We start from the raw sequence: 126,764 nt of genomic DNA, 5'->3' as shown, positions 1-126,764 counted from the left end.
TGTGTTGGCGAGGCTTGAAGCCTTGGAGTCAAATCAGAGAAGGAATGTGGATTTGGGAGATGCGAGTGATGAAGAGGAAGAAGAAGAGTTCCAGGAAGCAAATAGATCCTGAAGAGCAGAGGACAATTAGATTGTTGAAGGCAGTGAAAGGTGATCAATATAAGGTAAGAGTTTATCTACCTATGTATGGTGGGAACCTGAATGAGGAAGAACTATTGGATTGGATTGCAACCATGGATACTTACTTTGAAAGTGAAGATGTACCCGATGATCAGAAGGTCAAGGTGGCAAAGACCAAATTGAAAGGACTTGCACTTCTATGGTGGGACTATGAGCAAGAAGAGAGGAGAAATAAACGCAAAGCCAAGATAATATCTTGGGACAAGATGATTGCAAAACTTGAAGGTAATTTTCTTCCTACAGACTATGAAGTTCAATTGTTTAAGAGATTGCAAAGTTTAAAGCAAAGGGACTTAGATGTGAAGACATATACTGATGAGTTTTATAAGTTGAGCATAAGGGTAGGTAGATATGAAGATAAAGTTGAGAAAGTCGATAGATATCTAGGTGGCCTGAGATTTAATATACAAGATGAATTGGTTGTTGCTAACCCAAGAACTGTGGAAGAATGTTTTCAATTAGCTATCAGGGTGGAGGATAAGATAAAGAGAAAGCAAGATAAGTCTACTAAAGGAAGGGGCAGCAATACAAGAGGAAGATGATTCTTTTCTACAAGCAAGCAGTCTTATGAGGACCGAGAAGAAGAAAGAAAGGGTAAGGAACCAAGTGCTGATGCAAGAGGTGGCTTTAGGGGATCAAGAGGAAGATTTGGAGGAGGAAGAAACTCAAATGTCTTTACAGGAAGATGCTGTGATTGCTAGGAGGTTGGGCACCCAACATTTAAGTGTCCTAGAAGGAAAGGATCCACATAAAGTGGTCGTGAAAGAAGGAATGAAGAGAGAGTCCATTATGTGCAAGAAGAGGAGCGTGAGAGTGTCAACTCTCCAATTAGATATGTTGATCCTAAAACAAAGGAATCATTGATGGTGAGAGAAACTTTGTTGAAGACACCTAAGGAAAAAGACATTAATCAAAGAAGGAGTTTATTCATAACTATGTGCAAGCGTAGAGGTAAAGTATGTAAGATTGTCATTGATTTAGGTTCACAAGATAATATAGTATCTAGGGAGATGGTAGATAAGTTGGACCTAGATAGAATACCACATGAAGCACCTTATCAAGTCTCTTGGCTAAATGATAGTCAGTCATTGTTGGTAAATGAACAAGCTTATGTATAGTTTCAGATTGGCGAGTACACGGATAAGGTTTTATGTGATGTCTTACCTATGGATTGTTGTCATTTGTTATCGGGGAGACCCTAACAATTTGATAGGCAATTGATGTATGGTGGTAGAGAGAATAAATACCTAATCAAGAAGGATGGAAAAGCATTTAGAATAACTTCTTTGCAGGAAGATAAGAAGGTGAAAGGTAAAACCAAGATGGCGATGTTTGGCAAGAAGGAACCTATAAGGTGTGATGGAGTTGAAGCCATTTCAAGGCTTGGAAACACTGAGACAACCAAGTTGTTTTGTGGAGTGTTGGTTGGGAATGTCATGTGACCATTTGTGGAGGACAAAATCAGTCAAGAAACAAAGATTCCAGGGATAGAAGGTTTGGTTCAGAGGGAAAGGACTGAGAATGCAATGGAAAGAGTGCAAATGCAAGCACCATATGACATCTCTCGGTGTGAACCAACAGTGGCACTGATTTGTAACCCTTTTATATCCGATATGAGTTTGTATCCTACTATGTATTCTTTTGTTGTAGGCGTCCATGTAGTTCAACCGCAACATGGTGTTGGATGGTACTCATGGGACATTAGTTTCCCCTTGGAGGGTGTATGGTGTAGGAGCACCTAATTGGTCATATGCCTCTATGAAGCCAATCTGATATTTTAGTCTAATTTCATGTTGAATGTGTATAAACAAGGGCCTATGGACCATTTCATGTTATTTGTAATCATTTCCTTTTAGTTGTGGGGTTTTTTGACTCCATTCTGGCTTTACAGTCCTACTAGGTCCTGATTGGGTCAACCTTGGTCAAACCATTTCAAGGGGAGGCACAAATGGTTGTAGTTGATTTTTCTGGGTCTATTTAAGTCCATTTTGACATGGATTGGTGGTTAGAAACATATTTTGAGTCATTTGGGTATATTGAGCAAAAGTTGTCAAAGTTGCTAATGCAACTTTTACACTTTTTAGGGTTAATCATGTTTCCAATGGTCATGTAGTTTGAAATTTGGTTTGAGTAGTTGTAACCATTGAGTAAATGTATAAAATTACCTTGTAAAGATTGAATTATGGTTAGAGAGTTGGTATGTATGTTTTGAGAAAGAAAATCAATAAAATTCTGAAGTTTTCTCTTCAAATTCCTACAACACTGCTAAAACACGCATAATTTTTTTGTACGGATATATAAGAATGTGAGGTTGAAATTTTTGGAAAGACCTGTGTATTACCTTTCATTCAAGATATATTTTGTGAGATTTGGTTTTGATTTGTGCATTTGGTGAGTGTTTTTCTAAAAACTGCCCTGTAACCCTAGTTTTAAGGGCTTAGACTGAGAAACATGAATAACTTGCCATTCCACTAAGAAGAAAGGCCCAAATATTGTGGAATGGTAGATATAGGGGTTATACAAGTGGTTTTCTTTCAGTTTTTGCAGGGGTCAACATTTGAAGCATGTTTGGTGCAATGATTGCCTAACATCACCATGTGTTAGGTTGAAGTGAGGGTTTGAGTGGGTTTGTGTTAAATATGAATGATTGGGTGCCCAAAACATATTGAAATGGTGTTTTGGGGATGTGTGACACCTTTCCATGTCATTTTTTTAGTTGTGGAGTGTAAAATAAGGTACTTTCTTTTCTAAAATAGGGTTAATTGGGGCTTTAGAGCAGCGACAAAAGTCAAATTTTTATGCATAATCTCGAAAACACCCTAGGCTCATGGTTGTTTTTGTGCACCCTACAAAGGCAGCAGGAACGATAGTAATTTCATTCTCAATTGGAAACCTATAAATTTGTGCAAGTACATATATGAGTTGCACGTGCCTATGTACACATGTGGCAATATCTCCTTGTCTGTTGAACTCCCGTTTCACCGCACATGTATTCATATAAATGTGGATATATGTTGATCCATGTAGGAGCATTTTAGTAAAGGAGATGTGAGAAAGCCTTTGTGTTCAATCGATTGAACACACATGGCATCTTCCACAGGTATGGGTTCATGTATAGATGAAGCTATACATATGGTAGATTTACCATAGACACGATAAACAGAAGGAAGTTGATCATGATGTTTTCCTATGTACAACAACAAGGGGCTATATATGTATGTATTTATGTATACATCTGCATACATATATACACATGCATATATATATATACACTTGTATATATATATATGTATATATATATATATATATATATATACACATGTATATATATATATATATATACACATGTATATATATATATACACTTGTATATATTAGACGATTATATATATATATATATATACATGTACAAATACATATATTCTCGGTATAGGTGATCGCAGTGTTTGCTAACGTATCAATTCCCCACATTTTCTTCATACCTACATAAAAGAATGAATATCACTTTGTGCATATGAGACTTTTGTGCATGCAAAAGACTGTAAAGAATTTGATAGAATAACATACATACAAGTATGTATTAGATTATACACATGTACACTTTTTTCCCAGACGACGACAATGTTTTTTTATCACAAAAAACAATAAAAAACAATATTCAAACTTACAGAATCATGCGTAGAAGCCTCATCCAGGGTCTTTTGAAAACTTGAGCTGCTCGACATGGAAATAACTTTTCTGCAAAGCACATCAATTGACTCCTGTATGAGAATTGCAAGGATGCAACCTCTATTTGCATTTTTTTTGCACAGTAACAAACATCATTGTGCTTTTTTTCATTGTTTGAAAAGCAAAAGAATCAACAATAAGGCATGCAACAAAGGCTATACCAATGGACCATCTGACAAGCACAAAAGTTTTGTATCAAATCATAAAGAATTTGCAAAGCAGTACATGCAACCAGAGAAAATAGCGGTCTCCAGATTAACATGGTCCTATCCTCACCAAACATTAACAAATATTCACATTAGATTTCAACAACTAAATTGCATTTGAGTACATAACAATCAATGAATTTGTCCTTTACAAAATCGAGTTTGCGAACAAAAGGAATACGCATATACAAAAGAGATACACAAACAAATATATACATACATGCAGATTCCTACTCATATATAAACATTCATAGAAGGTGTATGAATTGTAATAGTATAATTTGCAATGTTTTCTTTTAGCTGCATGTGCCACATACATTCTGGAAAGGAATATATATATATATATATATATAGAGAGAGAGAGAGAGAGAGAGAGAGAGAGAGAGAGAGAGAGAGAGAGAGAGAGAGAGATGTGTACATATAATCTATGTATATGCACACACACACACACACGTGTGTGTGTGTGTGTGTGACATATACATATACACACATGTACACGTGTACATATGTATATTTATATGTACATATAAATATACATATGTACATGTATACATATACATATACATATACATAGACACACGCACGTGCATGTACACACACACACACATGAACATATGTATATAGTTACACATGTGTATATATATGACAAGACATCTTCCACCATGTTGTCTACTGAATAGGCGATGACAAGACAACTACAACCACTCCGTTTTCTATTTTTTTCGAGAGGTCCCAGTTCCACCTATACAGGAAAGTAGACAAAGAATGTTATATTCAAATAAAATGCAGGGTGACAAGAACCCTTTTCATGGATAAGCACAAAATCAAAATACCCATAGTGAAAAAAGCAATGAAACTCTAGAAAGCTAATTATAGATATATAAATCCCAATTTCACCTATATAGGAGGCAAGGCAAAGAATACCACATTCAAATACAATGCAAGGTGGGAAGAACCCTAAATGAATGAACAAAAAGACGTAAATATATAAATAGATACAGATAGTCCTATATATATATATATATATAGACACACACACACACACATGTACATATACATATACATATATACATGTATTATATATGTATATGTATTTATATGTATATAAATACACACACACACACAGACACACACACACACACACACACACACACACACACATATATATATATGTATATATACATGTATATATATATATATAGATGTATATACATGTATACATGTATATATATATAATGTATATACATCTATATATATACATGTATATATATGTATACATGTATGTATATATATATATATGTATATATACATATATGTATGTATATGTATATATACATATATGTATGTATATGTATATATACATCTATATATATGTATGTATATGTATATATATATGTATATATACATATACATACATATATATATATATATGTATATATACATACATATATATATATGTATATATACATATACATACATATATATATATGTATATATACATATACATACATATATATATATATATATATATATATATATATATATATATATATATATATATATATATATATATATATATATATATATATATGTATACATATACATACATATATATATATATAACCTGAAATACACTTCCATTAATTGTGAGAGCAATGTAGAGTTATTGTAACATATAACACAAAGAACCCAAAATGCACGTTCATATTAACGATCAAAACGTAGAACCAACAACAAATGCAATCAGTGGAACCCCAAAATGCCCTTTTATTAACCGCGAGTGCAATCAAGAAAATAAATAACCATAACTATACATCTTGAAACCTTAATTTAAGCAACAAAAAAAACCGACTGAAAGCAAAAATGATGAGAGCCTAAAAAACGAAAAGAACCTGAAACAAACTTCCATTAACCACGACAACAATGCAAAATTATTGAAATATATAACATAGAGAACCTGAAATGCACATTCATAAAACGACCAAAACGTAGAGCCCGCAAAAAATGCAAATAGTGGAACGTTGAAACCCTAAAAACATAGAAAACCAAAAATGTCTTTTCATTAACTAAAAACATAGAGAACCTTCCTTTCATTAAATGTGAGTGCAATTAGGAAAATAAATAACCATAGCTATATATCTCGAAACCCTAAATTAAGCAACATAAATGACCCGTAATAGATGCATATAACAGAAGTCTAAAACCCTAAAAACGTTGTGAAGCTGAAAAAAACTTTCATTAACACCAAGAGCATTTTGAACAAATGCATCTAACTCAATCAAAGGTATACAACGTAGGTCAAATAACCCCCAACAAACACTACATTTTCAACTAACTACAAGAGATAGACATGACAAATAAGGGCTAAAACACAAAGCAAAAAATGTAGATAATAGAAACCCAAAATGTCAAATTGAAAAGGTACTTGAATTCAAAAGCTGGAAACAATTTCCTCCCTTTTGCACAAACGGGCGCTTCAACCAAACACAACCTAGAACCACCGTTTCAGCGAAACCCACAAAAAGCCTCAAAGAAGCTCAGACACGATGAAAACAAGAATAGTATCCAAACAATAAAAACCCAAAATTAATTGTGAATTGCGAGTGCAAACACAACAAAGATAAAAATGCAGAGAATGGAAGCCCAAAATAAATGATGATATGGCGTTCGCAATGATAGAACTGACGGGCACACTGCCCAAGTACACAAAACATGTCTGAGGACAATCAAGTATTTAGCTGCATTTAATGCAAGCTCTTCACGTGACCATCGAAGGCATCAATACAGGACATGGTAGGTGCTATATGACCTCACTGCCACGTTCCTCTTGAAAAAAATAGAAGATGACGTGGTTGTACCTGTCTTGTCACAATGTATGCAGTAGATGATGTGGTAGAATATGTATTGTCATCGCCCAAAAAAAAGGGCTTGTTACAAAAAGAGATACTGGGAAACACACCTTTCCGAAAAGCTAATGCTTTAATGAGCAAAAGCGCATAGAGAGCCTATTGACTAATTATATTTTTCATTTTGATCTTTTAAAACTTTACCTTCCCTAAACTTTTTAAAGGGTGATTTCATTCTTCTTGAAGAAAATTAGTGCACTATATCTCTTTATAACCTAATAAACATTTATTCATTTTAATTATTTTTTTCTTTCGAACATATGCCAATATAATAATATATTTTGAAATATATTCGTGCAGACTTAGAATTCGTACACTACCTTTAATGAAAGGTTGATAGGTGTGACTGAGAATTTTAGCCAAACGCAAAAATAGTTGCACTTGGCTACGGAAGGTTCATCCTCACCCCTTCTTAGCTGCTCGCTTTACCTCTACTACTTGACATTTCCACACAAGTTTTCTTCTCTAAACATCTCTCGGTAGGGTTTGAAATAGTTAGCAGTTTTTGTTTTTTTCTTGATTATTTTTTTCTTTCGAACATATGCCAATATAATAATATATTCTGAAATATATTCGTGCAGACTTAGAATTCGTACACTACCTTTAATGAAAGGTTGACAGGTGTGACTGAGAATTTTAGCCAAACGCAAAAATAGTTGCGCTTGGCTACGGAAGGTTCATCCTCACCCCTTCTTAGCTGCTCGCTTTACCTCTTCTACTTGACATTTCCACACAAGGTTTCTTCTCTAAACATCTCTCGGTAGGTTTTGAAATAGTTAGCAGTTTTTGTTTTTTTCTTTCGGGACATGATCAATCACTTTACTCTGGAAATTATCGTACTATTTTTATGTTTTTTTGCACTAATTATGGGGCAATGCTAAATAAATCGTGATTTGCCTTTAATACAGGTGCGTTGTTATCTGAATTGTTTAGTTTTGTGTTTTTCTGAAGTGTTTGTTTTTAAAATTTTAATTTAGAGCTTTTTATTCTTGCCAGCAAAGAATTTTAAGAATTATTTTAAAATAAACAAATTACAGTCTAATTGCTGCCATACTTATTTGAATGTTACTGTGAATTTCAAGCATTATGCTGGCTTCCCTTCAGATCGGTGGTCGTGCTTGCTTTTGGGATCATTTGATAGCTGTATTGTTTGTCTATGTGAATTGCCTTTTGCATGTATCTTTTTAGCCTTGTTGAAGTATTTGATTTGGACTGAAACAAAGAAATTAATAAACAGGAATTAAATGCGCACTTCCTGATCTTTCCAGTTTATTGCTCTCAGTGAAAAACTCTTGTTGGATCATGGCTGAATCACTTTTACGTTTGTCTAATCACATCAAAACATCCCTGCGACTATAAAGAGTAGGCTACTACCGGGGCAACCACACATGACCAATTGCCTTGCCATATTTGGTGAATTATGGAATTTAAATGTTAACTGAGGTGTCAGGACTACCTTTTATCTTAGGAAGGTTGTTCGGTGGGTCTTTCTTAGGCTGGGGTTTTATGGAGGGGGCTTCCTAAAAAATAGAGCTGGAGTTGCTGAGAAATTTTAGTCTGGGGTCCCATGGAGGGGGACTTCCTTAAAAATAGAGCTAGGGCAGCTGAGAATTTTTAGGAAAAATTTAAACATGGCGGTCTCATGAGTTTTGTTATGCAACCAACTTAAAAATTTGAACTACTAAATTTAAGGAAGTTTGAGCACAAAAAAAAGGTAAAATTAATTAAATAAATGTAATTTTCCCTCTTCATTTGATTTTGGTGGGAAATGGAATGTGCAGATTATTGACAAGTGGCAAACAGAGTTCCTAAGCTGGTGGCGCAATTTCTAGCTCCACCCTTTTTTTGCCTGCATCCTAAAAAGTAGGGGCTTCCTTTTTTGGGGGAAAGATTCCAATTAATCCCATAGAGGAAATTTTTTTTGCTCATGGGACCATTTCCTCCTTAAAAATAGAGCCCAAGCCCCTCCCATAGGAATATTTTGAAGCTGCTGCTCTCATGAATTTTGTATTGATGTTCAGTTTAAAAATTTAAGCTCCTAAATTTAAGGAAGCTGGTGGTCTCATGAATACATATATTTGTTTTCTATTCGCTCTGCAGTGATAAAAACAAATTAAAAAACTTATTATCCCTCCAAACTTGTTTTTAAACAGCAATATAAATTTAGATGTGTGACAACTGACAGTTATCATTCCTGAGCTGGTGGGGCAATTTCTAGCCGCTCACCAATTTCATGTGCTTAAATATGCAGTCCTAAAAGGTAGGGGCTACTATTTTTTAAGAAAAGATTCTAAATAATCTCATAGCATAATTTTTTTTGCTTTATGAGACCTCTGCTCCATGAAAATAGAAGCTTAAGCCCCCTCATGAGACTGCACCCTTAACCTGTCATCGTCTGGAGGACATTATTAGCCTCTGTATTAGTTCTTTTGTGGCGAACGCGAAGGTTTCTGGTCCCTTGTCTACTTTGGACTCATGCAGAGTAGAACCTTATTCACCTTCTGTCTCTATTGGCAGTTCTCTCTTAACACGAGACTTTGAATTCACAGGATTGTTTTGTACTATAATAACTTGTATATATTGACTTGTTTGGCCATTATTTTGATGATTTTTTGCTTCCTTAACATTCGTATAAAAATCACTGCAGATTTTAGCTGTTTGGAATCATTTTAGCACTCTTGAATTGGAATTGTGAGTTGTTGTTTTGCATTTTGGAATCATTTTCGCACTCTTGATTGAAAGCGCGGGTCATATTTTTTCCCTTTTAAATCTCCTTGACTTAATCTTGGGTCGTATTTTTTCACCTTTGAATCTCCTTGACTTTGGTTATTCATGAAACCCTTGCACGTGCACACATCTATATATGGTTTTATTCATAATCTTCTTTTCAGGTTACTACAGCCCTCTGGCTCTTTCAGTAAACTGTTGGAGGGATTCTCCCTTTCTGATATTTGGTACAATTTTTTTTTATGACCACACGAAGCCAATGTATCTATGCATATGAACCATCTGCATTTGAAGACAACATTTTTATGGTTTAACATCCATTGACAACAATGTTTAGAAAACACAGAGCAGTCTCTTTTTTCTTGGACACATGTTATTGCATAGATCACAGAGGTCTTATTCTTCATCTTCTTCAAGGTGGAAATGGATTTCCCATTGGAATTAATAAATTATCAGTAATAGTAACCTTCAGAACCTTTTCTACCAAGAAATGTAAAGGGAGGTCTGGACGCATAGAAGCAATAGTCTGCAAAAAAATTACGATTATACCCAATCAATCCTGAATCTTGGAGCCAGCCGATTTATTCCCCGAAAAAATTGTTGACCAATCGTTGACCCAATTTTCAATGGTTTTTTGCATTTAAATCACGTTTAAATCATGTTAAAAACCCCAATATACTCTATTTTATTTACTCTCTATATCTCTATGCTATAGAAATACTCTTAAGTTTTTTAAAAAAGTAGTTTGTGTCTATTTTTCTACAATTTTTTATGATTTTTTAAAATCCAAATTTTTACCCCTTTTTTTCAAAAAATATTTTATTTTTGGTTTGCCAATTTTTTCTCCAAACGATTTTTATTACTATGATATAAAGCATTGCAATTGTGGAATATGATTTGATAAGCTTTCTAAAATATTGAATTAACCCTACAAAACTTCTTGCCTCAATCACAATGAAATTCTTGGATCACTTCAAAATGGCTTCTAATTTTACTATTTGTCTGTTAACTTTTGATCTCAGTTACTTCATAGACTAGCTAATATTTGATCTCAGACTTAGACAACTATTTGGTGACTGCCCTCTTAAAAAGTTAACTGAATATTTGCCTACGTAATCAGCAATATGAATATAAACAACAAAAAATTATTTTCTACAATTCATGGGTTAAACTCTATTTTATTTTCTCTTTATATCTCTATGTTGTGGAAATGCCTTTAAGTTTTTTTCAAAAATTAGTTTTTGTCTCTTTTTTTACAATTTTTTTATGTTTTTTTTAAATCCGATTTTTTCCCAATTTTTTACCCTTTTTTCCCGATTTTTTCAAAAAATTTTATACTTTTGGTTTGCTGATTTTTCCCCAAATGATTTTTGCTGCTATGGCCGGCCCGCTGCTGGCCCGGTGTGGCCCCCAACTCTGGAGATCCTATAATTGGAAGAGAACAAAAGCATATGATGTTATATAGAGGAACCATGGTTGCAGGATATTTCTGAAAAACCAATGGCCATGAAAGCAGCTTTTATCTTTAGGCTTGACAAACAATGATGTCTTCTGATTATTTGGACCTTTTTTGAAACTTCTGCTTTAAAAGAATTAAATGATTAGGATAAAACTCTTTCACCATCATATTGAAGCTTGACTGTGAAGACCTTCTAGTGCTTGCTTGAGTTCAATCAGAAGAGAAATGGGTTGACGGAGCCTGATTTGCTTTCTTCATGCAAGCTTCTTGTGTGTATTATTTGTCATTCGTTTTTGTGTTTCTACAATAATATTAGAGCGACCGTTTCTAGAATGGTACTAGAGCTCAGAATCTGTTTCTAAGTTGGTATTAGAGCTTAGACTTTGTTTCTGACTCGACTTTTCAATTGAAGTCTGGAACACAAATGCCATTGATGTTCTCTTTGAGTTTTCATCCTTCTGTCGTTATCCTTCATGGTACTGTCTCTCTCCTTTTGTTTCTTTTTTTTTTTTTTTATCTTTTCTGTTTCTCTGGTGTTTCAGCATGTTATCAAAATGAATCGATATAGGTGGTTCATTAGCTAATCGTCTTGGACTACGTTTCTGGCATGGGTATGGGCTCAGGTTCGGGATTCAGTTATGCTGGTACAACAATTTTATTCCCGGGTATGGGTACAGCAGTACACACACATACTTATATACAAAATTTAAAATATGTAATTTGATACTTGATACTAAATATAAGTTAAATAATAGAATTGAAAATACATTTAATAATTTATTAATCATTGATATATTTATACGTCAAATCATAATTCATGAATCACATGCAATTTTGTAAATATCATACATGTGTACAAGCCTCGTTGTCATCTATACTAACTCTGACAAGCTCTAAAACAGATGCATCCAAGTTGGCACACTCAAGGGCCATATCCCAATTCTTCATTGCCCCTTCCTTGTAGTCAACTTCCTGATGCGATAGGAGTGAGTTGGAATGGACATAAACCAAATCTTGTACATTTTTTGCAACCAACTGGTTGCCCTTAACTGAGTTAACAAAAGAGTGTATTTTGATTCCACTCTTCAGAAGAACTTGCAATCTGTTAAAATTGGAGAGAAAGTAAATGCAACTTAAAGATGAAAAAGAATGGTAATAAATAAGAATGTTAAAATTAAAAATTAGAAATGCTTACCTGCGATACCGTTTTGATTGCAAGAGGTTGGAGAAACATATATCTTTGTCCATGAAGATACAACCATGCATGAGAATCCATCTTGTACTTGTCTTGAAGAGCACAAACACTATGATCTCATCTCTTGATGCACCTACCAAATTCAGTCCTAAGTCTAACCTTATCAACCACTTTTGGATTTGAGAATATTCATCAGAAAGTTTCGTTGTACCTATCAACAACTTCATTGTCTATATATTGTACCATTTTCCTAGGCAAATGAAGTATTTCCATGCTGTAATATTTGGGAGATAATGCATATGCAAGGAGATACAAGGGCATGGTCATCTTGTTCTAGTAGTTAAGAATGATTTTTTTCACCCTCAGGGAAAAGGTTTTTTCACAATCATCCTCGTTTTCTACTAGTATGGCCTTTATTATTTCTATCATGGAGTCCATGCCATTATATATTTCTTCCTAACATGGTCAATCTGTATTAGTGAACTTGATCATACTCATGGTGTGCTCAGTGAAACTCAAGACATAGTCCACATGAGCCCACCATTCATCATCTAGGATCAATGATTTGACCTTTTGGGCCCTTTATGAATTTTATTGCCTCCACATACTCCATTGATTGCCAATGATCATGTTGCTCAATGCCTTTGCACTTATACAAGTCATCTCAAAATGATTGTGTGATGTGAAACGAGTCTCAACAACCTAATGCGGTGTAAAAATTAAATTAATAAGTTAATAATAAATTAAAATTTAAATAATTAAACATCAAATTACATTTTAAATAAATATTTAACTGTCATAAATTTACCTTCAATAATTCCAAATTTACCATGTTACATGATGATTTGTCACGAATAATTGAATCTCCTCACCCTTTGTGTATATGTTTTTTGTCCACTCTATCTAAATGCCAATCTTTTTCATCACCAAGTTGAGGAGGTGGATGGTACATGGTGTCTAAAAAATGTGCTTGTACCTTTCCTCAACCAAAGCCCCTGCTATCTTGTAATTTTTTGCATTATTTGTTATAACTTGGACAATATTTTTAGTACCCACAATCTTAATGGAGTCAATGAGGATTTTGGAAATGAAGTTTGCATCCTTCACCTACCCCTCACAATCAATTGCCTCAAGAAACATTGCTCTTTTAGGGAACACTGCAATGACATATATTGAAGGTCGGTTTTTATAGTCTTTCCATCCGTTAGAAATTATGGACACACCTGTTAAACCCATGAATCTTTGATTGCTTTTAGTGACGTCTCTATATTTTTTTCTTTTGCCAATAAGGTGGTGTGCACCTTCTCATTCCTAGGATTTGTGTGACTAGATGTAATAACCACCCTCAATTTTTTTTATTTTTTTGACAATATAAAGTTCAAACATAAACATATCAATAATGACACAATGCTGTCATAAGTGCTGATACAAAATAACATGCAGATACAAGGGAACAAATCCTTGATGGTGACTGCATCGAGGCACTGAAAATCCACGCAGATGCGGATCTGGTTGGCATCCTCCTTCAGTGAGATCACAATCGGCGAGACCCATTCACTTGTCTCCACCTGAAATATGATGCCGGCCTCAAGCATCCGTTCAATCTCTTCGTTCACCTTGGCCACATAGTTCTTATTCATTCGGTACGGCCTCTTCCGTACCGGCTGTGCTCCCGGGACCAATGGTATTCGATGGACGCACAATTCTGGCGGGACCCCTTTCAGATCCTTGTAGGACCAAGTGAACACGTCCTTGTATTTCATGAAGATTTTGAATGTTGCGGCCTTTAGCATCGGGCTCCAATCGTGTCGTACCTAGATACTTCGAGGGGTGGCAGTGTCTCATAAGTTTGTCTCCTTCACGGTCGGGTCTTCATACTTCATTGGTCTGCCCTTTGAAAATTCGTATGCTGGAACATTATTTACTTTGGCATCTCCCTCCTTATACTCCCTGCATTCTGTCGAGAACCCATCTTTCTTGCCTGGCTCTTCTTCAATTTGCAGCATGTGACAAGCAGGGTGAAATACTTCATAATCTTCCATTTGCCAGTGGAAGAGTCCATTCAATGAGAAGATGTCATCTTTCGAGCAGCCATCGAGTTCAAGCACTCCTTCATTGTTTGGTTCCATCTCGTCTTTGCCTTCATAGGAATCCCACTCCCATCTGTTTGAGTCCTTCGAATCAGAGTCGGATGATGCAAGCTCCTCGCCGACAACTTGGGTCCTCAGGTCAATGATGTACTTCCGCCCCCCTTTCTCCATGGAAAGGTTGTTCTTCTTCCAGTTGTGGTTCACTTTTGCTGTAACCAACCACCCTCTCCCTAAGATGGCGTCATAGCCCTTCTTAAGTGGGATTACCACAAAATCCAGTAGGAAGGGTTGTGTGCCAATGGTCACGGGTTGGGCCATCAAGGTGCCGAGTGGCTTGATGCCATGTTGGTCTGCTCCCACCAAATTGAATGTGGGTGGCCATAGTGTTGGCTTTTCGAGCTTCTTCCACGTATCCTCTGACAACACATTCACCCCAGAACCTCCGTCCACGATGGTGTCCTTGAGGATAGCCCCGAGGATTCCCATTTCCACTACTGCAGGATGTCGATCACTATTTAAGGCCAACAACATTGGATCAGCCGAGGGGCTGACCGAAACTTTCGCCTGGGTCACACCCAAAGGTGTGTGTGTCGTGCTTTGTACGAAATTGAAAATGGCGGTCCTCAACTGTGGCGTTGTGTCTAGAAGGTCCTTCACCCTTATCGACACCTCCATTTGCAAGACTTGCCCAATTATGTTCTTTTCGGCTTCAGTACAAGATGTACTCACCACCTTTGCATTTTTCCGTCGTTCTGCCGTCATCTCCCGCTCAATGTTGGCCTTTGCCTCCCGTAATCTCTCCTTCTTCGTACAGGGGGTCGGGATAAGTGGCCTTTTTGGTCTGAGCACAGGTGATTGCCAGTACTTCTTTATCACCAGTCTTCTCAATATTGAGAAGATTAACCCCTGGCTTGGGGCAATTTGTCTCATCGTGGTCTCCAGGACCACACCATCTGCACAAGTTCTGCAGTGTCTCCTCTTTCTGGCAATCCTGCGCAAAGTGTCCCCACTGGTTGCAGGCTCGACACTGAATCATCGGCCGTCCTTTGGCATCATACTGCATTCGACTCCGGTTATTGCTATTATTATTGTTGCCTCTTCCTCCCCTTTGATTACCTCTGTAACCGCTAGATGATGTCGTGGTGTTGGCTTGAGGCTGCGATGTGCCTATTGTTGCGGAGGGTGACGACTGCTCTTGGGTGAAGAGGACCTTATTTCCTTGTGTCTTCGTTTTGTAGGGACATTCTTTGGTGGAGTGTCCCAACACTTGGCAAATGTCGCAGAAGGCCTTTTTAGGACAGGGGCCTTTTGTGTGACCTTCCTCCTTACATTCCGCGCACCACACTTCCTCATTTTTGCTAGTGCTTCCCTTCATGCTTTTGAATTCCTTCATCATGCGATGCATATCCTTCTGAAGGGCTTGCACCTTTTTACTTGACCCCTCGTCGTTGCTACTTCCGTCATCGGAGTCCTCCTCTCCAGAGGATCTGTCTTTTTTCTTCTTGGATGTCTTCCCTTCACTTTCCAGGTCCATTGCCCGGTTATAGGCATCTTCGTAGGATGTGGGGGGTACAATTTTCATTTTCCTTCTGAGTGACGACTTTAAACCCTCCACAAACCACCTTTTCTTCAATCCATCGTCGGGTTGGTTGTCCATTTTTCCTAGCAATTTCTTCAGGCGTCCACTATATGCTCGGATGGTCTCACTTTTCCCTTTCTTGGTACTCAGGATTTCTGCCATGATTTCATTATTGTCTCTGAGAAGTCGAAACTTTGTTTTGAAGGCCTTGTGTAATTCATCCCAAGTTGTCAGCTTGGTTTTATCAGCATCTGAGTACCAATCGATGGCTACTCCTTGTAGGGTGGCGGGGAATTGCACCACCCATTCCGCCTTGTCGGCCACACCATTGGCCAACTAGATTGTTTCACATGTACGACAATGCCGTACCGGGTCTTCTTTCCCATCTCCATTGAACTTGGGCAATTTTTGCCGATTCGCCATCACGTTCCTTGGCGGCGGCCCAGTCTGCCTTTCGGAACTTGAACTTGACCCTCCAAGAACTCCTCCTCTAGACACTGGTACTCCCGAAGATACTCTGCCGAGATTTGGTCCGTTGGGTCCCACCAAGTTGCTCTGACTACCAGGGTGTGATGAGTCTGCATCGAACAAATTGCTTCTACTACCGTGACCTTGTGTCCTCCTGACACCTTTGGTCGCACCGGTATCCTTTGCCTCTCTGTTCTCGGTCTCTGTCTCCTCCTCCCCCTGGTCTTGGCACCTCTGTATGGCGTGTACGGCTCTACCATATTCCCGTCACCAATCTCTTCCAATGTCAGGGAAAGGTCCCCCAACCGCTTCCTGGTGGTTTCTATTAGTACGAAAACTTGGCCCTCAGCACCCGAACCATCATTGTCAGTTGTGCTTTCTTTCACAAGTTTCTTCAGTCGTCGCCGACGTTCTGCGTGTTGTTCTAACCTCAGTGTCCTTGCTGTTGCCTCGTGCGCGTCTTCTTCCTCCCTTAGCACACGGGTTCTATCCTTATTTAGCGTCACGGGCATCAATTCCTTCTTTCCGTGTGGTTGAAGGTTCGTCGACGGCTTTCGTCACGTTCCTCCTTTCGTCAACTCCTTTCTTCAAATTGCTGCAAAATTTGTTGTCGACGGGTCTCGCAATAGGTTTCTTCCCGGCGAGTTTGGAGAGCGAGGAAAGGCTGTGCCAACAAGCTAGGCAAGTTGTTCATCAACCGATTTACGACTGGACTTACGCCAAGGGCACTCCACACTGCGCTCTCAGGGACGTCCTCGATCGTGGCCTCCCTTCGTACGTAAGTTTTGATGGATGCTTGGAGAATGTAGGTGAAATCCCTTGTTAGTGCTCCCTCCCCTTCGAACAACTTTGTCGGCTCTTCCTCGGGATTTTTGCTGGTCCCCTCGCTCACTGGTTGCCCCATTCCCGTCGTGCCATGTAGTACGTTCCCGTCATTCCTATGTTGGTCGACTTGGAATGAATGGGGAAATGAAATGCTAATGGCAAATTAATATGAAATGAAATTGCATGTGGTTTGGGCGCCATTTTGGAATGAACTTGAATTTGAATTTTGGGCTCCCAAAAAAGTTATAAATAAGAGTGATGGGCTCTTGTTTTGGCATCCATGAATATTTGCAACGAAGTGTTGCCGAAATTTCGATTGATGGCTTCGGGGAATGCATACCTCCTAGCTGGTTCTTGGCTTCTTGCTTGAAAGATAGCAACTAGTTGAGATTGAGGGCTGTTCTTTACACTGAAGAACAGGTGGAATTCATTGTAGTAAGGTCATTTGATGTTTTCTTGGTGTGTTTGTGAGTTTTCAGGTTGCCGATTGGTTGTAGAGCTGAAGTGGTTTTTTCATCATAAGTCTTAGGAGGAATTTTGTGTGCTTCTGGGTATTTTCTCTATCTTTTCCTATGGACTAGGCGATGCATTTTGCAAGTTTGTAGAGATTAATTTGGAGTCTTGAACTTTATATTGTATATCGTCCCCCTTGGTTGGCTGTACCATGTGGCTGAGTGCTTCGGGAAGCGTGCATCAATCATTTGGGTCAGCTTGCAATAGTTTATTGTTATAGGCTTGGACGCCTACCTCCTAGGAGTCATTTGCATTTAGTTTCATGTCATTCTGTCAAGTTTTGATGAAGTTATGAGTGATTTAGTGTGAATTTTGGTTGCTGGTCTGTGTTATTCATCTTGCTGGAAAAGTATATCAGACAGATTTTTGGAGTGTGAGGTTGTTTTTGGGGAAGTTGGTTTCTTGTAATTGACATTATTTGTAGCTTGGACAGCGATATCTTATGGTTTGAAAATCTATGATTTGAATTGTAAAGCTGATTAGTAGTACTAACAGCTATCTTACTTCTGAATTGTATCACATCACCCACTGAATAAGTGGAAGAGGCTGGCTTTGCCACCTATCTCATTTCATTATACTTCTGTCCTCCCGCTGAATAAGCGGTTGAGTAGATTATTATTATCATTTTCAGTCCTCACACTGAATAAGTGGTTGAGTGATCATTGTTTTCTTAAGTCTCTCTTGATCGTAATTGGCTGGTTACACCACTAAATGGTTGTTAACATTTCTATTACTCGCAGGACAAGCGGAAGGGGCCGGCTTGCCGCCCAACATTGTAATTTCTAGTGGATTATTGAAGCTAACGATCCCCTTATCACCATATGCTGTCACCTTCCCACATTGGGCTCCTGGGGATCAGAAAGTGGAAGGGTTACCTTTCAGCAGTGTTGTGATTATCTTTTCTAACCCTAATAAGTGCTTTGTGATGTTTGTAACTGGAAATAATAAAAAAAAAGGGGGATATTTCAATCTCACCAAGTTGAAAGGAGGACCATTGGTGTAAATGCAGTGCGCAATGTGTTCGTTTGCAATGTCCATCTCATTTTGAAATACGTTCTGCAATGGGCCTCTTTTGCAAGAAGAAATGAAGGAACTTTTTCTTCGATAGATAGTGTTTCCAAGAAGGGATGTGGGGCAATCACTATTGAAGGAGATGTTGTAGGTGTCTTCCTTGATCCTTATTGTCTAAAGGGTCAGATCTCAATTTTTCTCTTTCATTCACAAAATCAACTTCTTGTTGTCTAATATATGCCATAATTTGTTCTTTTGGCAACCCCTTCTTTTATGGCTCTTGATAAACTCTAATTCCTTGGTTGGGCATAGATCAAAGATGAGATTTCACTCAACTATATGAGCTTTAGTTCTTGACCTCACAATGATTACAACACCAAACACAAGCACCACCTTTTGCAAGTCGTTTAATCACCAAACAGGGGTGAAAATTCCACAATTTCACAACTTGTCTGTTGGAAATCTGAGTTTGTATGGTTGTCATTGATGTCAAACTTGGTTGTTCGGATGTAGTCTTGTCGGATATGATCCTGTATTGTTGCAGGTTTCTTTGTCTTATGTTTGGTGTTGCAGTTGAACTTGATGTTTTGGTGTTGGTTATGGCAATTTCAATATGCTAGAAAGAGTTTTTAATGTATGCATGAAAAAATATATTATGCCTCATCGATAGAATGATTTGCATTCCTTTGGGTGGTAAAGATTATGTTGCATTGACTGGTTTTCTGGTTCATGGATTGCAGTTTTTAGTTGTTACTATTCTTTGACAATAAGGGAGTTTGTCAGATTGGTCCATAAAGTCTTTTGTGGCCTCCAGATATGTTGAATATTTTGTTGCGGTTTAGTGGACATGATTATGTTGTTCGTATAGTATTTTCAATGTGTTTCTTTGGTGGTGTTTCTGTTCCACAAGTGAGTTATGCTAACTCGTGTTTGGTATATTCAGTTGTGTTGTGGTTCAGTGTGTTCGGTTGGATTGTCTTGTTTGGATCATGCTTTTTGGTCCGGATATTCATTGAAGGATGAGTTAGAATGTTTTTATGGGTCTCACCATGGTGTGTGGAGATTCACGTAGAATAATTTGCGTTGGAAGATGTCTTTTGGCCGACTGATTGACAAACTTTATTGCCTATCTACGCGTTACGTTTGGTGGCAACTTTGGAATATGTGTTAGTGTGTGTGGAATAGTTGGATTCGTCTCAGAAGGATGTGTTGTGATGTATTTGGGTCCCCTCTTTCTCCTGGAGTGGACCACCTTGAGTAGATTTGGTCTGGGTGGCTTATTTTGTGCAATAATGTTTATTCCGGATGTGGCTGACTCGCAATTAGGTTTTTGATGATCTTATATTTAAGGATGCAAATTTATGAGTTGAGTGTGTGATAGAGTATGATATATGTGGGATAGAGTGTGGATTGATGAGAAGCAAATTGAATGATGTGCAAGCAGATTTGAGACTGCAAATGTGCGAAAGTCAGTTTGTGAAGAGCTTTAATGGTGATATTTTCTATGAGACAGTGTGTTGAGACAGTGGTGATTTTCAAATATGTTTTCCATGATGTTGGTCACTTGATACAGATGATCAAGGACAATTCCATGATTAGGAGATCCGTCCAATATCAATTTTGCTATTTCCCTTGTTGCTGATTGACAGTGAGTCCTTCGGCAACACCTTGTATCTTGCCTTGAAGTAGTGTGCCTCAGTTGAGCAAGTCCATGTATCTTACGCTAAGGTAGTGTGCCTTAGTCTTGCAAGTCCATCAAGTGCATGTGGCTCCTTGGTAGTAAGCCTAAAACATTGTAATCATTTTATTCATATTGTGAGTTTGATTCTCACTATGGTTTTTCCTTGTTTGGCTTTTACATGTAAATTTGGTGTTCATGTGTTGATGCTTGATGTGTTTTTCAGTATTGTTGTAGAATGGTTTAATGCTATTTATAATTAATTTGTTTTGAAGATCTGGACTGATTCAGCCCCCCTCCCCCTCTCTCAGTCCTGCTGTGGGTTCAACATTGTCCAATTCAGCTTGGATCTTTCCCAAATTTGAGATATGAGGACCCATTTGGCTTCTTAACAAGATGAAACAATCACTTGGCCATGAACAATAATGATCAATCCTCTTTTTGGTAAACTTTTTGGGAGCATGATAGAATTACGAATAAGTGCTTGGGCTGAAAAAGAGGGAAAGAGAGCGAAAGGGCAAGTGGGCCTTAGGCCAAAGCATTCTACCATCGACCATTGCATTACACTCAAACATTTGATTGAGAAGGTTTGGACCAAGCTTGTAAAACTCTATGAGTTTGGGAAAAACTTGCAAGTAATCGCGTGCCCTAGCCAGGCACGAGTCACTCGTGTGTATACTCGACTACGGGTTTATCAAAAAATCGCGGCGAGTTAACCATCGAAAATTGCCAAAATGCAACCAATAAACTGGCGGTAAAAAATCAAAACTGAGTTTAGGTTTTACATTAAAAAAATTTAATGCGTGGTATTTTATTTCTCTGCACACCGCGACAGGAGCCAAAAAAAACTGATGCGACTAGGGCGACGCGACTGAGATTAGGGAATCGCACGCAAAAAATGGCTCATCTAGGGCACAAATCGCAGGCTTGCAGGCAAAATCTAGGCATTTTGGAGCATGATTGCAAGTTTTTACAAAACATTTCCCGATTCAAACAAGCATTTCATTTTTTTTCAATACGATTCTGTTTTTTTAAAATATGATTCTCTCATTTTTGAATTTTTATCTTCTAAGTTCTAAGATCAAGGATATTATTGATAGTTTTTTTTAAAGTTTATTATCTTAAGTTTTTTTAAGTTTATTACCACTGTTATTTAAAAATAACAGTGATAAATTGTTAATAATTTATTAACAATTTATCATGGTAATAAACTTATTATCACTGTTATTTTTAAATAACAATGATAATAAGTTTATTATCACTGTTGAATAACAATGCCTATTATTTTTAAATAACAGTATAAACTTATTATCATTGTTAAATAACAGTGAGATAAACTTAATAGTTAATTGATAGGATTTATAGGAATGTAATAACTGAATAACAGTGTTATTGTTCTCTAAATGTCGTCTCTCTCTTTTGCTAGGTTCTTTTCCAATTTTCTTTGAAAGAAAATGGCTTCTAGTCCTACAGTTAAAGGTGGTGGCAAAAAGAGAGACCCTTGTTGGAAACATGGGACACTAGGTCCAAAACGAGATGTCCTTGGTAACCATTGCACTAAGAATATAAAATGTGGCATTAATAGATTCAAATATCAACTTGCACAGATTGAATGCTGAGATACTAGGAGATTGTGAAATGCCCTGAAGAGGCTATGAGGGATGCAATAGCAACGCTTGAAGCATATGATCAAAGGAAGGCAACAAAAAAGAGAACAACAGAGGCAATGGCAGCCCCAAGGGCAGATTTGAGTTCTATGGGGTCACATACAGATGTGGGGGCATCTAGTTCTTCCCTTGGGCCACGGATACGAGGAATGGGAAGTGTGGGCAGCCATATGGAAAACTACTTTGTTCCACGTAACACTCCTGGTGCACAACTTGGATTGCTAGGCACTGCATGGAATAAAGAGGCTCACCAACAAGCAAAGGTGGCGTGTGCTAGATTTTGGATCTACAATGATATTTCGTTCAATGTTGTTTCTACTCCATCTTGGGACCAATTGGTCACCGCATTGACTGTGGCAGGTAAGGGGTTCAAGTCCCCAAGTCGTTATGAGATGAGTGGCTGTTATTGCAGGATGAGGTCCAAAACACTCATGCATTAGTGGAAGAGCAAAGGAGTATTTAGGAAAAGAATGGCTGCACCATTCTTTCTGATGGGTGGACAGATGATAGGAATAGGACACTCGTCAACTTTCTAGTTGCTGCAGGGGGACAATTAGTATTTTTAAAATCAATTGATGCCTCCAATGAAGTGAAGAATGCAGAGACCTTGTGCAACATGTTGGATGAGGTGGTGATGGACGTGGGAGTGCAAAATGTCATCCAGGTTGTGACTAATAATGCAGCTACATATGTGGCAGCCGACAAACCTCTAATGGCTAGACATCCGACATTATTTTGGAGCCCTTGTGCTGCCCATTGTCTTGACTTGCTCCTTGAGGACATAGGGAAACTAAGCTGGGTAAAGAAAGTGGTTGAAGATGGAAGGAATATCACCGAATACATCTACAATCACACATGGGTCCTGAATCTTATGAGAGAGAACACTGATGGTAAGGATCTTGTGCTATCGGGGATCACACGCTTTGCTACCAATTTCCTCACCTTGCAGAGCATACTTGCTACATTGCCCAACCTGAAGCGGAGGTTCGCAAGTGAAAGATGGTTGGGGAGTCCTTATGCTACAAAGCCTAAAGCAGAGAAGGTTGTGGTTGCCATTTGTTATTCTAATTTTGCCAAGATGGTGGAGGAGATCATCAATGTAAGTTTTGAAACTTTAATTGATGATTTATCATTTAATTTTCTAATATTACAATCTGTTGATTTTGTTAAATTTTTTATATCCAAGTGTCAAAACCGTTGGCGAGGGTGCTACGAATGGTGGATGGGGATCATAACTCCATGGGGTATCTATATGAGGCCATGGATAAGGCCAAAGAGGTGATTCAACACTTGTATGGGTCAAACAAGACCAAGTATGAACCCATATGGCGCATAATTGATCGGAGGTGGAACCATCAACTCCACCAACATATTCATGCTACTGCCTATTTCTTGAATCCCAAGGTTTTTTCACTCCCCGAGTTTCACAATAGATGCAGAGGTTAAAATTGGCCTTGACACATGCATTCAGAGATTAGTTGACGATGAGAACCTTCGAGACCTGATACTTGATGAGTTGCAGAGATATAAGAAGGCCACAGGGCCATTCTTTTCTTCACCTGATTGCAAACGTAGGAGAGACACCTTACAAACAGGTAAAAAAAACATATGTTTAATTTTATTTTACCATTTATTTCTCTCTTTAAGATTATTAAAATCTTTACAAGTTATAAATGACATTTTTTATCCTTGCATATTTGTGGTGGGAAGATTATGGTGCCACAACGCCTAATCTTCAAAAGCTTGCCATCCGCATATTATCGCAGCCTTGTAGTGCCTCTGGTTGTGAGTGCAACTGGAGTTTTTTTGAGGCCATCCACACAAAAAAGCGCAATAGGTTGACTCAACGACGCTTGAATGATCTTGTCTATGTGCGGTACAACCTTCGATTGCATGAGAAGAAGGTGCAAGGGCAAGATTCACATGAAGCACTTGACTTGGATGACATTGATCCATATGTAGCAGAATGGGTTGCTGCTCTTGATGATGTTGATAATGATTTTGATCCATTCCTTACTGATGAGCAGCTAAGTGAGTTGGAGAGGGCAGGAGAGGAATGGGATGCGGAAGTGGCAGCACATGAGGAGGAGGAGCACGTGGTTGATCATGCAACAGAGGCACCTACTGAGGATGTTGCCACTACTTTAGCACCACCCCCCCAGTGGCAATAATCTGTTTTGAGCTTTAGTTGTAGGTGCAATTTATGATTTCTCATTTTCATTGATACCAAAACTTGAACTTGATATGTAATCAAAATTTTAGAGGTTGTTGTTTTGTGGTCTATGACTCTATGTCACTATGATACATTGATATTTATTGAACTCTTATTCATATGTTGTAGTTGTTTTTTGGTTTATGCTATGTATTTAACTCAAACTTTGATTTATATATCATGTAAATCAATATATGTTATACAAATTTGGTGTAAATGTGATTTTTTGAATAATATTTAAAAAAAAAGTATTTTCAAATGTTCGATAAAGTTGCCGAGTTTTTCCCTGAGTTTTGGCGAGTCTCGAGTTTTTTAAAAAAATTGGGCTTGCCGAGTCATTGTCGAGTTTGAGTTTTTCAACTATGGTTTGGACAATCATGGAGGGGAGGTCTTTTGCTATTTCGTTGATTTCAAGAAAGCTTTTTGACACGGTACCTAGAAGCAAATTGTGGTTTTGAATGGAAGAATTGGAAATTCCAGAACATTGTAGGGCTACTGCTCAGATTGTATGACCAAGTCTGAGCCAAAATCCGAACGAAACAAGGATTATTAGAATGCTTTGGAAGTGACATTGGGGTCAAGTAGGGCTGCCCATTGTCTTGTACTTTATTTAGGATATACATTGACAAATTAGAGGAATGGATAGACAAGTTTGGTGGTGGAGGAGTTCACTTGACTAGTTATGTAATAAAGTTACTTTTATATGCTGATGATCTTATTTTAATGGCAAAAACAACCCAAGATTTGAAGGAACACTTGAAGGCTCTTGAACTTTTTTGCCATGAGGTGGGGATGCAAATGGATACTAGCAAAAATAAGGTAATGATCTTTACCTTGAATTGAAAGAAGGTTCATAGAGAATTTTCTTTTGAAGGCAACCCCTTACAAATGGTCAATGAATATAAATACCTTGGCCTTTGTAATGTCCCCACTTTCCTAGACGATCACTCAGATGGTGAGATTTGCCTATTATCCATCTCCATAGGCAAATCCAGTGGATAGGAGATGTTATTCATAGGAGATGTTATTCTTGGCATTGGAGGGCTTTATACGCTAGAGATTGTTAGCTAGTGGACTTGATTTATGAGCAAATAATGTAATTTTATGGCTAAGTCATTTTTTGCTAAAAATAGAAAATCTCTTTTGCTAAAAATAGCAAAATATCATTAAAGTGACTATTTATGGCAAGTTATGAAAATCACAAAGTAACTATATAATTTTAAGTTTTAAAGTTAAAGGAAGATAATAAGTTTAATTGTAAAGTAACTTTATAATTTTAAATTATAAAGTTAAATAAAGTTACTTTATTACCTCAAATTGGATGCCACCTAGGGATGGGCGCCACAATTGGACTTGAAAGCCAAATTAAAATTGGCTAAGTAGAGCGTTGGAATCCAAAGTAAGAAAGGGGTTTTATAAAAGAGAATTCATTCTCTTATTTGCTCATTATGTATGTGAATTTTTAGAATTCTTTCTTACAACAGCTTTGCTAGGTATTTTCCAGCGGACGAAAACCCATAGAGAATCGTGAATTGGACAAAAACCCAGTTCACCATTGAGGGAAATCTACACAGACTTCCCATTTGTGCATCATTGGAGGAATTTTCAGGCAGATTTTACAGGTTTCTTATAGCAATAAAGCATCAAGGGTTTGGTGCTTTCAGATCAGTCAAATTCAATAAAAATAAATGCTTCCTGGAGGTCAATTGGACATTGTTTGATGAAAATTTCTGTAAGGGACTCATTGGAAATTGTTTGCAGCAGATACTGGTTGATTGGTGAGCAGATTTGGAGGGTTAGGAGCCTCTTTTACCAGCCGTACATTTCCTTGGTCGGTTGTACCACTTCTAGGCCAGTCGTACCATCTCTTGCAGGCCGTACCATCCAGAATTGGCATTTGGATTTGTGCAGATTTCTTGATCAGTATTTATCAGCAGCAAATTCGGATTTCATTCAAACAACAAGAGTATTTTACTGATCAGTTTGCTTTGAAACTTTGAAGATTTCCAGTTTCATTCAATAATTTTGCCTGTAGGCCAAGCATGGGGTCTAGTACTTCTATTATTTCTTCCAATATTTGTTTTTGGTAATTATAGTTGATGCAAATAAAGTTAGTTGGAGCCACTTTTGCCAGTTGGATGCTCGTATATTGTGAACCCCATTGAATTCATCAATAGAAATCCTTCTTTGGTTGAGAATTGGACTCCGGGTATGCAAATCTTTGTTCTTGGTGATTCAATTTCTATAATTCTGAATAATTACATTTTGCTGTTCTTAAAAATCAGAACTCAGAAATTTATATCAGTCAATTATATTTTTACCAATTAGGTTCAAAAGCATTGTTTCATTGGCATATACTTAATGTTAAAACCTTGTTCAAACATTGGCATCAAAACTCAAACACAAAAACTCTTAAAACTATCCTAAAACCTCCAATCAGCAAACGTCAGAATCATAAAAGGTTAGTTCAAATTTGGCTGGGGACATTCAGCCTTGACTTCCACAATAAACTCGGCTGGGAAACATGTAGTGATAAATCAAAAAAGGATTCAAGGGGGATGGAAAACTCTATATTCATTACAAAATATATGTAGAAGAGCTGAATTATGGGACTGGAAAACTAAGAAAATTCTTTATGGGTTTCTTGTGGTTCTAGTGGTACTTTATGGATGTGAGGTATGGGGTAGCAACACTTAAACAAGTAAATAGGTATGGGGTAGCAATACTTCAACAAGTAAATATAGACAGATAGGGAGATTACAAAAACATTTAATCACAAATAGCCTCAAGATTAAATCATCTATTCCATACGAGATTGCCCTAGCTTAGGCGGGGGCTTCTCCTATTGAGGTGTCAGCTATGTTTCAGTTGCTAAGTTATCTAAGAAGATTTGAAAACATGGAGATACATCGTTGGCCAAAAATTGCAACGAAAGAGAAACTAGATAGAAGGAAGAGCACATGGATGAAGCAAAACATTAAATGGATGAAGAAGTGGGATATTACCGTAAGAGATTGCCCAAATAACAATAGATAAATATAAAGTATGTACAAGAAAAAATCAAAGAAAGCATGTGGATAGGACAACTTGGGAGAAAAAAGGAATACTATATCAAACATTTCAATCCCACACATGACCATATGCAAAAGAACTACATAGGTATGGAAATAAAATGAAAGCAAAAATATTAATTGCTTAGATAAGAACTAGCTCACATAAACTTAGATGTGATATCGGAAGATGGATGATACCTAAAAATGAGTGGGCAGATAGAAGATGTAGATATTGCACTCAAGGAGTGGTGGAGATGTTGATTGTAACTTGTGGATTTCAATTGCCTTAAGGCAATATTGGAATCCGCTAAGGGCTGGGCCCTTCTCTCCCTTCTCACACGCCACACTAAAGGGAAACATGTTCCCTCTAATAGGGCCGACCCTATAACTAAAAGACACATGCCACTCAAAAGGGAAACGTGTTCCCTCTAATAGGGCCGACCCTATAAAGTAATAAAACAAATAAAAGGGATCAACACCAAGCCGACCTCAAATAGGTTCTCTTGCCTCATATAAATAAACAAATACTTGACTTCATTAACAAAATGATATTACATGTGATAATCATTCTGCAAGTGCGAAAATCAGAAAGAAAGAATTCTAAATGCGAAGTGAAGGAAGTGTGCATTGAGGCGATTGTTAATACAAGGGTGAACTTCAATAGAAGATGCGAATTGCAAGACATATGTGAAGCCAAAGACAATTTCTAGATCTGCTCATCTGAAGGTCATCTTGCTGTTATATGCAAAACAAATTCAAGAGGTGTATTGCTGTGTGAAAGGCTTAGACATTGGTGTGCCACATCAAAGCTACCAGCTAAGTAATGTACTGTTACAATTGGATATAATTCATAGTCAGATCTAAAGATCTGTTGGTTGGGTTTTTCCTCCTAGGAGGTTTTCCCAGGGTATTTGTGTGTTGTGTTCATTTTGTTCAATTTATGTTTATGTCTAAGTCTGAAAGTAATTAAACCAAAAAACAAATATATTGATTTAGTAATTAACTTCAGTTTTCTGAAAATTCAACAGGAGACACAATGGCATTACATCATGGAATGTGCAGCTTACAAGGATATTCGGATCAACTATATTGAGACGCTAAATGTAAACACCTTGAGTAATCGCTTTGAAGAAGAAAGGATAACAAGAGTTGCAGATTTCCTAATCAAGATACACAATAGAAGATCCAAGATGCAGAAGGAAAAGGGAGTTTAATAGGCATAATGTTTTGGACTCGACATGCTTTGCTTTGTAGGCTACCCGTGGGTCCCATAGGCTGTTTGGCCTCATGGACGTTATTAAAAACATTCATTCATTTAACTATCCACAATTATTCAGAAATTGCATCATCCATTCCTCCAAGAAAAACAAAGAAGGAAAATGAAACAAACAAAGCAAAGGCAAATTCTTTTTGGGTGATATAGGATTGCTAGTGGACCTAGATGCTCCTGCATCAATCACAAACCCATGGAATATCTTTAAAATTATTGGCATTCTTTTTGGGTGATATAGGATTGCTATTGGACCTAGATGCTCCTGCATCAATCACAAACCCATGGAATATCTTTAAAATTATTGGCTAACCAATTCTACAAGTTAGTTCTTTCTTTGTAGTTGTTAGAGGCGTAAATTTAACAAATACCAATGACTTTCTTAGCTACATTGATCTCAACCCACAACACCCTATTACGAGGAGATGTGTCATGACTTTCTTAGATATTGGGACCTAATAGGGGGTTCAAAAGAATGGAGTGCTTCCTGTCCTTTCCTTTAACATGCTTCGAAGGAAAAACAATTGCATTGGACTAGATAACCTTTCAGGCACCTTCTAAACATCCAACAAATTAATTTCTTGCAAGAGAACATAGTCCAGATTTTCCATGGATTTACATAGGAATTTAACCCAATATTTTATACTAGGAGCCTCAAGGCGTCTAATGTTCCACCTTAATATTTTCATCAAAGTAAGATTAATGGAAAGACAAAGAAACTTATTGGTTGGGGAGGGGATTATTTTCCCCCAACTTTTTTTTCAAACTAAGTGGGGCGAGCATTGCTCTTCAATGCACCAATAGAAGAACCATACTTAACTTCATCAATTAATATAGCACCTCTACTCTTCCCATTTAACACAACATAATGAGCAAATTTTTTCTGCCTTAAGAAGAATTCTTATTACCTTTGGATATAGGATGCACATTTCTCTGTCCAAACCCTTTCTTACTGGTCTGAGAGGGAGATGTAACTTTCACAAAAAATTACAAGAGGGTTAGGAGCCTCCTGACATTCCAAAACCCTTTTATTATAGTCATTCAGCTCAATAGCCTGAGAGGGAAGGTTTAAATCAAAAGGAAATTTATCAGAACTAGTTTACTTGAAAACAATGGCTTGAATAACAATGTAATCCTTTTGACTTTCTTCAACAATCCGAGGCTCTAACTTCAGCTTCTTTACAGCTTTTTTGTTCACAATCAAAATCCATATTTCCACTTACAATCTGAATAAAATTGCTGTTTGAAATAGATTTACCATTATAGTTCTTACTTAACAAAGGGTAATCTATTCTCAAATGCTTGTCCGTTTTGCAGAAAAAACTAGCATCCAAATTTCAACCCACCCAGGCCAATAACTTTATAAGTTTGTATAAACCTATGGAAAAGAATTTAAATGAAGTCAGAAGACAAATATTATGCTTGAAGGAAATCAATACTTTTGCAGTGTACTCGTGTCTTCCATTTTTATTACTTCACCAAGGGATTTTAAGAAATGTGAAAACAAAAAGTACACACCATGTGGCACATTGCAGATTTTGACCCATATTGGAGAAGATTTTAGATCACATCCTCAGGGTTTGTAATAGGGTCTCAGGCAAAGGCCCTAAGTAAGGATTTCAACCACATTCCAAAAACGTTTTGATAAATTTTTTTTCTTCATATTGTTATTCTTCAACTTTCAAGCAAACAAAAAAAAAGTTTGTCTGATCATATGGAAAAACATACAATTTCACTTTTTTACTCCAATTCTTGCAGGAAGAGCCTTCGGCATGAGACAAACAAAGAAAATACCTCGCACATTTTAATCAATTTTCCTCTTTCTCCAAAACCCCATGCATGTCTAGATTGGGTAGTAGGGTTAAACTGAATAATAACTTAGCTTACAAGCCTTTTGCTTGCATCTTTGTGCTTTACCCTTGATCTTCTTGGACATAGAACACAACACTATGTCCAACTAGCGTCTGCTCACCACAAACTATAGCCTCCTTTAATGATTGACTATTAAACCCACCACTTTCTTTCTTTTCTTCAATACTGATCTCCATCAATAACCTATTTGCATATTGATGCAGCCAGCCTAGAAGAAAAACCCTTGCAGTCCCTTCACATGCCAGGGTATAAAGATGTACCTACCTAGCACAAAAATATAGACCAAACAAAGGATGCCATCAATATAAATAAAATCATAAAACAAAAGAAATAATCAAACGAATCCCTAATGGACCCAAACAACTAATCACACATAACCCACAAAACCACAACACAAAGGACCACCAAGAGGACAAGAACACAAAGAGAGAAAAGGAAGAAAGAGAGCTAAAAGTGGGAGAACAATGGAGGATGACTTTTTGTATTCCATGCTAGAGCTCTCCACACCAGCTCCCCTTTTCCTCCAATACAAAGAATATATTGTAAAGTGCAATATTTTTACTCTTTTTCACTGCCATTGAAGAATTTTCTAGGGAAATAAGTTGTCGATATGGGTGTTCATATGGTTTGTGCAAGGCATTGTGGCAGCTACAATTCATATTTTTTTTAACCTCAACATTTATTTGGGCATATGCTCCTTACTTTTTTGTATTAATGACATAAGTAGCTGGGATGACTGGAATTAGTGTGCGTGTGTTGAAATTTCTGTTAAATTTCATGAACATGCAATTTGGATTGTTGTTTTGTGTATTTACTACTTTTGTAAACATCTCGGTATGAACCAAAGCTACAATGATATGCTCAAGCTGCAGTCTTATAGTAGTTACGTTGTGCCAATTGCTGAAGAAAGGTTCTTCATGTTGTTTTTTAGTTGTAGGATCAGAGACAATGGGGCAAGCATTTTGCTGCATAAAAGTATCCCAGTCAAAAGTTGCTATAAAAGAGAAATTTGGGCGCTTTGATGATGTCCTTAGTCCAGGTTGTCATTTTGTGCCTTGTTGCTTTGGTAGCCAAGTTGCTGGTGTTCTTTCTTTGCGAGTGCAGAAACTGGATGTGCGTTGTGAAACAAAGACTAAGGTATAGATTTTAATCTTATGCAAGAATTTATTTTCCCAGGGATATGTTGATCAGAAGTTTTGAATGTATTGTCAACTGAGAACAAATTCCATTACATTTATTAAAAATTAAAATGCCAGCTGTTAATTCAGTACTAGGTAAACAATAAATCTCCCATGGAGCATAAAATTAGGCTAGTTCTGAAAATGAGAATTATAAGCATAATCTGAGATGTAATCCAGTATTTTTGTCTATAAGTATCAGTGGTTCTTTCTTCTTGTAGCAATAAACCTCCTTTATCAAATTTTGTACTTTTGCAGGATAATGTATTTGTAACAATTATTGCATCTGTTCAGTACCGGGTCCTTGAAAAGAATGCAAGTGATGCATTTTACAAGCTTAACAAACCAAAGGAACAAATTCAAGCCTATGTGTTTGATGGTAAAAATTTCAAACATGCCTCTGTGTACTTTCTGCCACATGTACATAACATTCACTTTGTTCTTAGTGATAGAAACCAATGCTTTTACTGTTTTGATAAGAATGAAATTCAGTTAGGGTCAGAGCAACAAGACTACTAGAATAAAATTGCTGAACCCAATGATGAAATTTACATGTTACGATGTCCAAGTTCATACTGTTAATTCCTAAGGAAACCGAATAACCATAAATCCAAAGAATCATTGTTTGATCAAGTCCTCATTACAATCAGAGAGTTAGAAGGCATGGATATTTTGGAATTACTGTTTATGAGTGTTGGATGTTGAAACTATATGGGGTATGTGTCATTGAATTCCCATGCAGAGATAATTGTCCATATATTGTAACTATCTTGTTTTTTTAACTTTTTTGTATTCTCTGCACGTGCATGACTTTTTCCCATATAGTCATATGATGCACAGTAGAAGAATTTACATCCTGGAAAGTATTGAGAAATATTGTGCAACTACGTGTTGCAGTGAAATTAGATTGTTGGCATGTTCTGGGTTCTCGAGTTTTCTAAACTGTAAATGAATGTTCACTCTCATTGGATCGTAGATATTAAATGTTCCATGAAATAAAAATTTTGGTCAGAAATAAAACAAAAACGACTAGTTTGATATTCCTTGGTATATCTGGTGGAATTTGAAGCAGTTTGTAAAACAATATAGCAGATAATATTCTCTGGCATTCTTGCACTGGTTGAAGCTGATATTGTTGAAACTAAGGTGCTTGTGCCATGATTTCTTTTTGTTCATAAACTTGTTTTGTGCAAACTTAAACATCTAATTAACTTTCTTAGTTATACTTATGACTGGGCGTATGCAAGGGATTCTGGACTGGCACCAACTTTGAGATGTGTGTGTGTGGTTAGATACTTTTTGGAATAGATGATTATGCAGTAGAAATTATGTTGTATTATATTGTTATCCTATGCGATGACCCCAAACTGAACCTCATCAAATATTGTTAATATTGAGAAAGCTCCTTGTATTATCTTTATAAGAAAGTGATGCAACTGAAACCAAATAATTTGATGAGGAATCTGAAGCAGTTATAAATGCATATGTTAATGAAGAAAGTATAGGAAATGGTTAAGAAAGCAAACCAATCATTATGTGGACCAATGTATTAAGGAATACATTATACATCAACCATTGTCTTTATCGATAAAAGGAATGCGATCAAGTAAGACCTTGCAACACATGTTTAAAAAGATTAGTAATGCAGTGACTACCGTTGCCAATGAACAAGCCCAGCAATCAAAGGGAATAAGCTGGACGACCAGATTAGTTAAGAATTGATTATAATAGCAAGGCAGGATTAAGAGATAACAAGTAAAGTCATTTAGAAGGGATGTGTCTCTTAAGTCACCATTGCCATTGTATATGAAGACAATCCCGATAATTTCCCAAGGCATCGTGGAAGTCAATATCTCTATTTCTTATTGAGTTGGGATCATTCCTAGTGGAAAATGCCGTAGGCACACTATCGGGAGCCTAAGGGAATCGATTACCAATCTCGGAACAGCCCCATCAAGTTGCAAGCATATAAGACATCATCGGAAGAGACAATAAATCACCAGCAAGTAATATGAAGAATACAATCCACTTATAGTATTAGCAAATCAGATATAGCAGCCAACAAGGAGCAGTACATATCAGGATTCCATGCATAAAAGGGAACACTTAGACATCATATCTGAAGTTGCAAGCTTAGAGGGCAAGATCTGAGACAGCAGCATATCCCCCACAGTAGTATTCCATATTGGCATAATCGCATTGTCCTATCAGACATAGCAAACGCTCCGCTGCCAGTAATACATATTAATTGCATACTTATATTGTTTATGTCAGACATAGTATCATTGTCTATCACTATTAGTGATAGGAATATTACATTCATAACATATTTCATAGCCCTGTAACAGATATACCTATACCATATTACATATACACATTGTTGAATTGAATCTGAAACATTAGCAGATATTTGGCATATCTCCTATTATCAGGTCTAAGCACAAGTACCGGTTAATGAAAGGAGGGAATTAGGAATACCATCTGATCTGGCATAGATATCAGAATTATAGTAAGAGATTTCAATAGAAAATTCAGATTTATTAGTATTAGAATAAGCTTGTCAAAATGCTTTGTGGGTCCCACACAATAGTTATTCAGATTCCTTTAATAAAAGAATCCTAAAACAGTGTTGGCAGCAATTAGAAAAGGTTTGGGAGATTTCACCATTATTGTTGTGTTTTTAGCAGCAGCTCCACTGAAGGGAATGAGACCCACTTGAAAGACTTTGGAATATTGGTTGTGGTTTTTATTTCAGCCTCACCTAAGCCTAGCAGATTATTGTTTGTGATTTGAACAATCAGCATTACCAAAAGGTCAATGATGGTCTAAGAGGAGTCAACAACATGTTGAAGATTGAAGATTTTTGTTTGGGAAAAATTATTTGTGTTTTTTACCCATTCTTCACTAAGTATGAGATATCAATAAGATAAAAGCTGCAGTAAAACATGATCAACAACAAGAGTCAACACATGGTTTAGAGGGGATGTTGGGAAACTTATCAAGATAAGTTCTTTCTTCCAAAAACTGTTCTTAGCATTACGAGTTAAATATTATAGTAAAATGTCTTCAGAGTTAATGAAAGTATATTGATAATTGTATTACAATTCTCACTTTAAGTTAGAAATGTTGTTTCAGGTCTAAATTAAGGTGAATCCTGAATGGGGACATTACATCCTATTAGCATATATAGTAGATAATAATTGTGTGTGTGCATGAGTGCGGATTTCTTTCATTGTTCAGACTTAACAAATATGCTCCAAACATCTTGCACCATTGCTGTCTTGTTAGGAAGCACATAAAAATGACAAGTAAAAATAGAAGACTATGGATCAAGCAACACTTTAAGACACCCTTTTAAATAATTAATAAAAGTTGTCTTTTAATGTAAAAATATTTTTTGACAACTTAAATTAATTCAATAATTTTGAAAAAGGTGACATTACCGTGCAGCTAATCCCATGGGAAAAATGATCTAATTTGAAAAAGCAGAAGCATGAATGTCAAATGAAAATGTCTAAAACACCAAAGTGCACTAGCTTGGGAATAAAAACTGCACAATGAGTATATATATAAAAATGTCAAACCGTGTTACAATATGTGGCTGCACCAGTGAAGGAGTAAATTGCAGTTTTCCATCCATCATAATAGACAACCGAAATGTATACTTGCCAGTAAAAACTATAATGTGAGTCTTGAAACTGAATGCTAGAGTGGATGGTGAAAGCTGAATACTAAAACTGGATGCTGAACCTGAATTTTGAAAGTAAACATGCATCCCACTGAAAACACAGTGAACTGTTGGAAACAATATAACACATTCACACCAAACCAAAAGCTTCACCCTAAACTGCAAATTTGAAACACATTAATATCAACAAATTTAACCCTTTCACATTGTAGCAGCATTGTAGCAATTGATGATGAGTTCAAATTCTCAATCAATTTTCAACAAATCAGCATAAATCAGCATATTTGTGATTCTTGGGTGGAATCACTTCTAATGGATAAGAAGGTTTTCATCCTTCAATCCAAATATGGGCACCAGGAGGGTTTTTGCCTAATGGATCACTCATACTAAGGGTTTTCTTCCTCCATATCCTCCACACCAAAGGTTTTCATCCTTGAATGCTTCAAACTCTAAATTGGAAGAAATAGTGAAATGGCAAAATTGGATGATTTGGTTTGAGCCTTGACCTCTCTTTTAGAGGTGCTTTACTTCAGTTTTATTTATTTTGCTTTTCCCTTTAAGTATTTAAAAAACTACTTTTAAATTACATCCAAAGGCCCCCTTTTGAATTACATTTGGAATAAAGTGTAAAAAACATTTCTTAAATATTACATAGGACCTAAAATAATATTTTCGGGTTGTCCATTTGAAAATAAAGTGATTGGGCTCAATTAAAAATATTATGGATTATTTTAGTTTTGAAAAGGGAAAATGATAGTTTGTCCTCAAAATTGCTTGCTCAAACAATTGTAAATGTCTGTGGAATGAAACAACTTTTGCCAAAAAACACTTTGGGATCTATGTAGTCCTTGATGCTCAAATATCAATGTGCCAACATTATGAACCATGCTATAATACCCATAAAGTCTAAATTCTATGCTTGTCAAGTAGACAATGCTTGCCAAAAAGCACTATGGGGTCTGCTATCTCCATCATCCATAAATTGGTAAACAATCCATATAACTTAATCACTTCTTTGGAAAACAGTTTGTCCACTTGTGAAGAAATAACAAACAAGTGTGCATTATTGGTATAGTTATTCAAAACAATATGAATGTAAGCCTTGGGGGGCTTGTGAGGAGATTCATGATTGTACTTTTCCACTCTTGACTAGGATTAGGTGAGGAATTGATGCAGGAGCATCCCCGGTTCATGGCAATCTTGCATCAACCAAAAATATTTCCTTTCTGTTTTGCAGTTTCAACATTTCTTTCTGTATTTACCAGATTTGGCTCACCCGATCGTGCGGAGTTGGATTTTGCTTGAGGACTTGATCATCTCCCTTATTCCCAAACCGTGGAGCATTTGGATCATTTTCCGGCAAGTTATCGCTATCGGTTTCCGAGACAGTTTTCTGGTGCCGGTTACTTGGTTGTAATCTACCGGGATCTACCGGATCCCTCCGTAGCTTGCGGAGCCCTGAACGTTGATTCCGATGTTCTTTGGCGTGTGGCTGACCTTTCCATTTGATCTACACTTCATCCTTTGGATTTTTCGGAGGAATTTCTTTGGCGGAGGCTAACCTTGTTCTTTTACACGTTAGGTCTTGTTCTTCGGCATTTGATCCTTTTTCTGGGCCGACCGGATCCCTTTGGATCGTATAAATCATTGTAATTGAGCATTAGAATGCAATGAAGGAAAGAGATAGAACATAGAAGATAGATCCTAAGATTTGAGGTCCTGGTTGTGTCCTGTTCTATAATCAAGCATGTTTTAGCAGGCCAGTGAGCCGGTTACTATAACCCAGTTGCTACCAGTTGATTGTAAACAATTTTCATGATATAATTCATTCAGTTCTGCATTGCCTCCATCATATTCTTGTGTTTCCGTTGTGTTTACTCTTGCTGACCGGCCTAGATTGATCTCTTTGAGGTCCCTCCTAACCGGTGACTGCACCAGGAATGCAACCAGATCACATTATGCTCCTCTTTGCATAGAAAAATGATGCCTTCTCCCCAATGCTTAAGGACACCCAATTCCCACAAGGTGGAGGGTTGCCTTATGTGGCAAATGAGGTCACCATCAAGCTTTCGTTTCATTACCCTTATATTGTTATGAACACCTTTTTGAATCATGCTCGTTGTGCCAATTACTTCAATAGGAAAGATATCTCCATTGTGTTTCTTTCCTATCTTTTCATGAACTCCTCTACTTAGTGGAAATCTTGGACGTGTTGTGATGTTTTCTCACATTGCCCCATTGCGAATGGGGACCCCCTACTTTTTAGGCCCTCTTGGTCTTTTGTTTTGGTTTTTGGGGTCTTTTGGTGGCAGTTTCGTCAGTCTCTCAGTTTTGCGAGTGTTCGGGGGTCGCATTGATTAGGTCTAATTTTCGTTTGAATGATTTTGGTGAAGTCTAGGGCCTGTTTTGTCAATTTTAGAGTTTTTGCCTTTAGTCCTAGATTTTAGGGTTTTCTGTTAGGGTTTTGAAAAACTAAACATACAACTGCAATCAAGACCCTTCAAGGAACCTCCTAGTAAAATTTGAGCCAAAACGGAGCAACTTTCTATTTTTAGAAAGTTCTTATTTTTTCGGGATTTTACTGAGTCCTGGAATGTCGTCATTTTGCCAAAAATCAAACTTACTATTTTTAGTAAGTGCTTTCTCGGCCTATCTTGTCCAAACCCTAACAGTTTGAAACGCTTACTATTTGGGAAAATCTATTTTGGCAGGTTCATCCCTGAAGACGTTGAAGATTGAACATTCCTCAAGATCATTTCTAAATCTGGAAGAGTCAGGATGCAGACAAATGTGATCAAAATTTGGCTAAGTATAGGAACCAGTCTGTTGACGTATCTGAAATCGCATTGCTGCAAACTCCATACAACCAACACAGAATAGAATGTACTCGCTGAGTGTCCTATCCTCTCTTGAGATAAGGAAATCCCTAATGCTATTTCTTACATTTGATCAAAGGGGACAACCTCAAGGTTTCGTTTCTCAGGCCTTGACTGCGGGATTACTCAGTGGTTTGATGTGTTTTTGCTGGAAACACAAGGGGACTTATGGTGAAATAGGCAATTGCTGGATGAGTTCCCTAGAACTTTAATAGCCTTGTTTATCGAATGGTTTAAGTTGGGTTGATACTGTTTTCAGCAGGACTACGGATTCTCTTGGTAAAAAAAGGGGGAAAATGAGAGATAGGGAGAGAGAGGTACAAAAAATCTAGGTTATTTAACTAAGATAGCATATTCAGTAAACAGACAGACACCTCCAAATAACTAGATTAAGCATTACCAGCCATTTAAGCACAATACTTGCATCAATCTAATGTGATCTTCAAGGGAAAATTGAGTTTTCATGCTATTAAATACAACATCAAAACTTTAACATTCATTCAGTGAGCATTCAATAACCGAACTAAGCATATGAAGGGTTTAGATTAACCATGCAGAAGGAAAGACAATCAGCCATTCCCTAATGGTATGAACAACGAGGATTCTATCAGATGTTTACTTAGAAAATGCTATATAAAGGAAGGAAACATAACTGAAAATTCTAAATTAATGAAGAAGGAGACCATGCAGTCACAGGGAAACTTGAAACAGTCTTAACTTTGCATTAAACCCTGTAAATTTCGCCAGAGCTTCAGCAACAATCCATGAACTTCTTACAAAATGAGGGAAAACCAGTCCCTTAAATAGGCTTCAAAATGGATGAATGGCCAAGATCTAATCTAAACAAATGGCCCAGATTCATCCTTAAAACATGGCTGCCCATACCCATAAATGGGAGGCAAATGTCAACAACTACCCCCAAAGGGAGTAATAACTACCCAAAAAGGTAATTAAAATATATCCAAAATAATTCAAAAAGTGCACATACAATAGTTTACATTTAGTTGACTTGGAAGTCAAATATGACCCTTTGGCTAAAAAGTGCACTTTTCAAAATCAAAAGGAACAAAGCACTTTAGGAGAGCACTTTTTCCTTTTCAGCTTCACATCCCTTTTCTAGGAATTCATCCTCGCCGTGCAAATATTCTCGCCAAAGGTCCCGACCTGCTGCACATTCCTCACGAACATACTGCTGGAACCTGATGCACAGTTGGAATAGCAAGCTGAATGGAGGCATAGGAAGATGACGAATTTTATGTTGCATGCCTTCAAGGTATTGGTCTACGTGCTTCAAACCGTCCTTCCAGCTGGAACGATTACGCTTGAAGCACATGTCTGAATGGAATTGACCAGCAAAACTCAAGTCCCTAGTGCAATAGGTGATCCTATCCGTCCCTAGTCTTTCATCCCAGTCCGGCTGTATCACTTCATCGGACAGGTCATTTTGCCATCCCGAGACCATTGATCGGAGGATTGTCTTGCCGAGTTCTTGCATGCCTTTCAAAATTGTCTCGCATGCATCGTGTTCTTTATCAATGATTTCTCTTGTGTCATTCTTCATGGTGATAGTCTAGTACCATTCTTTGAAAATGCTGATATCATGGGGGTGCAGGATGTCGGAGAGTGTGGGGATCTGTGCTTGGGTCCAAAAGAGAGCTCTTACGAGGGGAAGAGTTGTGGCAGCCACTTCATGCATTTTGAGGGATTCCCTTTTTACCTCCAATAGTCTGACCAGGGTGGTCTCTCGATGGTGGGCCATTTCTTTTACTTCTTCGAGGATTCGTTCTCCCCTCCCTTTGATGCCTTGTATCCATTCTCTGATGGCCCTTGCAGTATCCCGTACTCCTTCAAATTTTGTTGTGGTCCTCTGTGCCAATGCCGTTGGGGGAATGTGGGATTCTGAAGCATTGTGTAATAGTCTCAAGAGTTGATCGATGTATCCCTTGGCCTGCTCAGCACGAGCTCGATACATGTTCTTTTCAGCTGTTATTTCTTCAAGTTGCCTGAGTATGTTTTGCACTGAATCCTTGAATTCCTCCTTTTCTTGTTCCTTAGTGGCTCGTCTGATGGGGACAGCCGTGATGCTGTAATCTGCTAGTGTAATCTGATCTGTTGGCTTGTCTACAAGCGGGGTGGCGATGTGAAGAGTACGGTTCCTTTGCTCATTTTTGGTTATTCTGGAATATGCCTTGGGCTTTTTCTTCCCCTTGGCTTGAGCTTGATCTATACGTGAGAAGATGTCCTCCAAATCGATGGGTGGCTTTGTGGCGGCCTTGCGCTGAGCTCGGGCAATTAACCATTCTTGAGGTACAGTCTGGGTTGATGCTTTGGTTAAGTTTGCACTCTGTTCTTTGATGTTTTCCGTCGTCTCATCACAAATTTGCAGCTGTTCTGTTACCGGAGGAGTGGAGGAGGTGTCAAGTTCTTTGCTCACAGCAGAGTTCTCTTCCACTTCACTGAACAATTGTTTGGTGCCTTCGTGTGATGGTTGCTCTTCAATCTTTCGAGCTCGCGGGTCTCCTCTGCCCTTTGCTCTCCTTCAATGGTAGAGTCATCCTTGGTAGTACCATGGAGCAACAACTCATGGCGGCTTTGTTGGGTGGGTTCATGCAATTCAATCCCTTGAATGGATGGAATCTCTCCTTCCTCAATTTGGTTACCCGACTCGGCTTGTTCAATGGCTCTTAGCTCAGCGTCTAGCATGTCGGGTGCGGGAGGCTCATCAACTCCAAATGCATCAATATCACTTTGGGAAGGCAAAGTAGGTATATAATCTAGTTCCACTACATCATCAGACGAACTAGGGTCCTTTGACGATGAAGTGACCTCTGGTCTCCTAATGGGGATCTTTTCCCTTCTTGTTCTTTTAGATGTCCGAGTTCCTCTGCTGTCCTTAGCCTTCTTTCTTTTCTCAGGTTTTTCAATCTCTTCCTTAGGTGCACTGGAAGTTCCCTCATCTTCGAAGGACGGAGAATCAAGGCTACCCATTAAGTGGTAAGTGAACTGGACTCCCTCGTGAAGTAGTCTCTCAATCTGCTGATGCAACCATTGGTCTGTATATCTCCCTGGGGCTGCCATGACTGCCTCAAAATCAGTGATCGGGTCTTGCGACCAATCAACCCCTGGTAAAAGATGCCTTACTGCCTCAAATTCTCGGACTTGCAGACAATTCCCTGAATCTGTGAGTTGATTTGGGACCCGGCGATATTCAAAGAGTCGCATTTGCTGCACACTCAACCTAGAATATTCGCGCCTACGGACCTCATAATCATCAAAGCAGTTCTTCCAATAATCTTCAACTGATTCCTTTGCTCTGTATCATTTGCCATAGGCCCTCTTTGCCAGATTTTCGTGATCAAAGCATTTCCTTGGAAAATGCTCTTGTAGGCCATAGGAGGCCAGCTCAGCAAAGGATTCCTCCGCTTGGGATGGGTTCTTTAGATGGACATCCTGGTTGCCTATAATCATAGGGAATGTGAATCCAGCCTGCTTCTTGTCCTTGAGTAAGTTGCCGGCAGGACGTGACTGCCTTGCGACCTCCATAAGAACTATCTTGTCGGTTGGGTACCGTGGAAGTCAGAGAGGGGCACCATCAAAGCTAGCTATCCGAATGTAGGAGAACCTTGGGAACTGGATGAACCAGGCACCATATCTTTGTACCAGAATAGTAGCTTGCTCCGAGAGCCTTATGTGTAATCCTCCCTGCATTAGCCTGACCAGGCGCATTGTGAAGGCGTCATTGACGCGCTCATATTGACCAACGGCATAGGCTGGGCTGTTCTTTTCTCTTTGAGCTATATCTTGATAGTGTCGCTATGGGTAACAATCATATACTTTTACCTGATCAGGTCCATTCCCAATTTCACCTTTCATTATTAAACCTGGCAGTGGCTGGTTCCTGGCGAACATGTAGACCCTATAGGAGGTCATAGTGAAATACTTCTTTGTCTCGAGTTCTATCAGCTGAGTGTGGATGTTGTCACTTATGATCTGGGCCCAGTCAAGCTTGGATTTCCCAGCAAAGACCTGTTCTGTGAAGTAAAACATCCATTCTTCAAAGTAGTTGGATTGGGGAAGTCCCATAATCCTGCTGAGCAATGTGACCATGTCCCCATGCTTGTTGTGAAAGTCGCTTCTAGGGGTCTTTTCCCAATCCTGACGCTTGGAGGTCTTCTCTCCTTGTACCACTCTTCATTCATTAGTGCTCTGCACCTGGCGGGATTCATATCATACACCCCTTGTGCTTCGTCCATAGTTGTTGCTATAGGGTTGTTTGGGAAGGGAATGTCAAATGCGTTGTCAATGGCTTCAGGGGTGAAGTTAGCGAGGACCATGTCCTCGAGGAGCACCAATCTGGAACTTGGCTGGTAATGCTGGGCTGCCTCCACTACTAACTCATAGTTCTGCACTGCTGGAGGAAATCCCACCGCTTGGGCGATGCCACTTTCCATCATCTGTTTAGGCCTGCCGTAGGCATTAGGGGAGAAGACTCGGTTCCTGAAATCTTGGATATCAATATGGCCCAGTTCAGTATCACCGACATTGTCCCAGACACTCTGAACTTTTGACTCTCTTAGCCCCCCTCTTTGATACTGATACTTCATCCTTTCGACTCGGCGAGGGATATTTGATTTGGATGCTCGCGATGTCTCGGCTGTAGCAGGCGTCTTTGATGATTCTACCGCTGATTTAGGCATTTATCCTACACAGCCAGACGCGGATTATGAGGTGATAAAGGAAGTAAAGCGGGTTAGATAAAGGATATACCAGCATACTAGGATCAATTCAAAAATCGAATTGAAAGAACAACATGATATTGTTAGCTAAAAGCTTGATTGATTTAAACATAAGTATTTATGAAGCTTTTTGATTGCGGATTTACACTTAGGCATTAATTTCAAAATGGACAAAGTTTGAGAAATTTTCCTAAGTTTGAAAATGCATTTTCTAGCTGATTCTTAGGAGTAAATTCTGATTTTAACCGCTTTGCATGACGCCTTATAAACGGAAAAAGATGCGATTTCGGATTTAATCAGTTTAAATTAATCTTGCACACACATCTATCCAATTTATAAATATTTCGAATGATTTCAAGAGAGGTGAAGCAAACTTACCTGGCGAAAATGAATGGCGCGAATCTGCACAACTTGCAAATTTGAATGGAAGAGTTTTGCAATTTTTTGAATTTTAATGGTTAACTTCTAATTCAAATTTTCGCGCCTATGGTTTGAAAAGAACTTGCATTTTAGAAACATTTGGGCATAGCGATTTTACTACCTTGGTGATTTCGGCGATTTACTTCAGCAATTAACCTCTTGCGTGATTTTTGCCTGGGTAGCTTCGAGAGTTTGGAAATTTTGACAAACTTTGACCTCTGCGTGAATCTTCAAACTTAGGGAGTTTGGAATGATTGCAATGTTTAGGAATCGCGATTTTCTTGCTACACGAACTTCGACATTTTGCGTGCTCTTGCAAACTTCTAAAATCGTGGCACTTATGCCCTTTTCTGACGATTTTCGAAGAATTGGGGGGGGGGGGGTTTATGCAGAGCTTGAAATCACGATTTTGCCTTACTCGCGCGATTTCAAGGTTTTCGATTGCCTTTCGAACTTTGTTTCCTTCACTTATCCTCCACAATGCGGTTTTCAGAGGTTTTTGAAACTTCGGCGTTTTGAGAGGTATTGCAAGTTTCTAGAAAATCGCGATTTTCCTTTGTATGGCGAATTTCGGCTATTTGGGCCATTTTGCCAACTTCGGCGATCCAAGGGGTTTTGCAAACTTTTTAAACTTTTTAACTTTTAACTCTTCCGCACTATTCTCCTCTTTCGCGATTTTCGGCACTCATAAGGTTTTTGCAAACTTTGGACTTTGAAGGCATTGTGCTAACTTCGGTGTTTTTAGGCGCTTTGGAAATTTCGGCACTTTAAGTGCCTTTTGTGAATTTCAGACCTTTTCACAACTTTGTGAAGCTTTTTTTATTTTTTATTTTCACTTAAAGGTCCAAAATTCGGCCCTTTTGGGCATTTTGCCAACTTTCACTTTTTCTAACACTTTGGTCTGGAGGTCCGAATTTCGGCCCTTTTGGTGAGTTTTGTCGGTTTTGGCACCTTGAGGCTCTTTAAAGATTTTGCCCTTCTTTTACCTTTCAGCTGGCGAAAATCGCCATTCATACAAATCCCGCAAACCTCTAAAAACATCGTGTAATCTCTCTCATTTAGTGCAAAAATCGGTCTCTTTGGGTCCTCATGCGACCTTCAGATGCATTATCCTTTACTTGACGGATTTCGCTAGTCTCTAACATCCCACGCCTATTTAAGGCGATTTTACAAGCTTAGACAATCTCTTGGAATTCGTGCCCGAGGGCTCAACTGACCTCATGGAATCACAGGCTCCTTCGCTCAACATCATCATCTTACAGACTAATCGCGGGCTCGCTCGAAAGGACGCGAGACACTCTACGCGGAATTCAACAGGGGGAAGATGGAAAAGGACCTCAAAAAAGGGGGACCCTGTCGGCGACAGGGAGCGTGTGCAACGCATAACAGGGTTCCGGAGTTTCGGGGTTGAGACTAAGGAACTTGGGAACCTGGGGGTTCCGGAGTTCCGAGGTTGAGGAATAAGGAACTTGGGAACCTGGGGGTTCCGGAGTTCCGGGGTTGAGGAAGAGAAGACTTAGGAACTTGGGGGTTTCGGAGTTCCGGGGTTGAGGAAGAGAAGACTTAGGAACTTGGGAACCTGGGGGTTTCGGAGTTCAGGGGTCAAGGACTTAGGAACTTGGGAACCTGGGGGTTTCGGAGTTCCGGGGTTGAGGAATAAGGAACTTGGGAACCTGGGGGTTTTGGAGTTCCGGGGTTGAGGAATAAGGAACTTGGGAACCTGGGGGTTTTGGAGTTCCGGGGTTGAAGACTTAGGAACTTCGGAGACTTGGGGGTTCCGGAGTTTCGACAAGACAACACTTCACACTTCATGATTCCATTGTTTTCTCTTTGATCAACTGAGGCAGCGCTGGTCCATAGAACATATCTTTGATCGGTTCTCACTGATGGACCAAGGGTGTCATAAAATGACAAGAGGTGGCATACATCGACTTAAATACCATCTTGTGTGAATCACTGGAATGAATATTATGCCATGTGACGATTGTCCTGAAGAGGTTGAGAGGGAGGCAAAAGCAAGGCTTTTAGAATATGAGCAAAAGAAGGCAGATAAAAAGAGGGCAACAGAGGCAATGTCAGTCCCAAAGACAAATTTTAGTTCTAGAGGATTGGGAAGTGTGGGGATGGGCAGCCACATGTCTAATTATTTCATTCCCCGTAACACTCCTGGTGTGCAACCTAGATTGCAAGTTACTTCATTGGAAGAAGGAAGTGCATCAGTAGACAAAGGTGGAATGTGCTAGATTTTGGTATTACAATAGTATTTCGTTTAGTATTGCTTCTAGTTCATATTGGGAGTAATTGGTCACTGGATTGATCATGGTAGGTAAGGGGTTCAAGGCCCCAAGTCATTATGAGTTGAGTGGGCCATTATTGTAGGATGAGGTGCAAAACACACTACAACTAGTGGAACAACAAAGGAGGATTTGGGAAAAGAAAAGCTGCACCATTTTATCTGATGGGTGGATGGATGGCAGGAATAGGACACTCATCAACTTTCTAGTCGCTTCAGGGGGACATGTAGTATTTTTAAAATCGGTTGATGCCTCAATGAAGTGAATAATGCAGAAACCTTGTGCAACATGTTCGATGAGGTGGTGACAGAAGTGGGAGTGCAAAATGTTATTCAAGTTGTGAATGATAATGCAGCTGCATATGTTACAACTGACAAACTTCTATAGGCTAGGCATCTGACATTATTTGGAGCCCTTGTGTTGCTCATTGCCTTGACTTGCTCCTTGAGGACATAGGGAAACTAAGCTAGGTGAAGAATGTGGTTGAAGATGGAAGGGAAATCACAAAGTACATCTACAACCATACATGGGTCTTGGAGTTTATGAGACAACACGTTGATGGTAAGGATCTTGTGCGTTCAGGAGTCAAACGTTTTGCCACTAATTTCCTCAACTTATGGAGCATATTAGGTGCATTGCCCAACTTGAAGTGGATGTTTGTGAGTGAAAGATGGTTGGAGAGTCCTTATTCTAGGAAGCCTGAAGTAGAAAAGGTTGTGAAGACCATTTTTGATGATAGATTTGCCAAACTCACGGAGGAGATCATCAATGTAAGTTTTCAAACTTCAATTGATGATTTATTTTTTAATTTTCTAATATTACAATTTGCTGATTTTTGTTAAATTTTTCATATCTAAGTGTTATAACCGTTGGTGAGGGTTCTACGAATGGTGGATGGGGATAAAAACCCCATAGGGTATCTAAATGAGGCCATGGATAAGGCCAAAGAAGCAATTCAGTACTTGTATGGCTCAGACAGGACCAAATATGAACCCTTATGGCATATAATTGATCGGAGGTGGAACCAACAACTCCAACATATTCATGCTACTGCCTACTATTTGAACCCCAAGATTTTTTTCTCACGCACTTTCAAAATAGATGTAGAGGTTCAAGTTGCCCTCGACACATGTATTCAAAGGTTAGTTGTTGATGAGAAAATTCAAAACCTCATACTTGATGAGTTATAGAGTTATAAGAGGGAAGAAGGGCCATTGCTTTTTTTTACCTATTTGTGTTCGTAAGAGAGACACCTTGCTGCCAAGTAAAAAACAAAACATGTTCTTAAATTTATTTTACATTTTATTTCAATCTTTAAGTTTATTAAAATCTTTACCAAGTTATCAATGACAATTTTTAATTTTTTATCCTTTCAGATTTGTGGTGGGAAGATTATGGTGCCGCAACACCTAATCTTCAAAGGCTTGCAATCCGCATATTATCTCAGCTTTGTAATGCTTCTGGTTGTGAGTGAAATTGGAGTGTGTTTGAGGTCATTCACACAAAAAAGTGCAATAGGGTGATTCAAAAGTGCTTGAATGACCTTGTATATGTGCGGTACAACCTTCGATTGTATGAAAAGAGGGTACAAGGGTAGGGTTCACATGAAGCACTTGACTTGGATGACATTGATCCATATTTAGTGGATTGGATTGTTGAACCTGATGGTGCTATTGTTGATGTTGATGTGGATCCATTTTTCATGGACAATCACTTAGCCGAGTTAGAGAGGGGGGCAGCTGAATGGGTGACAAAAGTGGCAGAACGTGAGGAGGTAGAAGACGAGGTTGGTGATCCAGTAGAGGCAGTTTCCTTCCCTGTTGAGGCACCTATTGGGGATATTGCAGCAACAACACCATCTACTTTAACACCCACCAGCAGCAGCAGACTTTTTTGAGCTTTAGTTGTAGACGAAATTTACAATTTCTAATTTTCATTGATATGAAAGCTTGAACTTAATATGTATTTAGAGATTGTATTTTTTTTGTGGTCTACGATATGTATTTGATTCAAATTTATTCAGAGGTTGCACTTGTGTTTTGGTATATGATATGCAAACTTTGATTTATATATGATGGAAACCAATAATATGTTATTATGTTCTATAAATTTAGTGTATATTTGTGTTTTTTTAAGAATATTTTAAGAAATTATATATTTTCAAATGTTCGATAAATTTCTCGATTTATTGCCGATTTTTTCTCGAGTCTTGAGTTTTTAAACATTTTGGGCCAAAATAATTATTGCTGAGTAAGATTTTTTCATCTTTGGTCTCATCTATGGATGATTTTGTGATTGTTACCAATTGATGTGCATTCCAAGTTACTTGTTTTGTCCTTTGAGCCATCGCAACTCTTGGGGCTCCATCCTCAATTCCTCAAAACATTACTTTTCCCTTAAATTTCATTTTCATAGTGAACTCTCCAATAGAATGTAACCATTGCATGCTCAATACTATGTTGGTTTGCCCTAGACTGTGATATAGAAGTCATTGCACACCTTGTGTCTACCTAATGGGATGACGAGCTAGTGCCTTAATGATGCAAGGAATGGTGAAGCCATCTTGTAGTATCTCATCCTTTGTCAATTCTTGTTCATACATCCAAGGGTGGAAAACCTATTTGTAGCTTGATTTCAAAAGCACCACACTATATGTGGCTAAAAAGAAATTAAATACCAAAATGACATCTACCTTTCTTACCACCTTCCAATATTGAACATTTTATTGCCTTACATTTGTAACTAGCTTTATTAGATTATAGTGTATAATAGGCACCATGATCTTGTCTTCGAGTTTAGATCTTAGCTCTAAGGAGTGGCCCATAATTTTCTAGCATTGAACCTTGATAAATTTGTTAGAATTCACAACATATTCTATATGATTCTTCATGAACTTATCCAAATGCATGAGATGAAGAACTCATTAGGAATAATCATATTGATCCCATTAAAACCCTTATCCTTCTTATACCTTAAAATGTTATCCAAATCCTATGTGCATGAACAACTTTGAATTTCTTTACTAAATTGCTTAAAAATTAGGCCAATTCTGGATATGAAACACCCTAGATTCAGAGTTTTGTAATTGACCGCCCTGTCATCTGTAATTTTTCCCTAACACCCTGTTGGTGTTATTTCTTCGAATAGTTTTCAAGCATTCAATAATAATCTGATTTTTTCCCTCTCCTGTGGTTTTTTTGGTTATGTTGTGCCTTGGTGCATTTTGATAGATTTTGTGCTTTCAATCACAAGCATGATGAACAGTGAACCTCCTAACAACATTCATACTAAGGACGTTGTTGTTTTCAAATCCAATGTATAATTCAAATCAACAATTAACTGATTTCAATTGCTATTATTGAAATCATTTATCAAAGACACTCACACTGTTTTACTTCTAAGCACAATTCTCGAATATTTATTTGGAATGCAATGTTAATTACAGCTGCAAATGAAATAGTGGAGAACCTGGAGAATTAGTTAATCCACTGTATTCCCTTTTGTAAACTACGCTCCAGCAGCAAACTCCTTCCACGACCAAATGTCTCCAGCTTTAGTTTAGACGCCACTAATCCCACAACTGTTTGCTGTTCTTCACACGCCCAACACCCACGAACAGCAGCTTACATACAGTAATTAATGTTCACCTAGTTGGAAAGGAGTTTCAACATGCCAAGCTCAGACATCTTTCAATGCTCAACCTGTACACAACCCACGCCCAGCCAACAGAATAACTCTTCCCCACCGTGGTGATATGATTTACGCCCAATAGATATACTTGTGTTGAATGAATCTTAAGGGTTCAACTTCTATGCCTGGTTTGTAATACAAAATACAAGTTCCCAGTATGTCTCCCTTCCCAATACGCCCAACTGAAACAGATTTTTTTAGTGAACGACAGGTAAGTAATTTACATCCAACAAGTATTTGGTTGTTGTACACAAGTGAGTTTGAATTGTCATGGCTGGCGGTACTCTTAGCGAACTGATAGTAGCATGAGCCCACACTTTCCCTATGCCAATGCCCTTATGAATGTGCTGAGGAAATGATGAATTAAGCCTTCGAATAAACTGCAGTTTGTTCTGCGAAAGTTGAGCTAAAGTTTCCCTGCAACTGGAAATTTCGATATCTAATAACACAGAGAGTTTGGTTTAATCTCCTTACCAATTCAGAGGGCCCTGCAGATGTTAAACATTCCCAGACTGAAAATTTTGAACCTTTCCTCAATGCCAGTTTAGTCTTAGAGATCTCCCAAACCTGGTCTTTCACAGGCAAGAGAAATGTTGCTGATTAGGGATTTCGTCTTTAAGAGCCAAGGTTTTTCCAGAACTAAATTCTAGAATTTCACCAAAAACAAGAATACCAATTTCCAAGATGTCTTTTCCAGCATTAAATGCCCTTATTTATGACCTCACTTGAGCTCAGATCCCAATGCACCAAGAATGTGGGATAAGTGACTTCTTTTTAAAATATCATTTCTCTTAAGTGAATAAAATGTACCTTTAAAAATAAAGTGACTTTATAATGAATGTACTTTAATTTTAGTAGTCACTTTATTAATTTAAACTCAAATTTTCCTCTAAAAATGACCCTTTCAATAATATAATAATATTTTGACACTTAAGGTCACTGTTTTATGCGCCCAAGATTTAAAACTTTTCGCCCCAGTTCCAAAGAGCTATAACACTAAGGTTGAAATTAAATATTTTAATTAAATTTAAGCAACCTTAGTAATATATTTAAAATAACTCATTAATGCACCAAATTTGTGAAACCTTGTCAGAACATATCAGAATCAAATTCCGATCGCACTAGAGTGATCTAGATGAAGAATAATAGCAAATGAGGCCGATTGGGTGACTTACTAAAAATAGATGGCTTCTCCAAGATTCTTGGAGACCAATCTAGAGGGCATAAATCACTGTGGAAAGTGGCGTTTAACTCCAATAAACTGAGCTCATCGGAAACATTAGATTACTCTTCTAAACAAGCTAATGGGAACCCAGAGTGTCAACTACTAAAGCTTGCTAGAGAACTTGAAAAGTTGGTGACATTACAGTCCGCCCTGCCAAAAGGTTGCTTGTCCTCGAGCAATGCCAATACAACCCCCAATCTTCTAACTGATCCACTGAAACTAAGAATAATCCCTGGGTCCCAAATCAGCCTAAGAAATCTGCAACACCATTTACTGGAAGCATTGTCTTTCAAGGTGCCCCAATCAAAGACCTCCTGAAAACCTCCAACAAGAAGAGCAAAAACATACTGTGTAAACTCATTCATCTCCTCAAAAAACTGCTCTCCCCAAGAATAAAACTGCAAAACCATAGGAATAGACTCTGGAATGTCCACATAGGCTCTCACAATCCTATGAACTACAAAGATGCAAATCAAAGAGAATTCAGGTTTCCAAATCGAACTCGGAATGGAACCACTATGCTGGCACTGTGTTCCTTTGACCAAAACTGACAAACCTTCATCCTCAAACTTCATTGTCATCTCCGGGTTTTCCATCAATGAATTATCATCAAAACCAATACTGAGAAACTTGAGTGAACTGAAATCTATCCCATGCGATATATCCTGCCAATGTGCCTCAGTGTGATCCATATCTGAAACTTCATTGTCTAACTCGATCCTGGGCAACAGGAAATGAAATCTGCTCCACCTCAAAGGATAACCCTCAGCATCTCTCAACAGAATGTCCCAAAAGTGATGCCAATCAGTACTTGACTGGAAGCCAATAACCATAGAGTCAACCGCGGAATCATACATCATGACAATGACATTCCAATCATAGACCGTGATTCCCTCACTTTCACCTAATCTCCAAGTGTCCCGGAAAGAAACTCGAGAGCACCAGCCAACCCAACTCACTGCAATCAACCAATCACCATCTAGGGGCATGTATATTGACATCATGTGACGACTATAATGTCTAATGTTCCCACAAGTAGAAATGAAAGGTAACTGAGCTATACCCAAGAAATCTTCCACAACTGTCTGCACAGATGACTGGAAGTGCTAAAAAAGGTAAGCAAGAAAGATCGAAACTACAAATTGCAACATCAAATTGACCAAAAGCCAAGTCCTAGCCAAAATTTCCCTCCAATCCACCTGCAACAACTGTAACGGCCTCCTAAAGATTCTGAAGTAGGGAGTGGCAATAACATTACAACCACATTGTGAGTCTCTGACATAAAGAGCAAGGCCACCATGCTGAGCTGCACCACTCTGATAACCTCTACAGTCCAATCAAACCAAATCTCTTTCTCCTGATTCTATAGGCAACTAGCTGGTGAAAGCAAAGTGTGAGACTTGTCAAACTCGAACTCATCGCCTGTTATCAGAAATATGTCATACCAGTGTGGACCCATATGCTCCATACTCAATTCACCTTTCCTTGCCATCAGTGACATAGTCAAAACCTGAGTATGTGGGCTAAAGGTAAACTGATAAGCACACCTCAATACACAATCGAGGTGAAACACTCTTGCCTGTACCAATGGACTATTTGAGTGGTCATGTGAATTCCACTCCTTGCTGGCAACAACAAAAAATGACTCATACATCAACGCAAGAATTTCAACTGCATCAACATTACCAACATGAGTATCATCCATCACCTGAACAGTGGCTGGATCAGTGCTAAGGTCCAACATGCAAAACTCAAAGGGTATCATGTCCTCCTGATCAGACTACCCAATGATAATCTCAACAATACCCATGTGAGACCCAGTACCCAATTCTACGTTGATGCCTGTACCTGTAACCAAGTCCGATGCGTCTGAATCATCAATAATCCAATCTATCCCAAGTGGACTCCTGTGGATATGAATGATGCCCATCATAGGTGCATAAAAACAAATACCAACTCCTGTCAAGCTGCTGGTATAGATCAAAACAGCACCATATAACCTGTGAACCAAATCCAAAATGGGATTCAAGGTATCTCTACAGCCCAAAGAGGGTAATAACTCATCATACTCCTCTAACTCCAAAAAGGCAGTTGCAATCTCTCCTATCCATGTCCATAACCGCTGCCCCCAAAGTGCAACCTGATAAAATTTTGATCAGCATCGTAGGACAACCATCAAACAATGAAATAGGAGGTAATATCCATGAAGGTGGTGCTGGATTACTGTAGCCAACATGCTCCTCTCCAAAATGCAAACTGTAATCATTCGGAAAGGTGCTGAAGTCATGTTGTGCCATCTCATACTTATGGATTTCATCAATTCCCTCAATGATCTGTTTGATCTCCAATGTTCTTGCATCATACTCCTGAATCACTGTTGGACCAATAATGGTTTCCTCGGCCTTGTGTAGGGAAGAGTGGGCCATGCTCAACTGTAAACAAAGTTCATCAATTTCTTCCTCTTTCCTTTTCAAGGCATCTGAATAGATCTCAACTAGTTTGAGAAGGTGATCACGATCTGAAAGGAGATGTATATAGTTTGTTTTTATTGTTCCCATACCTTCTTTGATCATTTGCAAGCTATCAAGAGAAAACTCCGCTTCAATTCCCTTTTGTCTTCTCTCTAACTGAATCATCCAAAGGTAATTTTTAACCAGCTTATGCATCTCATCATGATGGGTTAAGGCTGCCACAATCCCATCCTCATTCACCTTCAACTGATTCCACAAACTGTGTGGACTGTGAGGTGTATGAACAACTTTTGCTTCACATGATGAATTGTCTGATTGGCCTTGAAGAACTTGATTCTCACAATCAACTGCCTCTATGATATCTTCTTGGCACACTTGCTGATCTAAAACTTGGGCAGCGTTAGGCCCAAATATAGAATTGTCTTCATCATCATTCTATGTCAAAACACTAATAGACTCATCTAATTCAACTATCCCACGAAATGGGGCCATGCATCTTTCATTTAGAAATAGTGGAACATCATTATAATTACATTTAGAATCATCAAGAGTAACCATCATCTCACCGGTTTTGTCAAGCCTTATCTCCAAGTTACCCACAAAGAAACTATTACAATCCATACTTGAAGAAACAATTGATTCTTCTTTGATTTAATGAACATCATTGTACCCATCTGTGATAGGAGGACATGAAGAAGCGACTCCATTGAAAGATGGAGACTAGGAGATGACTCAATTCTGATTTGCTTTGTTTCAAATTTCAATTTTTGACCAACGTATTGTAGCTTGGGGTTTTGAGGAGGTTTTGAGTTTTAATGCGTTTTTGGAATTTTTGAATGATAAAATGAATAATGCAATTTGGAATTCCAGATAAGAACAAATTACAACTACATGAAACTAAATTTCAGAATATCTGATTTATTATCAACAACTAATTAAATGCAAGGAATTGAAGAATTTCAACACTAACATGCCAAATTGGCCTAACAAGAGTCCAACGCCTTGCCTGGAGGCTTCTTTATTGACTTTATTGAAAGAAAATGCCGCTACAGGAGCTTCTAGAGTGCACCAACAGTTCCAATGGGTTTTATTCTTCTAAACAATAATTATCAAAAACAATTGAATAGATGGATAGCAATTCGGAATCTTATTTTGAAATCTTGCCAAGAGAGATCACCAAATTGACCTTTTTCCCCACTAAATTGCTGATGTAGCCCAAATGTGTTAAAATTTCCCTGAAAGAACCATTGATCCGTGTTTATTTGCTGCCAAATTTACGCACAAATTTCTGAATCAAAACCCTCTAATTTATTTTATTGGCTCCACAGGAGAAGCAAAGAGGGTATGGCCAGCCTGGGAATGTTATGGCCAGAATTAAAAGCACAATAACTGCTGGAAAATGTTCCCCAATCTGTTCCAATCTGCTCAAATGTGTCGTAGATGATTTATTCTTGCTGAAAGTATGATTTTTCCTCCAGATATTGGCCCCAAATGACCTGAAAGAGGATTCCTTCAATTCAAAGGTGAATGGGTTTTCGTCCACACACTGAATAAGGGTGAGAGTTTTCGTTCTCAACCTGAAACTCCAATCAAGCTTGCTGTTGCAGAGCTCTCCAGGGAAGAAATTGTCAAATATCCAATGAAATAATGAATAAAATGCTGCCCCAATGTCTTTTAAACATTCCTCAAAGCCTAATTCGAATTTGGGGTTGGGGTTGTACTTTTGGTATCAAAAAACATGTTAAAATGTTTATTTTTATTAAAAAATAATTTCCCCTAAGTGGTTTGACCCATTGAGGGTCTAATTCCTCATTAAAAGTGGCCATACTATTAAGTTATAACCTTTAAGTTATAACTTCTAGAGAAATGTGCCAAGGGGCCATTTTATAATTCTTCATTAACTTTTATTAATCTCCTTTTTAATAAAGTTACTTTATAATTTTTCTAATTATAGAAAAAGTAACTTTATAATAATTCATTATAAAGTCTATGTAACATCAAAAAAACATGTTAAAATGTTTATTTTTATTAAAAAATAACTTCCCTTAAGTGCTTTGACCCATCGAGGGTCTAATTCCTCATTAAAAGTGGCCATATTATTAAGTTATAACCTTTAAGTTATAACTTCTAGGGAAATGTGCCAAGGGGCTTTTTTATAATTCTTCATTAACTTTTATTAATCTCCTTTTTAATAAAGTTACTTTATAATTTTTCTAATTATAGAAAAAGTAACTTTATAATGAATTATTATAAAGTCTATGTAACTTAAGCTTACGAAGGCCAAAAAGTGACTTAGTATAGACTCCTCTTGGTAAAGCCAATCATCCCCTAGCCTCTGTAATTGCCTGCAGAGATGGCTAACAGGCCAAACTATGCAACTCAGTGATCATAGGAAAAATGAGGACATTACATCCATCCTCATGTTTACAAGCATCAGGTCTAACTGAAGCAATTTCTTCTTTCCCAAACCTTCCCTCTTTGTCTTCTTCTTCTACTATCACCTTAACCATTTTCCCTGTGCATATATGATTAGGCTCCCAAGCCGCATTGCAAGAAAAGCTAAGATTTTGTCTCCATAGTTCATTCTCCCTGACATTTCGAATCTTTTCACTGGAAGAGTCATGTTCATAAACTTCTGATTTCTTTTTGAAGACGGATCTAAACCAACCAGGATGCTCACTCAAGTATTGAAGATCTTCTTGTAGCTCTTCATAAGTCTTCATCTTTCTGATTAACCCTTCAGGATGGCAGAATACACCTGCTCTGATACCACTCTAATAGACCGACCGTCCTGTTTGTTGTAATTTTTCCCTAACACCCAGTTGTTGTTATTTCTTCAAACAGTTTGCAAGCATTCAATAATAATCTAATTTTTTCCCCCTCCTGTGGTTTTTATGGTTAAGTTGTGCCCTGGTGCGTTTTGATAGATTTTGTGCTTTCATTCAATCATGATGAGTAGTGAACCTCCTAACAACATTCATACTAAGGACATTGTTGTTTTCAAATCCAATGTATAATTCAAATCAACAATTAACTGATTTCAATTGCTATTATTAAAATCATTTATCAAAGACACTCACACTGTTTTACTTCTAAGCACAATTCTTGAATATTTATTTGGAATGCAATGTTAATTACAGCTGCAAATGAAATAGCGGAGAACCCAGAGAATTAATTAATCCACTGTATTCCCTTTTGTAAACTACGCTCCAGCAGCAAACTCCTTCCACGACTAAATGTCTCCAGCTTTAGTTTAGACGCCACTAATCCCACAGCTGTTTGCTGTTCTTCACACGCCCAACACCCACGAACAGCAGCTTACATACAGTAATTAATGTTCACCCAGTTGGAAAGGAGTTTCAACATGCCCACGCCCAGCCAACAGAATAACTCTTCCCCACCGTGGTGATATGATTTACGCCCAGTAGATATACTTGTGTTGAATGAATCTTAAGGGTTCAGCTTCTACGCCTGGTCAGTAATACAAAATACAAGCTCCCAGTATGTCTCCCTTCCCAATATGCCCAACTGAAACCGATTTTTTTAGTGAACAACCGGTAAGTAATTTACGTCCAACAAGTATTTGGTTGCTGTACACAAGTGAGTTCAAATTGTCATGGCTGGCAGTACTCTTAGTGAATTGATAATAGCATGAGCCCACGCTTTCCCTATGCCAATGCCCTTATGAATGTGCTGAGGAAATGACGAATTAAGCTTTTGAATATATTGCAGTTTGTTCTGCGAAAGCTGAGCTAAAGTTTCCCTGCAACTGGAAATTTCGATACCATATAACACAGAGAGTTTGGTTTAATCTCCTTACCAATTCAGAGGGCCCTGCAAATGTTAAACATTCCCAAACTGAAAATTTCGAACCTTTCCTCAATGCCAGTTTGGTCTTAGAGATCTCCCAAACCTGGTCTTTCACAGGCAAGAGAAATGTTGCTGATGAGGGATTTCGTCCTCAAGAGCCAAGGTTTTTTTAGAACTAAATTCCAGAATTTCACCAAAAACAAGAATACCAATTTCCAAGATGTCTTTTCCAGCATTAAATGCCCTTATTTATGACCTCATTTGAGCTCAAATCCCAATGCACCAAGATTGTGGGATAGATGACTTCTTTATAAAATATCACTTCTCTCTTAAGTGAATAAAGTGTACCTTTAAAAATAAAGTGACTTTATAAATGAATGTACTTTAATTTTAATAGTCACTTTATTAATTTGAACTCAATTTTTCTTCTGAAAATGACCCTTTCAATAATATAATAATATTTTGACATTTAAGGTCACTGTTTTATGCGCCCAAGATTTAAAACTTTTCGCCCCGGTTCCAACGAGCTATAACACTAAGGTTGGAATTAAATATTTTAATTAAATTTAAGCAACCTTAGTAAAAATATTTAAAATAACTCATTAATGCACCAAATTTGCGAAACCCTGTCAGAATATATCGGAATCAAATTCTGATCGCACTAGAGTGATCCTGATGAAGAATAATAGCAAACAAGGCCGATCAGGCTACTTACTAAAAATAGACGGCTTCTCCGAGATTCTTGGAGACCAATCTAGAGGCCATAAATCACTGCAGAAAGTGGTGTTTAACTCCAATAAATCAACTGAGCTCATCGGAACATCAGATTACTCTTCTAAACAAGCTGATGGGAACCCAGAGTGTCAGCTACTAAAGCTTACTAGAGAACTTGAAAAATTGGGGACATTAAAAGTTTGCATGGAATTGGGTAGGGTTTAGAATTTTTGTGACTACATTGTTTGGAGCTGGTTATTGCCAGCCAAACCCAGGCGATTTTGAGGCCATGGCATTTCGAAACAAATTCCAATGTGATTCTAGAGTTGGGCTTCTTTTTTCCACAAATTTAGTTGACTTCTTGACCTTGGAAAACCCCTAAACAACATTTTTTATTCCTAAAAATTAAAAAACCTAAATGTCATTATTAACGAGTCGAAAATACCTTGAATTGCATTACCGAATTGTGCATTTTTGCATGTGAATCAAGGGTTTGAAATATTCTAATAAAGTTTCGTCTACATTATGGAATAAGAACTTTGTTTTGAATATTTGTTTCAGATGAAAACTATGAATCAAAAAAAATAGTTTAATAATTAATTATTAATATTGTATTATGAATTGTTATATATTATATTTATATATGTAAAATTTATATTTATTATTATTATATATATATTTTTGATCGGTAAAAGTATAGGTGTTTTGTATTAATATTTGAAGCTAAAATATACAAAATTCATATCCATGTCTAGTAATCCTACTCAACCCCAGAGTGCTTTACAATCCATCACCATTAGAAGGGGTTTTAGAAGAAATCAAACATTGGGTTACACAAGCAACATCACCATGTTTGAATATACTCTCCATCCTCTTAGATATCACGATCTTGATGCACCATTGGACATACCCCTTAGGACCACTTTATTTCCATTCATTTGAACTTCAGCTCCATCGTCTTGACTACATTGGTCTCCCCAATGCATACTACATAAAAATAATTGGTCCTTGTGCAATTACCCAAGGCTATACTCAACTGTGGGACTCGCTTAGTACAAGTCATGGTGAAGCCATTTGCAACCATCACTCTAAAGCCCTTGAAGTCCTTTGTTGGTAAACCCCTCTTGGCTACTAGGGTCTCATCTATGAAGTTGTGGCTTGCCCCTCTGTCAATCAGGATTGTAACTCGTTGCCCCTGTAAGAGCTCCCTTACCCTGAATGAATTATACCTAGGAGTACCGTAAAGGGTAGCGATGGTTCCTCCCTTCTCTTCTTTCAATGGTGCCCTCCACATCTGCCGATTCCCCATTTGAGTCATCCAGCTCACTATCAGTAGTTCTTGCCTTCTTTTCACCATGTAAAACCACCTCTACGTAATGAACCTTCCCTTTCCCCGAACACCTAAGAACAGGCTCCCAAGGTTCTTTGCAAGAGACGCAAAGCTTTTCCTGCGAAGTTCATTCCTAACCTCATCATTCATGTTGTTCCTTTTTGGCCACTCTTTTGGAAAGGTTTGTTATCCTTCTTTGATGGAAATGGTATAGACTAGAATTTGTTTTTAGGTGCTGAACTCTCCATGTTTCGAGCCCTCTTAATGGTATCCTGCAAAGTATTTGGATCAAATGCTTTGACCCAACAATGAAGTGGTTCTGACAATCCCTCCATAAATAGAACAATCAACCTATTCTCAGAAACATTTGTGACCATGACTAAGAGTTTTTGGAACTCAGATATGTAAGAGTCAACTATCCACACTTGTCTGAATTGTGCCAACTCTCTAAAATGTAGCTCAAGGTTCTTTTTACCAAACCTATTAATCGACCTTTGTGTAAAATCAACATATGAGGTGATACCGTCATGTCCTAAGGTGACTAACCCATGTTACCACCACTCATGAGCTTCTTCACTCGGATGATGTTTGGCATACTTAATGGCTTTTGTCTCTACCATGGGGTTAAGTTGCAAGTATGTATCGAATTTCTGCACCCATGAACACACAGTACACTAGCTAGAACCATCATAGATAGGAATGGTTAATTTGCCCACTCTTTGTTGCAAGTCCTTGTTAGGCACCTTGTCCTCTATCTCCTTTGGGTTCGTTTCTATACTTGGACTTTTTTTTTGCCGAGGACATGGCTGTATGAAATTCATTACCCAATGATTGATACTTCCTCAGATAATTTGCCCAACCTTCACCACCTTCCTGCTATCCTGCTTGTTCTCTTGGCAGTACTTCTAAGAATTTAGGTATCAAAAGTCTAGGAGTTGTTCTATTGGCTGCCTTGGAGGAGTTGACTCAAATAGTGTTACTTCTTCTCCATGGTTGCCATTGTTTCCATTATTGCCATCGTTGCCATTATTGTTTTGCAATGTTTGAGTGATCGGTTGAATCAATTGCTTCTGTCCTCTAGCCAGGTCTTTTAAAATTTGCATAATACTGGGATTTTATTGATCATCCTTGTCACCCATGTTACTTTTAGCCCTATCAGCAAACAAATCTGCAAGAGAAGCTTCCTCTTCAATCTCTAGTTGTAGTGGTGGATCATTTGACCTTTATCTAAAATAATATCGGTGGGAACCTCTTGACTGCATAAGAATTTTTTTCTATCATAATTTCACCCAAAACCCCATTGGCTGCCAGGATACACTGCTTTGTTACCACTGTAAGGGCTTGAGCCAATTTTCTATACCAAAATTTTCACTTTTCCCAAAGTTTAAGGTTTAGGCATTTCATTGAACAGTTTATGTTTTCCTGGTCTGATTTGTTATTTTTTCAGTATGTTTGATAGACTGGTATATATGCTCATTATACGACACTTTGAAACAAATTTAATCACATTATTAACATAAATATATAGCATGAGATTTTGCTAAACAATCGTTCTCATTGATTTGAATGATTATGCAAGCAAAAGCAAAATACAATGAGCTGTTTACAAGCAGCAAGTACAGGGATATTCTGCAATAATTTTTCGGACCTCTGAATTGGTCGATAATGAGCTCTCCAATGTACAATCCTCCTTGCGTACACACACTCCAACCTTCATGATGACTATAGCTGATTCCAAAGATTGTACCAGCAATAAGGACCTTCCCAACTAAACTGTGACTTAATAAAATGCTCACGCCACCTTGCTATGTTGAATTGACCTGTCATAAGGGCTTCAAAACTCCATAAACCTGCGTCAATACTAAGCATTAGAATGTGAAACAAAAAACCAGCTTGCATAGAATAGGTAAACACCACTCTCAAAGAGCTTTCAAAGAGCTTTCCGATGATTGTATCTGTAGACATCTAAAAATGGTTGATGCATTTTCATCTTGTCATGTTACCACTTTCACTTTTTCATATTGTTTAAATAATTTTAAATATTTAATTAGGCTAATATTTCTTTTATAATTAAATAATTTTTTAAATATTTAATTAATTCATTATCCTTTTCTATCTCAAATTAATTAAATATTTTTATTATTTTACCATTTTTCTCCCAATATTTAATTAAATAATTTTATTATGTAATAAATTTCCCTCCTCTAATTAAAGAATTTTAAAAAATTATTTAATTAGCTAATACTTCCCTCTCAAATTAAATAAATTCAAATAAATTATTTAATTTTTCCACCTCAAATAAATAAAATAAATCTATGCATTTACACCCTTTCTTTTATTTCCACCTCATCAATCTATGTGCATTATAGGTCCTACCCTCTTTCAAATTTTCTTGTCCGAGTTGATTTTGTCATTTAATCTCCATCATTGTTCAAGTGTTATGTGAGGCATATAAATAAAACCTTTATTCACTTGTTTTCCCCCTAACTCTTTTGAGCACTTACACTATGTCAAATTATCACTTTCATGAGCATTATCAAGTAAGAGCTAGCATCTATCAAGCATCCATCATCAAGCATTTATCTTTCACCATCATATCGTTGTGCAATCATGGTTATGTTATTTTGAAGAGTGACCTGCATATCAAAGCATTCAAGCAAATGTCAAGTAACAATGAAGCACTCTAAAGTCGTTGTATTGGTATTATTGTTTATCATTGTAATCTGTCAAGTAACAATGAAGCACTCTAAAGTCGTTGTATTGGTATTATTGTTTATCATTGTAATCAAGTTTTTTATAATTTTATTTGACAGATTCCAATAACTATTCAGGATTGGGAGTGGAGACACCAATGAGGTTGAGAGGTTGTGCCCCTCATGGGAGTTTATGGGCAACACCCCCAATGGGGTCAAGGGGCAGTGCCCTTGGTGCACTCCATGTCATGATACAGGGGAGGGGCGGAGCCCCCATCGCCAAGTCCAAATTAAAGCCTCTAAAACCTTTACCACCAGTGAAAATCGTGTTTTTTAACTTCAAGCAGAAAAAAAAATTATATGGATTTGGATGAGTTTTTGAGACAAAACTTGCGATTTTTTGCATCTACTCGTGAGTTTTATAGGAAAAAGTTGCCATGAGTTTTTCAAAAATTCGCTGGCAAGTTTTTGGGCGAGTAACTCACCTAACATTTTGACTTGGGAGTACTCGCAAGTTTTTGGCGAGTTTCGCACCACTAATTATGTGACTTAATTAAAGGTGTTGCTAGCTACAGTTTATGCCAATGCATGCTATTGGTGAAGGGCATAACTTCCAGTGCTGATGGTGGATAGTGAACACATTCATACCTAGGATTCCATCATCCTGGAACCTTGAAATTGTGCTGTTTTACCTTATATTTTCTACTAGTGATTATAACCAGGGATCCAACTTGTAACTTTTAATTCTTTCTGGTCCTGAAAAACTTGTGCACCCTGGTTTGGATCTGGATTATACTGTTATTTCCCACTATTCTAGCACTGTTTGCTATATTTTTTAACAATGGCACCTCCAGCTGATTTTCAGAGCAATCAAGTACACATGCATGCATTATATTGTATCGAAGAATTTTACCATTTTTCACCATTGCAAATGCCTACACATGGAGACTGGTAGATATAATATATGTTCGGAAGAGGCAACTAAAATCAGTAATTACAATAACATCCAAAATTTGTCTGAATCCTGTAATTTGGGGATGGATATGTATATTTTGAAGAGATTTAAAGGGTGAAAGAAATGAAATTTTGTTAGACACGTCTAGCATGTTCAGGTAACAAGATGCTTTACAGTTTTATATACTGATTCAGTTTTATAATCTATTCTAATTGGGTCCAATGGTGAACGACTGTCTCTCCTCAATGATTTCTTAATGTTACCTTAACAACTCTTGGTATCGCTCTGATTAGGTAATCATATTTTTTGTGTGTAGTTATCAGGTCAAGCGTCCCAAAAATGACCTTGGACAACGTTTTTGAGCAAAAAACTGACTTGGCAAAAGCTGTCAAGAATGAACTTGAAAATGTAAATATCGCAAAGAGACAATCATTGCATTTTTTTTACCGATTAAAGGGTACATTCATTTGTAGATCATTTTCAATATAATGATTATACTTCCATATGCTCACTGTTTTGAGAAAACAAATTTATTGCTGCAATGCTTGCTTCCTTGCTTTATCCACTGAAAAAAATTATCAGTTTCAGTATTCTTTTTCTTTTTTGTTTGGCAACAGGCAATGACAAATTATGGGTTTGAGATAGTTCAGACACTTATTGTTGATACAGTTCCTGATTCAACTGTTAAAAGAGCAATGAACGAGATAAATGCAGGTCGATTTTTTATTTTTTTTACCAATTTTTATATTCTTCAATGGCAGAAATTTCTATTTTCCAGTGAGTGGATGAAGAAAGACTGCAGCCAATTTTGCCTAATCGGGACTCTGAATTAAATCAATTTCATTTTTCCTATGCTTGAAGTCTTCTATCTTATTTTTTCTATAGGACAAAAACTAAATTCTTCTTTGCATTGATATCATCATTTTGAGAATGCAGGACGCCCTGCCCCATTCCTGAATGTTTTCACAAATTTGCAGACAATTATTTATGATTACAGATTCCAATTTGTTTAGAAGTAGTTGTAACTTCTTTGAGCTGTAAATTATCTACATGTGTTATAAAATATTGAATAGAAAAAAGATTTTTTTGGGTTGTTTATGAACTGCAGGTTGATTCTATTCGCGGTTGGCTTATTTGTTTGTTTTCATAGTTTTATTATTTTTCTTTCACTTCATCTCAAGTAGAAATGCTTGTGGAGTGTAGCTGCGAGACTGAGGGCGGCAACAACTGAGAAAGCTGAGGCAGAGAAATGTGTTCAAATCAAACAGGCTGAGAGTGAAGCAGAATCAAAATATCTATCTGGATTGGGCATGGCTCGTCAACGGCAAGCTATTGTTGATGGTCTTAGGGACAGTGTCTTAGCTTTTACAAGTAATGTTCCTGGAATAAATGCAAAAGATGTCACAGATTTGATCCTTGTAACGCAATATTTTGACACAATGACCGAGATAGGAGCCTCATCAAAGTCATCATCAGTATTCATCCCTCATGGACCTGGTGCTGTTCGTGATATTGCTAAGCAGATCAGTGATGGTTTGCTGCAACCACAACCTGCATAGTGTCACTCTTGGGATTCAAACTTTAAAAGATCATTTGTCTTGTATGTGCTAAGTGTTCTTATCTTTTCTGTAGATAAAAGTTCTGAACATCTCACAATTTGTAGGATATTTAGTGTTTCTGGGATTATGTTATTGTGTTTTCTTCGTCTTACTGTATATTGAATGTGATATTGTGACAATGGGAAACATGCATTTTGCACGATTTTTTGAAATACTAGGAGTTATTGTTAGGAACGAGGAATCTTGAGACTCCACATTATTGTAATAGCACTGAACAAGGACTCGTCCAAGGAGGAATGTGGAGTTTTATATCTAGCATTGATGTATATTCGAAATGTTCAAGTCTTATATATGGAAAACCATTTTTCATATGTTATTTACTTATTTCTTTAAACAGTGTTAATACTAAATGAATTAGATTGCCTTATTCTATTTATTTGTGCTTTTTCTACTTTTAGGTTTGGAATGTTAGAAATCAAGTCAACTTCCCTTAATATTCAATTTTGTTTTCCTCCTACTCAATCATTCTTTCTGGTGACGTACTATGCATTTAGGTTTGTAAATGTGAGACATCAAAATCTGTTTCCCTCAATATTTTCCTTTCGCTTCCTTCTCCCTAATTATTCTTTTTGTTGATTAACCACACATTCATGATCCTACTACCTAAACGAAAATTTATAGGTTTGTTAGGTTTTTTCATGGCTGGTTGGTGATTTTGCCTCTTGTTGGCTTGGAATTACTGTAAGTAATCCATCATTAGTTCAAAGGTTATATATATTAGTCCCCACAAAAACATCACTGTGCTGAGCTCTATCAATCTTAATCCGTTGTTCACTCTCTCTTTATGTATTCTCTATTATTTGTTTTAACGTGTCTTGAGCTAGACTATTTCCCATTTGTGTGTCACTATTCCCTCAATGTGAAATGTATTATCAACATCTTCAAGTATTAAAGAAAAGGTTCTGGAATCCTTGACTGCATTCACGATTAACCTGGTAGTGTTGCCTATGGTAATGACTTCCCACAAATAGTATGCTAGACCTGAGGATTTGTAGTCTGCAGATTTGTGCAACCCCATAGGTGTTTCCTCTATTGGTGATAATTCTATTGTGAACTTGTTACGTCATGTGGTTAGCAACAAGAAGTGTCCATTTAACTGTATTGTTGTGGTGGTATCTTTCAGTGACTTGTAGCGATATGGCATTGACATCTTGAGGTTTGTCGAGGATTTTATATTATTTTTGTTTTTCAAAGGAACCTTCCGTAGCATTTACAAGGGAGCTTTGCTAATTTATCTTTGACAATAAGGTATATGGTATTTGCTTAGTAACATTCGGCCTCTTTTTTTTTTATTTTATTTTTTGCAATAAATGTTTTGTTACTGGCTGTAAACTTTGTTTGACACATTGATAAATTAATCATATTGATGTCAAACATTATTGGTGTGAAAGGAAGAAGTTGGTAATTAGTCGAATTCCAAAAACAAATATACTAAGAAATGTCTTAGTTAAAAACAATGCCTTTTTACTATGGGTATTCATTTAAGTTTGTTCTATGATTGTCATTGTGGAAGTGATTTCCTTGGAAGACTTGTTTTGAAAATTGATCAGTTTTGATGACTTCTTTTGCCTAGAATGAGGAGCTAAGGGGACTTTGGAGCAAGGCATAGGCCTGCCATTAGAGCGAATCATTGAACATGTAGGTAAACATGTACGCATTCAATCTCTCCCTTGAAAATACCTTTCTGAAACTTGCAGGCATTTAATTTCTCTCATTTTCTCCCTCCAATGTTTTGTCAGTAGCAAAGTTTGGTATGATCCTTGAGGTGGAACACTGCTCTTTCTTGTAGGAATTTTGATTCATGATATCGATTGTGAGAATAGGGGTGGTGCTTTGCTAGTCATTCGGTAGGTTAACACAGTTTGTAAATATTAAAAACTACTATATTTCAAACATTCTTTGAAATTTCAATTTTGCTATGGTAAGTGTCTTAACTTCACTTTGTTTGGTGTGGTCTAACCTCCGCACGATATTCTTGCTTCTACATGGCAGTGGTCAAGAGTTTAGTATGACCCCATATAACTTTTAAATATTTCATCGAGTGGCATGAGTTAAGTTCGTTATTCTAAGCATCTTTGATTTGAGTAGACTTGTTTGACTTTTTACTTGCGGGTCTAGGACAACCCATCTGGACTGTGACTAGTGACCCTTGCATACAACATTTTATTTAAAATGACCGGTTCTTGTATGTTTGTTAGGAACCCCACAATTCATTTATAGATCAACAGGTAAATTTTAGTGGGATCCTGCCTATCCCATGAGGTAGCTTCTCTATTGAAATTTGTTCAAGGGTTGATTGAAAAGGCAAATGAGTAGTATAGACGTAGCACAAATTTGATGTTCTCTCCATTCTACAAATTTTGAGAAGCATCAAGTTGTTGTATCATATGCAAGATTCTTAAAGACTTTTAAAGAGAGGCTTGGGGACAGTTGCAGAATTTGTATGCTCAAACTCATAATTTTAGAGTTTAACTAAGAAATTGAGTAGCTTGTGTCTTGGTGATAATATGATGGACTATCTTAAGCAGATCAAAGATGTGAAATCAAAGCCTCGGCAGAAATTAGTGCCCAAAGTGGCAAATTAATTATGAAATCATGCTTAGCAGAGCTTATAAAAAGAAGTGCATTTTAACAATGGTTTAAATAGCAAAAACTTATACGACCTTAGTGATCTATGCTTAGCATGTAGAGAAGTTTATACAACAGTACTGGCACACTTTCTTGATGGTGGGCCACTCAAAAGTCCATCTACCTAAGAAATAAATAATCTGAGTTAACATCCAGTTATGAATGAAAGTGGAAAAGATGGGTTTTGTTGGCTTTAAAATTAAGTTTGGACTATTTTTTGAGTTTAAAGTTTTAAAAATTTGTCTTGAATATATAGGAGAGAAGATCTAGTAGTTGAGAATCTTAATTATGTGCTTCTCAAAATCTTATGTAGAAATTTCAAATTACTTTCAATTTTTTACAACAGCTTATAGTTTGACAAGTCCCATTCTTATGACGAAGGTTTCAGGGCTGCATCATCAAATATGATGCCACATCAGCATGCTTTTTGTTGAGGTATACAAAAATGCCCACAAAAAGTTAGATGCATAGTTGTGCTCTAAGTCATGCTATATTGGTGCACTGTTGTGGCATCATATGGTTTGTTGCTTTTTACATCTAAGGAATACATTTCATTCAATTATGGATACTCATCATAAACACTAACAACTGAAAAGTCACAACTTTTGATGCAATATTATTAAAAAATTACGTATTCAATCAACAAAAGCTATACCAACTATTTGAACATGCTCAACTATCACAACATGCATTAAAAGAGAGAGTTGATGTCAAGTTTATGTTGTAGAGATTGTTATCCAAAAATAGAAGGCAAATCATTGTTTTTTTTGTGTAGTGAAAGATAGTCAATGCTAGACTTATGTTACAAAAATTGTGTAGAAGTCATGTCATTATGTTTTTGTGTAATGAAAGATGGTCAATGCTAAATTTGTGCTACAAAAAATGTCATTAAAGAATAGAAGTCACTTCATTGTGTTTTTATGTAGTAAAGGATAGCCAATGTTGAACTTATGCTCTAGAAGTTGTTCAACTATTATTTAATACTTGCTAAACCTATGTTTGTAATTCCTTAAAGTAAATCAAAAGTAGATTATTTTAAGTCAAACTCTGCATTCGTCTATATAAATTGTAGCTTTGAATGTTATCTAACCCTTATATTTATGAATTTGTATGATGTTCATTTGTTTTAATAATTTCTTGTTGATGTAGAATATTGATCTTTGTTTTAGCTAGTAGTCAACAATGTGTTGGTGTTTTCCATTTAAATATTTTTTATAGCCAACTATGTCCCTACTTTAATTGATAACATGTTATGCTTGAAGTGTTTATCTTCCTTAATATGAAAATCTTGATGTAAGAATTCACTATTGGCAATCTAATATTGCATATGAAACCAAAACATGGTTAGTTAGATATTTACATATAATACAACTGTCATTGAAATGTTGTATAGTGTGCATTTTTGTGAATTTGTCAGTTTTTGTTTGTTTGTGTGATATATCATAAGATAGCCCAATGACTCAACCACACCTTGCCTCGGTCTTACTTTTTGCAAAGTTTTGGGGTATGGAGGGGATGAGCTAAGGCGAGAATACCTCGATGGATGACTGAGTGAGCTCAAACAACCCAGCCACCAGGTAAACCCAACCAACCGGAGTTGAACCTTGGACCTACATGGGAAGAACCTAAAGCCTTGGCACAACCTTACCAATTGTTTGAGCTTTGGGCTGAAGCCCAATAGGATATTGATTTAGTTTTAAGTTTAGTTAAAGAATTTATAATTTTATCCTTCTTGTAAAAAAATTGTGCTGTGGAATAAATGCCTCTATTTAAAAATATTGTTAACTATTAAAAACAAGTAATTAAATTTTACATTAAAATTTCATAATTTTTTCAAAAATATATATTTAGATCTACACATGAAATCTTGAAAATCACTAGTTCATATGATCTTCAAGTTCTTAATGATTTCTAGTTGTATACGTGACAAAAGGCATAAATTTGGTTAAAAGAATAAATTTAATGTCCCACTTTGGCAAAGAAGTGAAACACACTATTGTGGGTCACCCATTGCCATGGTCTATCAAACAACGTATGACATACATCCAATGGCATAAGGTTACATAAAACTTCATCATGATACATTCTATATTGAATTCGTCATGCAACTTTATATACACATGAAATTTTAAAACCTGTCCACCATTTCTTCCAAAACCAAATTGTTTGTACTACCACTATCAATGATCTAACTTTGCAACACTTACTTTTAGATTCACATATTATTCTCAACTAAATTTTCCTTTGTATTGGTTCATCTACATCCATAGTATTGGTTCTTAGCAAATAACTTCTTATGATTAATGATTCACTTTATTCTTTTTGTTAATTGGACTTCATGATTATCTAAATTCTTCTTCGGCACATGTAGTTATTGAGCTATCTTTAGATCTCTTGTTAGTTCTTCCTTGGCCTTGGTAACATTAAAATGCTTGACGTCCTCCTCCACACTTAATATAGGTTCCTCTAGAATATCTTCCATCATTTATTCCATACCTTCCTCTACCTCTTTGACATCCATTTGTTATGTCATTGTGGTATGTATTACTCCTTTCTTTACTATTATATTAAGAATTATTGTTCCCATCTTCATTGCGATATGTATTGTTTTCATTATAGTGTGTGTTAATACTCTTCTTAATTTCCACATCTTAATTATAAGATCTTCCATAATCATATTGAGATCTACTCCTTTAGAATCTTCCTCCTTTTCCTCTTTGTTAGTTTTGTTTTCTCTCAAATATTTTTTTAGCTTCTCAATTACTTTTATTGTGAATTTAAATGCTTCTTATATTATTGCCAATTTTTCTCCAAGCTTAGTCCTTTCTAAATACTTTATCTCAATCCATTGATATATATTGCATCCTTTTCTTCATTTTCTTCACCGTGTCTTGTCCTTATGATCATTTTATACAATTCTTCAATATACCCTTTCTTGTTATATTTTTATACTTCAAAATTTATATCTTTTTCAATAATTCTAACTCATAGTTGATTAATAGGTATAATAGGGAGCTAATCAATCCAGCTTCCCACCACAATGATCCCCCATTACAAAATGCTTAGGCCACCCTTTTAGGTCCAAATTTGTATGCAACTACCATGCATGATGCCAATAAATTCATCACTCTAAAGTCATACACCATGATCAAACATTGTGGGTTTGGCATCAAGGAAAAATATATATAGTCTCTTTAAATTTAAAACCATATAACCCCATATTGTTGAAATTTCTTTTTCTCTTCTCTTTCTTTCTAATTGTACTCCTTTCCACCAAACAACAATATGCCTTTATTATTTAGTCTTAGCAAATGTAACTTTTTAAGGATCAATAATTTTTTCATATTTAAATATTACTCTAAATCATTTATTCAATCAATCAAATCCTCAGGATTTAAATCATCATAATTATTAGAGGTTACAATTATAGAGCTCTTAGAATTATTTGAAATAACCTTAAACATATTTACCTAATATGTTTCTTCTTCTTCTAGGTTTTCCAAATATTTCTTAGTAGGTTGCATATTTTTTCACTCTCATCATTATTTCTAGGGTTTAAAATTCTTTCTATCTTCTTCCATAGCATCAAATTAGAATTTCACCCCCACACCATTTTAAACATATCCTCTATTATTTAAGAAATATTAGAAAAACCCTGATCTCTTTGTGAAGGCATCTTTGCCTAGGATTTGGTGCAAACTACCTCAAGTTGATAGCCTATATATAATCACTCCTCACAACTCCCTCTCAATTGGCACTTTTTTGTCAAGCTTATTGTATACTACCTCAATTCAATGATTTTTCCACAAGATGAACTTTCAATATACCAAACCTTATTCTTTAATACTATTTATGTAATCATGGGAAGAGGATCCGAATGATGAAATATTTATCCAACCATGCAATGAAATAAAATACACAAATAAATTGTTTAAATGAAACAAAAAAATAATATGATATTTGTTAATTCACAATTATATTTAAACTACAATATATTGCATAATGGGATTTATACAATGCTAGTTCATAGCCATTTGATTACAAATGTGTGATTATGAAATTCAAATGATTTTACAATGAAAAGATAGAATCCAAAATCAACTTGCTCCAAAATTTTATATAGCAACTTATAGCCTTAGGAAAAGTCTTAGCTGATTGGAAGGTGCAAAACTTGATGCCAAGTGTAACATGTAGTTGACCAAACATGTGAAATAATATTCTAGAATGAATGTTATGTTGATGGATCATAGGATTTCAATGTTATTTATAGCATAAGATATCTTCGGTCCCATTAATATATAAATGTGTTGTTTTTTATAGACATTACAAATTTACCATAAGCCTCGAATAGTGAAATTGTATACTATTTTGTTATTCCTAGTAATGTGTTTGAAAATGAATTATATCTTTGTGCTTATAAAAATATTTTGGAAATCAAATAGGATGTTGTAGGCTTAGTGAAGAACATGTACTCCCCACAAGTTGAATAAAAAAAATTAAGTTAATTAGAATAGAACAATTAAGTTAAATAAAAATAATGAAGTTAATTGCAATATTTTTTGAGTTATCAAAGATTACTCTTACACCCTGGGATGCTCCTACATCAACCACAGTTGAAGTGGAAAAAATGTACCAATGTTGAAGGGTCCTTGCATGCTAAATAATGTTAGAATTCGTGAAATGCGAATCCCACAAGCCCAGTTATCTTCTGCAAGAATACCTGTCACACATAAAGAGAAAATTGAACAACAAAGAGAATTGAAGATAATTTAACAATAATTGAATGTGTTGCTTATTTATTATTGCTTAATTACAATGAAGGATATGACATCCTTATAAAGAAATCTAACTCTAAAGATAGAAATCCTAAATAGTGGACTCTACAAGATAGACTGAGAGTTAAAATAGAATGCATGAATCAGTCATGTATGCACAAAAACTATAATAGACTATTTAATGCATGAAACTCTCGAAATTCTAAACATAGTTTGTTTTTCCTAGTTTGCATTATGCATGGAGATAAATAATTAATTATTCGTAATTAATTAATTAACTAAAAAATAAATTATTTAGTGAATTAATGCAATTAAGTGAATAATTAATATATGAATTATTTATTCCAACACCCCCCCTTGAGTGCACAACTGGGAGAGAGGCAAAGATATAGAAAAAAACATGCAAAGATGAATGCATGATGGGTCCCCACTTAAAGCCTGATGAGGTACCCATGAACAAACATGTAAGTTTATTAGAAATAGAGCAAAGGAGAAAACCCTGAATGGGAACAAAACTCCTCTCCAAAAGAGAAACAAAAAGACAAGCATGAAGAAATATGAATCATGAAGAAGTTGCAAACACTGTCGTAGAAAGACAACTGTGATGCTGAAAAAAGAACCTCCGGAAATAGGAATGCTAGAGTGTCGATATGGTAAGTATTCCATCTCACCGACCATGCATGGGTAAATGGCTGCGATGCATCTCATAGTACATAAGAATAAATACGTAAGTGATCCATCTCACAGACAATGCATGGGTAAATGGCCTACATCTCCTAGTACATAGGAACAAGTACTGAATACAAAGAACATTCCAATGCGAAACCAAGGAAGCATTAGAAACAACAGTAGAAACCCCCTCATAATGTTGACAAGGGAGAGTAAGACATGTACACTGAATTTGAATGCTATTCTCCATGATGCTAAAAATAAAATAGAGATGTGTGCCAAAAAGATGGAGCTCCGATCACAAGAGGACAAAATAGGGCCAAGAAGTCACTGATTAATTCGGCAAGAAGAGTTAGTGGGCTGTAAATCTATATGCAAAAATGGACCTGATATTTGGATAGAGCACTCAATCACCTTTCTGATGATATCTTGTTTGTGAAAAACGGAGTTCGGATACACAAGATATGCCCCCACGAGTGCAAACTACAACTTCTGACTTCAACTGGCCAAAAAACTTGCAAAATGAAAAAATCAGAAAAATATACCTCCATCTTTGGATCGAGTTTGGAAAGAGATTTCCAATGGTATATGGTTTGCCCAATTTTGACTCCGTATGACCAAGTTATGGCCAAAACAAAAAAAACACCTCTTTTAGGGCACAAAGAGGGTCAAAGAAGGGCCATGCAGGCTGATTGTACTGCTGACGTCAGCATGAGGTCATGCTGATGTCAGCAACCGAAAATCAAAATCCCTTATATATATATAGATGAAAAATTTCTTATGCAAGTACAGGTATGACCTTACGAATTTTCGTGCCTCGAAAAACGTGCTAATAAAAAATCATGCCCTAGATGCCCTTGATGTTGAAAATAGGCAAATTATATATCAAAATTCATGGAATCAGCCTTCTGTAACCAACCATGAGGTCTTTTTGGGCCCAAAAAGCTCCAAATTTTTAAGTACCCTCTTGAATAGAGAAAACCCTCGAACTTCGAACCCTTGCAAAATGGGCTCTGTATATCAGATTTCAGTGAAACAAAAAGGCGATCCTGACTTTCTCGATACTTTTGGAACTGATGGTGAGCTCCAAATTAACCCAAGGTGAACAATTTTCTATTTAAATGCAAATAATTAAAAGTGAATAAGAATCTTCAGATCTAGAGCTCTGATACCATGTTAGAATTCGTGAAATGCGAATCCCACAAGCCCAGTTATCTTCTGCAAGAATACCTATCACACATAAAGAGAAAATTGAACAACAAAGAGAATTGAAGACAATTAACAATAATTGAATGTATTGCTTTGAAATTGCTTATTGCTTATTGCTTATTGCTTAATTACAATGACGGATATGACACCCTTATAAAGAAATCTAACTCTAAAGATAGAAATCCTAAATGGTGGAGTCTACAAGATAGACTGAGAGTTAAAATAGAATGCATGAATCAATCATGTATGCACAAAAAGCATAATAGACTAATTAATGCATGAAACTCTCTAAATTCTAAACATAGTTTGTTTTTCCTAGTTTGCATTATGCATGGAGATAAATATTAATTAATTAACTAAATAAATTTTAGTGAATTAATGCAATCAAGTGAATAATTAATATATGAATTATTTATTCCAACAAATAAGAAGTGGTGACACATGTCTTCCAAATAAAAGAAATATACATGGATGCTTTAGGTTTGAAAAAATGAGAAAGCGATAGCTTATCATACCAATAAATAAATATCAAATATCTTTGTGTTAATGCCATAGGGGTATGATAGAAAACCAATAACCTACCAAAAATCATCACCTTGAAAATTGCAATAAATTCACTTAGCAATAAGACACACTACTTGAGTAAAAGGATCAATAATACCCAAAACATCCTAATCCATAGGTTGAACATAATTAAGTGACCAATATATGACAAGAAGACCATGATTGTGATCATCTTCATACCATAAAAAATGTGAATTAATTAAGAATACTATAAAAAGAATAATAAAGAAGTTAACAAAAATAAATATAGACATGTCTAGGGTTGAGAATGCTACTCACAACTTATAACTCATCGGTTCTCTAGTATGATGTCAGTGATCTTTGAGAATTTATAAATTAATTATATGTTCAAGATCACCGAGAAGATGGGCCAATAAATGAGAGATGGATATATCTCTCCTACACTTTAGGGTTTGTAAGATCTAGGCTGGTACATTTCAAACAACATCACATTTTATATGAATAATGAGGTTATCGTAATAAATAAAAAACAATTTGTTCATGCATATAAGTAAGGATTTAAAATGATTTTGCAATGTCAACTTTCCTATTACTATTAAAGCTTGGACATGAACATAATAGTTAAACTACTAACATGCAACACTAAAGTATGATTTTCATTCTAAATATTTGAGTGGGTAGGGATGTTAGAAAGATCAATTCCTAGCCCTTGGGATCATAGAATCTAAATAATATAAACATATAATATCCTAACAAAATCAACTTTATGTTTTATCAATATAATATTACTTTATTATAATTTAAACCCTTAACTAGAACAATTTTGAGATTTAACTATTAAAATGCCAATGCCTTACAACGATATATACCCTAATAATTTGCTACCCAAATTATATACAATAATACTTTATTAATACGACAACCCCACTTACTATGTAGAAAGACATATTACTCTCCTTGAAGACTTGCAAATTAAACAAACAAATTTTGCTGCAAATGTGCTTGAGTGAAAATTTCTGTATATTTTTTAAATGTACTCTTTAGAAGTTAAACAATACAATAAAGAAGACAACTTAAATGAAAATTTGTATTTATGTCAATTTCAACAAAATAAAATATTTCTTACAATACATGCCAACAAATTCAAGTTTCTATTATCCTGTGGAAAAAAATATTACAATTTTTTAGAAAGTTTCTCTTCACAAAGCCTTTTTCTCTCCAAAATTACCTTACCCTTTAAAGTGAAAAATCATTTATATTGTATACAACCTCTTTGACAAACTTAAGCAAACTGTTACACATTTAAAAAATCAAAACATCATATTGCTAAGAATCGTCTATTTTCATCCATGTTTTTTTATTTTGATTTTTTAACCTTTTGGTATAAGAAATAACAAATTTTTTAGGATTCCTATTTATTTATCTAGGTACCTATTTGACCTCCTTTTTCTTTTTTAAATTGAAGAGATCAGAAAGTTATATAGCGAAAAATTCACTATGCCAATTTCCCAATTTTTAGAGCCAAATTCAATTGCTTGAACCTTTAAATTTTGAATTTAATATTTTTCTAAGACTTTTAATTTTTTTAAAGTTTAATATATTGTTTCTTAAGTGTAATTTTTTGTTTGAAACTCTCAAGATTGACAATGCATTCACAAAAACATTGGGTAAAATTTTAGATCCATACGTGGTTAAATGCAAACTTACTAAAAATAAAAATATTATTTTTTATTAGGTAAGCAAGGATTTTGAAATTGCTCAACCCCTTTTACAAAATCAAGAAATATACAAAAAGAAGCGAGATTTAAGGGTCTTAACTCTATAAGAATTCTTCTACAAGGGTAGATCAAACAAGCCCAAACTGGTATATCTATATTTAATTCTAACAAATGGAGCCTAACGTCTCTTCCACTCTGCATTCAAATGGAGCCATTTCTTCCTCTCCCACTCTACATTTGACTGGTGTTGTTTACCCAATGGTTGTCTTTGATGGGTCTTTGAATCTAACGACCCCTCTCGTTGCGCCTATGGTAGTTGCCTTCTCTACCCCTGGCCCTAGTTCACTTGGGGCTTCAGAGCCTTTGGGCCCATGCTCATCAACTCCTGTAGCTGTGGGTGGGTCGGATGCTACTGTGGTTGGTGGTAGGGATTCTTCTGATGCTGGGGTCCCCCTCCTTGACCTTTTTTTACCGATGGCATGCAAAGCTTTTCTCGTGTGGCCAGATCTGTTGCTGCTCATCCTCCCAAAGGGAAACCTCATCTCCTTTCTTATGCCACAACTTCCCCTATGGTAGTTTGTGGCCAAGATGTGGTAGAAAACATTGGCTTCTACCAACGTTGTGGGTTGGTGTGTAGATTTGTTGGGTTATGGCCTTCTTTCCCTGACCTCCATCATTGGGTGAGTGATTCTTGGAAGCCTTTAGTTGCTAGAAGTATTGAGCTTTACCCTTGTGCTAAGAGTTTTTTCATTACTTGCTTTGATTCTCTTACTAATCATGACTTGGTGTTGGGTAAGTTGTGGGCTTGGGGAGTTAACTCTCTCTTGGTCAAGCCCTAGACACCTTCATTTAACCCTCTTACTGAACCACTCAACATGCGTCCATTTTGGGCGCGTCTTCCCACCTTCCCCATTGTTTCAGGGAGCATTCTTGTTACGAGGCCATTAGTAATATTATTGGTCATTTCTTAAAGGTTGATGATTCCACGTCCTTCATGGGTCATTCTACCTTTGTTTTTGATATTGGCATCTTTGTGCCTCTTCTTGGGGATGCGGTTCTCATGGTTAGGGATAGGCCATGGACTCTGTTGTTAGATTATGAGGCCCTCCCCTTTCGTTGTCGGAGATGCTTCTCAATGGGTCATTTAACTTTGGATTGTTCTCTCTCTCACCATAAAAGTGTAGCTACTCAGTGGAAAGACACTACAATTGATCATTTGTTTGTCATGGCTTCTAATTCTGATGATGATGCCTCCTCATTTGTGGATGAGGACCCCTCCCGAGATGAGGCTATGACTTTGATTTCCGATGTGGCCTTTGTTGGTCCCTTGGTCGCTTTTGGTGTGGCCTCTTCTATCCTTGAGGCTTCTTCTCCTACCATTCCTATTCTGTAGCAACGGTTTGCTCCTGGCGAGTCTACTCCGGATGCTATTCTGCAACAACAGTTTGTTCCTATTACAGATAGAAATGTTGAGGGGATCTGCCAGTTTGATCCTTCTCTTGATGTTCCCAATAATAGTATTGCCCGAACTGTTGTTTGTCGCAGGCAGAAAGGGAAGTCGTCCTCCACCCCCCAAACTCCTCTGATTCGAGTTTTGGGTGTTCCTCCTCACTCTTGAGTTGAGTCATTTTAGGTTGTAACTTGTTTGGCATGCCTCTAATAGTGGTTTTGTTTTGTTGTAAGAGGCCTGTGACCTGAGTTTGTTTAGGGTTTGCACCCTTGTTTTATTGCCTTTCTTTTTTCTGCCTATGGGTTGTTTGTACAAAGGCCCAACACCCTTGTTTTGCTAATTTTTTAATAAAAAACAAGCCCAAATTGGTCATAAAAACTAGAGAAACAACACAAACAAGAGAAAGAGAAATAATTGTAGCCAAGCTACCAATCAAGACTACAAATAAATGAGAGAGCAAGGACCAATAGGTCCTTGCTTAGACAATCCTAGTTTTGGAGCAAGTTGACGTTTCATCTAGAACTCGAGGATGAGTTTGGGAAGATGAAGAAAAAATCTATTTCTTCCTTCTTCTAACAATAGTTCAAATGAAACTATCATAAAAATTCTCATTACAAGGGGAAGTAGGAGGAGAAACCCCCATAAAGGGCTTGTTAGCACACAAAGAAGGAGTAATAGGATAATGAGGTGAAAGACAGTCTTCCACCACATGAGAAATTTGAAGTTGAGTTGAAGCTACAAGAAAATTAGGTTATTAGCACGGGGCAAGAGGTTACCCAATAGGATCCATGGAGCATGATAAGGCCACACAAAAATCTAAAGATTCATCATCATCCTAAGAGGAGTCTTTTGCTAGATAATTAAGAGCATGGATAGTGAAGTGATATCCATTGGCATTCTTCCACCAAGTAGCATTTCTTTTACAATAGGAGAGAGAAAAATTTGTAGCCAAGTGACTAATTATTAAGAAGCAATGATGATATCAAAAGGGAGACCCTCATAATCAAGCAACTAAGTCCAAGGCCCATTCCCAACCATTAGAACCACATCCTTTTGAAGAGTCTTGGAGATGTCAATATCCACCAAAATGTGAGAAAAAGTAGAGTCTCTAATATAGGAAGTGGATTGATCAACCTTCAAGATGTGACCAATAGGTTGTCAATGGCCTCATAACAAGAATCCTCCCAAAATTGGAAGGAAAGATTCAAATGTCCAACCCACACCAGATGTATATTGAGTGGTTCGGTGAGAGAGTTAAATGAATTTTTCTAGGGTTTGATCAAGAGAAAGTCTCTCCCCAAGGCCACAACTTATCTAACACCAAGTTTTTATCCTCAAAATAGGCAAAGGAAGAAATGGAAAAATATTTGAACTATTTGGAAAGATCTATCAATCTTATCAGCCATGAGGGGTCTCAAAGAATCCAACACCAAGTTTTGTAGGTCAAGAGGAGAAGGTCAAATGTTAGATAATCTACACACTAGACATCTATTCTAATACAAATCATCATTTCAACCACATTCATGCCATAAATCACCACCAAGGATTATTTGCCACAAAAAAGAGGTCGAGAATTCTAAGACTTCACTTGCAAAAGCTGAGCAAGATCAAACCTAGCTGCTTGAGCAAAGATATGATCAACAACAATAGTATCAAGTACCAAAGGAAGAATAGTACTGGCATCCATGACACCAAAAGTAGGGTTTGACTCAATCCTAAGCACATACATAGGCTAGCCAGGGTTGACAAAAATAACCTACACTTGATCATTACCAAACAAGATGCCAAGGGAAATCTATGAAGCTTGGGTAGTGAACACATCATAGGCAAAGGGTGTAGTGGGTACATCAAACCCGTTATAAGCAATAGAAATAGACCCATTGCAAGCAAGTATGGCGAAAACATTTGAACCTATAGTGAATGGGTAACGAGTGAGAGAGCAGAGGACGAGGAACGAGGAACGAGGAACGAGCAGGAGTCATTATGTGGAAAGTGTGATTCAAAAAATAAAAATCTTGTTATTTTAAACTATTTTGGTAATTTTAGTTATTTTGGACAATTTTAGTGGATTGTTTAAACATGTCTACAAGATTGGCTCAAATTTAAGTATAAAAGGATAACGTCACATATAGACAATTTTGCTGATGAGGTCTCCTCATATGCAGACGAGGACCCCTCCAGGGTCGAGGTTGTGCCTTTGACTGTTGATGTGGCCCTTGCTATCCCCCTGGTCATTGGTGTCGCCTCTTCTGACCTTGAGGCTTCTTCTCCTGTTGTTCCCATTTTGGAGCATCACTTTGCTCCTTTTGAGTCTACTCTTGACGTTGTTCCACAACAACAATTTGCTCCTACTATAGACAAAATTGCCAATGAGATCTCTCAGCTTGATCTTTCTTTTGATGTCACCAATAATAATATTGCCTGGATTGTTGTTTGTCGCAGGTGGAAAAGGAAGTCTTCCCCCACTCCCCAAACTCCTCCAATTCGAGTTTTGGGTGTTCCTCCTCACTCTTGAGCTGAGTCATTTTGGGCTGTTATTGGTTTGGCATGCCTCTAATAGTGTTGTTTTGTTGTTAGAGGCATGTCTAACCTGCGTTTGTTTAGGGTCAACACCCTTGTTTTGGTGCCTTACTTTTTTCCACATATGGGCTATTTGTATAAAGGGCTAACACCCTTGTTTTGCTGCCTTTTTAATCAAAACCAAATTTTTTTATCACAATTTGATTTGGGTAAATTGAGATGTGAAAGGAAACACAAATTTGAATAAAATTTTAACAAAGTAAGCGATTTTTTTAGCAATAGGCATGCGATAGAAAGACTCCAACACAATTGACTAGCAAGAGAAAGAAAATGATTAAACTTGAACAAAAAATTATCTTTGAACTTCTAAAGAAACTATTTCCATATATCATACAAAGACACTCTCAACCCAAAAGTAATCCCAAATAATGTATAATAACACCATGCCTAACAAATTTCCACTCAAGCGAAATCCAAGATAGAAGCAAATAAAAACAAGCCATATAAAACCTTAATTTAGATAACAAATTTAGATTCAAAACTAAACAATAAAGATGAATGACATAAAAAGTAGTTCCAATTTCATATGTTGAATTGAGTAGAAACCAAAGACTCATCTAAAAAGTAAGAGTTAAAGAACACGCCCCTTTCAAGAAGAAAAATACCATGAAGAAGATTATTAATGACCAAAAGCATTTTCTATAAATAGATAAAAAAGATGCAAGAGAACACCCTTGATGAATGGAATATCAAGTAGAAATCGATGAGAAAGAATCACCTTTGTCAATTGATAAACAAAAGGAAGTTGCACATAAGCAATAAGTTGTGACCCAAAACCAACCAACAAAGCATCTTGCACACAAGAAGCCAATGAATGTGATTGGAAGCCTTATCAAAACCAAATTTCACTAAAAGATCATCTCAATGAGATGTTAGTTGAGGTTAACCACTAAGAACAAACTAACCACTTAGAAAATCTTTCTATTTAAGCAAAATCTCTTGAATGATATGATGAATACTTAAAGCAATAGCCTTGGCTATACTTCTATAAGTAATATTGAGAAGATTAAGAGCCAAACCCTAGCCGATAACTTGTTTCCTTCACCACACTTTTTAGTTTCATCCACTGGATTGGTTTTATGTATTCCTCAACCATTCACGTTTCATTCTGCTCTTTTATGTTATGATGTCATGCTTTCCTTGGTTGTAAATGTCATGCTAATGAAGATGGTAACACAACACCTTATCCAGATGTTGGTATCTTCCTCTGTTGTATTGTACGTAAAAATCAGATATGGATTGTTATAGATATGCTTAAATGTTGTCAATCTTCCAATGGTGATGGGTCATGTCAATTGGATATCCAGATTTCATCGATTTTTTTGTTTGTTTGTAATAATGTAGAAACCAGTCGCATCCAAGTTGGTATTGACAATTGTTTAGATCACCCCTGAAGCTTATACGATAATTTCAATTCCAGTTGATACTGAATCAGGTTTAGATTATCTTATTCCTTTGTTTAACGATTCTACAACCAATTGGAATTCCAAATTTGGGTAATTATTTGTCACATCTGGATGAAGATCAGGAGGCAAAGATTAGTTTTTAAAGATAATTTGTTGCCGACTCCTTCCAATTTCTGATTATATCAGGTTGTAACTTTCAAAGCATTGTGTAAATTAGTTATTTTCCTTTATACCCATCCTAAATTTCATTTTTGTTAAAATTTCCTTTCTTTCTAACTGTACTACTTTCTACTAAACAATAATATGTTCTTTTAATTTAATTTTAGTAAGTCTATTTCTTTTGAAAATCTATAAATTTTTCATATTCAAAATATTTTTCTAAATCATTTATTCTTAATCAACTTTTCAAAATTTAAATTATCATAATTGTTAAAAATTTCAAATTTAGATCTTTTATTTTTTTTTCTAAAATAGCCTTCAACATCTTTACTTGATATGTTTATTTGTCTTCTAAGTTTTCTAGATCTTTCTTAATAGCTTGTGCAATTTCTTTCTTATTTTCATCACTCTTCATTATTTCTAGGGTTTAGATCTCTTTTTTGTCTTCTTTTATAACACCCAATCAGAATTTCACCACTCTCATCATTTCAAACACTTTTCCCTTTCTCCATGCAATATTAGAAACACCTTGAACTTTTTGTGAGGCATCCTTGCCTAGGATTTGATGCAAAGTACATCAATTTGCCATCCCATCTATAATCATTCCTTGTAACTCCCTCCCAATTGACAAGCTTTTGTCAAGCTTCTTGTAGATTGTCCTTATTTTTTTCACAAGTAGGATCTTCAAGATTCCAAACCATATGTTGTGATACTAGTTGATGTAGTCATAGACAAAAGGATCCAATGAAGGATTATTCAACCATGCAATGAAATTCAACAACATGCAGTGGGCTCCTAGCATGCTAGGTTGTAAACACTTAATTACAAATGTGTGAAACTACAAAATTTGAATGAGATTACAATTAAATTTAAGAATGATAAGCTTGAATCCAAAACCAAATCCCTTCAAATGTTCATGATATTTGTTTATATATCAACTTCTAGCCTTACAAATGATCTCAATCAATTTTAAGGTGTGAAGCTTGATGCCAAGTGTAACATGTAGTTAACCAAACATGTGAAAGAATATTCTAGAATGAGTACAATGATAATGGATATACATCTGAATTTGATTTATATTACTCTCTTGGATTCCATGAATATGAAAATTTGCTCCTTTGTTTCTATATACTTTATAAGTGTACCAAAAGCTTCGAACAGTGATATTAGATGTTATTTTGTTATGCTTATTAATGTGTTTAAAAGTGAATTATGCCTTTGTGGTGATCAAAATATTTTGGAAATAAAATAAGATGTTTTAGTCTCATTGAAGAAGATGTACTCCCAATTGCAAGGTGAAATGTGTAAATACAGTAGGATATATATTTGTTGACAATGATTGAAATGTTACTATAAACCTACAAGTAAAACAAATAAGTTCACTAAAATATTTTTTGAGTGATGCATAATTGCTCTTACACCTTGGGATGCTCTACACAAACAATAAATTAAGTGGAAAATTTGTACCTGTGTCATCGTAAATTGTCACCGGGCTAATTTACACCTCATGTTTGTGCCCCTACTTTAGAGTGTCCTATCCTCATTGCCTATCTAGGTCCATTTTATGCCTTCTCCCTAGTTCCGGTGCCATGTACACCCATTGATGGACTTCCAGGAGGGGTACCCTTCTCCCTAGGGATTTATTGTGGTCCCTTTTTGAGAAGGATCATGGTGCCTAGAGCCTTGTTCCCTCTTATTAGGGCCCAATTTTGAAATAGGGGAGGGGTCTTATCTCTCCGATGAGAATCCATCTTCGTGGCTTTACATGATCGTTGGAGGTCAACCTAATCAGTAGATTACCTAGACACCCCTATATAAAGATATTTGATTAACCTAATTTCATCTAACAATTCTAATACATCAAGAAATCAATTCCTTGCATCCATGAAGCATTCATCATCAAGCATTTTCAAAGATCTTCAAGGCTGCATATTCTTCATTCAACCATTGTGGAGCAAAATTACATCATTCATATGCAAGCATGTGTCTGTGACTAGGGTTTTTTCATGTCCATTCCATTTCATACAACTTATGTGATTACATTCAAGAAGCAAAGCATCATCATCAACAATTGCAGATCTGAGGTATACCTTTTCATTATTTATTTCAGTATTTGCATTTATTCATTCAAGGTTAATTCCTAAATCGAGGTTTGACTTCTAGGCAAACCCCTATTCCCAACCATTTTCCCCTTTTCACTATGTGTAGGAACAAGTATAGAGCTGCGTTCAAAAGGATCGACAATATTCACAGAGATGATAAATTCCCTTGTTCAAGACAAAAAGTTCGGAGGACCATGGTGACCACCACCACGGTCCCAACAATTTTGGGCTGAATTTCAGGGAGCATATCCGAATTATATTCTTTAGATCAGATCTAGGTTTGTGGCTTTGTGTGAGGACTGTAGCTCACTGTTTATGTCTGATCTCTTCAATATTCACCCTTTTACCTTAATTTCAACATCTTTAATTAATTCAATTCAATTTAAAGGGAAAGAGGATGCACATCTAAAACCTTAGGAATTTGATTAGAATCTGGATCTACCAAGACTAGATCTATCAAATTCTATTTTTTCCTAATGCAATGGTCCTTAACCAAAATTAGTGGTTTTATTACCTTAATTGGGTGAAACCTAATTTTCACCTTATTACAGTACCCATGTTGAAAGGTCTTTGCATGCTAAAGAAGATGTGGTGACACGTAATTCAATTTATTCCAAATATGAGAAAACTACATGGATGCTCTAGGTTTTAAAAATGAGCACACAATAACTTATCATACGAATAACCTAACATTAAAGATCCATGTGCCAAAGACATAAGGGCATGATAGCAAACCAATAAATGCCACAAAGAATCACTCTAAAAAGTACGAAAAAACCACTTAGCATTAAGATGCATTGTTTGAGTAGATTGATCAATAGGACCCAAACCACCCTTATCATTAGGATGAATACAATGAAGTGGTCAAGATATGATGATAAGACCTTGATTGTGATCCCCTTTGGATGACAAAAAATAGTGAATTAATGAGTAAGCTGCCTATAACAATTATGATAATGAAGCCCATAAAAATAAATGTAGATATGATTAGCATTGGGAATACTACTCACAACTTACAATTGACAAACAAGAAAAAGAAAATGGTTAAACCACAACAAAAAATTGTCTTCGAGCTTCTAATATGAAGCAATCACTGGCTAGGAGGGACCTCAAAGAGATCAGTCCAGACCGATCAGCAAGATTAAACACAATGGAAACATAGGGACATGATGGAGGCAATGTAGAACATATTAATTATATCATGAAAACTGATTACAACCAACCGATAGCAACTGGGTTACAGAAACTGACTCACAGGCCTACTAAAACATGCTGAAAATACAAAATAGGTCACAACTGGGACCTCAAATCTTAAGATCTATCTTCTATGCTCAGTCTAACTTCTTGATTACATTCTAATGATCTATTACAATCGTTTATACGATCCAAGGGGATCCGGTCGGCCGAAAAAAGGATCAAAACCCGAGGAACAAGACCTAACGTGCAAAACCAACAAGGTCAGCCTTCACCAAAGAAATTCCTTTGGAAACTCCAAAGGATGAAGTGTAGATCATGGGAAAAGGTCGGCCACACGCTAAGGAACATCAGAATCAACGTTCAGGGCTCCGCAAGCTACGTAAGGGATCTAGTAGATCACTAATGCAAATAAGTCCAGGCAACCGGTAACAAAAAACTGTTTCAAAAACCGGTAGTGATAACTTGTCGGAAAATGATCCAAATGCTCCACGTTTTGGGAATAAGGAAGATGATCAGGTCTTCAAGAAAAATCCAACTCCATAGGTTCCGGTGAGTGAAATCCAGAACACACAAAAATAAATGTCGAAACTGCAAACATAAAGGAAATATTTTTGGTTGATGCAAGATTGCTATGAACCGGGGATGCTCCTGCATCAGACATCCAGGGTTGTTGAAAAAAAGTGAGTCTCTCACTTTGCTGGGGTCAGAGGAAAACCAAGGTAGTCTACCTCTGCTTGAGAAATCCAATATGAATCTTCAACTGGTTTGTCCTTCCACTTCACAAGATACTCCTTATACTAACTGCTTCGGGTACTACGCCCAATCCTACTGTCCAAAATATCTTCAATATGATCTGGTTCCTTCTAGGGCAACTGTTTCTCCAAGTCTACAATACTATCCTCACTGAATTCTGGTTCATGATACTGATGAAGATCTGCAATGTTAAACACAGGTGAAATACTTAGACTATCGGTAACTCCACTTCATATGCATTCCCAGAACTGAACTTTCTCAAGATCCTGCAAGGTCCAAAATTTCTCATCTGCAACTTGTTATAAGTTCCAACTAGGAATCTTTCTTTTCTCAGGTACACCATCACTTCATCACCAACTTCAAATTCCTTATGTCTCCTGTTCTCATCTACCTTCTCCTTCTACTTGTTGTTCATGTCCTCCAGATGTTGCTTAACTTGAATATGTAAGTCCTTCATGTGATCTGTAAATTCTTTTGCTTCTGAACTTCTCCGGTCTTCACTGCTAATATCTCTTAATTCTAATATACCTCTCGGATGTACTCTGATAACAATCTCAAAAGGTGTTCTTTCGGTACTCCTGTTTACTGAATTATTGTAGGCAAACTTTGCTTGTGCAAGAATCAAATCCCAACTTCCGATTTTATCTCCAACTAAACATCTCAACAAATTTCCCAAACTCTGGTTAACTACTTTTGTTTGTCCATCAGTCTGTGGATGAAAAGTAGAACTGAACTTCAAATCTGTCTTCATCTTCTTCTAAAGTGTTCTCCAAAAATAGCCAACAAACTTAGTGTCTCTGTATGAAACTATTCTCTTAGGTAATCCATGCAGTCTCACTACTTCCTTGAAAAATAGGTCTGCTATATATAATGCATCTGATGTCTTCTTACAAGGTATGAAATGAACTGGATCTTTGAGAATCTATCCACTACCACAAATATAGAATTATTCCCTCTCGATGTTTTAGGCAATCCAAGTATGAAATCAATGCTTATATCCTCCCAAGGTCTTACCTGTACTATCAAAGGTTTATACAATCCCACATTCTGACTACTATCCTTTGCAACTTGAAAAACTCTACAACTTTGCACATATTTCCTAACATCCTTATGAATATGGGGCCAAATGTTATGCTCACTTACCAATGCTACTGTTTTGTCAATACCAAAATGTTCGACTAATCCTCCACTGTGTTTCTCCTTTATCAGATTCTTCCTCATATAACTCTTAGGTATGGACAACTGTATTCCTCTGAATAACATCCCATCCTGAATGAAGTAATCCAACCACTTGCTTCTATCTACCGTAACTAGTCCTCTACACGCTCTTCAAGGTTCTGCAAAATCCAGGTCATCATCATACAAGGTCTTCAATTCATCAAATCCTAATACTGTCAGTTTCGTCTCTTTCAAAAAATTCCTTCTCCTACTCAATGCATCAACAAATTTGTTAGATTTCCCACTTCTATGCTTCAACACAAAGGTGTAACTCTGCAAAAATTCTACCCATCTCATATGTCTCTTATTCAACTTACTCCTTTTGTTCAAATACTGCAAATCTTGATGATTCGTATACAACACAAACTCCTTAGGCAACAGGTAATGTGTCCACTTCTTCAAGGCTTTAACTATGGCATAAAAATCTTGATCATAAATTGAATATCTCCTCTGGGCATCAATCAATTTCTCACTCAAATAAGCTCCTGCTCTCCCTTGTCGACTCAAGACTGCTCCTATTGTTGTTCCACTTACATCACAATCCACTTGAATTACTTTATTGAAATCCAGTAAAGCTAACACAGACTGCTCAGTCACTTTTCATTTCAATAGTTCAAAAATTTTGTTTGCTCCGGTGGTCCACTTGAATTCCTTTCGATCTCCCCTCATGGTCTTAGTCATAGGGTTACAAACTGAACTGAATTTCTGATGAACTTCTAGTAGAAACTAGCCAATCCATGAAATGATCTTACCTCTCCAATGCTTTCCAGTGTAGGCCACTCAACAATTGCTTTTACTTTCTCAGGGTCCATCTTAAAACCATCCCCAGATATCACAAATCCCAAATAGACTAATTCTTCCTTCATGAAAGTACACTTCTTAAGATTTATTAGAAACTTTTGTGTTAGATGCAATGACAGTCCCAAAGACACTGAGAGGGGGGGGGGGGTGAATCAGTGTCTAACCGGTTATTGGAATATTTGAACTTATTTATAACTTTGCAACCCAAATTAATGTTCCAGTAAACAAGCAATAGTGCAGTAAAGAGAAATAATAAAGACAACATAAATGCACACCATAACACAAGATGTTTTTGGCGAGGAAACCCGGTAAGGGAAAAACCTCGGTGGGATTTGTGACCCACAATATTTACTCACTGGCCAATATGAATAAATATTACTTAAAATAGGGGCATGCACATGGAGGAAGGCCAACAACCTAGAGCTCACTACTCAATGAAAGAGTCTCACTGAATACAAAATGGATAATTAAATCCAAAACAATTTACTGCTCAAAATGCTAGAAACCATAACCAAAAACCTTGCCGGTGAATGATATTCACTCACATAACCTATCTTTACTTGTTACAAAATCCTTTCGTTATCTTCTATGATCTATTACATAATTGCCTCTCTATGCTATATCAAAAATGACCTATAAGATCTCATACATATATGAGTCTTTACAATACATCATGTCGGCTTACAAATAATTACATTACAATACAATTCACATAAACAAAACTTGTCTCATGTCGGTCTGGATGTTGGTATGCTTTGTTGCCGGTGTAAACTAGATGCCGATGAATGAACTTTGTTGTGCCTGCCGGTGCCAGTAAATGATGTCTGCGTTGCCAGTGAACCTATAGAATCCTGTTACTGATTGGTTGCCATCAATGACAACATCAACCATTCTCATGTGAGTGTAGAATGCCAACAATCTCCCCCTTTGGCATTGATGGCAACACTGATGACAAATATCCAAAAATTGTTATCCAAAAATGAAGTCCAAAACTGATCCCTAAAAAAGTGTGCTCCCCTTGAGCAAGTGATTTCTTGTGTGCATTTTCTTCCATACATTTTTCTCCATACAACTCCCCCTTTGACATCAATGACAAAGGATGTCAAAAAGAATTAAAGAATACAAAAATTCTACCTCATAGCTTGTAATCGATTGTGTACAATTTGAAAGATATCCACCAAAATTAGATTCAGGCTCTTCATGAATTTATTAATGTCAGAGATAATGGTTTATGTCTGCTGGATCATGTCGGTTAGATAATGCATCTGTTGCTCCAATGATCGTTCTCCTTGAATTAATGCTTTAGATAGCTCAACCCGTTGAGTTATAAGACTGTCCAATTTTGGACCAAGTTTGTTTTTTAGTTCCCGGGCCTTCAACCTTATCCTTGCTTTTTCCTGCTCCAGTTTCTCTATAGTTTCTTCAAAAACTACCATCTCCTGATAAAAAACTAAGGTAAGTTCCGAAGAACCTATCATATTATCTGCTATATCATCTATCTCCTTTTGTGTTTTCTTAATCTCCTCGTCAATGTCTTCAGTCAGGTGGTGAGGCTTGCAAGCTTCTTTATACAAATCCTTATATTCCAAAATTGTTGAATTAAGTACTAGTAATAAGGAATTAATATGCTCAGTATGGTCCTTGATAGTCTTCTCAAAGAATTCACCTTTTTCTTTATTCACCTTTTCCTTAATAGTTTCTTCATTGATCTTATCTATAGTTAGAACATTTGAAGCAATAAATTTGGACAATGCTTCCAATTTACTCAAAGAACCATTAATATAATCTACCTTACATGCCGGTGCAATCATTTTCAAATAGGCAATGTATCATCAATGGCCTTAAATGCTAAGGCATTGCAATCTGTGATCCTCTTAATTGAATCCAGAAGAACATCTGTTACATTTGTAGGTCTGAAATCTATAGTGGACGTGCTCGGTTGTGCAATAAATTTCTTTTCATCAGACACTTGACTAATTACCTTAAAAATTTCTTCCTTATTTCCATCATTTGTTTCCTCTTTATTTACAATTGTCGGTTTCTCACTCTCTGTTATTACCTCTGCTTTTGCTGGTTTCTCAGTCTGTGTATGTACCTCTACATCTGCCAGTTTCTCAGTGTCAGGATTCTTAGCTTTTGCTGGTATTTCAATGTTCTAAGAGTCAGCAGTGTTAACCGGTGACTCGGAGATCTCAACATTTGTAGCATCAGTTGCCTTTACCTTTGCAGTCTTTTATCCATAACAATATTAAAATCCTGTGTATCTACATTCATAGTAAAAAGAATTTCCAATTCTGGATTAGTATCATCATGAGTTGTTTCTTCAGGCTCTTTATCCAGTTGACTGTCTGTATGTACCGATATCTCTGAAGATATTGGTGGGTAGTGATTTTTTTAGTGGCTAATATTCGCCAATTGGCTATTTTTTAAAATTTGGAAATCAAAATTTGGCTAACAATTCAAGTTTTAAGGTGACTTGAATCGCCACATTTTTACAAAATTTAATTTTAGTCTTATTTAAATCGCTAAAGAGTTAAAAAAAAAAAAAATTGAACTCAAAGCTTAGCCAAAATATTCGATACATGATTAGATCAGATTCTCCAAATTTTTGATTCTATTATAAAAAAATTAATTAATTTACCAATAATACATCATAATTATTAGTTACTTTAGGGTTTTATCAACAATATTTAGTTGCCACCATTGATTCAAAATATAATGTAATGACCATCATTGCATTCCATGAGGTAAATTATACCTACAAGTTGTAATGCTCATGGGGGTTGAGCTGCTTTTCAATTGTTAACCTCAATACAAATGAATGGTATAAAAATAACTTTAGGCCCCATGAGTATTGCAAATTTTAAGTACATTTTATTTAACAAAATACAAACAGAGCTATTAGATTAATTTAAATTAAAGGTAGTAACTAAATTAAGTAGTAGCTACCCTTTAAACGCAATAATGATTTCCACCGTAGGCCTCTACTTTTCTATAAGATTTTTTTTCTTTTAATAAAATTAAATTTGGAATAGTAATTAATGCATACTTGTATTATTTTCTAAGATTCGCCAAGATTTTCTACCAAAAAAAATTCACCAATAAAATTAATATTTTTGTTTTAAAAAATGAGAGATTCGCCAATAAAAATTATTATTATTGTCCAAAATAAATAAAAATTCGCCAAGATTTTACATATTTTTCTGAGGGGAGCTTTCTTAAAGTTATCACTGTTGGTGGGGTGTCTTGTGCCAATGGAGAAAGGTTATCTTTGACCTTTATAACAGGTACACTACCAATTCTACCTTTACCTTTATCCTTTTGATATACCTTTGTAAAAGACGTCCATTTTTTGTCTCTCCCTTTCCTCTTTCTTTTCTTTCTCAACAAAAAATATGTCCCATTTGTCTGTAGTTTCATCTGCTATCTCTTTCACTCTCCCTACCATTAGACTAACCTGTCGGTGACCACTCACAAAAACTGATCAGTTGGCTTCAGCAATTAGTTCATCAATCTCGTCCCTGGAATTAACGGGGTGAACAACCAACAATGCTTCAACCTTTAACTTTTTATCCAATTTCATCACTGACATTCTTTTAACCTCTAATCTTATGTATAAGTCATTAGGCAGATCATCTACAACCTCAATCAAAACTTTCTTGTAGATGTCAAGATGCAAAATAATGCTTTCCTCTATTGTCTCTTTGTCAGAATCCTTGAAAGAATGATAAAATTTATTTATATTACTAAGATTACCTTCTTGTGTTATTTCACTGATCAATTCCTCCGGTGTAAGGGTATCTGGTGCCTTAGGTTGTTATTTCTTCTTTGGAGTTAACTTCTTCTTAGGCTCCCTTACATCTTGCTGCTTCTTCCTTAATGTTCTTGTCCTTTTAGGAGAAGGAGAAGGTACTGGTGAGGGTTTCCTCTTCTTCCTTTCAACTCTCTTGAGCTCTGTTGCCTTACCACTGTCTGTATCCAAAGAAGTGACAACCGGTGAAACATGAGCTACTGGTTCCAGTCCTTCCAGTTTACTAGCAGAAACACCACTTATGTTCATCACATTTTCTTTAACTTCTTTCGCCATTTTGGACATCTCTGATGAATTTTTCTCTTCTTTTTCTCTGCTTCTGCATCAAAACAACACTCTCAATAGTGTCAGCATTTCCAAAAATTTCTTTAGACGATTCCCTAGGTGCATCAAGAAGTGTCTTAGCATAAGCCTCAAGAATATTTAGATCAACTTCATATCCCATCTCTGTTATCCAAATATTTCTAGGAGTAATAGCTTCCATCCATGTTTCATCTCTTTTGATTACAAAATGTTAGTGAACAGATTTTTGCCTTTCTTCAAATTAATTAATTTCACACTTTGTCGCCTTCTTTAAAAGACAAAGTTTGACTAAACAGTTGGGTAAGTGTAGCATATATTACATCCCTCTAATTTTTTGATAGGTACAACTCCCTCCATTAGTTATTCAGGGAATAATCTAATTAACTTTGATTGGTATGCTTTTAACCTAAAAGCACTTAAGGCTACCTACTTCATTTTTAGATGAGAGGCTAATGATTTATACATATTTCAGAGAAAAAATGCTCTTCAAAATGCTTCAACATGAGAAATGGAAATGATCGAAACAAAGTTCAAATCACCAGTTTAACAGTTCAGAAATAAAAACAGATGAGAGAAATAAAATCTCTTTTCAAACACATATCTTTTAAAATCTCACAGGAAGGAGTCCCAGAATAATAATAATATTCTGCATTGGAAAGGCGATCACTGTCGTTTGATTAGATCAATACATGCAAAGATATATCACTACACAGATTCAAAACTCAAAGGTTTTCCTTCTCCCAAAAACAACGTGATCTTATATATATATATATATATATTTTATGCGACAAAGACACAACAATACATGTATAAATCCTTTTCAATTTCAGATTTCTTAAGTCTAATGACTTCCTTCAACAAAACAGAACTTCTAAAACTAGAAAGAAACTAAGTAAACTAAAAAAATTCTAACCAAAATCTAACCCCTATTCCGTCCATCTTAATCTAATTTATAGTCTTTAGAACAGAGGAGGTCTCCCTGAAAACTCGACCTCCTCTGAATTAGTTATGAAAACCAACAAAGTATATTTGGGACAGATGTCCCGAAGTCATTTGCATAAGCATGAAAAATACATAAAAACAGAGCCTTAATCAACGTGTTATGTTGTTTTCCCATCGTCATCTTCTCCTCTGCTTTCCTGGGCATCGTGGACAGTTGCAAGTTCCTGGATTATTGATTAGTTCAGATTCTTCATAGCGTTGAGTTTTGCCTTTGCAGCTTCTTTGTTCCATTTGTGCTTCACCATCTTTTCGGTATGCTTCGGTAACTGATCGTTACCGACAAACATCATGGACTCGATTCGGGCGACTTGTGTTATATCTTCAGGGGTGAAATTGCCTTTAGCTTTAATTTTCTCCATGTATAGCCCAAAAGCCTTTATCGCATCCTGCGTGTTTAGCCCACAAATCCCCAACTGCCAATCGTGCTCCGGTTTAACCACTTTGTTGTCATTAACTAAACTGCATTGGAGGTCCTGAAGTTCATACACATAAGTCTTGGCATCGGAAATCACAGATTTGAAGGTGAGTACCCACCACATTATGGTCTTCTTTAATACGAAGAGTTGGCATTCATCTGTTACCAACTTGATTGAATGATTTGTTAGGAATCTGGTAGCTCCATACTCTTCTATTTTAGTGAGCATAGGCAAGATATTCTCCCATTTATGTTCCTCTTTCTCCCATGGCGAAATCTGGTTCTGAATTTCTGCGTTGTGGTTTTGTATCTCATCACATAACTTCTGGGAGCTTGTGATATATTTTTCTCCGTCTTTAATTACTCCTTTGATCCATCTCTCCACAGCCTCTGCAATGCTTTTAGCTCATTGAACCTGACTCATTAGCTTTTTATTTTCTGGTGAAGTAGGAGGAAAGTTCTCTGTAGCGTGGGATATTGGAAGCGCTCCGAAGCAACCGATGCTATCAATGAATTGAGCGAGAATGTTTATATGTCGTTTTAGCTCTCTCTTCTCCCGCCCATCTTTTTCCGACCTGATCAACATTTTCTTAGCCGATACCTTGAAGAAATGATTATCCGAATCCCTACTCATGTTTCCGAGCTCCACCTTGGTGATCTCAAAATCCTCTGCACTGACCTCCTTATCTTCATCCTTGGGCTTGTATGAGGCAATATGGGCAACCCACTTTCCAGTTCCTTCATCGATATCCAGTCGAGTAGTTGTTTTGAACCTTTTTGGCTTGGGGCCCTTCTCTGTGTACTTAACTACCATGTCCTGAATTGGAATGGTCACGGGAATGAAACTCCATTTTTTGTTTACCGAAGTGGTTAGCCACTTAGGAGTTGCACTTGAACTGGTTGTTCCCTCGATCACTTTAGAGGGTGGTGTCATGGATACGGTAACCGCATGGGAATCCATGGTGTTATCAATATCACTGTCAAGATCTTCAACTTCAAATATCCGAGCATCAAGAATTTTATCCTTCGCCTCCGTATCCTTGGTTTGGTCCATTCTTTTCTGCGCAACACTTCGTGACCTGGTATGTCGAGGAGTAGGGAAGTCCATAGCTGGATTAGGCTTGTGCTTAATGTGAGATGGCTTTTTATCCTTACCTGCATGAACATGCATAGATGCAAGATTAGAAAAACACTTTGGTGAGTGCAGAGTGACCTCACTATTTCTCGCAGATTTAGACTTGGCACCTAATTTCACTGCTTTCTTCCTTCCAACCCATTATGCGGTTCTCTCCAAAACCCTTTTTGTTTTTAGCTGTATATCATCCTCTTCTTCCCCATCCCAGTTGATATAGTACACTTCGGTTTCAGCTTGGACTAAGTATCCAGGTTCAAACAGTTCTAGATTATCTTCTTCAAGCCCATTTATGTCAAGCTTTACCTGCAACGAAATGACTTGCTCTAACACCATTCTCATGTTTGACCTTTTGAACACCTTGAGTTCATCACTGCTATCCTCCCAGAAGTCCTCTAATTGTGGAATTGGGAGATACAACATTAGACCAAGACTTCAGGAGAAACCCTTATTGTCAAAGCCTTTTCTTTCGTGGTACAGTGAGAAATTGAAGTTTTTCAAGTCCGCTCCAATACTCAAAGCATCTGACATTGAACTACAGGATAAAATCCCCAACTGAATAGGAAAATGATCCTCCCATCTATCCCTGGGCTGAGCCTTCTTAATCACGGTAGCCAGCTGCCTACAAATCTCTGCTAAAACAAAACAATCTGAACAAAAATGAGGAAGCTTGAAGGGCTGTTCCTCAAAACCGCCTACTCTTATGTAGCAAAAGCGAGGGAGCTGGATAAAGAAGCTACCAAATCTCTTCACCAATTCCTGTGCATCCTCAGACATCCTCTTGGTTTTCATGTTCTTTAATTCGTAACACAAATCTCCTAGGAAGGCATTATGTACCCTCCTAAAGTCTTGCAAGGCATCATCCTTTTGTAACATAGGGTAAAAATCATATACAGAGACCTCTTCTTCAGTGAGCTGCCTAGGTATTCCTACTATCTCCTTAACACATGCCAAACAATATATAAGATATGAGGACATGAAGAAATTCTGCTTAAACTGTTTGGCCATACTCAATTTCTCCCTCATGGAATCGGCAATCAACTCTACCCAATCGAGGTATTGCTTTCCTTCTAATACCAGCTGCACATAGCAATAAATCTAGTCGTCAAAACTATAGGCTTCCACCGAGCCTCTGGCTCGGTGCAACAGTAACATGACATCATGAATGTGAGGAAGCATATGGTTCTTGTTGGGATTCTTGGGCAATCTGGAGCCACCCCTTTAGGGAACCTTCAACCAATATTTTGCTACATTATTCTGGTGCCCGATTCTATTTGCGTTGAACTCAGTGATTGACTAGGCGGGAGAAAAGTTTGAGAACTGGTAATCAGGTAGTTTGCAAATAGAGGAAATTACCTCGCGGTTAATGGCAAGGAGGGTTTCACTATTATCTCTCCTAGTGATTTCAGAAACTGGATCGTACCTAGCAATACATTCTCTAACCAGTTCTGGGCAAGGGATAGCTGGGGGGAAGGTTGCCACCTCTATGAGACCACTACTCAGAACTTCCACACCAAAGGAACCTTCAATTCCCTTGAACACCCTTTCCTTTAAAACTTCAAGATTTTCCCCTTTTAAGTCTGTATCACTGACTCTGGGCTTTGTGCATGCAAGACTAAAAATGTTCCCAAAAGGGTGCAAGGTGGACTTCATAATTCATAAATGACAAGCCTTGTTTTTCTCAGCAAATTCTATTATGAGAGAGGAAAAGCAGGTAAAAATCATTGGAGAGGACAGGAAACAAACTCACCTTCACATTTGAGAGCAATCTGACGACTACCAACAAACAAACCTTCTATCCAAGAAAAGTGACTCCGCAACAATGAAGAACAAATTTTCAGAGGATTAATCCCTTCATACCTTATAGCGAAAGCAATTATATGTACTTATTAAGTGCATTAATTCCAATCGTCAGTTTAAATGTGCCGAGCTTGTGGATTGGACATCGCACGCACACATTGAATGCATGGCGACATTTTTGAAGTAACTGCTAGTTCCCGAAATGATTACTTGCCTTGAAAACTTAAACAGTTGACATCACCCGAGATATGGTTCGTCCTCCCTCATACTTGGCAATAAGTGCACCATCAAATCTTTTAGCTCATGGGACCCATCAGATTTGAACAGGCATGAACATTCTGAACGGACTTCACTGGGGTTCAAGTAGTTCAAGGCGTACACCGCGCCTATGAAAACTTTCTTCTGAAAGGATTAATGATGTTAAGTGTTGTTGACCCTTTGAACCGTGTTGAACATGTTGAACACGCCTGAACCGTTTGAACTAGGTTCAAAGAGTTCAACGCCTGGAGAGAGATGATATAACACATTACCGAGCACAACCAGTAAAAGAACCGCTGCAAAACACTTTGAGTGAATGTTAGTATGAAAACCTCCTAAACACCTAAGAACTTGCGGAACCTAAATGAAGCTTATGAACCTACTTCAAAATGGTTCAATGAGTTCACGGGGTTCAAACCGATCATTAAAACTTGGCGTTTCAGATTTAAAGACAATCTACAAACGGATTAAGGATTTGAACCGAGGAATTCCAAGAAAGACAAGGACTTCAAATAAAATTTGATAGGGTGATTTACTCCTGTTATGAAGGATAAATGACGCAGTAACATTGGCTCTGACTGGGGATTGTATTTTGCGAAGGAAAATGCAAAGAACTCTAAATCTCTGGTTTCGCATAACCAAAAATAGATAGGGGAACAAAAGAAAACTCACACCTAAACAGACACAAAACAAAACACCTAAACCACTATATATAGGAATTCTTAATCACAGTTTTCACCATTTGTAGAGCTTGATATCTTGCCCATTGTAGGTATAGGGCATAACCGTTCCATCAGAATAGTTGAGTCTAAAAGCATTTTGTCCCACCACTTCATAGATCTTGAATGGGCCTTTCCACAATGAGTCAAATTTACCGTGGGCACCCTTTGGTTCTTTCCTTTTATCCCATAATAGTACTTCATCTCCTTTAAGGAAACCTCTTGGTCGAGCTCTCATGTCAAAGATCTTCACTCTATTCTGATGGTCCGTAATTCTATCCACTAACATCTCTCTTTCTTCTTCCAACTTCATTAGATACATAACCCTCTTCTCTAGAGCATTCTAGAAAAAGGAATCTTTGATTACAGTTTGAAGTTTGGCTGTCGACAATTCCAGGGGTAAAGAAAGTTTCACGCCAATCCCATACACAAGTTCAAAAGGTGCCATTCTGATGGCTCTTTTAGGCATAATTTTGTCCGCCCATAAGGCTTCATATACCTTCTTATGCCAATTTCAAGCATTTTCATCAACCAGCTTCTTCATAATCGCTATCAGGTTCTTGTTGCTTGATTCTGCCAATCCATTACCTTGTGGAAAGTAATCAGAAGAATGTGAGAGAGAAATTTGATGTTCATAGCAAAACATAGTTAGTTCTTCGGAGGAGAAATACGATGCGTTATCTGCAACAATCTTTTGAGAAACACCAAAACGGACCAGAATGCAATCCTTGAGAAAGTTACACACGACCTCTGAATTCGCCTTTTTAGTGGGAATAGCCTCCACCCACTTGGTAAAATAATCAGTTGCTATCAAAATGTACATATGGCCAGCACTGGAATGAGGATTTATTGGCCCAATGAAATCAATACCCCATTGTTTGAAGGGTTCATCTATTACTACAGGCCTTAAAGGCAGAGCGGCTAAATGTGGTTTCTCGGAAAAGAGTTGGCACTTTTCACATCCGTTTACATAAACATATGGATCCCGAAACATACTAGGCCAATAAAAGCAATTTCTTAGAATCTTAAAGGCAGTCATAGATGATGAGAAATGTTCGCCACAGGCTTCATCATGATAAACTTCCAGAAGCTTTTGTTGTTGAGGCTTATCCACACACCTTAAATAAGTACCATCCAAACCTTTTTTGTACATAACATCTTGCCAAATAACATACTTAGCCGCTTTTAACTTGAGATTCCTTTGCTCCTTGGTTGACAAATGACTTGGGCAGCTGTCGCAAGTCAAATAGTAGGCTACATCAGAAAACCACGTATCTTGCAACCCAATAAATAGGGTCAATGGTAACTCTTTTTCTGTTTCCATCTTATTTTCTGCTATTAATTTACATAAGCCTTGTCCTTTAACCGTCTTTGTAGGGTGAATGTCTAGATCATATTCCTGAATTTTTGTCACCCATGTTGCTCTTTTATTGAGTCCAACTTCTTGCTGAGTTAAAATACTTTTCACTGCAGAATCTGGAACAAAAACCAAAGAATGAGAGTGCAAAATGTGGTACCAAAATTGTTTCACAGCTTTAACCACAACAAAGGCTTGTTTCTCTGATAGTGAATACCTAAGCTCGTGCTTCTTGAGAGGAACACTCATGAATGATATAGGTGCTTCAATCCCAGATTCATCTACTTGTAACAGTATTCCCGACATCGTATGCTCTGAGGCATAACAGTATATAATGAAATCCTTTTTGAAATCCGGGTTGATGAGAGTTGGCGCATTAGCAACTGAACTCTTGATTCTTTCAAAAGCTTCTTTGGCTTCTTCAGTCCATTTGAAAGGATGCATTTTGCTCAACAAGCTGATGATATGCTTGGTAGTTTTTGCAAATTCAGGTACAAACCGTCTTAGGAAATTCACCTGGCCAAAGAAAGACCTTACTCCAGTCCGGTTTGAAGGTAAGCTAAGATGTTGAATTACATTGACTCTCTCAGGATCAATCTTGACACCTTCTCTTGAAACGATATGCCCCAACAATTTTCCCTCAGTTACACAGAAAACTGACAAGGAGATTCCATGCTTCCGACAACGTTGCAGAATTGCCCTCAGATCTTTGAGATAATTCTTCCTCTCTTTAGAAAACACTGTCAAGTCGTCCAAGTAAACAACAATAATTCTGTCACGAAAATCCCTAAAAGAGGAATCCATGGCCCTTTGAAAAGTTGCTCCGACATTTATCAAACCAAATGGCATATGATTATATGCAACTGTTCCCCATGGAGTGATGAATGTTGTCTTGTGCTACTCATTCTCTGCGACACTAATTTGATTGTAACCAAAAAAACCGTCTAACATTGACATCATTTCCAACCCAGATACTGTCTGCAAAATATGATCCATATTGGGTAAAGCATAGTTATGCTTAAGACTTGCCTGATTCAGATTGCGAAAATCTACACAAATTCGAATTTCCCCATTCTTCTTCCTCACAGGCACAATATTGGCTACCCAGGTAGAGTGGTGAATTGGATATATAATTTTGGCTTTAAGAATTTTATCTACCTCTTTAAAAATTGTGTCTGCCATCATGGGATTGAAATTTCTCAATTTTTGTCTGAAAGGAGAAACACCAGGCTTGAACGGAATTTGATGTTGAAAATGCCCATTCCTAAACTCCTTCAAATCCTCATAGGACCAAGAAAATACATCAATGTATTCCTTTAGTAGCCCACTAAGTATTCATTTTTCCTCAGAAGAGAAACATTTGCCAATTGTTACCATTTTAGGATTATATTCATCACCAAGATTAATCTTTTCACAACTTTCTTTCTCGCCATCCTCAGGAGCTTTCTTGCCTATGTACACATCATTTCGGGTGAAAAACCTCTCCAGAGTCACTAGCCCTTTCAGAATTTTGTTCCCTTTAAGCTGAATGAAATTCTTTTCAGAATCAATACTTGGATCTGGACTAAATTCCTTGCAACTATCTTCGGAACCTTCGAAATATGATTGGGAAAATGAACGAGTGCACTCTAGAAAGTCTTTGATCTGAGCATCAGTATCAAATACTTGCCAATGGTTTACATTATCAGGGACACTAGGCCTATAGATCATTTCAATCTTATAGAATCATCCTTAAAGTCTGGGTGTGGTATCAAAAGAGAAGCTGAAACGGCCAACGAATCCGCCCTAGTGTTTTGATCCCTTGGTATAGCTTCAATTGAGAAAGCATCAAAAAACTCTATCTCATCCCAAATCCTATTTCTGTAATGTTTCAATCTATCATTCTTAACTAAATAGACATTTCTTACCTATCTAACAATTAGCTCCGCATCCCCTTTAACCTTGAGCAGTTTAATACCCTTACACTTGGCTTCATTTAATCCTAACAGTAATGCCTCATACTCTACAGTGTTATTAGTATTCTTGAAATCCAACTTGAAAGAAAAAGGAAAAATGTTACCATTAGGGGATAGTAAAACTACTCCTGCTCCAGAGCCAGAGTTGGCGCAACTTCCATCAAATTCCATCTGCCACAATTCGCCATGCTCATCAACTGCTTCTTCAAATTCTTTTTTATCAGGTGCAAGGATGAGATAGTTTCCAAATTCACATTCTTGGAACAAAATTTGGGCTTTGGGATTATCAGAGGGAAAGACTGTGTATTTATTTTTCGGTTCGGGTTCAAGCTTGATTTTCTGTTTCCCAAGTGGAATGATAGCTTCTGACCAGTCCATCTTAATTTCACCTCCAAGCTCTTTACATAAAGTTCTACTTAAGAGCATCCCATAACTTGCAGGAATGTCAGCAACCAGAATAGTCAATTTTACCCTTTTATCAGGACATGCTGCTAGCACTGCCTGAGCATCTTTTACCTGTCCAATAAGAGGGACCTGCTTCCCATCCATTGAATAACATATCCCAAATGTCTTAGTGAGTGTTAAACCTAAAGACCTAACAACAGATGAAGGCTATGTTATCTAATGCTCCTGAATCTATTATACAATTGCTAAGCTTCCGACCATTCAGGAGAAGGGATATGTAAAAAGGTTCAGGTTTCAGAACCTCAATGTCAAGCCTATCTTCAGCATTGTGAAAAGCACAGGGATTAACCAAATCAGTAGAAGGGCATGGAACAGATGCAGGTTTCTCAGCAGTAAACAAATCACTATCACCCACACATTTATGCACCGAGGACTCTAAAGAAGAATCTCCTTTCACATACTTGACCTTTTTGTCTAGTGCCTTCGGGTTCAGTTTCAAATATTCAACAGTAGAAAGTTGAACAGTTGAAGCTTTACAAAATTCAATTATATCAAAGGAGGAGAAAGAAGAAGAATTATTTTTACTTTCAAGATTTCTTTGTAAAATCTTAACTTCAGGAGTCTTAGCATGAGAGGAAAAATCATTACTTGTGGGGTCTTTTCCTTTGAAATTAGCTCTAGAAGAGCTCGCAAAAGGAGCAGGTTGAGAGGCACGTTGATTTCCTGTAAGGATTGCACATGCAGGATCTTCAAGGGTTGCCAAAATATTACCAACTCTTTCTAAATTTGACTCATATTCAAGGTAGAATGATCCAAAGTCGCCAGGTACCTCTTGAATTTTTTCTGCTTCAGTGAACTCATCTAGTTCATCCTTTGTGTTTTTCATTTGAACATGTCTTATCATATCAGGACAAGAACCCCCATCATGATCTGTAGTGAGGTAAAAAGAGCACATAGCACCCTTATCAGGAGGGGCCTCTATTTGCAATCTTTGCGGGGCGGCAGGCAATTGCAAAGATCATCCATAATTATACTGGTTTGGTTGTTTTCTGCTTATATCTTGGTATGGTTGTGGGTAGGAACTCCAGGTTTCGGTATCTGCCTCTTCAAAGCAATCATGTCATTGACTAACCTTTGAACAACTGGGTCAGTTGAAGAGGTGGAAGCTTGAGGTTGACCTTGAGGAATTTGCACATCCTTTCTCCATTTCCCGGCTGTTATTAGGTCATCTTTGAGTTCTATAGCCTAATTTTGTGCAGTATCAAGATCGGCGGGCCTACTTCTTTTGAGATGGAAACCAACATCGGGAGGCATAGAGTTTTAAAAGAAACATTATTGATTGTTAGTAGTTGGTCTTTTAGCCTAAGGAATTTTATGGATAATCTTATTATACCTGGCTACATAGTCCCTCATTGGCTCATGAATTTCTTTTTTCATTTGTGTAAGTTGAGCCAATAGTGAGTGCTCGTCATCAACGCTCTTGAACTATTTCTCAAAAGCAGTTTTCATTGTTTGCCAATCAGTTATAGATCCCGCTTGCAGATGACCGAACCAATCTGCTGCCCCCTCGGTAAGGGTTTGAGCAAAAATCTTGACAGCCACATCCTCATGCTGTACTGCCAATATCCCAGTAGCTACATTAAAAGAATTCAAGTGTTCTTCAACCGCGACTTTTCCATCCCCATTAAACATAGGTAAAACATCCCTTGCCCCTTTGGGAAGTGGATTATGGGCTCCGAGGGCAAGAGGTTCGACTACGGCACCCCATGGTTGGGCCATAATGAAAATAGGGTAAATAGTCACAAGGGGAGGGGCTTGAACTCCAATAAGCATTAGTGCTTGCTAGTGGCTAAAAGACGAAGGTATAGAAGTGGTTCTGGTAGGAGAGGAAGGTCTACTTTTAGCGTTCCTCTTGGGAGTGAAATTTGTGACAAATGATAACCCTTGCAATTCTTCAAAATAACTATCAGTTACTCCTTCTCTCCTTTGTGATCTGGTATAAGGACGGGAATCTAGTGTTGTCATCCCTAGGGTTTCTTAGATCTTTAAACATTTCTTTCGACCTAAGCAATATTCCTCAGTTATGGAAATTTGTCTCAGACAAAGCAAACCTGTTGATATTGTTGATTATGAGTTCAATTCAAACATGCTCGTAGCACGCTGGTCTATTGAATGTTCGACGTCTCCCCAACTGAGTCGCCAAAAATCTGTTAGTGAACGGATTTTTGCCTTTCTTCAAATTAATTAATTTCACTCTGTCGCCTTCTTTAAAAGACAAAGTTCAACTAAACAGTTGGGTAAGTGTAGCATATACTACTTCCCTTTGAATTTTTGATAGGTACAACTCCCTCCATTAGTTATTCAGGGAATAATCTAATTAACTTTGATTGGTATGCTTTTAACCTGAAAGAATGTAAGGCTACCTACTTCATTCTTAGATGAGAGGCTAATGATTTATATATATTTCAGAGAAAAATTGTTCTTCAAAATGCTTCAACATGAGAAATGGAAATGATCGAAACAAAGTTCAAATCACCAGTTTAACAGTTCAGAAATAAAAGCAGATGAGAGAAATAAAATCTCTTTTCAAACACATATCTTTTAAAATCTCACACGAAGGAGTCCCAGAATAATAATAATATTCTGCATTGGAAAGGCAATCACTGTCGTTTGATTAGATCAATACATGCAAAGATATATCACTACACATATTCAAAACTCAAAGGTTTTCCTTCTCCCAAAAATAACGTAAAGAAAACAAAACTTCTAAAACCAGAAAGAAAACTAAGTAAACTAACAAAATTCTAACCAAAATCTAACCCCTATTCCGTCCATCTTAATCTAATTTATAGTCTTTAGAACAGAGGAGGTTTCCTTGAAAACTCGACCTCCTCAGATTTAGTTATGAAAACCAACAAAGTATATTTGGGACAGATGTCCCGAAGTCATTTGCATAAGCATGAAAAATACATAAAAACAGAGCCTTAATCAATGCGTTGTGCTCCTTTCCCATCGTCATCTTCTCCTCTGCTTTCCTGGGCGTCGTGGGCAGTTGCAAGTTCCTGGATTATTGATTGGTTCAGATTCTTCATAGCGTTGAGTTTTGCCTTTGCAGCTTCTTTGTTCCATTTGTGCTTCACCATCATTTTGATATGCTTCGGTAACTGATCGGTACCGACAAATGTCATGGACTTGATCCAAGCGACTTGTGTTATATCTTCAGGGGTGAAATTGCCTTTAGCTTTAATTTTCTCCATGTATAGCCTGAAATCCTTTATCGCATCCTGCGTGTTCAGCCCGCAAATCCCCAGCTGCCAATCGTGGTCCGGATTAACCACTTTGTTGTCATTAACTAAACAACATTGGAGAGTTCATACATAGAAGTCTTGGCATCAGAAATCATAGATTTGAAGGTGAGTACTCATCACATTATGGTCTTATTTAATACGAAGAGTTAGCATTCATCTGTTACCAACTTGATTGAATGCTCTGTCAAAAATCTGGTAGCTCCATACTCTTCTATTTTAGTGAGCATAGGCAAGACATTCTCCCATTTATGTTCCTCTTTCTCCCATGGCGAAATCTGGTTCTGAATTTCTGCGATGTGGTTCTGTATCTCATCACATAACTTCTGGGAGCTTGTGATATATTTTTCTCTGTCTTTAATTACTCCTTCGATCCATCTCTCCATAGCCTCTGCAATGCTTTTAGCTCGTTGAACCTGACTCATTAGCTTTTTATTTTTTGGTGAAGTAGGAGCAAAGTTCTCTATAGTGTGGGATATGGGAAGCGCTCCGAAGCAACCGATGCTATCAATGAATTGAGCGAGAATGTTTATATGTCGTTTTAGCTCTCTCTTCTCCTGCCCATCTTTTTCTGACCTGGTCAGCATTTTCTTAGCCGATACCTGGAAGAAATGATTATCTGAATCCCTACTCATGTTTCCAAGATTCACCTTGGTGATCTCAAAATCCTCTGCACTGACCTCCTTATGTTCATCCTTGGGCTTGTATGAGGCAATCTCGGCAACCCACTTTCCAGTTCCTTCATCAATATCCAGTTGAGCAGTTGTTTTGAACCTTTTTGGCTTGGGGCCCTTCTCTGTGTACTTAACTACCATGTCCTCAATTGGAATGGTCACGAGAATGAAACTCCATTTTTTGTTTACCGAAGTGGTCAGCCACTTAGGAGTTGCACTTGAACTGGTTATTCCCCCAATCACTTTAGAGGGTGGCGTCATGGCTATGGTAACCGCATGGGAATCCATGGTGTTAATAATATCACTGTCAAGATCTTCAATTTCAAATATTTGAGCATCAAGAATTTTATCCTTCACCTCCGTATCCTTGGTTTGGTCCATTCTTTTCTGCGCACCACTTTGTGACCTGGTATGTCGAGGAGCAGGGAAGTCCAGAGCTGGATTAGGCTTGTGTTTAGTGTGAGATGGCTTTTTATTCTTACCTGCATGAACAAGAATAGAAGCAAGATTAGAAAAAACACTTTGGTGAATGTAGAGTGACCTCACTATTTCTTGCAGATTTAGACTTGGCGCCTAATTTCATTGCTTTCTTCCTTCCAACCCATTATGTGGTTCTCTCCAAAACCCTTTTTGTTTTTAGCTATATATCATCCTCTTCTTCCCTATCCCAGTTGATACAGGACACTTTGGTTTCAGCTTGGACTAAGTATCTAGGTTCAAACAGTTCTAGATAATCTTCTTCAAGCCCATTTATTTCAAGCTTTACCTGCAGCGAAATGACTTGCTCCAACACCATTCTCATGTTTTCCCTTTTGAACACCTTGAGTTCATCACTGCAATCCTCCCAGAAGTCCTCTAATTGTGGAATTGGGAGATACAACATTAGACCAAGACTTCGAGAGAAACCCTTATTGTCAAAGCCTTTTCTTTCGTGGTACAGTGAGAAATTGAAGTTTTTCAAGTCCGCTCCAATACTCAAACCATCTGACATTGAACTGTAGGATAAAATCCCCAACAGAATAGGAAAATGATCCTCCCATCTATCCCTGGGATGAGCCTTCTTAATCACGGTAGCCAGCTGCCTACAAATCTCTGCTAAAACAAAACAATCTGAACAAAAATGAGGAAGCTTGAAGGGCTGTTCCTCAAAACCGCCTACTCTTATGTAGCAAAAGTGAGGGAACTGGATAAAGAAGCTACCAAATCTCTTCACCAATGCCTGTGCATCCTCAGACATCCTCTTGGTTTTCATGTTCTTTAATTCATAACACAAATCTCCCAGGAAGGCATTATGTACCCTCCTAAAGTCTTGCAAGGCATTATCCTTTTGTAACATAGGGTAAAAATCATATACAGAGACATCTTCCTCAGTTAGCTGCCTAGGTATTCCTACTATCTCCTTAACACATGCCAAACAATATATAAGATATGAGGACATGAAGAAATTCTGATTAAACTGTTTGGCCATACTCAGCTGCTCCCTCATGGATTCGACAATTAGCTCTGCCCAATTGAGGTATTTCTTTCCTTCTAATACCAGCTGCACATAGCAATAAATCCAGTCGTCGAAACTATATGCTTCTGTCGAGCCTCTGGCTCGGTGCAACAGTAACATGACATCATGAATGTGAGGAAGCATATGGTTCTTGTTGGGATTCTTGGGCAATCTGGAACCACCCCTTTGGGGAACCTTCAACTAGTATTTTGCTACATTATTCCAGTGCCCGGTTTTATCTGCGTTGAACTCAGTGATTGACTGGGCGGGAGAAAAGTTTGAGAACTAGTAATCAGGTAGTTTGAAAATAGAGGAAATTACCTCACGGTTAATGGCAAGGAGGGTTTCACCATTATCTCTCCTGATGGTTTCGAAAACTGGATCGTACCTAGCAATGCATTCTCTAACCAGTTCTGGGCAAGGGATAGCTGGGGGGAAGGTTGTCGCCTCTATGAGACCACTACTCAGAACTTCCACACCAAAGGAACCTTCAATTCCCTTGAACACCCTTTCCTTTAAAACTTTATGATTTTCCCCTTTTAAGTCTGTATCACTGACTATGGGCTCTGTGCATTCAAGACTAAAAACGTTCCCAAAAAGGTGCAATGTGGACTTCATAATTCATAAATGACAAGCCTTGTTTTTCTCAGCAAATTCTATTATGAGAGAGGAAAGGCAGGTAAAAATCACTGGAGAGGATAGGAAACAAACTCACCTTCACAGTTGAGAGCAATCTGACGACTACCAGCAAACAAACCTTCTATCTAAGAAAAGTGACTCCGTAGCAATGAAGAACAAATTTTTAGAGGATTAATCCCTTCATACCTTATAGCAAAAGCAATTATACGTACTTATTAAGTGCATTAATTCCAATCGTCAGTTTAAATGTGTTGAGCTTGTGGATTGGACATCGCACGCACGCATTGAATGCATGGCGGTGTTTTTGAAGTAACCTCCAGTTCCCGAAATGATTACTTGCCTCGAAAACTTAAACAGTTGATGTCACCCGAGATATGGTTCGCCCTTCCTCATACTTGGCAATAAGTGCACCATCAAATCTTTTAGCTCATGGGACCCACCGGATTTGAACACGCATGAACATTCTAAACGGACTTCACTGGGGTTCAAGTAGTTCAAGGCGTACACCGCGCCCAGGAAAACTTTCTTCTGAAAGGATTAACTATGTTAAGTGTTGTTGACCCTTTGAACCGTGTTGAACATGTTGAACACACCCAAATTGTTTGAACTAGGTTCAAAGAGTTCAATGCCTAGAGAGAGATGATATAACACATTACTGAGCACGACCAGTAAAAGAACCACTGCAAAACACTTTGAGTGAATGTTAGTATGAAAACCTCCTAGACACCTAAGAACCTATGGAACCTAAATCAAGCTTATGAACCTGCGTCAAAATGGTTCAATGAGTTCACGGGGTTCAAGCCGATCATTAAAACTTGGCGTTTCAGATTTAAAGACAATCTACAAATGGATTAAGGATTTGAACCGAGGAATTCCAAGAAAGACAAGGACTTTGAATAAAATTTTATAGGGTGATTTACTCTTGTTATGAAGGATAAATGACGCAGTAACACAAAATAAATTTGCTTTTCATACTTATCCACAATGCTCTACGAAATCCTTTCTCTAGCCTTCATTTTGGTTTGGAAGTTTTTGAAGTAGTCTGCTACAATGTTATCACTGTTAGCACCAATGCCGGTAATAGCTTCCATGATTTGTCTACCTACCAAGATGTCATATGCAAAGTCCTTGTGACCAATATCGGGTATTTCCTTTGTGAAGTAAAGCATTAAACACAAAAGTAGATTCCCAAAATGGAATGTTCCTTTCTTATCCCCCTTAATCGTTTTCAGGTTATCTAGTAGTTCATCCTTAAGCCACTCACATATGTCAATTCTAGCATTGTTCTTAACCATCTCATTTGCATTATGAATGCACAAACTAGAAACATAATTTAACCTATTTGCATGTGTAACTCTATATCCAAATACCATGCTCAAATGTTTCACATTTGCATCAGTGATATCATTAACCCTAAGAGATCTGTTGTCAAATGTAGCTCTGGTTAGGTCCATAACACCAGTGTTTGGTATCTTCTTCTTTTTGTTAGGTCTAGTATCGGTTGAGGGTAAACCAGTAACTGCCTTGATTGCCTCCTTAGTGATTTTAAAAATAGAATCTAGCCACATAAACTCCCCATGAACTCTTCTCAGTACAAGACGAACTATTTCATCCAGAAATTCAGGAATGTTCAGAATTTCAACAAATCCTAAATCCTCAACAATCTTATGCTCCTGTTTGACTAAACCTTGTTCATCAGGTATAACATCTTTGTACATTTTTTTCAAGTCATCAGACCCTAAGTTCTCTATGTTTCAGTGAATATAAATCCTCGGGTCTTCGACAAAAGCAACTCCCTTCGGAATCTTAGAAAAGGCTTTGATGGAATCATCTTGCTTAGCAATCTAAGGGATGATTTTAAATACAGGTCTAGGGCGCTTAATATTTTCTACCACAGTAGGGTTTGCAATAAATTCAGGTACAGAAGATGAAGTTGCCATTGCGAAAGATAAATACCTTTTAACTTGAAATCCTTGAATGCCTGAAAACACCTTGTTGCTTCGCCTTAGAATGCCTTTGCTCTCTCTTTGCACGCTTCAAATGCTTGGATGCTTGGTGAATTGAAATGACAGTTTTCCGGTGATTTATAGTAAAAAATGTTCTCCAACAACTGTATTAAATGCTTGTCGGTTAAGTGAAATCTTAACATATCTATCGGTAAAGAAGAAATATAACTTCTTACCATCAACCGAGGGTAGAATGCATGATTTTTAGTTTTTTGCCATACCCTCTAAGGATTATTCCTTAGGTAGATGAAGAATCTCCTACCGGTGGAGGGTTACTCTGTTCTACCGGTGTAGAGATAGATTCATCAACTCTCTGATCTCTCTTCTTAATCCATTGTTTTGAAAATTCTTGCTTTATTTCGTTTACTTTTTCCTTTCCCTTCTCATTAGATCCTTTGTTGTTCTCCGGTATAATCTTGCTTCTACAAAACTTTGCAATATGTCCAATCTTGTTACATGCATAACAAGTTACATTATTCCTCTGAATAGCTTTTCCATATCCTTGACCGGTTTGTGTTCTGCATTGATTAGATAAATGTCCAAATCTACCACAAACATAGCATTTCACATCTATTCTGCAATTTTTTGAGTTATGACCAACTTTATTGCATTTGGAACATTGACCGGTGGGTAAATTTGTATTCTGGTTATTTCTAAATCTGCATTGATTTTCTCTATGACCAAATTTGTTACAATTAAAACATTTCCCATTAAATTTATAAGCATTAGGTTGTCTTACCGGTTTGTTGTGATCTTGATTATTTGCAGTCCCCGAACTTTCACCATGTTCAAATCCAAGTCCAATTGTATCTCCATCAGGTTTCTGTCTTTTCAACATGTCATCAAGTCTTTCTGAACTTTTCTTGAATTTGTCTTTGTTTTCATTTGCAGTGATCAACTCATTTTCTAGAATCTTAACTTGTCTCCTAAGCTCATCTTTATCATGTTGAATGTGAATCAAATATGTCTTAAGCATATCATTTTCATGACAAAGTCTCAGATTTTCATTACCTCCATCATTAAGTCTCCTATTCAAGTCTTCTTCATTCTTCTTCCTATTTTCAATGTCCTTACATAGCCTCATGGTTAAATCTTGCATTTCATTCCTCATGTTACTGTTCTCTTGCCTTAGCTTCTCTGCAATATCCCTAAGAGTTTCCTTTTCATCGTCATGTTTCTGGATTTGCTCATGAAGTTCCTTCCTCTTGTTTTGTGCTATAACCAAATTCTCCTGAAGTCCTTTAATGAATTCCTGGGCAGTCCTCAGATCATCTTCAAGTTTGATATTCTTCAATTTTCTGCATCAAAATCTTCAAGATCTCCTTCCAACTGTTTTCTCAAACTCTCCATCAGTACTAGTTTCATAATCTTCCCCAAGTTGTTATGCTTTTGCAAATAGAGGACCAGGATCTGATACCAATTGTTAGATGCAATGACAGTCCCAAAGACACTTGGGGGGGGTGAATCAGTGTCTAACCGGTTATTGGAATATTTTAACTTATTTATAACTTTGCAACCCAAATTAATGTACCGGTAAACAAGCAATAGTGCAGTAAAGAGAAATAATAAAGACAACATAAATGCACACCATAACACAAGATGTTTTAGCGAGGAAACCTGGTAAGGGAAAAACCTCGGTGGGATTTGTTGGTGCAGGAGCACCCTTCCAAGCTCTTCCTCCTTCTTTGTTTTGTTGGGGTTATGCTTCTTTTGAAGCCATTGTATATGTAATAAGAACCATGAGCTCATTTGTTCTTGACTAGGTCCTAGTTTTAGGTCCTTAGTGTTTTTGTTGTGATTTCTTGTGCAGGAGAGGTTGAGTGTGCCTTGGATGTGTGTTAGGCCTTATTGGTATGTTGATGTCCTTAGGATAGCCCAAAATAGGCCTAGGAGTCATGAAAAGCAACAATGACAAAGTTGCTCAAAAGATGTAAAAGTTGCATGACAACTTTTAGAAGTTGTCAAGCAACTTTTCCACCGAAAAGGTCAAAGACCCTTATTGAGCGTGGAGAGCCCTAATTTTGGCACACTGACTGAGGTCTGGGTAGTATAAGATGTTTCAAACCCTAAAATATGTGGGGGTTAATCATTGTGGTACTGCCCAAGTAAGAAAAGCTTGATTGTGACTATTTTGTTGGTTACCAGTCAGTTTGAATGAAGCAACCGAGCAAGTTAATGGATTGATTTGCGTGCAAAACTGTGAAGAGTGTCTTGTATGGTTTTTTTACTCTCATTTTGAGCATTTAGAATAGGTTTTGATTTGTGAGTGAGGCGTGTTTGTAAATATTTGAAAATTGTCTTCTCACTGTCCAGTTTTGGACTGGTTTGAATAAATGGGCTCATAACTCCATTCCCCATTGTGGGCTCACCATGAAACCATGGGGAATGAGAGTAAAGACCCTGTACTATATTTCAATGCAAGCAGGGCCCTTGAAAATGCAAGGAGGCCATACAAAGACCCACTCCTAGGTGAGACTGGACAGTGCCCGGCTAGGAAGGGTCAAGTTGAAGAGGTCTTGAAGAGCAAGGTTGGTCAGAGGAGAGTGCACCCTTTGGAGGAGGTGTAGAGGAGTGTGTGAAGCACCACTGGTGTGAAGGAGGAGCCTCCACCAATCCATACAAGGTGGCTAAAACACAAAACATACACTGTGACCCAGGCAGACCATAAAAACCCTCACAAAATCCTTAAAAACCCCAAAATTTGCCCTAGGCACTGTACGGCCACTTGGAGGCCCAAAAATAGAGAAATCCTTGAGCCCTTTCCAAATGAATGATAGTCCATTTTGGGAGTTTGGGTAGTTTGTGCATCATTTGTGAGAGGGAGCCCTAAAGGACCGGTTAGGAGGCCTAATTGGTCAAAATCCTTGTAGCCCTATTTTGTAAGCAAAAACACAAAACAGTGAAATCGGTAAGGGGTTGGAATCTTGAAACCTCTTGGGGGCACATGAATGGGTGGAAAAACCATGAAAAAGACCTGACCTATCCTTGCTAAGACCTTGGAAGGTGTGGAACAAGCCTGGCCCTTATTAGCCATAGTAAGGGGTTTTGAGTCTCATGAGTAGGTGAGACCTTAGGAGCAGCATTGCAACTCATTGGTGGGTGGATTGAGAAAGGTCAGGGGATTCCTCAAGAAAGGGAAGTCCTAGAGACCCTAGGGTGTGGAGAGAACACCCGGTGATCCAAGGGAAGGATCCAAGAGCATAGACTAGGCTAGTCTAACCCAAGCACCATCCCATCATATTGGTATCAGAGCAAGTTAAAGATTTGTTGGACTGTGTATGTCTCTATATACTGGTGAATCAGTAGGGGAGAGCAGAATGGTCACTAATGCAGAGCTGGCTAGGGAGGTAGAAGAGAAGAAAGAGAAAAATAGACTCCTTGAAGAAGCTATGAGTGAGATAAGGGATAAACTGCAGGAAGTGGTGGATCAGAGGACACAAGGACCTTTGGGTGAAGACAACAAAGGTAAAGGTAAGAAAACCATTGACATAGATGACATTATACCTGAACCAGATCCCTTGTTTAATGAAGAACCATTTGCAAAGGCTATCAAGGCTCTGAACACCAAAGCTTTTGAAGGTTTGCCACATTTCAGTGGAAGATGGATATTGACACTGTCATGGAATGGATTGAGTGCATGGAAAACCACTTTGAGTGTGAGGGAGTGACAGAGGCTCAAAAGGTTAAGGTTGCCAAATCAAGATTAAGGGGAGCAGCTTTGACATGGTGGAAGTACCTGCAAGAAGAGAGAATTAGCATGGGGAAGCTACCTATTGCCAATTGGAAGGCCATGGTGAGTAAGATCAAGGAGAACTACTTACCAGAGGATTATGAAGTCCAACTTCATAAGAAGAGATAGGGATTGAAGCAAAAAGACCTTGATGTGACCTCCTACACCGAAGAATTTCAAAAACTTTATCTTAGATCCAAAGTCCAAGAAGATGAATCTATTAAGGTGGCTAGGTATCTAAGCGGCCTAAAGTGGAACATTCAAGAGGAGATAAGCCTATGGACTCCTACTACTGTTCAAAAATGTCATCAGCTTGCTGTCAAGGTGGAAGAGAGGAACAAAAGGAAAGGAGACTCCAATAACAGGGGTAGAGGGAGAAGTAGAGACCAAATGAATCACCGAGGTGGTTACCAAAGCAAGTCAAATGAGCAGAGGAACCAAGGAGAAGCCAAGTTAACTGAACATGGCAGTGAAACTAATCTTAGAGGAGGCCATTCTAGAGGAAGAGGTGCACAAGGTGGTTCAAGTAGGGGTAGAGGTACCGGTAGAGGTAACTCCTACTTTGCAACTATGAAGTGTTACGACTATGGACAATTGGGACACCCGACATATAGATGCCCTGACAAGCCTAGCTCATCAAACAGTGGAAAGAGGGTTGCTTATGCTCATGAAGACTCTTCAAGCAACAAGACACTGGATGTGGACCAGATTGAATCAGAAATTGGTGAGAATCTGATGTTCAATAGGATTTTGATCAGACAGCCGGTTAAGGAGGAACCCAAACATAGGAGAGCATTGTTTAGGGTGAGATGCAAAGTTCTTGGTAAAGTGTGCAAGGTGATAGTTTATTCAGGCTCAACCGACAACATCATATTAGAAGAGGCAGTTAGGAAGTTGAAACTCACAAGAATACCCCACACTAACCCTTACAAGGTGACTTGGTTGAACAAAGGACAAAGTGTGCTTGTCAATGAATAGACTTGGGTAGAGTTTTCTATTGGAGGATACAAGGATAAGATCCTTTGTGATGTGTTGCCTATGGATGCTTGTCATCTGCTGCTAGGAAGACCCTGGCAATTTGATAGGAAGGTGATCTATGATGGAGAGGAGAACTCCATATCATTCAAGAAGGATAACAAGACCTACAAGATTCAGTCCTTGACAGAGAATGAAGAGGGAACTTCAAGAACACCTAGTGTCCTACTGGCTACTAGTAAAGAGTTCTTAAACTTGCTACATGAGGAGGAGATAGTGAAGTGTGCCATCTTTGTGAAACCAAAGGAGGAAGAAGACAAGTTGCAGGCATAAGTACCAAAGGAGGTGAAGCAAATGTTGCAAGAGTATAAGGACATAGTAAGTGATGGAGCACCTACAACACTCCCACCTAGAAGTTCTATAAGCCATCAAATAGACTTTGTTCCCGGAGCATCCCTACCTAAGAAAGCTGGATACAAGCTCACACCTGATCAAAACAAGGAGGTAGCAAGGCAAGTGCAGGAGTTATTGGAACAAGGACTGATTAAGAAGAGCATCAGCCCATGTGTAGTCCCGGTAGTGCTAGCATCAAAGAAGGGAGGAAAGTGGAGACTATGCACTGACTCAAGGGCAATCAATAGGATCACCATAAGGTATAGGTTTCCTATTCCTAGAATAGAGGATTTGATGGACTGTTTAGGAGGTGCTATGTATTTCACCAAATTGGACCTTAAAAGTGGTTATCACCAGATTAGAATCAAGGAGGGAGATGAGTGGAAGACTGCTTTCAAGACCATAGAAGGATTGTATGAATGGCTTGTGATGCCATTTGGACTCACCAATGCTCCAAGCACCTTCATGAGGTTGACGAATGAGGTGTTAAAAGATTTCACAGGCAGGTTTGTGGTGGTGTATTTAGATGACATTCTCATCTATAGTAGAACCAAAGAGGAGTACCTTGAGCATTTGAGGTTAGTCTTAGAGAGGTTGAATGAGGAGAAGTTATCCATCAACCTAGAGAAGTGTGACTTCTTGAAGCAAGAGCTGGTCTACTTAGGATTTGTGGTGTCTAAGGGAACCTTCAAGATGGATCCAAGCAAAGTGGAGGCAATCTTGAATTGGCCTACACCTAGAACATGGACTGAAGTTAGGAGTCTCCATCGATTAGCTCAATTCTATAGGAAGTTTGTGAGGAACTTCAATGGCATATGTGCACCAGTCCTTGACACCATAAAAGGAGGCCTTAAAACTAAGTTTAAATGGACTGAGCAGGCTGACAAAGCATTTCAATTATTGAAGCAAGAAGTAGCCACAAAACCTATCCTTCTCCTACCTACCTTTGATAAGCTATTCACATTGGAGTGTGATGCGGGTGGAATTGCAGTAGGTGGTGTATTGAGTCAAGAGGGAAGACCTGTGGCATTTTTCAGTGAGAAACTTAATGAAGCAAAGAAGAAGTACTCAGCCTATGACCTAGAGTTGTATGCATTAGTGCAGTCTCTAAAGAAATGGAGGCATTACCTACTTCCAAAGGAATTTGTGGTGTTCACAGACAACCAAACATTGAGCTACATTAACACTCAAGAGAAGCTTAGAAATAGGCATTTGAAATGGATGGAATACCTCCAATCCTTCACCTTCACCATCAAGCATAAGAAGGGGCAACTTAACAAGGTGGCAGATGCATTAAGTAGGAAGTTGTTGATAGCTCAAGAACTACAGTTGCAGAGCATAGTAATAGAAGGTTTCAAGGACCTCTATGAAGGAGATGAAGACTTCTCATCAACTTACAAGGTTTGCAAAGAGTATGAGAACCATTTCCATGGTGAGTATGCAGATTACACTCTCCAAAATGGTCTCTTGTTCAAAGGTAATCAGTTGTGTACCAAGAGGATCCATGAGGGAGAACCTCATCCAAGAGAAAAACAATGGTACTTTAAGTGGACACTTTGGAGTCAACAAAACCTTGGATTTAGTATAGAGGTACTACTATTGGCCAAAGTTGCCAAGGGATGTGAAAATATATGTAGAACAATGTGGTGTATGCCAAAGAGCAAAAGGAGGATCAAGCAATGCTGGTCTCTATCAACCATTGCCGGTCCCAAATAGGCCTTGGGAATGTATAAGCATGGAATTTGTAGTAGGACTTCCAAAGAAAAAGACAGGTATGGACAACATCTATGTGGTAGTAGATAGATTTTCCAAGATGAGCCATTTCATTCCATGTAAAACTACACATGATGCTAGCTATGTTGCACATCTCTTCTTTAAAGAGATTGTTAGGATTCATGGACTCCCTTTAAGCATTGTTTCGGACAGGGACAACAAGTTCATGGGCCATTTTTGGCAGACATTATGGAGGAGACTTGGAACTAATCTCTCATTTAGCTCAGCTTACCATCCATAAACTGATGGTCAGACTGAAGTCATCAATATGGTGTTAGGCAATTTGTTGAGGTGCTTAACTAAGGAGTATGGGCAGACATGGGACCTAATCATTCCTCAAGCAGAGTATTCATATAATGACAGTGTGAATAGGACCACTGGTATAAGTCCTTTTGAGGTTGTCTATGGTAGACATCCAAGAGGAGTATGTGAGTTGAGAGACCTTGGTACCTTGGAAATGAAGAGTGGGCAAGTAGAGGACTTCACTCAAACCATCAAGGAAGTCCAAGAATAGGTCAAGAAATCCATCCTTGAATCCACTCAAAAACTGAAGGCCAAAATGGATGAGAAAAGGAGAGAGGTTCAGTTCAAGGTAGGTGACTATGTGATGGTCCATTTGAGCAAAGCTAGGATGCAAAGTGGTAAGTCTACCAAACTGCAAATGAAGAGGGTAGGACCTTGTAGAATTTTGTCAAAGTATGGGGAGAATGCTTACAAGGTTTACCTGCCTTCAGATTTGGCTATATCACCAGTCTTTAATGTAGCTGACCTGATCATGTACAAGGGTGAAATAGCAGGGCAAAAGGAGAACCAAGCCAAGGTGTTGCAGGACCTAGATGTTAATGTCTTACCACAAGTGAAGAAGCCTATAGCAGAGGAGATCTTGGAATCCAGAGTAAAGAAGTCCACCAAACACCAAGTCTACATGGAACACTTGGTGAAGTGGGCAGGTCAGCCTAAGTCTGAAGCTACCTGGGTTGAAGAAAGCAGGTTCAAGACACTTGGCATAGACCCGGCTCTCATCTCTTCTTCTATTTCTTAGTTGTGTACAGAGGGGGATTATGGTGCAGGAGCACCCTTCCAAGCTCTTCCTCCTTCTTTGTTTTTGTTGGGGTTATGCTTCTTTGGAAGCCATTGTATATGTAATAAGAGCCATGAGCTCATTTGTTCTTGACTAGGTCCTAGTTTTAGGTCCTTAGTGTTTTTGTTGTGATTTATTGTGCAGGAGAGGTTGAGTGTGCCTTGGATGTGTGTTAGGCCTTATTGGTATGTTGATGTCCTTAGGATAGCCCAAAATAGGCCTAGGAGTCATGAAAAGCAACAATGACAAAGTTGCTCAAAAGATGCAAAAGTTGCATGACAACTTTTAAAAGTTGTCAAGCAACTTTTCCACCTAAAAGGTCAAAGACCCTTATTGAGCGTGGAGAGCCCTAATTTTGGCACACCGAACGAGGTCTGGGTAGTATAAGATGTTTCAAACCCTAAAATTTGTGGGGTTTAATCATTGTGGTGCTGCCCAAGCAAGAAAAGCTTGACTGTGACTGTTTTGTTGGTTACGAGCCAGTTTGAATGAAGCAACCGAGCAAGTTAATAGATTGATTTGCGTGCAAAAATGTGAGGAGTGTCTTGTATGGTGTTTTTACTCTCATTTTGAGAATTTAGAATAGGTTTTGATTTGTGAGTGAGGTGTGTTTGTAAATATTTGAAAATTGTCTTCTCACTGTCTAGTTTTGGACTGGTTTGAATAAATGGGCTCATAACTCCATTCCCCATTGTGGAATCACCATGAAACCATGGGGAATGAGAGTAAAGACACTGTACTATAGTTCAATGCAAGAAGGGGCCTTGAAAATGCAAGGAGGCCATACAAAGACCCACTCCTAGGCGAGACTGGACAGTGCCCGGCTAGGAAGGGTCAAGTTGTAGAGGTCTTGAAGAGCAAGGTTGGTCAGAGGAGAGTGCACCCTTTGGAGGAGGTGTAGAGGAGTGTGTGAAGCACCACTAGTGTGAAGGAGGAGCCTCCACCAATCCATACAAGGTGGCTAAAACACAAAACATACACTGTGACCCAGGCAGACCATAAAAACCCTCACATAACCCTTAAAAACCCCAAAAATCGCCCTAGGCACTGTACGGCCACTTGGAGGCCCAAAACCAGAGAAATCCTTGAGCCCTTTCCAAATGAATGATAGTCCATTTTGGGAGTTTGGGTAGTTTGTGCATCGTTTGTGAGAGGGAGCCCTAAAGGACCGGTTAGGAGGCCTAATTGGTCAAAATCCTTGTAGCCCTATTTTGTAAGCAAAAACACAAAATAGTGAAATCAGTAAGGGGTTGGAATCTTGAAACCTCTTGGGGGCACATGCATGGGTGGAAAAACCATGAAAAATACCTGACCTATCCTTGCTAAGACCTTGGAAGGTGTGGAACAAGCCTAACCCTTATTAGCCATAGTAATGGGTTTTGAGTCTCATGAGTAGGTGAGACCTTAGTAGCAGCATTGCAACTCATTGGTAGGTGGATTGGGAAAGGTCGGGGGATTCCTCAAGCAAGGGAAGTCCCAGAGACCCTAGGGTGTGGAGAGAACACCAAGTGATCCAAGGGAAGGATCCAAGAGCATAGACTAGGCTAGTCTAACCCAAGCACCATCCCATCATTTGTGACCCACAATATTTACTCACTAGACAATATGAATAAATATTACTTACAATAGGGGCCTGCACATGCAGGAAGGCCAAAAGCCTAGAGCTCACTGCTCAATGAAAGAGTCTCACTGACTACAAAATGGATAATTAAATCCAAAACAATGTATTGCTCAAAATAGCATCTGCAATGCTTGATTCAGTACCGACTTAAGCTCTGTCAGAAACCATAACCAAAAACCTTGCCGGTGAATGATATTCGCTCACATAACCTATCTTCACTTGTTACAGAATCCTTTCGCTATCTTCTATGATCTATTACATAATTGCCTCTCTATGCTATATCAAAAATGACCTATAAGATCTCATACATATATGAGTCTTTACAATACATCATGTCGACTTACAAATAATTACATTACAATACAATTCACATAAACAAAACTTGTCTCATGTCGGCCTGGATGCCGGTATGCTTCGTTGCCGGTGTAAACTAGATGTCGATATGCTTCATTGTCGGTGTAAACTAGATGTCGGTGAATGAACTTTGTTGTGCTTGCCGATGCCAGTAAATGATGTCTGCATTGCCGGTGAACCTGTAGAATCCTGTTACCGGTTGGTTGCCATCAATGACAACATCAACCATTCTCATGTGAGTGTAGAATGCCAACATTTTCTTCCCTCAACCTCTGCAAAACTTGTCTCAAATGCAACAAATGCTCCTCTTTTGTCTTACTAAAAATCATAATGTCATCCAAAAATACAATAACAAACTTACCCAAGAATTTCTTTAATACCTCATTCATCAGCCTCATGAAAGTACTCGGTGCATTAGTTAACCCAAAAGGCATCACCAACCATTCATACAATCCTTCATTTGTCTTGAATGTTGACTTCCACTCATCTCCTTCTTTGATCCTGATCTGATGATATCCACTCTTCAAGTCTATCTTTGTAAAGTATTTGGCTCCGCTCAAACAGTCCATTATGTCATCCACCTAGACAAAGGAAACCAGTATTTCATTGGGATCTTTTTTATTGCTCTGGAATCGATACACATTCTCCACTCTCCATTCTTCTTAGGTTCTAATAATGTTGGTACTGTACAAGGGCTCAAACTCTCTCTGATCAAACCTTTTTTCAACAACTCCTACACTTGTCTATTCAGCTCTTCATTCTCTATCGGTGTCATCCGATGTGCAACTTTTTTAGGCAAACTAGCTCTGGGAACCGAGTCTATGAAATGACTGATACTTCTCATAGGTGGCAATCCATCAGACACATTATCTGAAATGATGTCGTCATATTCTGTCAGCAAATCTTTTATCTGTTTCGGTTGTTCCTCTTCATGCTCTAAATTCTCAGTCTTCTTAGGAACTAAGGAAAAACACACATTCTCATGTCTCAATCCATCCAGGAAAATCCTTCCATCCACCAAACAGATTCTAGCATTCATACAGACTTCATTCTTCAAAGGTTCCTCCAAGGGCAACAAGATTTGCTTCATCCCATTGGCCACAATAGTGTATGTATTCTTCCTCCCATCATGTATTGCATGTCTGTCAAACTGTCAAGGTCTACCCAACAAAAGATGACAAATATCCATAGGCATAATATCACACAAGACTTCATCATGATAATTTCCAATTTTCAATTTCACCAAACATTTCTCATTTACTAACAACTTATGTTCATCCTGAATCCATGCTATCTGATAAGGCTTAGGGTGCTTCGATCTTTCTAAATTCAACTTATTCACCATCTCTTCTGAATCAAGATTATCTGAACTACCACTATCAATGACAACTTTACAACACTTACCAGATACCTTACATCTGGTCTTGAACAAATTCTTCCTCTACAAGGGCTCGTCATCTCTCCCGGTATGACACAAAGCTCTCCTCATCATCAACAATTCTCCATCTTCCAGTTTATTATCTAATTCGATGGGGTTTTCTTCCACCACTGTTTCTCTTCCGATATTCTTTGTCTTCTTACACTCAAAAGCACGATGTCCTTCTCCTCCACACTTATAGCAAGTTCCTCTAAACACTCTCTTGTCTTGTCTTCTTTGCTCACTTCTTTGTCCTTGTTTTGATCTGTACAGGTTCCTCTACCTTTGATATATCCTTTTCCTCCTTGAAATCTTCCTCCAGAAAACCTTCCACCTTTGCCTCTGCTCATGTCTTTTGTTATCTTCTCTTCTGCCTTCAGGGCATACTGGTAAGCCTCTTCAACACTATGTAATTTGATCAAACTGAGTTCAACTTGTATAGACATCCGCAATCCATTCAAATATCTTGCAACTTGTTCAACTTCATCATCGACATGTCTGGGTCTGATATTCAACTTGTAAAATGGTTTGGTGTATTCCTTCACACTAGATTCCTCTTGTCTCAAATTCTGCAACTTTCGGAACAGATTCACTTGATAATCAACTGACATAAATTTTGATTTCAACTTAGCAACCATCAGATCCCATGTCTTAATCTTCTCTTTACCTCTTCTCTGTCTATCAACCTGCAAATTATCCCACCAAAGAGATGTATGACCTTTCAACCAGGTACATGCATATTTCACTTTCCTTTCTTCTACAATGTTTTCAAAATCAAAATATTTCTCCATCTCTGAGATCCAATCCATCAATTCATCTGAATCCAACTTTCCATCATATTCTGGTGGGGTAAAATGAGGTTTAGTATTCACTCTACTCAAAACCCTCAAAAAAAATTTCTCATCTGGATCAGCCGCCTATGGTTTGACTTGTTCTGTCGGGGCTTCTTCTCCTTCATTTTCACTTACATCTTCAATGCGTCGGCCTCTTCTCTGGGCTCTCTCCACAACTTCCAACCGGGCTTCTATTCCTTGCAACATTTCCATCACAATAGGGTCTGCATTCCCACGCACTCCACTATTCCTAGTTCCTCTTCGCGCCATCTTTACGCCAGTCCTCTGCAGCTGCAGGTCAGATCCCCAGTCTGCCACCCTACAACAAAATTCTCATGACAACACAATCTCCGGAACGAAAGCTTGCTCTGATACTAATTGAAGCACTCACCGGCTAGGAGGGATCTCAAAGAGATCAGTCGAAACCGGTCAACAAGAGTAAACACAATGGAAACACGGGGACATGATGGAGGCAATGCAGAACAAATTGAATTATATCATGAAAACTTATTACAACCAACCGATAGCAACCAGGTTACAAAAATCGACTCACATGCCTGTTAAAATATGCTCAAAATACAACATAGATCGCAACCAGGACCTAAAACCTTAAGATCTATCTTCTATGCTCAGTCTAACTTCTTGATTACATTCTAATGCTCTATTATAATGATTTATATGATCCAAGGGGATCCGGTCAGCCCAAAAAAGGATCAAAACCTGAAGAACAAGACCTAACGTGCAAAACCAACAAGGTCGGCCTCCACTAAAGAAATTCCTTCGGAATATCCAAAGGATGAAGTGTAGATCATGGGAAAAGGTCGGCCACATGCTAAGGAACATCTGAATCAATGCTCAGGGCTCCGCAAGATACGAAAGGGATCCAGTAGATCACCAATGCAAATAGGTCTAGGCAACTGGTAACAAAAAACTATTTTGAAAACCGGTAGTGACAACTTGTCGAAAAATGATCCAAATGCTCCACGTTTTGGGAATAAGGAATATGATTAGGTCTTCAAGAAAAATCCAACTCCACAGGTTCTTGTGAGCCAAATCTGGGACACACAGAAAGAAATGGTGAAACTACAAACAAAGAACAAAACATAAAGGAAATATTTTTGGTTGATGCAAGATTGCAATGAACTGGGGATGCTCCTGCATCATAATAAAACCATTTTGGTGCAGGAGCACCCATATTTCCTTCACCTAGATTGTTTAGGAAGGTTCCTAGATTTTTTTGTTTTTTTTATGTAATAAGGTCCCTTGGACCATGTGGTTAGGACATAGTTGGTCAAACTGTGGTCAATGGCTCCAAGATGCGGAAATAGAGTAAAATTGTTATTTGTCATGTTTGTAAGCCTCATTTGGCAGATTGACAAAGTTATAGGGTCATAGGAGTCAATTTCATAGGCAAATGTGAAAGTTGTCAAAAGTTGCTCAAAGCAACTTTTGCAACTTTTCTTGCAAACAGTTGCAACTTCTTTCCCAATGGTCAACTCGTTGAAAAGTTAGTTGATTTCGGTTGGGATGGTATTAAGAAGTCTATTTATGACTCTTGGGGTGGAGGCATAAGGGTTGTTGAAGAATTTCTCTCAAACCAATAATAATTTGCTCTGTTTTACCTTTCTACTACACGGTTTTTATACAAACAATCATTTTGTACGGCATTGTACGAATTGGCAGATGATCTAAACCCACATGAATGTTTAGATAGGAGTCTTACCTTTCATTTGGAGTTAATTTGATCAAATATCATTGAGATTTGTAGAAGATATAAGTAATTTGGTATAGACTGGTTTGAAACACTATTTGTCTAGGGTTTTCACATAGAAATGATCCTAACTCATCATTCCATCAGCGAATGAAACATTGATATTGGAGAGGAAGAAAAACAATGGCTAACTAATCTAGAAAGGTATTTTGACCTTCAAAACACCAATAATTACAATAGAACAAGAATCGCCACTTACCAATTAAAGAATAGTTCTTTGAATTGGTGGCAAGACACCATTCAATCCTTGAAACTAAAAGTCAACAAACTGAAGTGGTCACAGATCAAGAAATTGTTTCAACAAAAGTACTTATCTAACTATTTTATACAAGAAAAGAGAAATGATTTTTTTGAATTAAAACAAAGGCTTCAATTAGTAAATGAATATAAACAAAATTTTGAAAGGCTTAATCGAATTGTACCATTCATAGAAGGACATGATCAGGTAGTTTGATTTATAAATGGTTTAAGACGTGAATTACAAGCTAATGTATGGTGTGGTAAACCAGTATCAGTAGATGAAGCGACTCAAATTGCTGAAAATTTTGAAACACATAATCAAGTTGCAAAACAGATAAGGGAGAAACATAAAAGAAAGCTAAATGAATCTAGTAAGGATGAGATTAAACAAAAGAGTTTTCATTGTTGATTCACCAAGAATGCTAATTCCAACCAGCATAGACCTACACCTCCTAAGGTAAAATGTTGGACTTGTGGCGAAAACCATTATCGATGATATTGTCCTAAAAATCGACAACAATGTAGACACGAAAATAGAAACACAACAATGACTCCTTCACAACCTAACATGAAGGTTTATGCAGTCGTCAATACATGTATGATACATTTCTAATCAGTTTAAAGGTACAACCTTTATACCTCTTGAAGAAATGTATTTGAATCTCTTCATCATAGTTTCTAAATTACAATACTAAATTTGAATGGTTTCAAGCATTTGAGCATTTAACACGGTTTGGAGATGATAAGTAGTGTATTAACCTAATTGATTTTTCATACACCTCAAATTGATTAGTTATTATGAGGTATATTATTCCAACAAGCAAATTCATTGAGAACAAAATTGGGTTAAGGATGACTATACATAGAATCATACTCATCTTCGTGGAATGATTTATATTCATATGACAATATGATCTTACCATTTGATCTATTCTATCTCATTCTTGCCACTTAGAATTTCTCCTGATATATATCATTGTGAAAACCCATTTATTATAGTAGTAGCTACCCTATCATAAAACATAATGCTATATATATAAAGAAGTTACAAGTTTCTCACAATTTTCCTAGGTATGGAATCTATGGATGTTGTTTCGTTAATAGAGTTAATAATTTTTTATTAGTAATGATAAAATTTGAATATCAATGTTGATTTACATTTACTTTTATGTAAGTTTTTTTATACTTGTTAGTCAAAAACAAAAACTTGAGATCTAATTTAGCGTAAGTTACATTGTGTGTCCATAACTCACAACTCTTCGGATTCACATCTTATACTTAAACAATGACACTCTTGTTGGAATGGATTGGTAAGAATAACATAACATTTCAAGTTTATGTCTTATATTTCAGCAGAAGAATTCTAGGGCACTGTGAATGGAGGGAACAACGCAACTAGAGGGAAATTTGAATTATGCTAATGGAGGGAACAACGCGGTTGGTTCCTCTGGTTCTACTGCCTCTGCAGCTCAAGGACAATCGGTGGATGATGAGGATGGGAGACCGGATGGGGACCCACGACATCGGGACCCTCCTCCTGACCATAAAAATATTGAAGATTCTTCAAAATCGGGTCCCGAGAGCGTTAAAGCTGACTTGGAAAAGATGATAGAGTTGAAGGCTCTCAAACCCTGGAACCATCTTTTTGCAAACAAACCCACTGGTAAATCGTCCTTCCCCCCTGTGGAAGACATTTCTGATAAAAAAAAAAGGCAAATTTTCTATTGCAATTCCAGATATGGTTAACAATCACAGTATATCTCTAATGGCCTTTTCTCTAGTGAGAAAACTTGTCGGACCACGACCCAATATTGAGGATGTTAGATCTTTTGTGAAGAGAAAATGGAGGTTGAAAGGTCAGGTTGATGTTTCCGCCCTGTCAAGGGGTTTCTTTGTTTTTTCCTTCTCTTGTGGGGAAGATCTGGAAATGACCTTTAGCGGTGGACCATGGATGTTTGGTAAATCTTCATTATCCCTAAGGAAATGGTCTCCAAATATGGAACTCAATGACTCCTTCTTTGAATCTACTCCGGTCTGGGTAAGGCTGCCCGACTTGCCGCTTGAATTCTGGGTGGAGGATGTTTTTTCAGGTATTGCTAATTCCTTTGGGGAGCTTGTTGCAATAGATCCTATGACAGTAGCTCGAAAGAGACTGGTTTATGTGAGAATCTGTGTCAATATCTCTCAGAATATGGATCTTCCCAGCTCTATTGATATAAGTTCCAAACTTGGGTTATGGGAACAAACTATAGAGTTTGAGTCCCTCCCCTTTGTGTGCTTCTCCTGTAAGAAAGTTGGGCATTGGGCTAAGGATTGCCCTAGTAACCCCAAAAAACCTCTGAAGGCTAACAATCCTCATAAACAGGTATGGAGAGAGAAGACTAACATTAAGGAGGTTAGTAGAGTGGAAGGAGGAAGAGGAATTCCTAGTAACCTAAAAGATGTAACAGAAGATGGTAGGAAAGCTAGTCCTCTCAAGGTTACCCTTCAGAAGGAAGATAAAAAGAATGAAAATAGTGGATTTGAGATCAAAATAGTCAATGTTTTTGAAGTTTTACAGACTCGAGAGGAAGAGAATGTAACCATAGAAGAAATTCTTGAAGAAGGTGAGATTGACGATATGAATGAATCCCAACATGATGCCCTTCAAGTTTCAGTAATGAAAAGTAATAAAGCTTGTCCAAATGACTCTAAAGGACCTGAAGTTATTTTTGGAAGGAAGAATAAGTTTGGACCGCCTCAGGTTAACCTAAACTCTTTATTTCAGAATGCTGGAGCTGAAACGCCCACTTCATCCCAGAAAGGAGGAGAACCGTGGAATAATAAGCAAGCTGATCACAAAGATGAACATGAGGAAGAGATAATAGGGATTGGAAAAAAGAAAAATAAGAAGACAGGATGCCCTAATGGGGTTAAAACTAGGAGCAGATCTAAGGCAGATATTGGTCTTTCAAAATCTTCGCAGGGTCGTAAACCCATGAAGTGGCACAGGGACTAGGAGAGTAAACAAAACATAGCTGATGGAAGGCAGTGAGCTATTCAGGAATCCTGCTCCAAGGTTTCCAAATGAAGGTAATCTCCTGCAACATTCGAGGCCTAAATGGTCTCAATAAACATGATGTTTTACAGAATCTTATTAGAGATCATAAGCCAGATATCATCCTGGTTCTAGAAACCAAAATGAGTAAGGAAAAAGTTAAAAATTTAAAATTCTTTAAACATGGAGGAGTTTGTGGTAGTAGCTCGAATGGGGCATCAGGTGGGGTGGCTATATTCTGGAACAACAAAACAATTTTAGGAGATCTGATTGATGAAGATGGTAATATTATATCAATGAAAGTTAAAAGTATCTTTGAAGGAAAGGAATGGGTGGTTACTAACATTTACGCCCCTAATTCCAAAGCTGCTAGGAGTAAATTTTGGGATAAAATCCAGCAGAAAAGAAGATTTTTTTCTCAGGATAGCTGGTTGTTGATGGGAGATTTCAACACTCTATTGCAAGGAGTTGACAAATTTGGAGGAACTCAAGCCCAACTGGATAGCAAGACTGACTTGATGGATTTCATCAATGCCAATGCCTTGATTGATATTGATCTTACTGGAGCTTCTTACACTTGGTCTAATCGAAGGGATGGAGAAGACCTCATTCAGGTAAGGCTTGATAGATCCCTTATCACTCATGACTGGATCCTTTCACATAGATGTTCTTTGTCTATTATCAATAGAATTGGCTCGGATCATTATCCCATTTCTTTTGTTGCTGAGTCTGTT

General features: G+C 37.5%; 1 protein-coding gene across 6 annotated transcripts; it reads left to right on the top strand.

Annotated features, from left to right (window-relative positions):
- Nucleotides 1-7,345: 7,345 nt before the first annotated feature.
- Nucleotides 7,346-64,650, top strand: LOC131048170 (hypersensitive-induced response protein 1). 6 transcript variants are annotated; one of them, XM_057982050.2, is made up of 7 exons: nt 7,346-7,500; nt 7,603-7,758; nt 31,572-31,777; nt 32,077-32,197; nt 63,037-63,128; nt 63,338-63,434; nt 63,924-64,650. In XM_057982050.2, the coding sequence occupies exons 3-7, from the start codon at nt 31,589-31,591 to the stop codon at nt 64,277-64,279; spliced, it is 855 nt and encodes a 284-aa protein (XP_057838033.1). In that variant the 5' UTR covers nt 7,346-7,500; nt 7,603-7,758; nt 31,572-31,588; the 3' UTR covers nt 64,280-64,650. The 6 variants fall into 6 exon arrangements, with proteins under 6 accessions (XP_057838033.1, XP_057838031.1, XP_057838034.1 ...); XM_057982048.1 differs by having other exon boundaries at nt 7,347-7,500; nt 7,603-7,781; XM_057982051.1 differs by lacking the exons at nt 7,346-7,500; nt 7,603-7,758 and adding an exon at nt 7,796-7,929.
- The last annotated feature ends 62,114 nt before the right edge of the window (nt 64,651-126,764 follow it).

The sequence above is a fragment of the Cryptomeria japonica genome, chromosome 3 (genome assembly GCF_030272615.1).
Source record: "Cryptomeria japonica chromosome 3, Sugi_1.0, whole genome shotgun sequence".
Classification (NCBI taxonomy): domain Eukaryota; kingdom Viridiplantae; phylum Streptophyta; class Pinopsida; order Cupressales; family Cupressaceae; genus Cryptomeria; species Cryptomeria japonica.
The sequence above is the reverse complement of the archived record's forward strand: the minus strand, read 5'-3'. Positions and strand labels throughout refer to the sequence as shown.

Coding starts and splice junctions, on each gene's coding strand:
- LOC131048170 (XM_057982047.1), top strand. Junction 31,778..32,076: donor GTTGTGAAACAAAGACTAAG/GTATAGATTTTA, acceptor GTACTTTTGCAG/GATAATGTATTTGTAACAAT. Junction 63,129..63,337: donor TCAAGAATGAACTTGAAAAT/GTAAATATCGCA, acceptor GTTTGGCAACAG/GCAATGACAAATTATGGGTT.